The sequence below is a fragment of the Calypte anna genome, chromosome Z (assembly GCF_003957555.1).
Source record: "Calypte anna isolate BGI_N300 chromosome Z, bCalAnn1_v1.p, whole genome shotgun sequence".
Taxonomy (NCBI): domain Eukaryota; kingdom Metazoa; phylum Chordata; class Aves; order Apodiformes; family Trochilidae; genus Calypte; species Calypte anna.
The window spans coordinates 9,205,328-9,347,729 of record NC_044274.1 but is presented as its reverse complement, the minus strand read 5'-3'; the positions used below and the strand labels follow the sequence as shown (position 1 = coordinate 9,347,729).

General features: G+C 43.6%; 5 protein-coding genes across 7 annotated transcripts; 4 read left to right on the top strand and 1 right to left on the bottom strand.

Moving 5' to 3' along the window:
- Positions 1-545: 545 nt before the first annotated feature.
- Positions 546-14,321, top strand: LOC103532419 (aquaporin-3). Its single transcript, XM_008498173.2, has 6 exons — positions 546-728; positions 9,462-9,588; positions 9,736-9,873; positions 11,014-11,132; positions 11,879-12,096; positions 12,685-14,321. Exons 1-6 carry the CDS (start codon positions 621-623, stop codon positions 12,851-12,853), a joined length of 879 nt encoding a protein of 292 aa, XP_008496395.1. The 5' UTR covers positions 546-620; the 3' UTR covers positions 12,854-14,321.
- Positions 14,322-48,556: 34,235 nt separating this feature from the next.
- Positions 48,557-53,538, top strand: LOC103532420 (phospholipase A2 inhibitor and Ly6/PLAUR domain-containing protein-like). Its single transcript, XM_008498174.2, is given in 6 exon segments — positions 48,557-48,671; positions 49,703-49,819; positions 50,981-51,048; positions 51,051-51,138; positions 51,280-51,420; positions 53,182-53,538. Coding segments are annotated over 6 exon segments (687 nt in total). The 5' UTR covers positions 48,557-48,622; the 3' UTR covers positions 53,406-53,538.
- Positions 53,539-65,745: 12,207 nt separating this feature from the next.
- LOC103532470 (aquaporin-3) lies at positions 65,746-91,730 on the top strand. The gene is made up of 8 exons (XM_030466844.1): positions 65,746-66,290; positions 79,678-79,809; positions 82,111-82,237; positions 85,344-85,470; positions 87,612-87,749; positions 88,889-89,007; positions 90,329-90,546; positions 91,405-91,730. Exons 1-8 carry the CDS (start codon positions 65,746-65,748, stop codon positions 91,562-91,564), a joined length of 1,566 nt encoding a protein of 521 aa, XP_030322704.1. The 3' UTR covers positions 91,565-91,730.
- A 978-nt stretch (positions 91,731-92,708) lies between these two features.
- TPGS2 (tubulin polyglutamylase complex subunit 2) lies at positions 92,709-113,129 on the bottom strand. Of its 3 annotated transcripts, none has more exons than XM_030467383.1 (7): positions 112,968-113,129; positions 108,503-108,582; positions 101,560-101,647; positions 99,524-99,655; positions 97,776-97,889; positions 96,148-96,308; positions 92,709-94,196 (listed from the first exon to the last, which is right to left on the bottom strand). In XM_030467383.1, the coding sequence occupies exons 1-7, from the start codon at positions 113,038-113,040 to the stop codon at positions 93,969-93,971; spliced, it is 876 nt and encodes a 291-aa protein (XP_030323243.1). In that variant the 5' UTR covers positions 113,041-113,129; the 3' UTR covers positions 92,709-93,968. The 3 variants fall into 3 exon arrangements, with proteins under 3 accessions (XP_030323243.1, XP_030323245.1, XP_030323244.1); XM_030467385.1 differs by lacking the exon at positions 112,968-113,129 and adding an exon at positions 107,251-107,375 and having other exon boundaries at positions 108,503-108,580; XM_030467384.1 differs by lacking the exon at positions 97,776-97,889.
- Positions 113,130-113,258: 129 nt separating this feature from the next.
- LOC115599867 (protein hinderin-like) lies at positions 113,259-129,759 on the top strand. The gene is made up of 5 exons (XM_030466843.1): positions 113,259-113,499; positions 116,746-116,781; positions 118,697-118,836; positions 121,108-121,202; positions 129,626-129,759. Exons 1-5 carry the CDS (start codon positions 113,259-113,261, stop codon positions 129,750-129,752), a joined length of 639 nt encoding a protein of 212 aa, XP_030322703.1. The 3' UTR covers positions 129,753-129,759.
- The last annotated feature ends 12,643 nt before the right edge of the window (positions 129,760-142,402 follow it).

Genomic DNA, 142,402 nt, shown 5'->3' with positions numbered 1-142,402 from the left:
AGGTCCCCTTGGCCTCAGCCTGCAGTGTGTCTGCGGGGGATCAAGCCCTCCTGCCCCACAATCTTCCTGCAAAAGCACCTGCAGCCTCTGGACCAGCACAGGAGTACTCACTACTTTGCCATCCTGCAGGAATATGGGAGAGAAAGAAAGGTGAAAGCAAGCAAGCAAACTGTGTATTGTGGTTGCACAAATGAATTAAGACACTACTCAGTCCATGCGTTTGGCTTCTAGAACCTCATCTGAAGCTGGTTAATAGCAGATTAAGCCCCATGTCTTAGGTGGTAAGTGATGAAGACAGCAGAGGTTTGAGAGGATTTCTTTGCCACGTTTAATTCTTTCTTCTGAAACTCCTGAATCTTTTGCTTACCTATGCAAGCGATAATGAAAATGAAGAAAAACCACCCACTCTGTCTCATGCTGAAAAGGAGGAGGAGAAAAAAAAAAAAAAAAAAAGTTGAGTTTGAAGAGCGGGTGGAAGGGGTGTGGTTTCCCAGGAGGTGTGTCAGGCATCCCAGAACTTACTTATAAGCAAAGGCAGCTCTGCTGGGCAAGAAACCTTGCTGAGGCTCTGTCAGCTGCTGCTTTTTCCCTGACATTGCTTGAAGCACACCTCTACTGTGATGGGGAGGCAAAAGGACGTTCTTACTACTATTGAGGAGCACCTGAGGATCAGAAACAAATTGGTCCGACAAGCACTGGCTGAGTGCCTGGGGACACTGATCCTGGTGGTGAGTCCATGCTGTGGTGTGGGGATGCTCTTCTAACCCTTGGGTGTGGGGGACATTGTCCTGGTGAAGGGACTGGTTGCTGCCAGAGGGACTGGTTGCTGCACTGGGGATGAGCCAGTGCAGCCTGCCTCATGACCCATAGAAATGCCCTTACCGATGAGGGAAAAAATATATATAAGTTGCCAGAGGGTGGGATTTGTGGTTGCTGGCATAGGGTGGGCTCTGCAGAGCTTGGTGGGTGTTTGCATGCTTTTGTCTGTCTGCAAAGTGCAGGGAGCAAAAAAAGTCTCTGTGCAAGGGACAAGCATTTGCTAGAGATCATGTAGAGATCATGCAAAACTTCCTTTCTTTCCGCTGTGGAATATTGTCCTGGCACTGAAACACTTTGAGTGTTATCACCTAAGGACATGACAATTCTTTCCTTACCTTATTTTGGTTTCCTTGTGCATCCTATGGAGAAGAAGTAGCCAGAATTTAAATTGTGTTGTTGTTGTTGGGTTTTTTTATTTTTTTTCTTTTTTTTTTCCCCCCTGTCAGTTGCAGGTTCTTCGGGGTCTTATCAGCAGGGCTGCAGGACAATGCAGCTGCCTGTGCTTGCCTCTGATGGGGACCTTGTGCTCCCCATGTGTGCAGTAGTGCTGAGCTGTCACTCCAAGTGTTCCGAAGTGCTGAATGGCATCAAAACTCCTCTGCACATTTTAGTGGTCATTTTCCAAAGGGATGGGACTTGGGGGAGATAAAGCGGGATGGATATGTGCAACTTAGTTTGAAGATGTTTTGAGCAACCCTGGCTTGCTTTGAAGTCAAAGGCAGATATGAAGACCCAGGGCAGTTGTGCATGAGGAATAGTGAGCAAATAACAGTATGGAAAAACTAGGATTAGGGATATCTGGCTTTGGGCATCTGCAACCAAAAATGTAAGGCTGCCCAAAAGTCGGTGAGTCTGTTGCATTGATACTGCAGCAGAAGCGAGTTGGTGTTCACACAGTAAAGTCCTGCAGGTGCAAGCTCCTCTGAAGCAATATAAAGGCAGAACAATCCTATAAGTTTCACTGGGCTGACTGCACCTTTACACATCTTTGTAGCTGATGGCAGGACTGCCTGGGGAGAAAACTAATAGCTAAAATGGAGGAAGGTTTGATGGAAGTCCATGTGCTGCTGAGGACAACAGGAAAGGACCAACACACTATCTTATGATTTAACAAATAAGATCCTGTTTTGATGAGGAGAAGATGCTGCCAGGTCTTGAGTGGGAGGATGAGGGCTCAGCTGAGCCCTCTGAAATTCTACCTCTCTTAAAAAAAACCAGCTTCACACAGTACAATTGCTTTATCATCAGAGTGAGCAGCTTCGATGATTTGCAAACAAGCCCTGTAGCTTTTTCAGGGAAGGGTTGTTTGGGATTAAGGTGGGTAGAAGCTGTTAAGAAAGTGATTAGTAGATACAAAGTTGTCTGTCTATGAATCACTGATATTGCTGAAGTTAGTTTGAGGACCAAAGCAAGGTCAGACCTGTAAGGAGGAGTATCTCCTGCTAACTAAGTTAATACTAATGGAGAAATAAGGCAAGCCCTTGACATGGGGATCTGAGCTTTCAGAAGCTCATAATATTAAAAAGAAAACAAAACCAGTAAAAACTGTTGTTTCTTCTTGCACCTGTGTTTACTGGTATGTCAGAAATTACTTTTCCTTAAAGCTTTGTTTTTCTGGGGCAGAGAGGTTTTTGGGATGTGCTCCGAGTCTGCTGAGGGCAAGAAAATGCTCATTTAAGTGACGCATTCAGCTCCATCTCACAGGTCTTGTAAAAGTGACCTGGGATCTCCTGCACCTGTGAGTGTAGGATTGTGGGTTCTGTATCCATCTGGGAGATGGTGGGATGGACTGGTGGAGAAAGTCCCAAACACTGTGAGTGCTCCTCAATTGTTAGCAAGGGATACAGAGAGAGAAATGTGTTCCAGGGCACCAAGCCTGCAGTATCGCTCTGCTGGACATCACCCCCTTTCTGCCCTGCAGCTGTCTGTCTAATCCTCTGTTACCATAGAAGTTCTTACAGATTCTATTTATTTTACTAAAAAAAATAATATTTTTTTTCCCTTCCATAGCACACAGATTCTTAAGCATCTTTTTATTACATTGCCTGTCTAAAACAGAAAGGGCACTGAAGATGACTTTTTTCCCCTTTCAGGTAGTCTGGGTAGTAGTTTGAATTCGACAATCCCAGGAGAGATGGTTGTTCTGTGCCTTGCAAAAATCAGGCTGAGCTGGGTGCTCCTGCATTTAGCTGCACTTGAGTCTGGTAAATATATAAAAAAATACTCAAGGAAAGACATAGGATCAAGACAATAGATTGGAAATGGAACTGACTGAACATAAATACTTGTAGAACTGAAGAATCTTAGGGATGGATTTAGGGTTTAATTTTGTTCACACTGAAATGAGCATCCTGAGTTGAAGGGGGAGAGACTGTTTAAACTTTGCAGATTACTTTGAATTTCACTGTGTAATATAAAACTTGTCCCACCAAGGATATTGGCACAGCTTCCATCCCATGTAATGACCGCAACACTTTCAAACTCTCCTACAGCAAAGTGATTTCAGACCTCTGCAAAGTCTCTTTCCTTGTAAAAATTAACCTAGTGCTTGATTTTTCCCTTCCCTTCCCTTTCCCTTCCCTTTCCCTTCCCTTTCCCTTCCCTTTCCCTTCCCTTTCCCTTCCCTTTCCCTTCCCTTTCCCTTCCCTTTCCCTTCCCTTTCCCTTCCCTTTCCCTTCCCTTTCCCTTCCCTTTCCCCCCTTTTTTTTTTTTAAGGCGGTTGTAAAGGTGTCAGAACTTCAGGACAAAATAGTGCCTCTTTTTTTTTTTTTTTTTTTTTTTTTTGAGATAAGATAAGAAGAATAATCTAACTGAGGCAGCCTGGCCCTGAGTGGCACAAGGTACTCTTTATTGCAAGCTTCTTTTGCTGTGTACAGCCCCTTGCACAATGTAGTTATATTCTGCAGGTAGTGTCCTTACTGTTACTACAGTAGTAATGCTGACTCTACCTTTCCTCTGGTAAAGTAAAATGACTGGGTTTCCTTCAAAATGCACTCTCTGAATTGCACTTTAGGTTTGAACTTTATACCTGTGTTGGAAACACCCTTTGCTGGCTACAGTTAAGCAATGCAAATGGCTGAAGGCATTTTCCCAGTCACTTGCTGTTTTTCTGTCATTACTGTAGAAACTCACTAAAGTCAGATTTCCAGCAATAGGTCTCAGTGTCCGCCTTAAAGGCTGGATCTGTTTGCCTTGCTTTGCTGGCTGGAAATACCAAAGCTGGCTCTGCTTGATTTTTACATTTGCAGGAGAAAGAACTTGCTCTTTACAGTGGATTTCCAAGTTGGTATAACTGTGATTTGCTTCTGCAGTGGCACAAAGGAAGAAGAAAAAAATTCCTAACTACTTTCCAGTCGGGGCTCTCCTGAATTCATGGCTAGGTGGTGGTATTTTTTGGTGCTGCACACCACAGGAACCCAAGCAGTGAAGCGTTTGGGATGATCAAGGTGAAGGGAGCCCCATGGCCCTGCTGGCAGCTCAGTGCTTGAAGCTGCTGCTCACCCTGCAGCCACCTGGGGCAGCACAATTCCCACTGTTGCTGTTTGATTTGTGCCCATTTCCCTGAAACCAGCTCGTTGCACTCGGGGAATGTTATTTTCTTCTTAATTTTTAAAAATTACTTTTTTTTTTTTTCTTAGTTTTATTTTTATTTGTTCTTCATTGCTAGGGTTTGAGAGGGGCTATAGGAATCTTTGCTTTAAGCATAATGAGCACTGCTGATACTTCCCTGCGAAGGCTCCAGCTCAAAGCCCTTCATTATCTGCCCAAAACTGTCCCTCCTTGCTGTCCTAGTGCAGGAGCAGGAAGGTTTTCTCCTTCCTACCAACAGAACGGTGGATCAGGAACCAGGATTTGCCATCAGTGGGAAGGAAGCTTTTCCCCAGCAGTGCCCAACCCTGTGACCAAAACCCTGCAAGAGATATAGGTCTTTCTAAGAGCTAAAGCCTCCTGATCTGAGAGGTAGCAGGGATACCATAGTAAGTGTTACTGCTTCCATGTCTGCAGGGAGGAAGAAGCTAAAATAGTGAATTTCCTCTCTTATGCCCACCTCTGCTCGGGTTTCTCCCCAGTTTTGTGCAGCTTTGGTCCTACCATGTGAGGAGTGTTAGGCACAACTTTCCTTAGACACTCTTATCTCTCACGTCCTGCAGCCCTGCCTGGCTCTGGGACAACGTGCAGTGCAGAAAGAACCATAACATGACCAAACATCTGCTGCTGCCCTCCTCTGTAGGACTGCTCCTGTTCAGGATGGTTCCAGATGTGCTAGACAAGAAGCCTGACTCGGGGGTCGAAAGTTTCTCCTTGCTTTGCAAAGTGTAAATGGTGACCAGTATGGTTGTTTAAGAGATGCTTTGACAAAGGACAGAAGTGACAGTGCTCCTTGCACCACCTCTGTGGCTGGGGGAGGTTGTTCTGGATGCATGGGTCATGAAGATCTCTGCATGCTGCTTGAGCAGAAACAGCAGCGGGGATGGATCTTTACTTAGATCCACCCAGCTGGGCCCTACTCCTTGGGGAGAGCAGCAAGAGACCATAGGGGACCCTTTAACACTTTCTTAGCTTTGAGCTGCAGAAAAAGAGTTGGGAGGTTGCTTTAAACTGACTGTAAAGTGAGAGGTCCTCTTTGCCTTCCCCACCTCCCTCCTTGAAGGGGCTGTAGGATCGTCATAAATTCCACTCTAATATGAAGGGAAGTGTCCTTTTGTGTGTCCAGTGACATACAAAATAATGAAATCCCCCATCAGCATCTTGGAGTCTCTTTCTGAGCAGACCATGGGTATAGCTCTATGGTTAATGCCTTCTGGCATCCTCCCCACTAACCAGAGGGCAGTGAGGGCTCAGCAGTCTTTCCTATCCACAGAGGAGATTAGGGTGGATTTACAGCAGGCTCCTTGCTTAATCCCTGGTTTATTTGCTGGCTGAAGAGGAAAGCTGCATCTCAGGTAGTGACTCTCCTCCTGGGCTATGCCAGCAAAACTTTCCCACCTTGATTTAAAGATTGGTTTGTCTGAAGTCCAGAAGTAAATGCATCCAGTCCTTTTGTATTAGACATAAATGTGTGAAAAGCACCAGCAAACAAAAGAGGCAAGCAAGGGAGTAAACCTTTCTGTAGTGCAGGGGAGTGCTGATCATTACCTTTCTCCCAAATTCATGTACAGAGTTGCTTATCACAAGCTCTGCCTATAAACTCAGGTAGCCTCCCTTCTTCATTTGCTTTTTTAGCTTTTTTTTTTTTTTTTTTTTTTTTTTTTTGTCCTCTGAGGTCCTTTCCTACCAACCCTAACTAGCTCTGGAGCTTTCTTCTCTCCAGAGATTGAGACATGGTGTTTTTACCTTGGGTGACAAAGCCAAAGTCAGTCCCCAGATATACTTAGAACACAGGGAGTTTTGGTTTCCCTGAGTGAGAAGTTTCAGCCAGTGACCTGCTGCCTTTTTCTGATTTTCTTGCTGCTTCTGGTTGCCCCCTCCCTTGTGCAGGCTTTGGAGTTTATCAGCTCCTTTGACCTTAAACCAGCTCAATTCAGTAGAACATGGATTTTGTTATTTTTCACAGTAAAAGGACTTGAATCAACTCATAAGGGAAGAGAAGTGAGACACCTCCCTGTTGGCAGGGAAAGCCAACAACAAAGATCTTCTAGAGCCAGTAAATTAACCCTGGTTAATGGGTGCATTTACCTCAGTTCCTAGGAGAGTAGCTTTAATACAGCAGAGTAAAGCTTTGTTGCAATCATTTTATTAGCACTTTAAAAACTACTTTTTAACTTGGCTGGTGTATCATGGCAGGGTATAAAAGCTGACTGCTGCATATGCTTTCATGTGAAGCATTAGCCTGGCATTTTTGTTGGCTGGGATGTTCTTCCAGTATTGTTTAGGGTTTTTTAATGGAAAAAAAAAAACAAAAACAAAAGAAAAAAAAGGAAGAGTTGGAGGCAAGTCATTAAAAAACCAAGACTGAACAAGAGTGAATGTTTCTGTCTTGGGTGTGCACCACTGCCTCCGACCACAGTGCTGCAACATTGACTAAGAACTTCTACATCCATTGCATGGACACTGGGATGAATGATGAACTGCTTTTGATTGATCTTCCTTGCCTTTCAGCTCAGGCTAGCTCCTCCTAAACACTTCTCTATGAGCACTGGAAAAAGAAGACTTAAAAAAAATGAGTGCTGTGTGTCTTTGGTCTCATATGGCCTGGGAAAAGTAATTAGAAGGAAAACGAGCAAACAACACAAACAAAATGGTGTGAAAAATATTGTAGCAGACACTGCCACAGCAAGACTGTGTAATGTCAAGCTTCTTGTCACAAAAGCATGGCTGAGGATGATTTGAACTGCTTCCTGAAAGCCAAATGCCAGGGGTGGATGTCATGCATGAGAATGTGTGTTCATGCTTAGTGGACTCCACTGGTGCAGGATGGAATTACACACATGCATGTCAAAGTTCACCTAAATATCACATTACTCTTTTTATCTGCTGAGGGACAAGCTTTCTACTGTTATGTTGAATTGAGCCAAATAGTGCTCAGGGCACATCTGATAAATAATTGTAATGCTCCTGTGAAGTGGCTCCGGGGTGTTTTTCATGGTCCATAGACTCTCTTCTGAGGAAAAGCTGGAGCACTGCTGCCAGGTGTGGGATGGGGGAGCAGAGAAGTGGGAACAAAATCTAGGGAAATGGGAAACCTAACCCTGGCCTTCCTGCAGGTTAAGGGAAAACCTCTGTGGGTGAACAGGGGGTTGGAAGGGGAAAACTTTACTCTGTGGTTTCTGCAACCAAAAGATATGTGGGTAATGAGCCAACCACCATCCTCTTGCAGAACTGCCAGTACTTTCAGGGTGAGTAACACAAATACTTCAGTCAAGTGGAATAAGCTGGGGCCAACTCTGCCAGACTCAGGGGGCCACTGAAGCTTTTTGTGGGTTCACCTCCTCACTGGTCAGACTGATGTCCTGTGTGATGTTAGAGGTCAACACTATGGCCAAGTACTCTCACAAAACCTCTGTCCAGAGCATGCTGGAGCTCTTCTGGTTTAAGGGAAGGAACAGATGCCACCCTGCTCATCAGCCAGTATTTTTTTTTGCTCAGTTGGAGCTGTGCTCCCTTAAGTGGGTTGGACACAGCTGGGTATGATGGCTCTATTTGCTGCAATAAACAAAACTCAGCCTTTCTGTCTCTGCTTGGGTGTCTCTTCTGTCATGGTTTCCCAGCTGGGCAGCTCAGCATTAGGGCTTTGAAGGGGCAGTATTTGATGTCCCCTCTCATTAACTAGCAAGTTCTGCAGGTTCCTTCTACACAAGGTCCTGTGCTGGGGACCTGGCTCCTTGTCAAGAGGCACCTGTGTGCAGAGTGTCCACCTCATGAGTCAGCCTGCAGCCTATCTTGCTGCCCCTCTCACAGCAGACTGGGCAGGGTGTTTGGTTTATTAGTAATGCAGTTGTCAGGGGGAAGGGAGGGGATTAGTTAGCAGTGGTTTGGCTTTGGCCTGTGTCTGGTTGTGAGTTGCTCAATGTGCATGTCCAGTATTGGCAGGAGAGGTAAAGAGAGCCACTCCTGCTGCCCTGGTGGCTTATCTCCTAGTAGCAGATCCTCTGTGGCAGTTGAGTAATTCTGGGATGATGGAGTTCACAGAGGCAGAAAGTCTTGAATCGTGTGTAGATATGGGCATGTGATCAGTAGAAGTAAGTCAAGCCTTGATCCCTAGATTTGAGGAGCTCAGTAGCAAGCTATAATAATCCCTGTCCTAGTTTACGGATGCTCTCAGTACCTGCTCATGTGATAATCCCTGTTACACACCAAATTTCATCTGAGGAGGAGCCAGTGGAAGATAAAAGCACACAGATGATGAGGATTAGGGCTCCTTAAATTACATAGTGGGAAGTGGAAAGGCTTGGCCAGGCAGAAAGCCTCCAGCTGGGGGAGTGGTGAACTGCACTTTCAGGGGAAAATGGTCTGGGTTGTTAATGGTGAGCATAGGAAGGAGGGCTCTTGGATGTGGTTGGAAAGAGAAGGATCATCTCTTTCAAGAAAACTTGCTTCTGTTAGCTACTAAAAACCTTCTTGGTGCACCTCTGATCTTGGGCAGAAGACCAAGCCTCTGCCTGTGGTGGTGGCAGGCTGCTTGTGGAACATGGACACAATTCATGATGTCTGTGCTGTGCTGGTGCTGCAGAGAGAGGCTGGCAGTGCTGTCCTCCTCCTTTCTTACAATGTCTGGTTTGGGATGGTGTGGGCTGTGCTCAGAGTGCCCACAGCAGAGAAGACTGGGACTTCTGCAGGTACCTCATCTCTCCCTTCTGATCAACCAGTGCCATTGACAAGAGGACTGTATGAATGTCAGGCTCTATATGAACTTCTTCCTGGAGGTGTGAACTGTGGTCTGATCTTGAGTTTGGCTTTGACCCTAGTATTGTTTCCCCCCACCAGGAGATGGGCTTGGTCTGCGTCCTCCTTCCCACCTTCCTGGACCCACTTAGCATTCCCTTAGAGTCTTTAATCAAAGGCTGAAGCTTTGAAAGCTTTGAGTCATGAGTGGGCTGTGATGGTTCTCACTAGTAGTAAGTGGAGCAGTTATATTTGCTGGTCAGCATCTGGCTCTCATGTGAAGCAGAGAGAGTAATTCCTGTCTCTTCTTTTTCTTCTAGCTGTTTGGCTGTGGCTCTGTTGCACAGATCGTGCTCAGCAGAGGGACTCATGGAGGTTTCCTGACTGTCAACCTGGCCTTTGGCTTCGCTGTGACACTTGGCATTTTGATTGCAGGACAGGTATCAGGTACGTGGTGGCTCTGTGTGGGCTGGATTCTACCTGTGACCATTGCTAGCAGTTCAGGCATGGATGGCTGTGCTTTTCCTATGTGGCACTGGTATGGAAGCCCAAATTCTGCCTTTAAGGGTGCAATAAACACCAATCTCTCTGCAGGTGGACACCTGAACCCAGCTGTCACTTTTGCCATGTGCTTCTTGGCCCGGGAGCCCTGGATCAAGCTGCCAATTTATGCCCTGGCCCAAACTCTGGGAGCTTTCCTGGGAGCTGGCATAGTCTTTGGACTCTACTATGGTGAGTGCAGAAACTTTCTGTCTTTGTTAGGGTGAGGTGGATGCAACAACAACAAAACAAAGACTTCACTATGGATGTCCTCTGGATTGTCTCAGCTTCCAGCCAACAGGACTTCTAGTAGTTTTTGCCACATTTCCCAGAGTGGTTCTATATTGGAAAGCACCCTAAAGTCCAGTTCCTCATGCATCCATTTGTCCTGAGTGGTGCTCCTCGTCTCAGGACAGTGGGAGAGAACTGAAATTGCTCTTCCAGAAGTATCAAGGGTGATGATTTGACTCACAGTTTGCCTCCTGTTGTCTGTTTCTGGCAAGAGAGGAAATGTTCCCAGTAGCTGAGTAGAACATCTGGGTTACTGCAGCTTCCACCTGAAGGGAGGAAACTGCCTCTCGAGCACTAACACCAATGGTTTTCACTTTAGAAAGAAGCAGTGGCACCTACATTTGTCTCTGTAAACACTTCCAGTTGGTGGGCTGAAGTCTTCTCTTCAGAAGAGTTAATCCCATGTTAGGTGCCTAACCCATGGAGAGCTGCCTTCAGAAAGTGACTGGTTTTCTCTCCACTAATGAAGGAGGAAATTTGGACAGCCCACCTAGGTTAGATGTCCAGTTTCTACCCAGTGGTAGGCAAAAGGCAACTTTTCTACAAGACAGCCCTGAGTGGGAAGCTGATTGTGTGTTGGCTTAGAGGAAAGTACAGCCCAAATCCTCCTTGCTGATCCATAGCAACATCTTATGTCTTGACACCAAGACTGATACAACAGGCATTTGGATACCTTTTGGTAGAGATTTACAGTCAGCTCAGTGTTTACTTTTTGGCTCTCTTTTCTGGTGCCTGGGAAACAAGACATTTTAGGAACAGGGACTCAGGCCATCTGCATCTGAGCCTTACTGGTAAAATGCTGTGGTGGGTTACACCCCAAGTCTTCCCAGTTTAAATTAGTACTGTACAGATGAGTACTCTACAGCAACTGGTTTTTCAACACTTAGGAATGGGGTGCTCAGGGAATTCTGTCTCCATATGCGTGGTTCTGTGTAGCCTACATTTTAGCACAGTCCTCTCTCTCTGATGTATGTTGGAAAATGGCTGACCTACCTACCTTCCTTTTTTTCCTTTTTTCTTTTTTTTCCCCCACACTTCTAGATGCCATCTGGGCTTTTGGCAGCAACCACCTGTATGTAACAGGACAGAATGGAACTGCTGGTATCTTTGCCACTTACCCATCTCAGCATCTGAATGCCGTGAATGGATTCTTTGACCAGGTAAGAAGGTGCTGTGGGGATGAAGGCACAAGTGAAGAGGAATTTTTGGGGGTGATTCTGCGTCTCTCTTTTAGTTGGAGAATGAATGAAAATTTAAAGAGGAGATTTTTTTTTTAGAGCTGACACAGCTATCTCAGTAACCCATAGGAAAAGCAGAGCCAGAGAGCACCCTTACAGCAAGAAGGTTTGTCTTAAAGGGACTGACCAGTACCACCAGGTCGAACAGGACACGAGTGGAAAGGATGCCACTTAGTGTCAGCCCCTGAAGAATGATAGTTTGAGGAAGGATGACTCTTCCTCACTCCCACTGTACTGCTGTGTCTGTTGCATAGCCCAGAGACCAAGTGGGTGTGAGGACATGGTTGGTGTTGGAGGTGACTGTCACCTCTTTAGAGTTGCCATCAGCCACAGGGGGACAGCAGCCAGCCACCCAGCTTTTGCAGGTCTGAAGCGTATTCAGGAAGATGTCTTCAATTTTTCTGGCTGCTCAAACAGTTCTTCTGTGGATAGGAAAAAAGGTGTGGGTTTGATAGAACCTGTGGGCTGCCAGGAGGAGCACATTCCACTCTGCCATTCCCATGAGAGCTCAGTCTGATGTGGTCTGACAGTGCCATGGGGTGACACAGAGCAGCTCTTTCAGCTCAGAGAATGAGTTTTAAATGCATGGGACTTCAGAGGAGTTAATTGATTTTTTTAGAAGACTAATCTGGATTAAATTCCTCTTCTTCTTCCTGCTTCCTCCCCAGTTCATTGGCACTGCTTCCCTGATTGTTTGTGTCTTGGCTATTGTTGATCCCTTCAACAACCCCATCCCCACGGGGCTGGAGGCTTTCACTGTTGGCTTTGTTGTCCTTGTTATTGGAACCTCCATGGGCTTCAACTCTGGATATGCTGTTAACCCTGCCAGGGACTTTGGACCTCGTCTCTTCACAGCTATTGCTGGCTGGGGCACTGAAGTGTTCTGGTAAGTCTTTGTCAGTGAAAACTTCATTCATGGAGGGGAAAAAAAAGTACAAGCCAAGCAGGTGGTAGCTCTGGTATCATAAAGAGTCTTAACACCCATGAGGATATTTTGATATTTAAAAGACATTGTTTACTCTACTCCTGCTTCTTAAAAAGTTATGGAAGCTTGGTGGTTTCCAGCAGTGAGAGCAAATGACCTAACTCTGCTGTCAGGGTGGAAATCTAGGATCATCCAGAAGAAGCTTAGGTGCACTTTGAGCATGAGCTTATTATAATTTTTTTTTTAACAGTAGAAAATGCAAAGCACTGATCATACTTGAACTGCTCCTTAACTTTTTTTGGTGGAGAGACATTCTTGAGAATCCTGGAAGCAGCTGTTCTGAATTGCTTGGGATCTGAGCTTGCAGTGAGGGGCAATATCTGCCTTGGAAATTGCTGTGGATATGTGGGTGCTACTGTCTTTTGCAGCAATACAAGTGGTATTGTTTGGACATGACCAGATTTTGCATTGTTCCAGATACAAACATGTATATCCTTATGTCTGGGCTGCAGATTTTACTTTGTGCCTTTTTTTGTGTCTGTTTTCCAGGACTGGTAAACAGTGGTGGTGGGTTCCAGTCGTTGCTCCTTTCCTTGGGGCAATTGCAGGAGTGGCAGTCTATCAGCTGATGATTGGATGTCATGATGAGCCTTCTCCACCTGCCTCTGAGCAGGAAACAGTCAAGCTGGCCAACGTGAAGCATAAGGAGAGGGTCTGAGAAAGCTGCCACCCACATCTGGCAGACATTCATTGCTCAGGACTGCAGCGAAGAGGAGTGAGGGGTTAAGAAGAGCTTCAAGAACAACAGGAAGAAGTTTTTTTCCTGTCTTGAGATATTCTAGCTTCTTTTTCTTGTCTTTTTTTTTTTTTTTTTTTTTTTTTTTAATTTTTTTTTTCCCCCCATATATATCCCTGATGCATTTGCTTTAAGCATTTTTTGCTGTGAGCCTTTCCCCAAATGCAGTAACACATCACCTTTCCCTAGTAGAAGGGGGCTGAGGACTGTAGGAGTCAGGAGAGAAGTGAGCATTGCTGTCCAGCACCTCCATCATGGGCCAGTTGTTCACATATCTGGAGCTCTTTTGGACAGTGTTGCTGACCTTACCTATGAGCTTGGCAAGCTGCTTCCCTCCATACCTGTGTCCCCATTTGCAGAGTTGAGATCATACCAAACTTATTATTATTATTTTTTTTTTTGTATCATGGAATGGAATCTCCTACATCCCAGAAGAAAAAAAATTGCCTGTGATTCTACAAGGGATCAAATCCATGCTTGGTGTTACTCTGAAGTCAGGAACTTGGCACCAGGAGTGAATATGTCTAAAAAGTTTTTATTGGCCAGAGTTTTTATATCTCCCATTCCTAGAACATATCAACCAGTGTAATGTCAGAGCAGAATGAGAATGAACTAGATTTTAAGTTAATATTAAGAAAAAAATGTTTACAAACCACGCCACCCTGGTCTTTTAATCAGTTTTTAATATTGCCAACTACTAGAATATAACACATAGGAAATCCTTGTTCCAGCTAGGGGCTAACCTGGAAAAAATACTTGGCTCCCTGTAGTATCCTTGCTAAGTAATCAGCCTTGTATATAAACTATGAGCAGCAAATAGCAAAGTTCCACTGAAAACACAATGTTGCTAAAGTTGTGTGTGTTCATGTAAATTTCACAGTAGGTTTTGGTTTTTTTTTTTTTTTTTTTACTAGATTTATATATAAATATACTCCTTAAATCTATTTCTTAATACCAGGGTTGGGATGAGTTAATTTAAAGATGTGTGGGAACTGCCTGTTCTCTGACACCTTGGAGGGACTGCTGGGGTGGCCTCAGATTAGGGCATTGTGTTGTTGGAACATCTCCTTTTACACCTTGCAGAATTATTGGGGTATCCCTGGTATTCACAGCTGAGGGACTGGGGTCAGGCAACTCCCGTACTGGCAGTGCTGGCATCTTAGGGGATATCTGGCTCTCCCAATGCCTATTATTACAGAGTATTTGAAATAAATAATACCGGTTGTGAAAGAATTTGTAGGTCATGCATCTGCATTAGAGAAACTCTTTCAAAGCCTGTTTCTTTAGTGTGTGAATTCCTTAAAATATGTAACTTTGTACACATTTCCAGTCACCAAAATGTATTCTTGTTGGTTTTTTTTTTTTGCATTTAAAAAAAATAAAATGTCTATATCCATCTGTAAAATTCTATTGTTTGTTGTATTTTAAAGCAGCTGTCATTAAACTTTGTCATGGAAAGGAAGTCATCTATAACAATAGCTTTCTCAAGCCCACATCCTCTTCAGCCTGTAAGAGCAAGATGGAATTAACTCTTTCAGAAAACACAACTACATGTTCCATTTGTTTTTTTTCTCCTTTCCCTTTTGGGACTGGGGCTTTGGGGCAGAAGCGAGGAGATGGAGTGCCTGTGCCCAGTACAAAGGGCAAGGTCCAGGCTACTGGGGGGACATGTCCTTCCAACAGGCTTCTTATTCTTCGGGCAAAAGGAACAAGTGGTCAGTGTTTGTCCTTGCCCTTTGTATCATTTAAATCATTAAATCAGTTCCTCTGAGTATGCAGGTCTATTCTGCATTCAGCACACTGGCCAGCATCACCCAGCATACTTCATTTGTCACTTCTTCTGATCAGGTATGCCATGCAAAGAAAAGACCTGAACACAGTACTCAGTTACTTCTTCCAGCCCATGTCCTCTGTAAATACAATTATTCTTGCTCTGTGTCTTGTTTTATTTTTCCTATATTAGTTGTACTGCCTTAAAATAGCTCAGAACTTCTCATGTGGTGCCATACTGAACAATTTGGAGAGGTCTGGATGAATATGGTTTCCTGCAATTCACCAGCTAGAAATCAAATGGCTTTTGGCAAGAAAGTTGCTGGTTTTGTTTAGTATGCTCTGCCTGACGTCATCATGATGCTTTGATTCCCTTTCTATCTTAAAAGTTTGTCCCTCAAAATTTGTGTAGGAGTCTAGTATGCTACTGTGGTCAACTAACAGCTGCAGAAGTCAGTTCCCATTTCCCTTCATCACTGTTTGTCCTTTGTCTACTCTTCTACCACGCTGTATCTTCAACTGACCTGATCAATGCCTTATAATTCTTATTGCACATGGTACAAGTTTTGATTCAAGATGTGTGTTTGGGGTTTATTTGGGGGTTTTTTTTTGGTTGTTGTTTTTTTGTTTGTTTGTTTTGTTTTGTTTTGTTTTTTTTTGGTTGCTTGAGGTTTGCTTGTGGTTTGTTTTTTTAATTTTAATTTTTATTTTCTTGGTGCATTTCCTCCTGCTTCCTCCTGGCATGCACCCTTACCTTACTTGAGCCTCTGTGGTTACACATTATTACCTTTGCTAAAACTGCAACAAGGGACCAGTTTCAGGTCAGAATATTTGTCTTAACCATACCTCCATGTGTAAAGCTTCAGCTTTTCTGGGATCTGTTGGAGAAGCACCAACCACTGATGAGTACATCCATTGCCATGTGGAAAGGGGCAGACTCAGCCTGCAGTCAGTGGAAGTGGAGTTGTGGAGAACTTAGGCTCACCTTCCAGAAGGGTCTGACCCATAAAACGTGACTAGGGAAGCTCTGCTAACCATGTGCAAGGACAGAGCACAAGAGTCTTTGAGATGCCAGATTTCAAGAGTTCTTTAGGTGTTACTAAAACACGAGAAGGGGAAGATGGAGTTAACCTCAAATGGCATTCTCCCTGGCAGCATTCACTCTTAAATTACTGCAAGTTGTGGCTCTTCTTTGTTTCAGTGTAGCTGTCTTGATAGAGCTTTGGGGTGTTATTCATTTGGCAGGCCCATACAAATGAAAAGATTTTTTTCTTTTTTCTCCATACCTAAATTTCAAAGGCAATGAATCATCTTGTGGTTAATGCCTTGCTCTTCAAGTCACTGGAAACTAAACCTCATCTGGCCAAATATAGTCATCCAGGTTTTAGGTCACATATATTTCAGCTGTCAAGCTATTGAAATATACTTGCTTTGTAGGGAGAAATAATTCTGTGATTTAAACTATTCATGCTTGACAGGGAGAGTAATTTGTTGCTGGAACAAAATGTTAAAAGATGTAGATTCTCTATTGTCTGAGGTTTTCAAATTAACACTGGCTGTCTTGCAAAAAGGTCTCTCAGTCAAACTGCAAGCCATATTCCTCAGGGCAATTCCCACTGGAGGAAATTACCAGACCTCTATGTTGCAGAAGGTCAAGGCAGGAATTGTCCTTTTTTGACTTTAAAATTTTGCTTTGTCTGTCCATGAAGGGCCAGCAGCAGTGCTGATCAGCTCCAGACCCCACTCAGTTTTGGCTCCTGGGAGAAAGGTGGCATCATAAATCCAAGGGACAATGCTGCTGGGCACTGGGGTGGGGCTGGGGGGACAGCAGAGTCTTCCTCTGGGCAGCTTTTCTATCCCAAACTGAGTTTCAGCTGCCCACCCACCAGTGGTGAGTGCAAGGGCTGCAGGAACAGGTTGGCACTTGGCTGGCCAAGTGAGGAGGACAAGTTCCTCGACTGCCCTTCTAGAAAGAGGGTGAAGGACTAGTTTCTACCCAGGGACAACACTGGCAAAGGACAGATTGTGAAAGTTGTTGTGTATCCTGCTGCCTCCTTCAAGTTCTGTGTGCTCAGGTCATGACTGAACTGCCAGCTGTCCTCCACAGCCAAGGATTTTGCCCCAAGCCTGTATCTCAAAGCAGAAATGACTCCTATCCCACAGCCCAGTTCCAGCATACCTGCAATCCTCATGTCTCCTGGACTTCTGAGTATGAGGGCATTCAGCTCTTTAGGAGCCTCTGTAGCCTTGTAGGAGCCTCAGACACATGTGTTTTGGGCTTAATAATCTTAAAAGTCTTTTGCAACCTAAATGATTCTGTGCTTCTAATTGCTTATTATTTACTGTGTAAAGAATCATAAAAATTCTTCTGGGAATGACAAACTCCTTGTTGAATGGGAAGTTCCTCTTCATTCTTCTCCACTCATAGGGGTTTCTCTGGGTGAGGAGTGTGCACATGAGGAGGACATCAAGGAGCTCCAGGCAAATGTGTCTGCAACCCAGCTCCTGTCATGTGCCTTGTCACCACTTCAAAAGATTAATCTGGCTGGAGAAGTGAGCACAGCCACCTCACTCCAGGGGGCTGGAGAATATTTACATAGCCAAATGATCTTATCAGATTAAAAATATTTTCATATCTAGCTGTATAATAATAGCAAAGAAAAAGCCACACTGGAAAAGGAAAAGTCAACTGCTAAAGATGTGAAAGCCACAGAGAGCAAGACTCCATCATTTTAAAGGGCAATGCTTTTAATCATGAAGAAGATGAAATATTCTGACAGCAAAGCTTTGTGGTGTGGTTTGTATTTATCATCATCAATCAAATTAAAGTGTGGAGGTGGGTCCAAACTTTAGTCAAGAAAGATTTCAACATATTTTATTTACAAAACTGGAGTGACTAAGGTTTTCTTCTAGTCCTCTAACAGCAATCTACAGAAAGAATGAAAATTGACCTTTCCTTGTTAAACTATGTAACAAGCTCTAGGCTAAAAAGTGGGTTTTGATCTGTCATTTCCAAAATTTCTTAAGAATTAAAAAAAAATAATCAGCATCTGATTGCCACAAACCCATCCTGACATAAAATTGTCTTTGCTGCTGAAAGTAGCATGTCCCCAGCAGCGTCAAAGGCCTCCCCCTTCAAGCAGGGACTGCTTGAACAGTCTCAAAGTCTGCACTCACATTTGGATAGGTCTGTGAAGATACACTGCTGAAACACATCCAGGTGGTAAATATCTGCTGCCCCAGTGAATGAAACCCTTGATCCCATATTTGCCATAGTTCCAGGCAGCCTTCAGTCCCTGTATCACATGGTTTGGGCTTTTGTTTTTTCTTAGTATGTTTGGGTTTTTGTTTGTTTGTTTTTGTTTGTTTGTTTTGGCTTGGTTTTTTTGTTTTTTTTACAGAAGTGCCTGGCATTTTGGACATACAGCCAGCTGCAGAGAGTAGGTGTTGGAACAACATATACAGACACCCATGATACTTTATTATACAGAACTATGCAGGTTATGACATCCAATACAAACAACACTTACTAAAAAGTTACATCAACATGAATGGAAAGACAGAGCCAGTTTTAGAGCCTTTCCCTTACTGGCAAAGGGACTGAGAGGTACCTCAGCAGCACCTGTGGGGAAGCAAGTGGAAAATAACACCGAAGAGATTTCTGCACCAGTAGAATGGGTGAATGTGGGGAATGAAGAGAATGTGGCTCTGCCATTTTAGATGTGCTTTAAAATCCCACTGAGTGAGTACTTGCACAGAGTATCTTGGTAAACATGGGTGCAAGTCTGAATCATTGTGCGGATTCTTCTAGTCCCCCCATCAGTCACTGGCCACACAGGGGAATTCAGGTGCCTTCCTTAAACAGTCCCTTACTGTTCCTAACAGGCGACTCACATGGCTGCTGCAGTTTCTCCCCTCTCCTGCTCAGTTTTTCACCTTGTAGCCTGAGCTGTCTGTGCTTGCTGGCTGCAGCTCTGGTTTGCTAACCTCCCCATCCCCAGCTAACTGGTTCAGAGGATGCAGCCAGGACATAAAATCTCATCCCCAGCTCCTACAGGCTGGTAGAGTCACAGTGGGCCACTGTGCCCATCTCCCTGTGCTGTGGTGAAAAAGCCTGGGAGGAAGGACAAGTGTGGTGTGATCCCTTCTTTGGTGCTTTCTCCATGTCTGGTGAACAGCATGACAGGCCTGTCCTAGATGGAGGTTGCATCAAGAACATGGAAATTAGTAACCTCCCCTGAATACATTTGCCCTGAGGTCTTTTTTCATCCATTCTTATTTTTTGCCCTAGGAACATCCTGTGGCAATTTGCTCTGCGATTTTATAGGAGTCCACTACCTGAGGTACCCCTTTGGATAAGAGGGGCCAGCCCTCTCTGCTCTACCAGTGCTCTCCTCCATGCTTACCCTGAGGACCTGGCCCCTTCTCAAGATGGGATACAGCTAAATGGCCTGGAACAGAGCCAGGGAAGGGCAATGAAATTTTCATCCTGTACAACATCACATTCTACTTCCTTAGTAGCAAGTATTTCCCCAGCAGAACTTTCCCATCTGGGACTGAGAATCTGACAAAGGAGCTGAACGAAAGATAAAGAAATAAATCAGAAAAGGACGACAAGGAGAGCAAGCTCTGAAGCTAAAAATTGCCAACGAGGATACACCTCTGAAAATATAAAAAGGAATGTGAGATGGTGGTGTTATTGGTTACAGGATCACAAATTATCTTAGCTCCTTGCAAAGAATTTGCACAGTTGTTATCTGCACTATCTTCTACTCCCCCCTGCCCTAACCTGGAGTTGGAGTAGACCTGCTGTCTACTAATTTCTTCTGCTGGTCTGGAACCAGCTGAAACATCTGGGAAACCTTCTGTAAAATGATAGAATACCTCAAGCTAAAAGGGACCCATAAGGATCATATAAAATGTCCCTTACTCCTCTGCTCTATGATAGTCTCAGATGAAAGTGTCTTTGACTCCTTTTTCTTGCTTGCATACATTATTTTAATCAAAGCACTGAGACAAAGTTCATCTTCACCTAAGTCCATAATTTCAGCCCGGGCCAATGAGGGCAAAGGACCTGCATTGTTAGGTGACTCCAGACTTTGTAGCTGGTGGCTTGTGAGGGTACAGGCCCCCTTTGAATGGAGCTAACCATCCTGAATCAAGGGTAGAGAAGGAGGGTTCTTGCCTGGAGTCTAGGGTGGGACCTTCCTCATGCCTCCAGGACAGCTAAGAATACTTCACCTACTGCCTTGTGAACCCAGCAGTCAGTGCCATGGGTGCCCATGTCTATTATTTGGGTGTTGTGGGTTAACTTGATTCCCCTCTTGTGTTACTCTGGCAGCAGTTGAATACTCTGGTGGTCTCACCAGATATAAGACCCAAGTATCAGTCATGAGACTGACGATGTACTCCCAGCTGAACCACCTCCAGAAAGGAAAGTGTGTCTCTGAGTCCAGTGACCCTCATCATCTGGAGTGTGGCTGAAATGTGCAAAAATGGGGTGGAGTAGAGAGATAACTCAGGGACTGGTCAGGTCTTGTAATCCTAAAACCCCTTTTGCTTCAGGAAAAATATTGAGTGTAGACTGGATATATGTCTGCTGACAGGATTTACCCTCTTTTAATTTGTGACATTCAGCATTTACTCGCTTTTCTGTGCCTGGAGCACCCCTAACTCTTTGAATTCACACCGTCCCTGGTGGAAATGCAAGATAACTGAGTCTCCTCTATCTCTGAGCAACAGGGGCACAAAGTGACGTGTTGCTAAACCTCTCACCCGTGTCTCATCTCCTTAGCCCAGATACCCCAAGCGCTGAGCAGACATCAGGCACTGCAGCCCAGCCCTGTGCCTACCCAGATGCAGGGGTGGGCTTGAAAAACATACCATTGTGATGAGTGTTCCTGATGCTGGGATTCTGTTTGTCCCTCCAGACACAAGATGAAGACAGTGGTGTCCTTGGCCTCCAGGCATGACAAGGGAAACCCTGAGAAGACCTCTGTGCTGCCTGCAGGGAGCAGAGGGTGGAGGGAAGTGTATACAAGAAGAACCTGCAGAGGATGGGTGCAGAAGCTGATCATACCTGAGCCCTGGCACCCATGAGAAAAGCTTAATGCAACAGGGACAAAGCAGCTGAGAGAAGCTTGGGAGCCCATGGCAGGCTGGCAAGTGGCAGCATGAAGCTTCACTGAGTCAATCTGCAAAGGAGAACAGTTTTGCTTTGTTGGCTGTGCTGACTATGGGCTCAGCTCAGATGGCTGAGTATGGGGGTTTGAAGCCTTTCAAGATGCCCTGGGGACCCTTGCCTAGGTCCTGCTGCTGCTCCACATGGCCTGAGGTCTCCTGCAGGAGACCTCCTGTGTCATAGCTCCAAACCCCATATGGATTTAGTATTCTGTGTGAGTGCAACTGGGTCAGGTCCTGCAGATCACTGCAGGGTCACTGGAGCTGAATTCCACCCCAGGAAGCTAGGGCTTGGGCAGAGGCAGAAACTTGACAAATTTCTGTATTGCTGTTTCCTTTGTGGAAACATGTGGGTTGGATGCCCATTTCCATAGAGACTTAGGAATGGCACAAGGAACAGATTAAAGGTTCTGCCTAACCCTGTGCCCCATCTCCAACAACAGCCACTTACACCTCCCTACCCTCTTCAGGAATGTTGCACAGAGAGCAATAAAAACCACACAGATGAGGTGGCTTTTGAGCTCCCAGGTACTCTCCTTGGTTTGGTTTGAGTTGTGACAGAGATGGTTGAAACCAGATCTCCTGAGAAGCCAAAGTAACACTGCATTTACATACTATCTGAAGGGAGTCCTTTGGTTTATACTGGGAGGGGCAACCACCATCTCAAGGAGAAACACTGATGCTGTCTCTTAATTAACAATCCTCTTTCTCTAATTTTCTTGCTGTGAGAAAACATCTCTGCCAGGCAGGCTTGGCTTGTCCCAAGGAGAACTTCAGCTCTTCTAAGTTGTGCTTGAGAGTATAGCAACACCTTTCTGGACAACTTTGTAGGGGGACCCCCCAGATGCTCTGGTTTCTGTCTCCCATCACAGGGTAATGGTCCCAGGCAGATTCCAGAGGCAGCTGATAAGGTTCAGCCTGGACTATTGGAGTTAAGGAAAAGCACTCTGAGTCAAAGAGGTTTCCCTGCCCTCTCTGAATCCAGCACACTTACATGTCAGTCACACAGATGGGATATTTCACATGTCAGGCTTTTATTAGTGCCCTGTTCCTGGCCAGGAGCCTCAAACCTGAAGCATGAATTACCAACTCACATGGCTAATACCTAGGTGAAACCTCTCAGGTGTAAGACACTGGGACAATAAATAAGAGCTGAATTTCGTGTCTTGGCTGGCATCATCATAGTCTCTGAAAAAAATTACATTTTCATGCAAACCTCCTGGGCTCACTAGCAACCTCTGAACTCCACTTGTCACTGAAGGGCAGAGTTTCTGTTGGTCTTTAACTTAGCTTTCCCTTCCTTACTGCATTGCTTTAGGTAATCTCCAGCCAAATTGTTGCGTATCTGAGTCCTTTGCTCTCATTTACCTTGTGCTAGCTCAGGAAATGTTTACAGCTGTATTTGCCCTTCAGGAGGAAAGAAGCTGATGGGAGAAGAGAAGCCAAGTTAATAAATGTCTCCTGAGGCAGGGGGAGCATCTGTTACTGGTACCTGTCCCACAGGAAAGCCATCACCAAAGTAAAGACCATCTCAGCTGCTCACATAGTCACAGAATGTTAGGGGTTGGAAGGGACATCTGGAGATCATCTGGTCCAATCTCTGTGCCAGAGCAGTTTCACCTTCAGCAGTTTGGACAGAATGGCACCCAGGTGGGTTTTGGATGTCTCCAGAGATGGAGACTCTATCACATCTCAGGTCAGCCTGTCCCAGAGCTCTGCTATCCACAAAGTAAAGAAGTTGCATGGCACTCCCTATGTCCAAGTTTGTGCTCATTACCTCTTGTTATGCCACTGGGCACCTCTGAAAAAAGTCTGACCCCATCCTCCTGACACCCACGCCCTAAATAGTTATAAAGGTTGATGATATCCCCCCTCAGTCTTCTCCTGACTAAAAAGACTCCCAGTCTTTCCTCATTGGAGATGTCCTAATCCCCGATTCATCTTTGCAGCCCTTTGCTGTTCTCTCTCCAGCAGTTCCCTCTCCTGACCTCTAGGAGCAGCAACGCTGCTCCAGGCCATCCCGAGGATCCCTGGCCAGAATAACTTTGCTTTTGCATCATCCATGCTGTGATTCACAAGCCAACTCGTCCTGGGAAAGGCTGTAGGATCACCGATTGCCACAAGCACAAGGCTCTGGCACAGGCTGAAGCGGTCTCCCACCTCCCCTCCCTTTGGGAGGTAAATCCATGGGACAGAAAGCAAGGGAGACCCTGGTCCTGACAGGGTGAGGGCACCAACAGTTCTGCTTTGTGTTAGTTCAGCACCTTTAAAGCTTTGAATACCACTCTTAGTAAGAGTGGATGAATTTAATCTAATAAAATACGGGGCTCTCAAGTCTATCCTGAAATGTAGAAGAAGGGAAAAAATGTTTGTTTGTCTGTTGGTTTTATTTATTTATTTATTTAATTTTATTTTTTTTAAAGTAAAGGAGAGAAAGATACAGGATAGAAAGTCCTGGGGACCGCCCTTGGTGGCAGGAGGTAGCCTTGGGAGGGGTGGCTCTCCCTGTTTGTGCCATAGGGCTCTCAAGTCTCTGCTGCATGCCAGGTGCCTGTAAGTGAGGAGCAGCAAGGCAGAGCTTTCCCACGCCCAAGACCCTTTGCTGGTCTGGGCATGAGCCTTTGTGTGCCTTTAAAGTAGAGAGAGAGAGCAGAACCACCCTGCCCCTGGGGCAGCGAGGGGGAGAGAAGGTGTATGCTGAAGATGGTGTCGTGTGCTGATGGAGACAGCCTGAGCACAACGTTTTCTTTTCAGTCCCTGTGGTTAAGTGGCTCAGTATTTTCCCTTCTCATGACCTCTACTCTGCTCAGCCCTTTTACCTGCATCTTCTGTGCTTCAGCATCTCTGAGGTAAACTTGTCTTCCAGGTTTTGTCCCTTTTTCATTAAGGAACTCTTCCTCTTCCTCCTCTTCAGTATTTTTCCTTTTCCTCTCCTCCCCCCTTGGTCCTATGTGTACTTGTGGGTCATGGAGGCAGTGGGGGAAAACCAGTTCTGATAAATCAAGTTGGGAATTTAAGGGCATGGGGGATCCTGGAGCTCTTTCTCCAGGCTAGTGGCCAGCCACATTTCTCTGAGGAGTTCTCACAAAATATTCCTAGAGTTTTATCAAAATGATGCTGTCATGGGTTTGCTTATTATTTCCCTTCAGGGCTTGGTCTCTTCATGGCTTTTTCCTTTCATTTTTGAGGAGGAAATGTTTGCAGCTCTGTCAGCTCCTGGGGGAGAATATAAGTTAAAAAGGGAACAGGGGTAATGACAGCCTTTTCCTGAGTCAAAATAACATGGTTTTATGGTCACCTATGCCCTAAACATGTGGGAGTTGAGCTCAGCCCTCAAGGATGCTGAGCCAGGAGCTGGTCACTGGAGGAAAGAGCCATGCCTGGAGATCAGGGACATAGCCTGTGTACTGTCACATAGGCACTTTGGACTCTGATCCTCTACCTGCTCCTCTCCCTATCCTACACTCCCTTTTCCCCCCTCCCTTCCTCTATCTCTCTCCAAGGTCTCCAACCAGGTTTCTCCTCCTACTGTGCTCAAACCTTTCTCTTTGAGAGGGTCCTCACTATCTTCTCACCTGGCATTTCAGCCATTTCAGGTGAGCATTGAGCAAGTGTATCTAAATCCTTCCCTCCTCTTTCCTCTTCCATCAAAGCCTGTGTCAGTATGGCTTTCACTGGGCAGGGGAGCATGAAGGATTTTTCCCCTCATGCAGATGGTGCAGGCAGATGAAAGGGGAGATACAGATGAATTCTCAACCCCTGATGCCTACCTGTTTCTGCCATGCCATGGTCTTCTCTGGAGCCAAAGTTTCTTCATCCAATACTTTCAGGCTGTTTTTTTTCTCCATTCTTGGTGTGCAGCTCTCTTTGAACCCTCACAGTGTTTTGGAATGATCCTCTGATCTTATGCTCATATCTTAATTTTCTAACACATTTCTCTCATTCCCTCAGCTCCCAAGCCACTTTGTAGCTCATGTATTCCAGCTGAAGACCTATTCTCCATGTTAGACACTTCCATGTCTGGAAGTATTGTGCCTGGGGAGGAAGAACCCCAGTCACCAGTACAGGTTAGGGCTGGACCTGCTGGAAAGAAGTTTGGAGAAGAAGGATCTGGGGGTCCTGAGAGATAGAAAATTATCCATGAGACAGCAATGTGCCCTTGCTGCCAGGAAGCCCAACAGAATCCCAGGTTGCATGAAGAGTGTGGCCAGGAGGTCGAGGAAGATCATTTTCTCTGCCCTGGTGAGGCCACAGCTGGAATACTGCACCCAGTTCTGGGCTCCCCAGCTCAAGAGGGACAGGGAACTACTGGAGAGAGTCCAGTGGAGGGTTACAAGATGACTGGGGATTGGGGCAACTCTTTCATGAGGAAAGGCTGAGAGAGCTAGGACTCTTTAGCCTGGAGAAGAGAGGGCTGAGGGGAGACCTTATCAGTGCCTACAAGTATCTAAAGTGTGGGTGCAAGGAAGATGGAGCCAGACTCTTCTAGTAGGTCCCAGAGACAGGACAGGGGGCAACAGGCACAAACTGGAACATAGGAAGTTCCATTTAAATACAAGAAAAAACTTCTTCACTGTGAGTGTGCCAGGACACTGGCACAGGCTGCCCAGGGAGGTTGTGGAGTCCCCTTCTCTGGAAATACTCAAACCCCTCCTGGATGCAGCCCTGTGTAATGTGCTCCAGGTGATCCTGCTTTAGTGGGAGAGTTGAGAAGTAGATGATCTCTAGAGGTCCCTTCCAACTCTGATAATTCTGTGATCTTGTGTAGAAGCACAGCATCTGGAGGCTCTCAGGGTCCTTCAAGAGAACTTGAAGGTTGGAAGCCCTCTCCTATTTTCTCCTGTTCCATTGCCTTTTCCTTCCTTACCCTCCTGCCTTTGTGCACATTTGGGAGCAACATGAAGTGCCCCACTGAGAGCCTCCACTTCAAAGCCAGAAAAAATCACAAGCAAGGAAATAAAGGGAGGACTTCTTTGATGATGTATGCCCTTGCTAGTAGCTTTGGTCTTTTCTTTTTTCTTCCTTCCTGGCATCACAGATGTCCCGTGCTGAAAGGGGCAGAGGTTTGTGTTGCAGATGAGCTCTTGGCAACACCTTGAAGTATCAGCTGTAGACCAAACAGATAAGCAGACAATTCTCAGTAATTTTTCCTATTAGGTTTTGCTTAGCTTCTTCAAAGAAAACCCAGGAAAAATCTTCTAGAGTGATCTGCGTGCAAACAAGATATCAGCTTCATAACAAGCTTCATCTCTGCCTTGGATCCTGAGCTCCCATGGTTCCCTTCATCTCATGTTTTTAGTGTATGTGTGCTCTGCAGACAGGGAAACATACCCACACAAGAAATTATCTCTCCTACAGGGGATAATTTTGTTCTTGGAGCCATACAATGAGGAGATGATTATCCACTTCTGTCTGGCTTCCCCAGAAGACCAGGACTATGTGACTGTGCAGTCTGGGTGTGTGAGGGTGAGTATGTGCATCTCTCTGCTCCCCTGTCACCTCTGAACCCCTTGGCCCATTGCAGGCAAACACAGAAGAGTGGCAGATGAGGCAGGGGTGAAGAATTCCTACAGATTTCACAGCAGTCTCCGGCTGGATAGAAGACTGAGATTATGTTACTGACCCCAGTGAGGGGGATATTAGTGAACATGACATTTATTGGATGGCAGAAACTACACAGTCATGCAAACCATCAGAAAACAGACCTTTGCCACGCTCAGAAAATCTCAATTTCAGTCAGGGACACTGAGTCCCCTAAAGTTATGGTGAACTGGCAAGATGGAGCAATAACATCATGCTTGTGTAAGTCCCCTAGGATGGTAGTGGGAAGCAGTCATTTGTGGAGAGGAGAAGAGAGGAAGAGAGGAATAAAGGAAGAGAGGAAGGGAGGAAGGGAAGAAGGGAAGAAGGGAAGAAGGGAAAAAGGGAAGAAAGAAAGAAGGAAAGAAAGAAGGAAAGAAGGAAAGAAGGAAAGAAGGAAAGAAGGAAAGAAAGAAAGAAAGAAAGAAAGAAAGAAAGAAAGAAAGAAAGAAAGAAAGAAAGAAAGAAAGAAAGAAAGAAAGAAAGAAAGAAAGAAAGAAAGAATGCAAGCAAGCAAGCAGTCAGTTATGGCACCTTCTCAGAACATCTGTAAACTAAAACTGCTGTCTGACTTCTATTTTTATATTAGTTTGACTTCTATTCTTTTTATTAGCTAAGGATTTTTAGCCACATAAGCAAGTGTTTATGCTGGCTAACCTGTCCCTCTGTCTCCAGAACCTTCTGGATGTTTTGTGGTGTCGTTTTTCCCCTTGGGCAAACCAAGCCCAAACACCAAGCCTTGACTCACTGCTGTAAGCCATCTCAGAAGGTGTCTGTGATCCTGTGCTGTTACTCACTTCTGGGAAGGCAATTACATTAGTCCTTCTGGTTTTGAAGGAAAATGTGGGATGTTCCAGGGAGCAAAGCTGGCTAGTGGGAGATGCTGGTGTAAGATCCAGGAACAGCATCTCACTTGCCTGCCCACCACCCAGTGCTGTTAGGTGCCTGAGCCTGTACCCTTGGCACCTGGTGAACATGTAACAGGCTCCCTATTTTGTGTGCCTGTCAGTTATCCTTGTTATCTTCTCCCTAACGAGAGAACAAAAATGGGCAGTGAGGACAAAGATCAAAGCTTCAAGGCCTTGGAGGAACTGTGGGTGAATCACGTGGATCCTTTCCAGATATGAGGCAAACATCAGGCTGATCCAGAGATCTCACTGGGAGGGGGCCAGCTCTCTTCAGAGGATGAAGTAAGACAAAGCCCCAGTGTTGGGAAGGAAAGTGATTTTCTTGCTGCTACTTTCTCATCCGAGCCTTGCTCTGATTCTTGCCTGAGGGATCTGTGGAGCTGCTGTGTCTCTCTCCTGGATTTGTTGACCAAGGCATTTGAGTGCAGCTGGAGTAATGTAAACCTTTAATTTAGGCAGTGTGTACACTGACACATGGTTAGTGTTAGAGCACTAGAGTCTCCGAGATATAAAAGCTATGAGCCTAAACCACATCTATTTCTCAGCTAAATTTATACCAGAAAAAAACTTCTTGGTCGAGTGGTGTGTATTTATTCCACACTCCTTTTCCCATTACTGGCTTTCTCAGTCCGTGGCCTGCAGAGCTACAGCTCCAGGGTGTTCAATCCTTCCACCCAAGGAACAAACCCTCTGGCCTCCTTCTCCATGTGTTTGGGCAACACCCCCAGGTGTGGCCCCCAGCTCAAAGTGTAACTTGTCCACAAGAGCTTTTTTTTGTGTGTAATAAGACACGTGCATGGTCTAGAAGGGAAAACACAGCAAGGACTACGGTTGGTTGCTAGCTGAGGGTTGTGGCCACAGTTCAGTGAACAGGAGGAGCTCTGGTTTTGCTTCATTAATTGAAGAATAAGGCAACCCTTAGGCACAGTCAATGTAGGTTCACAAAGGCAAAGTCCTGTTTAATTTAATATCCTTCTATGACAAACTCACCCACCTGGTGGAGGAAGGAAAGATGGTGAATGTAGTTTTCCTGGATTTTAGGGAGGCTTTTGATACTGTCCCTGAGAGCATCCCTCTGGACCAATTTCCCATGTGTGAATTTGCAGTGTGCTGGGTGAAGAACTGGCTGGAGGGCAGAGCTTAAAGGGTTATAGTGAATGGGGCTACATCTGGCTGGTAATTTGTCACCAGCGGTGTTCCTCAGGGTTCAGTCCTAGGGCCAGTGCTGTTGGATGTATTTATCAGTGATCTGTATGTAGGATCTGCATGCACCACGAGCAAGTTTACTGATAATACTTAACTGGGAGGTGGTTTTGGCTCTCTTAAGGGACAAGAGGCCTTGCAGAGGGGTCTAGATAGATTGGAGCATCTGGCTATGGTTAATGGGATGAAATTCAACAGACTGAAATCTTGGAGTCAGGTGGGACTTGAGCTCTTGTCCCAGGCAGCTAGTGACAGAATGAGAGGGTATGAACTGAATCTGAGCCAGGGGAGGTTTAGGTTGGATATTAAGAATCATTCCTCATAGGAAGGGTGATCAGACATTGGAATGGACTGCCCAGGGAAGTGGTGGAGTCGCCATCCCTGGAGGTGTTTAAGGAGAGACTGGATCTTGCACTAAGTGCCATGGTTTTTTGTGGTGTCAGGTAACAGGCTGGACCTGATGGTCTCAGAGGTCGTTTCCAGCCTCAATGATTCTGTGGTTCTGCACCTCAGACAGAGGAATGGCAGACATAAGTGTAAGCCAGGAGAGCAGTGGCTGGAGAGCTGAAGAATGGGATCTGGGAGTGCTTGTTGGCAGCAGGGTCAAGAGGAGCCAGCAGTGTGCCCTGGCAGGCAAGTGCACCCTGGGGAGCATCAGACACAGCAAGGGAGTCAAGAAAGGGGATTATCCCTCTGCATCCAGCACTGGTGTGGCCTCACGTCAAATATCATGTGCAGTGCTGGACCCCACCATTTAACAAGTATGTGAAGCTCCTTGAATGAACCCAGAAGAGAGCAACAAAGCTGGTGAAAGGGATGGAAGGAATGTCCTGTGATGAGCAGCTCAATATTTGTTTGTCTAGTCTGGAAGCTGAGGGGTGACCTCATTGCTCTCTGCAGCCACGGGGATGTGGAAAGGGAGGTGCTCTCTGGGATCCAATGATAGGATGCATAGGAATGGTCCAAAGCTGTGCCAGGGGAGGTTTACAGAGAGGGTGGTCAAACATTGAAACAAACTTCCTAGAGAGGTGGTTGATGACCCATGCCTATCAGTGTTTGAGACATTTGGACAATGCCATTAACAACATACTTTAACTTTGGTCAGATCTGAAATGGTCAAGAGCTAGAACTGGATGATCACTGTAGGTCTGTTCCAACCAAAATAGCCTACTCTGTTCTATTTTTCTGGTGAAAGGTGACAGGTATTCCTTTTTGCCCTTTCATCCTTGCTTTCACCCTCTTTTTTTTTTCTTCAATTTTTTTGTTTTGTTTTGTTTTGTTTTTTGTTTTTTTGGTTTTTTTTTTTTGTTTTTGGCTTTTTGGTTTTTGTTTTGCCTTGGGTTTTTTTCACCTTCTTACTTGATCTTATTTCACAGACTTTGCCTTGGGGGCTGAACAAATTTCCTAGTGGTCTAGGTCCACCCCTGACTCTTGAGCATCTTTTCTCTATCAGATGCTGTCATTCCAGTGTCTTGAAGGAAAATATTGTGACAGAGAGAAGCTGGACTGGAGACAGCTCTGAGGTGACTCACATTGTGCCTTCCAGCCTTGCCTGTGTCTGAGGTATCACTCCTTCTCCCAGCAGGGCTGAAGAGGAGGCTGTAGTGGCCAGACCTGCAAGCTAACAGGAGTTTTGTGGTTTGCTCAGTGTAAAACGGGTTCAAAGTCTGCCAGGGGAGATTCAGATTGGAAAAATTTCTTCACTGAATGAGTGGTGGAGCACTGGAACAGGTGCCCAGGGAGGTGGTAGAGTTGCAGTCCCTGGGGGATGCTCAAAAAACAGGTAGAGACAGCATTTCAGGAGGTGGTTTAATGGTTACAGGGCTGTAGGAGTGGCAGATGGACTTGATGGTCTTGAAGGTCTTTTCCAAATTTGATTATTCTATGATCCATGACTGTCCACCACCTGGTTCCCTCTGCACTGAGCTCCAGAGATGTGGGCATGGTTAAGCTTTTTGCAGAAGTCTCCCATTTCCTAAAGAGGCCACATGTGGCTGAAAAGTGTTTTGAATAAAAACATTGACTGACGGTACTGTTAGATGTTGGCTCTACAGCAACCACGGAGACTTTGGTATTCCTCCAGAGTCTTCCTAGATTTTTGCTATGGTTTTTGGGCATTTCTTCCCCACCTGCTCCTCCTTATTGCCATAACAGAGAATGAATGATGGTTGTGGGCTCCTTTGTGCTTTATAGAGCTCAAGGACATGTGCCCATTTCATAGTGGTTACAGCTGATGTCAGACAATAACTAACATCATGATGAAGACCCATGGAGCAGAAGAAGGGAGTGAGACCCTAAGCATCAGCCTGACAAATGGTGGTTGGAACTGTGTCAAAAGGTGAGGGGTAGGGACACCAAAGTTTCAGGGGCTTTCAGTCTTTGAGAAAATTCCCCCAGGAATGAGGAGCATAGGATAAAAGGTAAATGCACACGTTTGAGTTCCAGCAGGCAATGGCACAGGCTATCTATACTACTCAGGGTTGGGAGCCAAGCCCTTTGTGTTGACCACTGGTGACTTCCCACCTGGGATTTGACCAGATGGAAAAAGTGATCACCCATCCTGATCTGTGCAATGGCTCCATCAGCACAATGTCTGACAGATCCTTCCAGCACTGTGCTTTGTCCTTGCCATGATAATTGTCAAGGTTCTGGAAAGAGTAGCTGTAATTTTGCTGAACTTGTAAGGCAACATTCATTAACTATGAACTTTTGCTGTTCCAGCCCTGCAGAACAGGACACTAATTTCTTGGGAATTTAATGTGGAAAAATATTTACACTATGTGTATTAACACTATGTGGTGTAGCTTTGTTGCTGTTGTCCTATGCTTTTGGTCTGATGGTGAACATGGAATGTGACAAGAATTCAGACTTCCTGATTGTCCTTTCCTTCTTCATACAACCTGGGCTGTGGGCACCTGAACAGTAGCAACCAAAATGTTACAGGTTAAGGAGTGGTGATGAGCTGCAATAACTATGTGATCCCAGCCTGTCCCATCTGTCAAGACATCATTTGTCACCATCTCTTTGTTGGTGGACTCACAACACCTACAAACAATCCACTATTTCTGGGTTAGGCAATGCTACTACTCAAAAGAAGGGGAAAAAAAAAAAAAAAAAAAAAAAAAAAGGAGTGCAATTGGTTTAAACTGAGGAAGGGTGTGAGACCACAAACTCACATTTTGTACTTTGATGCTATTCCAAACAGTCAGAGATGACGCAGGTCGCAGGTACTGTAAGACTCTCAGTACATCCTTCCTGGGGGCCCTCAGGGGCTCTCCTCATTGTCCTGCTTCATTGCAAAGAGTTTTCCTGCCTATCACATCTTATTCACATGCTCTCTCCATTACCTTCTGTCAGCGTGGTCCATGCAAGTGATTGAAGTACAGCCCACAATCCTTTGTTTCCCTGGAATACTGCAATATCACAAGCAGGAGGGAGAATTATCACGCCCACTGGCATGGTCTTCTTGAAGTGGCAATTTATTTGACAGGTAATGCAGTGCCAGCCAAAATAAAGAAAAGTAAACACAGAATTTGTCTATGAAAGCAAAACAAACAGAAGGGCTGAATGTGCTTGATGAAGAGATGAATAAGAGAAAACCACACTTTGCACTAATCATCCTGAGGCCGGTTTTCATGACCTCTCTGTGCATCACACAGCTAGCCCAGGAATCCTTTCTCCACCTGTCCTGGTGGGTTTCTCTTATGCAAACTCTGCAGCCTGAAACTGTCCTTCATTGGAGCAAATGCACATTTCAATATCTATCTTCCTTTCGTTCCCAAACTCAATGTGAAATTCTGTTCAGATTCAAATGTTGCTTCCTTTCCCCACAAATGACCTCTTTCATTACTGACTTGATTAGGAGGCAGCCTCTTCCCTGTGAAATTGCTTATGCTGAAGTGTTATCACACAGCAAGGCAGGACAAATGTTCTCCTACATGTACACGTGGCTTGTGACAGCCTTCGAATTGAGACTGATGAGCAGTAAGTTGAGGATGATTTGGCTGAGGGAGACTGATCCTTAACTAACTTGGCAAAGCTGCGGTGAGGACTGTAAGTGCACAGGAGCTTTTATCTGAAGAGATCTCTGAAGATTTGCCCTTCAACCTCCTGCTCTGATTACCTGGGCTATCCCCAACATTTGATCAGGCTGCCTGTGGCTTTGCTTACTACCTGTGTCTTGATAAGCTCCAAGGATGGAGATAACTCTGGTGACCAGACCCAATGCTGGTCCTTCCTACCATATTTTCTTCATGTCCATCCTGAAAGTCCCCAAATCCAGTTTGTTGTTGCTTATTATATCACTTTCCCCTGCTCAGAAGATCTAGGCTCCACTGTCACTGTAGTTACCCTTCAGACACTTCTTGGCTGCTATTGTCTGCTATTAGATCTCTCCTTCAGCCTCCTCCTCATCAAACTAAACAGTTCCAGCTCCCTCAGTCTCTGCTTCTTGGATGCATGCTCTGTCTCCTGATCTTGGTAGCCTTCCTCTGCTGCTTCTCCAGGTTTTTGATACCCACCTTGAACTGGGGACCCAACAGTGACTCCATCAGCCTTCTTGCCACAACTGTCATGATGTACTCCACCATGTGGTTTGCCCAGTTTTCACCGTGAGCACATAATTGGCTCATAATCTCTCTGGCACTAGCAATATGGTAAGATACCATAGTCTGGTATAGGGCAGGAGTGTCTTTCACCAGTACCTGCACAAGTGGTGGACACTTCCCCATAGACTCAGCAGTAAGGAAATGTGGGTGCTCGGTTTTCACACCCAACATGGCTCATGCCAGAGGACTTGTTTGTAGCCACCTGTAAGTAAAAAGCCATAGCAGTAGACCTGCACTCAAAGAGATCCCAGAGAAAATCCCAGCTGTGCTGTGAAGAGAGGTGCGAGGTAACTCTGTCCTCTGACTTACTGTGCAGCACAGTGCCCCAGAAGCATATTAAGGAACAGTGTGGGAAGCATCATCATTTTAAATGACGCCTGTGCTGCTTGTGGTCTGGAAATATCTCATCAGATATTACTGAGGATGTTAGCTCTGATACCCTGGGAAATTTCCAACACAGGCAATTGCCTCTTGCCTGATTCAGTTCACATGTAATAGAGTGACAACACTCAAGTGAATACCCCCAGGGTAGATGAGTGGTGGGAATCAAGAGCACACAGAAAGAAGATTAAGGACCAGAGATGGAAATCCGTTGAGAGTCTATGTTTGAGGAAGAGCCCTCCTCCCCTGCCCCAGGAAGTCCTGATCCAATTTCCTGCTTTGAGCTGTGCCAGCCTGAGCGTGTTGTGCTTCTTCTAGAAAGTTAAAGATCATGCAGGCTTGCGTGGTGTTTGGTGCCATGAGGGATGCTACAGTTCTTTCTGCACAGCTCTTCACAAACTTCATGTAAGAGACCTTTGTGTTCTATCCAGACCTTGTTGGTGGGTGTTATATGGACCTTGGACGTCTGTATTCATGTGCTTGCTCTCTCACTTAGGAAAAAAAAGGAAGATATTCTACTTGCCACCACTGGTGAGAGGGCAGCGATGCTGTGGGCACAAAACACTGTTGTAATGTGCCTGTGGGTGCAGACTCTTTGCATTGCAGAGCTGACACCATTTACATTCTGTAGCCATCTAAAAGTATTCAAATGTATTACCTGCAAAGGAAAAGCAGAAATACTGCTTGAACCACTGGAGACAAGCATTTCAGAGGGACAAGAAGTTCTGTTCTGTCTAAGAAATGCTAAGCTGACACTTGCTTCTGTATTCCATATTTTAGTGTAGTCCTTACTCCCCACACATTAAGCAAACTGAAATGAATTGGTTTTGCTGAAGATCTCCTTTGAACTGCAGAAGGAAAGGACCTTGCTGGGGTCTGGGTTTTTCTGTGCCAGGTGCCACAGGTGCCTTTAGTTAAAGATTTTTCAGAGGTCCTACAGCCCCAGATAGGTCAAGGTAGGACAAGATGACAGTGATAAGCCACTCCATACTGGGTTCCCCTCTTACTTTTATCTACTTTGGCTGCTGCATGGGGGCACAGAGGGGTGCAGGTTACCTGTCCTTATCTTTGGTATGAAGAATTGCTGGAGATCAACTCAACTTTCTTACAGTGCTGACCTCCTCCCCTGGGGAGCCACCTAGCTCCCTGTTGGCCATCTCTTTCGTTAGTTGACAGGAACCTTCTCTTCTTTCCAAAAATCACAACTAAGCTGTTCCTTGGGACTAGTTGAAGCCTTAAAGATTGCAGCCAGGTCCTGAAAGTCTGAGCACCATCCCAATGCAAAATCAGCCTTCAGATAAGACTTCAAGGAGAAGAATTAAATTCTTTCCACCCATGCAGCCCTGCTGTTCCCTCTCCCAGCTCTCTGTTGCCAGTAATAGTATAGCTGTTTGTGAATCTCAAGTGGTGACCCTGAGCCAGCCAACCTCTGCAGGAAAGTTAGTCCAGAGTTTTCAGACTCCCCCCTGACCGCTGAGAAGAGATCTGATGCAGTCCATAAGGGACAAGAAGAGAAAAATGAGAGTAAGGCACAAATAGATTTTTCCATTTCAATCCAAACGGAGTATATTACTCATCCAACTGTGCTTTCCTTGTTATGTACTTAAAGAATATTTTAATTTAAATTATTTCTGAGCCAGAGTCTTATTTGGAGGGTGTGTTATAATTCAGCTAGCAAGCTGGGGCAGCTCTCCCTGGCAAGCTGGAGGTACTGAAAGGATCTTGGCTTCAATAGGTGAAGATAATTGGGGAGATTGGAGAAAAGAGAAAAAAGAGAGGGGGGAAAGAGCTGGTTTCATCCAGTTATATATACTGAATGTTAAGTGATTGCATAACTTGGTAGTACTGATTCATCTTGGTGATGACTTGTTAAAAAGTTCTGGGCTAGTTGAGTCTTGCACCCATGCTCTAGGCTGAAATGGGGACAAAAGCATCTCTGTCTTTGAGGGCTTGCTAAGTGTTGCGTAAGGGACTCAGCTCCCTTTACTAGAGGAAGCAGAGACTGACTCTGGAGATGTTACCATGCTGGAACGGGGGCTCTTGAAATGGCAGAAGTGGCCTGGAGGTGGTGGAAAGTAGCTTTAAAATGGGGAGAGGTGTGCTTTTAGTCTGTGGAAAACATAGAGTTTTGCCAGCTGGCTGCTCTTGCCAAGGTGTTTTCTTGCCAACTGTAACCTTGGCAGAGAGGGCTGTGCACATCTTCCTTCTAGTGACATTAATTAAACAGCCTTTTCCTTTGGGGCCAAAGGTGATTTGGCTCAGTAGTCACTGGTCTGTTTTCCAGGTTTACTGTGTTTTAATCCTGGCTTCTGATTTATGCAGATTTTATTCATCTTCCTTCATGGAAACCAGTTCCTCTGTCTGCAGTCAGTAAGAGAAAGCAGCAGCTTTCTTTGGTCCTGACTCTCTGAGTCCATCACAGGGAGCAAAAGGATAAGGCAGAGCCTTTCTCCTCTTGGTGCAAATGTCAGCCCAGACAGCGCAGCAGAGGAGGGGTCCTGTGTTATCTGCACAACGTGTTACTGTTGACAAGATTAAGTATCATGTTCTTATCCTTGAACGTATAGAAAGCCAAACCCTAGAGAGCCTGGGGCATAGGAAGGTCAAAAAAATCGAAATCACCAGTTTGTTCCTGGAATGGAGATGTCACAAGAGTCCTGTGACATATGTAGGCTTCCAGGTATTGGTGACCTCAATTCAGCCTCATGTATTGAAGAATTAACTTCTTAGTTTCCTTCTCAGGAGGGCCACTGAGTTGTTCTGTCCATGATGGACATGTGCCCACATCCCAGAAAATGAACTCTGGCACTGTGAAAAGTGTCTTGGTAAAAAAAAGCAACAAAACAAAGACTGCATGCATGATGGAGATGGGGGTTGTGTTTCTGCAGCCCTCAGTACCAGATCTGTATGCTGCTGGGTCATGTCACAACATGGATTTGAACCAAAATAGGTTGAAGTCCTGAATAAATTTCAGTTCAATTAGCCAGGATGTACAACACAGATTTTAGGCAGCAGGTATGTTTTCACGCGTGCCTGACCCAGCACACGCACTGTGCCCAAGACAAAGTTAGTGTGTGGTTCACTGCCAGCATCAGCCAAGCCAAATATGGGCTGCTGCCACCTTCTCTTCTCTATGCCAGATTGGCCACATAGCCTGACCACATTGCCCTCTTCATTACCGGGTGAATATTAGATGGATCTGCTCCCTCAGATGCTTTGCTAGGCAGCACAAGAGCACCGGCAGTGGCACGAGGGAGAGGAAGAAAGAGGAAGGAGAAGGAGGAGGATGCACAGAGTAGACAATATTGCAGAAAGAAGGAATTATTTTGGCTTAACACTCATGGTGTGATACTATACAGGCATATTGTAGGCAGATGACATCTGATTTGATCTAGACACAGTGTGGTACAGACTATGCTGAGTCTGATCCAGAACAAAGCCCACCAGGTCAGAGGTGATCTTTGGAATACACTTCTGTCAGAAGTGTCAATATCTATTGTGCCAGAGCTTCAATTCATGTAGCTACAACTTGTTTTTCCTGGTACTAGGAGCCCTTTTGAACCTTTAGATGCTTTCTGCTTACCCAGCTCCATCCTCAGCACTGACAAGCCAGTATGGAAGGAAATATATTGGTACAGACAAAAGGCGCGTCAAGACCTGTTTTCCCACAGCTCTTTTCCACCTGAATCATAAACAGCAAATCCATGGGAAAGAAAAAAGCTATTCCCTTAGAAAGAGGTGGAATAACACGAGCTGTGTTCAGATGGGTGTAGCTGAAACAACTCTGGTGTGATGACACGTGCCTTGGTCACCTGTGGAGTGCTGTCAGAGTGGGAGAGACTTATTGCTGTCTCTAACCTTGCCAGATGGAATTGTCACCATTGGATTGTCATGGGGAATGAGTGATGTTAAGTACATGCAGCAGGTCCCTTGCAGGATTGCTTTTGGCAGGGCTCTGATGATGTCTGTGAGACCATATGAAAGTCACTTTAACTCTCTCTGTGCTCAGGTGTCTTCACTAAAGCATCTAGGACCTGGTATTGCCTCTTTCTGTACATACATGCCATGCTGGCATAACTTGTTGCAGTTATATTTCCCTGGGGACTGTAAAAGGCAAAGCACTATCAGGGCATCTGTTTAATAAATTTGGATCACCCGATAGGTGGAACATTGCAGGGCCTCCAGGAATAAAGCAATGAGCACGCTCTCAGATGGGATTCAGCTTGCAAGCTAAGACTCATGCATTTAGGAGCCATTTGAAATGCCCTACAGTATCTGGAAAATCCTCACATCACTGTCAGACCTGACGTGAGAATTACGGCAAACCTGTAGCAGTTTAGCACAACACCATGAAGGAACCAGGTGGCAGATCTGAGCCCAACTCTGTTCAGGTTCTCATGCCATTTTTGCTACTGTGCTGCCCCAAAACTGAGCACCTCTTTTGATCTTCAGCCACAGAGCTGACAGGGAAGTCCAATTCAGAGTCTGTGCTTTATCTGTGCTCCATTCAGTCTTGGGATGTCTGATATGAAGAGTGTTTCAGTCTTTCTCAAAGCCCCAGCTTCACCTTAGCTCTCATCTTTATTTAACTCTGCACATGGAGCCACATGTGAGGAATTCTCACCACGCTCTTTTCTAAGGTTGCAACCATATTCAGATTATTCCTTCAACGTGCAGATCTGTCCATCTTTAACTGACCATGAAGTGGTGGTGCTTCATGCCAGCATTATCTGAGCATTTTGCCCACTGAACTAAACTGAGCTCCTGTGTCAGAGGCAGGCAGGCAAGAGGGCATGAGGGGAGCAGCAGCCCTCATTTTCCAGTCTAACCAGACACAATTCCTCAGAAGCTGTTCCCTGGCCTGATGACTTAAGCTGTGACCCAGAACATAAGCTCAGCTACTGGACTATTATATCTGCGGTGCTGGGCCACTCAATGGTCTGTTTTGGGTCTGCACTGATCTTGCACCTGATCTGCCTGGCAAGAGGGTCAGGATGATAATTTCTAGTTCTGTGCCCATGGCCACAGCTACTGAGATGCTGCCATCTCGTAAGTCAGTGTGTGGCCACCCCATTGAAGCTCATCTTTTCCTCTAGTGAACATTTACTTTTGCAAGAGAAAAGGAAAAATACACCAACCCCCTTTGTCAGCACATGTAGCTCCTTTCTCTTAATTGCCTGCGTCCCCAGGATGGAGGCTGAATCCCCTTCATTATGCTTTTCCTCATTTGCCTTTTCTCCACACACTTTTTGGGTTTGGTTACATGTCACTAGGAGACAGACCTTGATGGGTTCTGCCCTTCCACTGAATGGGCCTGCAGGGCTTCTCCTGGAGCTACAGAAATCCTGACAATCTGGTTTTTGGAGCACTTGCTCAGAGCTTCCTACCACTTGCTGCAGACTTCCCAGGACATGGGTGATCATGGGCATCAGACAAAAGTCCCAGGGAAGATGTGTGTTTTCCGTTCTTCAAGGAATGTGGGACTGGTGTATGCTGGAGTATCGGACAGGACAGCAGAAAAAGTCATGTTTTGGAGACTAGAAGGAATTGTTTCACTTCACAGTCAGCCAAAACTTAGGGAGAAAATTCTAAAAACACTACTTTGAAATGCAACTGAATATCTCTCTAGATTCAGAAGATCCTTCTCATTTTCATTGGATTGGTTAATGAAGTGAAAGAATAGAAAGAGCAATGTTCCACTAGCTGCATGATTGGCTTTCTTTCATTCAGGCACAGGCCAAGAGATGTCAGGTATCTGCACATTGTCAGCAGGTCTTCCTTGGCATCATGACTTTAAGAAGGTCCTGTTGTGGAGAGGAGGAATATTGCTGTCACCAAGGTACTTCCTGCCAATATGTCCCCTCTTGCAGCCTCCAGATCTGCCCTAGAGCCCTAGAGGTTTTGTTTTCTGTCACACTCACACTAAGGTTTTCCATGTAGGAATCTGGAAGATCTCATTAAGACAATGCAGAGATCTGGATTCCAGTTTTATTCCTCAATCTTCACTGAAAAAAAAAATTCAAATATAAAGAGGAAAAAAACTTAATTGAAAAAAAATTAAGTTAGGGCAGATGTTTTGCTCTAATATAGAACTACCCTAGTCTTTTAATAACCTCATAATCCCTGTTTTACATATTTGCCTTTCTTCTTTTGCATTTGTTTTTATTTTCATTCTGTATCCACCTAATTATCATTTCCATACATTTCATATCACTAGCACTGGAATTTCCCATGTCTTATCTGTATGGCATTATTTTTTATTTACTCATTATACTGCATGATTAAGTTGTTATGTAAAATCCTTTTAATCTGTTTCCCTAAACCCAAATGTCTCTGGGGCAGGCTCATTAAAATCTTGTGGTTTCCCAGATGATTCCTTGAGGCTCAAAAGGCACACAGACCCCATCCGTTTATCAGTAAGTACATCACCCCTATCAGGTGCATTCATAGTATCCCAGGTTTGAAGATGTAAGGCACATCAATTAAAGACCCTGTTGGGAGGATTTTGTTTGCATCTATGACACTGATATATTAAGAAACTTTCTATTGAAACATATTCTTCTTATAAAAAAGTGATTTCATATAAATAAACAGTCTGCAAAGGAACCCAAGATGTCTTGTAGCCTAGCATCCAAAGTTGCTGAAACCAGTCACATTTTGGTTGGTGTAGCAGTGGGGGCCTACCTGTGAAAATGTACCTATTATCAGCCCCTGAGCTCCTTACCAGATTGGTTTCATGCCCACAACCACAGTGTTTATTAGGGAGTGAGAAACCCTGGTTCATGTCATCTTGGGCTGAGCAGGTAAGAGCATGGCATCTCTGGAACACTTTGGATCGTCCCTTGCAATCTCTCTCACTTTTTCTGCTCAACGTTTCTGCTGGTTCTTTTGATCTGTCCAGCTGAGGTCAAGCAATGTGACAGGCATGTGTCTTCTTGCTCACACACAGCTCTGGACATTGGCCACCAGCAGCTGCCACTGGTTTCTGAAGCCCCAGTTGCTGGCATAACCAGGTGAGAGGCTGCTATGTGAGCATCCCCATGCCACACGAGGCAGCACTATTTGCTCTGGATTGTGGAGGTCAGCACTGCCCCCACCCCACAACCTGAGGTGGGGTCCTTGCAGGATGTGAGCTGGCATCTCCACGTGGAGCTGTGCCATGAGCTGAAACAACTCATGCTGAGCTGCCACAGGTGTCTTTATACTGTGTAGTGCTGTGGATGTTTGCTTGGGATCTGTTCCTTTGCCATTCATTGTTTGCTGTTTCTGGGTGTTTATCAGATGTTTGCTGTAACACTTGAACATCCCACAGTATTACAGTTTGTCAGGCAGCTGTGTTGTGCTGCTTGCCCAGGAGATCACACCACCCTGGGCAATGAATGCGTGTCCTCGTGAATGAATAAGGAAATCCAAGAACAAAGAACATGTTTTCTCCAGCAACCAGGCAAACACAACAAGAGTTTTTGCTTTCTGAAAGTGATGGTTGACTAGAAAATCTGCCCAAACCAATGCAGCCTTTGAGCATAAGTGTTCTTAGTAGTGCTCTATGACACAGTTGTCTGGGAACACCTTCATTTCGTGATGCTTATCACACAATGAATAATGTTGGATTGTAAAGAGATGGGGAAGATGAGCATCACTTGGAAATCTGGGAGCATGTCACTTGATGCTGCAGGGCACGGCTTTCTGCTCTCATCCTTATGCAATGTGTCATACTTCACAATAAGGGTCTGGAAAGAGAAGATAGAAGCTGGCACTGATAAGCACAATACACCTGGGCTCTTTAGAAATGACATGTGCTTTGCACTCACTGGAAATATCCTGCAACAGAGACGAAGGGCATTGACAGAGTGAGGTCACTCGTCTTGGAGATAGGGTGCCAAAAATTGTAATGAGTGTTCAGGCAGTTTAAGATCACTCCAGTTTAAGAAAAGGTGGTAAATGAGGTTGTCTGGATCTTCAGACTTCAAAGGCCTCTGGTATAAACAGAGCCGCTGCATCTCTGTGATGTTTCAAAGAAATACCTGCATGCAAATGCTTCCCACCATGGGGAGAGTCTGTAGCCACAGCCTAGGCTTTTGCCTTGAGCCTACTGGTAACACCTCTATTTTTTGTTTTTCTGATTTGGCTGCATCTGCCCATTTCCAAGGTCGATCTTGCTCAACCATGACTATTGCTTTTCATGATAAGATCTTGTTTCCTGCTAGTGGTACTTGATTAGTAATTGACTGGATGAGGAGAGAGGGTGGGAAAGTGATACAGTCACGTTATTAAGAACAAATGCAATCAAGGGCAAAAATTAATCACTTTACCCATTATACATCTACTGTTTCCAAGTACCTTACAGTCTGTTTTAATGTTTCCTGTGTCAGAGGTGCCCAGAAGGGAGGAGTGGATAGCCAGAGGGAGGGAGTAGGTGAGTAAAGGACTGAATGAATCTTTTTCCTACCAAATCCCTCAGATCAGCCTAGCACCTGTAGTCCATGGATGTCTCATCTTCAAGCTGGCTTTGGCTGGCTCTTTTTTTTTCTTTTTTTTTCCACTTTTAAGTGCCCTCTTAGAAGTGACCCCTGAAACACTCAATTTCTATTCCATTGCAAGGGTCTGAACCACTGCCATAAATAATAGGATGTGTAGATATTAATGTTGGATTAAAAGACTTCCTCTTCTCTCAGACATTCCTTGTCTCTTGACACCAGCAAGAGATGTCAGCAGCTCATGGCAGCATTAGCTTCATCTTAATGGATCAGTCAAAACTGGTAAACTGGTCTGTTTCAGCTGCCAGCCTGAAAGTCTCTTAGCAAACAAACTCTGGTGATGGCAAAAGTCAACCAAGTTGCATATTGGAGCAACTTGCTCAAAGGGAGGTTGAAATTTGAGTGTCTAATGAGGACTGTGAATATCTAATGAGGACTTAATTTTTACATCATCCAATATGAGATTAGGTATATTGCTTGAAGATGACATTGCTCATTGTTCATGCCAGAACAGAAAGCTTGTTGAACATGCTAACATGTATGCAAATCTATCTTCACACTGGAATGCCTGAAAAGCAGCTGGATTCCCTGCAGTTATTTCAACTGAAAAAGTAATAACTGGCCAGAGGACCAGAACTTAATCAGCATTAATGCTATCATTGCCATAATTGGTGTACAATCAAAGGTAAAATAAATATCTTGATCTCCTGAAAACTGAAGTGACGTGACTTGATAATATTCAGTAATTTGCAAGTATTTTCGTTAGTGTTGTTGCACAAATGTGATAACACATTAAATACCATCTGTTTTAGCCACAGATTAAGACAGTTAAGCAGCATTTTTATGATATTACATTCAAATTATTTTCAGCCTTCAGCTTCTCTTCCCTGATTCCCACATCCTTTGTGGACAGGAGGTCTCCCCTTAAGATACTGACCTGACTGGAAACTGAAGTGTCTTCAGGCAGGGAGGGTCAAGCTCTGGCCAGGGGCAGGAGGGAGGAGACAGGGACAAGTGCCAGTGCCTTGGAGATGGTGGTGGCACTGTGCTGTTGGAGACCCCCTTTGCTCCCCAGGTAGCCAGCCCGTTGCTCTAGTAGCCCCCCTAAGTCTCTGCCTGAGCTCCATGTGGGGTGATGCTCTCCCTTGCCAAGCTGCAGGTGCTCTGCTGGTAACAGCAGCACACTTTCAATGTAAATACATGGCTGTGTGTGGGAGTCTTCATGGAAATAGTTATATGACCCTTGATGACGAACTCTCAGGAACGTGAGCTCTCATGTAGGCAGCAGGGAGGTTTTTGCTCCTTTGAAACATCTGGGTGCCGCCAGCCCTCCTTCCATAGCTCCTGCTTCAAGCACTGAGTCCAGCTCAACAATAGGTGGGGAGAGACAATAAATCCTCTCCTCTCTAGGCTTGGCTTGGGTGGTGAAGCACTGGAGGGAGCACAGCTGAGGAAGAGTCCTTGTGGGCTGTTGAGAGGATCCTAATCAGAAGTGGCAATAAGATTTATACTAACCTCATACTACCTGTATGGTTTATTAGTTTGTGGAATCACAGCTGAAACAAATTATTGTCTCTTATGATTTGAGGGGCCCAGGCTAAGTTTTTGGTACATCATGGGTACTATATGGGGAAAGGCTCCTGCTTTGCCATCAACTTGCTCTGTGCTCTATAGGGTCCCAATCCACCAGATGCTGGGAAGAGTTGTTGACACTCTTCCCGAGGTGTCTCTGCCGCAAGGGACCCTCAAACACTTAAATCTGTGGTCATCAAGATCTGGTTTTGTATATATATGTGTATATCTATTTGTATATTTATTTGTTTATATTTGTTCCTTATTCCAGTTCTAACCTCCAACCTTCTAAGTCTCTTTTCCGTGTTCTGCTTTTATATTCCCGTGGGAGTGGGGACGTAACAGAGGGCATTTCTCTTCCCTGGTTTTTGGTTTGTTTTTCTTCAGCCTGTGGGCACCATGTGAGGAGTGAGCCTTCTCCTGCTCTCACCCTTTAGGACAGGAATGCTAATCCCCACAGTGTGGTTAAGGTTGCTGTCTTTTGTTTTCTTGCCCGGTTAACCAGACCAGCAGGTTTTGCCAATCTGTGTTTTGGAGAGCAAGCAATCAGCTCAGTAAATAGGTGGGTTTGATTTTTTTTTTTTCTTAATTATTATGATATTTTTTTACAGGCTCTGGATGATTTCACTGTTGAAATGTCCCAACATGTTGTGCCTCTCTCCTCTTGCACTGTGGGTGAAGAGAGGTAAGGGAGATACCTTTGCTCTGTTGTTTCCACAGAAGATGTACCTGGGCTTTTGGGACACTGTTGTGCTTGTTGACTCTTGCTGGTGGTGTCAGAACTCTCAGGGGGTGTACAGGGCCCTGCAGCCACAGACAGCCCTGGGCTGGCATAGCCTAAGAAATACCTCGCAAGCCTAAAGAATCAGGACTATCCTCTAACAGAGGAAGAAAAAATGGCACCTGGTGGTTAAAAATGTCTATTACAGGTTTAATGCCCCTTCCAGCCTGGTTTTGGAGCTGTCCCACCTGCTCAGCTACAAGCAGTAGCAGCAAGCACAATGGGAACAGCTCTGATTCTCTCTGCTCCAGCTGGTGGGTGGCCGACCCTCACCCAAGAGATGCTCCTCCCTAGAGCTGGTTGCAGGATTCTGTGCCCATGCTCTGCTGAGTGTAGAAGTCTGGAAAAAAAAAAAAAAAAGTGAAACAGAACCCATGCTGGATGTAAACAGAGCAAATGTGTTTGATACTCCTGTCTCCATGCTACTCTGCCAGCCTCAGCTACTCCAGTGATGGAGCTTCCTGAGCCACACGTGGTTTCACAGAGCTATCGATTTCCAGAGAATCTCAAATCTCAAATATGGCCAGTTTCTCGAAGGGCATCTGCAAATGAATAGGACAGATCAGCTGGATTTTTCTTGCTAATGTAATTTGTTCCTCTGAGCCAGACAGTTGCATCACAACAGCCTCTGCCTGGGTTCTGGTTTTTTTCTCTGCCGTTGCAGAAATTACTTTGCTGGCTTTGCAGCTGCTGGGTGGGGAGCCCCTTGTCATAGCAGCCACAGTGTACTTGTGGTTGTACTTGCACACCCTGGCTGGCAGCCACAATGTACTTGTCCTGTCCCAGAGCTATGTCAGCTTTGCCCTTGACTCAGGCACATGCTGTCCCCTGGGTCATTCTCAAGTGTTTCACCAGATGAACAGGGTGCTCATCCCAGACCCAGCTGACCTCACCATCAGAGGGTAGCACCATCTTCCACTTCTTTCATAAAGCCATCACTGGAATTCTCCATTGAGCATCCCCTGCCACTTCAGTCACAGTTGGGCCTGTTTATGGCTTTTCCCCAGCATCTCCTACACAAGCTGTGCACTCCCAGCCCTTCCTCTGTTTTCATTTCTTTATCACACTTTTGCCACTTTCCTTACTTTTTCCAGACCTTTCTGACCTGGGTTTTTCATCTGAAATGTAAGCCTAATTCATTAGCTTCATGTTTTGATGGCATATCCTTATGTCTGGACTCTTAGAACAAGAGGAAACAGCTCAGGTTGTGCTGGGGAAGGTTTAGATTATTCAGTAAAAATCCAGGTTTCCAGGCTCTGGAATAGGCTGCCTTGGTAAGTGGTGAAATCTCCATCCCTGGAAGGATCTAAAAAGTGTAGATGTGATGCTTAGGGACATGGTATAGTGGTAGACCTGGTAGTGTTAGGCTGATGAGCTTAAGGGTCTTTTCCAACCTGAATGATTCTATGAAGCCCACTGACATTTTCTGCTACAAACTTGTGTGACAAATTCACAAATTATTTTTGTCCATCACCTAGGCTAGATGGACATCTTCCTGCCAGTGCTATTTGCAGATTTTGATTTCTAACTTTTCTCAACTCACAGCTTTCTCTGACCTTTTCTCTGCCTCCCTTTTTCATTGAGTGTGACTATTGTATTATCACTCTTCTCTGCTTCTGGAAACGTGGACTTGTTGCAGAAGACAGACACCTTATGCACACAGTGAAATTAAAGTATAGGATCCAATTTAGAAAGGATCTTGAGAGAGAGAATCTAATCCATTTCTCAGCCCTGGAGCAGGGTCCTGATAGACTTAAATAATTCCCTAATAAGTATTTGTCTAGCCTGTTTTTCCAAGCCACCCAAGATGGAGGATCCACACCTCCCTAGGCAATCAGCTTCACTATTACCACTGTTAGAAAATTCCCCCAATGCCTAATGTAAGCCTCCTGTAATAGTTTTTCCCTTGTTTTCTGCAGATACAAGTGATATGACTGGGCATCCCCCAAGCACATTTATTTTTTCCACCCTCTTTCGTAAGTCTTATTTTTCATGTTTCTTATTGCTGCAGACTGTGGCTCCTCCTTGCTGTGCTTGGTTTCATTTCTAAAAATGCACATGAAACGGCTGCAACTTCACACCCTTCCTCCACAAGAAGAGAGAAACAGATGAGTTCAATATAAATCAGTGTGGCTAGTGCAGTCATGTCATTCAGGGAAAATCCCTCAGGCACTTCAGCAATCATCTTAAATGAAAAGGCATGAAATTAAAATCACTTGAGATAGTCACATCCACCCATCTCCTTGACTGTATCTGCAGACCCAGATGTAGTTAAATGGCAGCATGATCCTGGTCTGGATACCCTGGTCTGCCTGGGGACAGGGTTTTATTCAGTCTGAGGACCAGTGGGTAATGAATGAGAATCCTGGGCTGGCTGCAGTCAGAAGTTTGAGTTCATTATAACTTATCTACTATGTCATGAAACCATTTCTGTGCTGAAAAAGAACATCAAGGTGATATTATACTCCTCTGTCTTCCTGTGATACCAGCTTCATGGATGTTGGGGGATCTAGGCTTTTATCCAGCATGATTGCAATAATGTCCATACTCAAAGTGCTGTAGGCTTAGCTAAGAAGAGGTCTGCTGTGCTATTTAAGGTACTTGGAAAAGTCACAAGGCCACTTTTCCTCTGAAGAGCTTAGTCCCAAATGGGAAAATCAAACAGCAAGCAAAATCAAAGCCAAAGAATGGGAACATCAGCAAGATCTGTGATTTCTCTTTGTTTTTTTCCTGAATAGATTTGCAGGAAATCTTTGGTAGAGCCAGGAGCTGCACTTAACTGATTTGCCCATCGGTAGGAAACCATGGCAACGAAACTCTCACTGCTCTTCACTGAACATCCTGCCTTACCAGGTTCAAGGGGAAACTCCCTTCCCAGAAGACTGAATTTCCCTGCTACCAGATACATCCTCACAGGTAGTCCTTGACCTGGACTACATATCTCCTGAGGCTGGATGAGCCTCAGAGGGTCCTTGCACCTTTATTTGTGACTCATGACACCTCTGTATTTGTGGTCTTCATGCCCCTCTTGGGGGGGACTTTTTTGGTTGCCCTCATGTCTAGAGGCCAGATGAGCCTAGTACCCTGCTAGGAGACCAGTACCTACCTTACACAGCAAAAGGTGTACTGTGGATCAGTATCTCACCCAAGGGGCTGATACTGTAGTTGAGAGAGGGCATAAAAACATTTTAGTTCTTCCTTACTGTCAGTGTAAAACATCCTGGAGAACCATAAACTAACTGTCTGCATCTGATCTGGTGCAGGATACTTGTACAGAGGATCCCTTCAGGGTAGGGAAAGGTTTCAGGGAGGCAGCACATCTTGATAAAATGTACACACTGAGCAGGGCACCTCTGGGATGATGACAAGTTTGTCACTGCTGCTTGGCATTAGCTCAACATGGGATCTCAGGGCATGGAAAACCCTAAAAACTACCTAGAGCTGTGGCCAGGCTGCCTTATAGCCACATTGACATTTTTCTTCCTGCTGGCTGGTTTGATTTGAAGCCTGGAGATGAGATACAGTTCCTTATCAGCTTCCAAGTGTTTTGTTTCAAAACCTGCACCCTGGAGGATCTGCTTTGCAGCTCTGACATATTAAATCCCAGGAACCTAGGAACCCCTTGACTGAGAATGCTCCAAGGTGTGAATTGGCAGTCACTTTGCAAACAGAAGCTGCAGGCCAGCTTGGAGAGGAAATTCACTGTTTTGCCACTGTCTGCTTTGCAGCTGTACTCAGGGCATGAAAGCTCCTGACTGTCTGTTGGGAAGGAAGATGGGCAAACAGCCAGCAAAAACTCAGCCATGAGGAAAATTCTTGGCTGGCCACTGCTGCACTTTGCTTTTTGGGCCTAATGGTGAGAGAGCACCAGGGCTGCCCAAATGGCTCCCTCTCTGTCATTTCTATGTGTGACAGAGGCTGAACATTGCCCAAACAGAGTCTGCACCAGGGGCACACCTAATAGATCCCAAGGAAGCCAGTCTTTCCACACAGGCTGCATACTCTAGACTGGGCAAAGACAGGCAGTGTTGCTTATACAAAGGAAAAGGAAGAACTTGTCCTTCAGGTGAAGAAAGCAAGCAGTGGTGCTAGGGCTCTATGGTATCTATGCTCTCCAAACCACTTCCTCAGTTACCACTTCTTCAAAACATCTCATTTCCCTCAGTTCTATAGAGCCCGCAGTGCTGTGTGCAGCACAGCTTGGAAGCTGCCTGTGCCTTCATTCCATCAGCATGAAAGTGTCCCCTGCCCTCAGCTTCCTCCTGGCTTTCCTGGACCCTGGTGAGTTTTCTGCTGGGACCTGTGGGGTTGCAAGACATGGAAGTAGTTTGGGAAAGTGTGCTTTGTGTGGGGGGCTCTTCCTGCTCCCTGCTCCATAGCATCTCCTCACCTGGGGAGATTTGCACTGCAGAGGGGTGACTGCCTTAGGGGAGTCACCTTTGCTGCTAGGAGCCAAGGTGCAGGTGAATGTATTTACAATTTGATCTGGCTGTCTAAGCTCCTGTGGTGGTCACTTGTGATCTACCTGGGACAGTCAGGGGAGTGGTCCCATTGTTTTCCCTGGGGAGAGGGTTTGGACTTAAACCTCCCTAAAAAATTCCTCCAGTAAAGGGGGGTATCCATGGTCTCCACTGTGGAAGTGGCCACACTTACAAGTGTGGAAGGGCACCTTAATAATCCTGCCCTCTGCTTCTGCATGGCTTTCAGGACTCTACCCCTCAACAACAACAATAACAACAGGACCACAGTGGCTTTTCCCTTGTACTTCACCCTAGAATGATCACTGAGAATGGTGCATGACTCAAGGAAGACAAGGCAAAACCCTTTTTCTTTCTAAATTCCTTCACTCTCATGAGGAGCTTAGGTGTGACTGGGTTCTGGCAACCCCACAGTCAACATCCACTGGGAGCCTCTTGATCCCCAGAGTTTTGGGTGCCCTGCTCATTGCAAAGAGAAGATTTGGGGTCAGGGAGTGCAGGGACACTTTGAATGTTGTTCAGGATGTTCCTTAGCAACCCCAGCAAAAAAAGAAGTAGGAGTCATTGTATAGGATACAAAAGAAGCTGGCTGGGTGTTGGTGGTTAAAATGTTAAATGTTGTCCCCTCCCTTCCCCTCACTTGCCCAGATTCAAGTTCATGCGAAAGAAACCAACAACAAAAAAAGACCCCACAAACTGAGCTACAAAACAGGGAAAATAAGGGAAGTGGAATGTAAAAAGTGCTGATCCACTGCTGAGGCAAAATACTGATGGAAGGGGAACCGAGATCCCTTATGACTGCTACCCAGGGTGGTGTCCTCCTTCTTTCCTCAGGGACCTCCCTTCAGTGTGAGGTTTGTCATGGCATAGGAAGAAGCTGCTCTGGTCCCATGAAAACCTGTAGCAGTGATGAGGATACTTGTGGCATCGTGGTGCATGCGGTTGTGATGGGTAGGTGAGATATCCACTATGGCTGTATGCCAGCATGGCTTTCAGAGTGGGGCTGGGGGACAGCAACCTCTGCCCACCCCTGTCACTGGCCTTATGGTTAGTCTTTGGGTGAGATGTCCATTTTCCCGACAGCAGACCCAGAGATCAGTATGATCTGTGATGGGAAAAGCTCTCTATTCCTCTGTCTTGAGCACCTGTTTCCTACTGGGAGGGCTTGGTTCTTAGCTGTGGAGGGGAGAACCTAGGCAGCATACTAAGAGAAAATACTGTTTTTTAATTCTGCCTCAGATGAGTAGCTGGGTCAAGAGGATGGACTGTGAAGGACACCAGGGTGCTGGTATCTTACACTGAGGATGCATGGGCTATGGGTGGAGGGAGAAACAGGCCAGCACTTGACTTCCTTCCCTGAGGGACATCAGGCAGCTTGGTGGCACTGCCAGGTTTGAGCTGTCACCATATCCTCATGGCAGATAAGCCAAAGATGGGTGCTGAGCCCTGACACAACTGCACATTTGTGTGTGTTAGGGGCACAACCTCCATTATTGCCCAGCTTCAGTAACATGTCTGCTGGCTTTTACACTTGGAGCTTTATATCTTACCAGCTTTAGTGCTGGAAGCTCCAGTCCATGTCTTCCCTCTGCTTGTGCAAAGCCCACCTTATGCCCTCGGATTGCTGCTGCCATAATCTGCAGTGTTGCTGCTCTGCCCCGTTATATCTTTTGGTTTTAGTGTACAGGAAATATCAGACTTCCTTGTGTCAGGATGCTTGTGACGGTGGTGGACCTTGTGCACTGCAGACAGTGCATGAAGAAGGGTGGGCTGTGGGTCAGAGGCATGTGGGTCACGCCAAAAGCTTTGTGGTTGTGTAATTCTGGCTAAGGTGGGCATCTAAGGCCAGCTGGCTGTGAGGATTTGTGCTCTCCTCCTACCTTTAAGCACAGTGTGGAGAAGGAGGACAATAGCACCTCAGATATGAGGGCACCCTTGTTTATTTGAGGGGATCACCAGGACCACCAGTGCAGCTTTCAGTGTGGGTCAGCTGTCCCCAGACCCCTCTCAGCCCCCAGCGCTGCTGTTTAGCGCTTGCTGCCGGAATGGATGGGAGGGGAAGGGTGGAACCTGGTGCTTAACAACTTGGTGCTGCTTTACACTTCTTTACAGGGGGGATGGAAATCCCTTCCACCACCAAGTCCTGCATGCCATCCAGTGTTTGCCAGGTTGGCCCTATCGCCCTATCACCATGAACTACGGGAAGGCAAAGGCAAGGAGCCAGTTGGCTTGCTGCACGGGCCATGAGTGTGAAACAATCTCTGTCTCATGTAAGCTCCCCTTTTCCTTACACCATGCCCCCTTTCTGTCTGCCCCAACCTGCGGTGAGGGTTTCCTGGCTAAGCCATCACCTGGTTTGTTCCTCTGCTTCTGTAATTAACACCAGTTACAGCCCATCTCTTTCTTTCCAGTGCCTCCAGAGGACAACGTGCCAAATGGATACCAGTGTCCTGCCTGCTACAGCGTGGACTCCTTCCAGTGTAGTAATGAAATTGTAAACTGCACTGGATCTGAAACCCAGTGTGTTGACCTTGCTGGGTTAGTTAATTCTGGTAACTATCTTTTACGTGTGGCTTTTATCTTTTTTTGGTTAAATGGGTGAAACCAATCTAGGATGAAGCATCAGAGAGAAATTACAAATAGGAAAGAAGTGTGAAGGAAAAAAGGAGGAAGAGGCATGGAGCTGAAATGGGAACATGTCTTCCTTCCTCCTTCCTAATTTTGCATGGAGAGCTGTTGAGATTCCTCTTAGCATGAGGCCAGGAGCAGAACTGGACTCCTGAAGAAATCCTGAAGTATTCATTTAATCTGACCAAGCCCCTGATCCTGTTGGCCCTAGCTAGTGTGCTTGAGAATGAATCTGAATATAAGCCAGTTGCTTATCTACTGGAGCTTCAGGTGCCATTTGCTATCTCATGAGGTGACACTGGCCTGAGGGGAGTGGCCACTGTTTGCTGTAGTGGTGACTCTGCTCCTAGAGAGGCAGGGACACATCCTTTCCCATGAACACTGAGATTGAGCCTTTGGAGTACCCAAAAATCTGCTCTGCAAGGGAACTCCATCCTTGGGACAGCTGGGGTCAACAGCAGCACACAACATCGTCCTTCAGAAATCTTTTTCCCACCTCAGGAGCTGTAACAAGAATGAGGAAAGTAGATAGCAAGGTCCCTGCTCATTGTCCTTCCTTGCATGCCACAGGTTTCATGATAGCTCCACCCATGATCCAGTGGGTAGGAAAAATAATGTGGAAATTAAGGGCAACAGCACTTGCTGTAGAAACAGACTGGAAAAAAATATCCTCTGTATGGTTATGAAGTTTCACTAAATTGATCACCAGACGATGATACAATGCCTGAAAGTCTTTGCTATACACTTTATAGGTATCTTGTCCAAACCCTGAATTAGAAGGTGTTTCCTAGAGACAACATGAAGTAAAACAAGCATTATTTCAGTCTAAGCAATGGAAATGGTGCAAGTAATTCAATGTACCATGGAAATAAAAAATCATCCTAGCTTACCTTGACTTGATTTGCCACTGAGGAACTAATGAAGTGCCCTTATATGTTTTTTGTATTTGAGATAAAAACATGCAGCCAAATATTCCAGAGCTCCATAGCCTATGCATCAGGGAGAAATGAGCAGAGTGAGAAAAAGCAAGCAACAGGAGCAAGAAGGTCTGAATAGTGACTTAGGCACCCAGTAGCTTCCTGTGTCTCTGTCTCAGGTAGATGTTCCAGTCCTGGCAAAAGAAAAGTTCAGGTTTCAGGCTTTCTTTCTGTGGGCATGTGAGTGAGGGTTTCTCTGCTGGTTTGGCTACATCCTGTAAAGCCTTGGAGAACAGAGTTATCTGAATAAATGACTCAGTCTGTAGTGTCTTTAAGACTTCCCAGGGAGCCCAACTCTGTGTCAAATTTGGCTGAGAGTCATCCAGTTCAAGTGTCAAGAGAGCCAGGCAGAGATGGAGACAATGAGCACCTGTAGTATTGTCAGATATTCCTGGTTTCTCTAGGAAGCTAGGCAAGATCTGAAATTTAAGATATTTAGATTAAAAAAAAAATCTTTCTTCAGCAGAAAGAAATAAAGAAAGAAAGGGCAACCTCTAAAGCCTTTGTATTTCAAGTAAATCAAAGTGACGCTGCTACTTCTGCAAATTTGTTCAGGGGATGGGGACAGGATTGGGTTGGTGAGTTTGGAGCCAATTGAGCATCACAGAAGGGCAGTTTTTGGATGGAAATGATGATGTTATTGTCCAGGGAGGAAATAGCTATGGATGCCAATTCTGCTGATGCATGACATTTATTTCTCCTGTGCAGGTGGAATGACTCTGAAAGCTGCCATGAGGGGTTGCACCACCATTTCTGAATGCACTATGATAGGAGATGGAAAAACCAATGTGGGGATGATGGACATAAAGTTAAAGCAGTTCCAATGCACACCAGCTTCTACTAGGGACATGCTGAATTCTGGGTTTACCACTCCAGACACCCTCTTCCTCTCTGTGCTGTCAGGATTCATCCTGGAGAAGGCACTTTTCTGACTCTAGAACTGTGTTAAGCAAAGCCCATGACAGGCTCGAACAGATGTTTGCATCCAGTCCTGTTTGCCATGGCTTCTACTGTGTGAGTTTCTTTTCAAATTTGTAATTTCACAGAATAAAGGTAGTGCACTTCTTCTGTTTCCTTGTGGATTTAATCTAATTTAAAGCTTCCTAGGTTCAATTGTGGTTGGTTTTGTGCTACGTTCTGGGAGTGTTTTGTCAACACCAAGGCCAGGAGGAGACTTGCATGAGGTGCCCATACATCACACAGGCAACAGGAGCTCTCAAGACAGCCTCAAAGTCCACACCCACCATCTCAGGAAAAGTGATAAGTTCCAAAGTCACTTTTCCAGGCTGTGAAAAGGACTGGAGGTGAGCTCCTGAGAGGTTCACTCTGACTGGAGAGGATGTTTGCCCCTCTTCCCCTCCCTTTTATCCTATTTTTCTGTGGCAGGATGAGTTCCTCAGGTCAGAGAGCTGCTTGTGTCCTCTGGACAGCCCTGAAGTAGTCGGCATCTCAGAGAAGAGTCAATGACCATTTGCTACAAGCAAACTGCTCCTGGCAAGAGCCATTCTCCTTGTGGTTGTTCCTCTTGCCTCATCAAACACTCTGCCATTCTGTCTTAAGTTTTGTGATTAACTGGAATAAATGCTTACCCTAAGGAGTTTTAATTTTATAAAATCAGCAGCTTTATATGGTGACGAACTGCTGGGAGCCGAGGTAATAGAAAGCTGGAGCCTCGTGGCTATTTCCCTTCTGTAGGGAAAAATATCTGCACCTGCATCTGGCATGGCCTCCCCTCTTCTGCAGTCTCCAACTACCTGGCTGTTCAGCTCCAGCCATTCTCTACTGTAATGGGTCTCCTCAGGTTGGTCTCACACAAAGGCACTGAAGAAAACCAGCACATCAGGCAGCATCCTTGCTCTTGGGAGGTAGTATGGACTGTGGGTAAAAGGATAAAGTGGTAGGAGCTCTGAGAGATCATAGAATCATAGAATCATAGAATTGGCTGTGTTGGAAGGGACCTCAGAGATCATTGAGTCCAACCCTTTTACCACCGTTGCGGTTGCTAGACCATGGCACTGAGTGCCACATCCAGTCTCTTTTTAAATATCTCCAGGTATGGAGAATCCACTACTTCCCTGGGCAGCCCATTCCAATGCCGGATCACTCTCTCCGTAAAGAAATTCTTTCTAGTATCTAACCTAAACCTCCCCTGGCACAACTTAAGACCATGCCCTCTTGTCTTGTTGAAAGTCGTTTGGCAAAAGAGACCAACCCCTCCCTGGCTCCAATCTCCTTTCAGGGAGTTGTAGAGAGTGATGAGGTCTCCCCTGAGCCGCCTCTTCTTTAGGCTGAACAGCCCCAGCTCCCTCAGCCTCTCCTCATAGGGTCTGTGCTCGAGTCCCTTCACCAGCCTGGTTGCCCTCCTTTGGACCTGCTCCAGGACCTCGGTATTCTTCCTGAACTGGGGGGCCCAGATGCTGGGGTGTAGCATGCAGGAGGGGTGTTAGCAGACTTCATCCTTTCACATCCTTTCATCGCTTCTGGTCCCATTTTGGGAGCAGACTACTGGACTATTCAGCAAAATGCCTGACTGTCAAGCACTGCTATTTTATCTCCTAGCTCAGAGCTGTGGCAGAAAGCATTATGGAAAGCTTTGGCTGATGAATCCAGACCATAATGCTATCCAGTAGTGAGATGACTATGCCTTCATATGCACACATGAATATATATGTGTTCAGCTTTTAATTTGCAGTAGTGAGGACAGGGGTTTTTGTAATTTCTGTCTCCTTCAGACTTTCTCATCTTCCTAAACAGGCTGAAACTCCCTTCTTCCTAATATTCCAACCAGATCATTTGGGAGAGATTTTCACATTATCTGTTATAATAAAGGGCCGTGAGTCTCAGAGTGAAAATTAATTTTTGGGCTGGGGATTAGAACTGATAACACAGGTTTAATGCAGGGAAAAGAGTCTGGGTAGACACAGTTAATTGTGTGCAGAGGCTGTGCAATTAACAGTGTGGTTGTTAGGGAGGGAATACAGCTGCCCTTCATGGTGTAGCAATAGACTGATACTGCAGCGACCCACTCATTCAGCATTTTTCCAGATCTGATAACACCCTGGAATTAAAAAAATTCTCTATCTATGCAAGAACATTATCCCTGATCACATCACCTGCACGTTCATGCAGAACATTACGTTACTGTCCGTGGCACCCCCGTGGCAGATCTCGATCCGCTTTGATGGCTCAGCCCTTCACTTTCTGCTTGTTCCATTTTGACCTCTGATGTTGAAAAAGCCGAACGACCCAAACCTGGTCAAGACTTGAGTGTGATGTGACCAGAGTGCTGGGGTGGTATTTAGGGGGGGACAACGAGGAGGAGAGCAGGCAGTAATGTTTCATATAAGGGTTTGTGGTGCAGAGAGGTAAAGCATCATGGTGTTGACCTCTAACTCAGTGTCATGGCAAAAATACCCTGTTAAATCCTTGGCTGTGTAGGAGGGAGGGTGACGAGTGTAAACAACCCTGCATTTTTATGACTGACACACTAAGGCTTGGTCCTCCTCCAGCATCCACATTTTTGAAGGCTATTAAAAATGAAAGCATGAATTAAAATGCCTCATAGTCAAAATCTTCAGGAGCGTAAACCCGTGATCTTACTGAAAAGAAGTTGGAGAAGTGACTTGTTTACAGGATATAAACACACTGGTGTGGAAATGGCCTGGTCATAAAAGGTACTTTTATGTAGCAGAAAATCGACAAACCCAAAGGACAAGAAGTTGAAACATTACTGTGCACAGAGCACAGTCACTAGAGAGAAAGGGTCATCAGCTTTTGATGTGTGCAGATCCAGTTTAAAGGCCTTTTAGAAATGTAAGCTTTAGTTACAGACATGTTACAGGCAGTCAGGCAGAGCTTGTAGAAATGTGGTAGACCAGGGTATGGAGGAAGGTGAGGAGATGAGACCCTCTGATCTAAAGTCTGGCTCCAGGGGAGTGAGGTGATGCTGGAGTGTATATGGATACAAGCAACACAGAACATGGAGAAAAGCCTGGTGGCCCCAATTTACAAAATCAAGTCAAACAATGGGATCTCCATATTTTGTGCAAGGAGTAATGAATGAAGAGCCCTTGCCTCTGAGTACCTGCAGGGTGTGAACACCAGAGGAACGGGCATCTCCAGCAATGCCCTGTAAAACATCTGATGTGGTTGAACATGGGAAGTCTCCTTGCTTGCAGGGTTTACTTGAGGATATGCAGCAAGCAGCAGCCCTGAGCTCATCAGCATGTTGAGGAGGGACAAGGAGAGATGTGGTCAAACCCCATCACAGTAAAGGGAATGACTCCTGCTGATTTTAATGGGCTTTGAACCAGGCTTAGACACCAAACTCTGTTGTTTCCATTGGCAGTTTCTCCCTATAATGTATACAAACTGTCTCCCACACAGACACACACACGCAGACATGCAAATACCAGATCCTCCCTCAGATCTTGCAGACACTTCAGCTACCAGGCATGTGAGATACAGACACTCTCAGCCCTGGATGGATGGATGCTACTTTCCTTATCCACAATACCGACCATGTCAACAACAGCTTTGATCTCTCCCTTTGTGTTTATAGCAAAGAGGACCCAGATGGTTGTCTCCTCTTGCCAGACAGTAGAAAATCTCCTGCCATTCCCCCTCTCTCCTCTGAAGTTTCAGTGCTTTCCCAAAATGCTGAGCCATCTGGATAACCTGCTGAGATAGAAAGATAGATATGTAGAAGTTTTGCCAACAGGCTGGTGATTTTGTTGAGTGAAGGATGGTGAGGATTTGACCTGTCTTTTGGTGGACACAGCCCTGAACTCTGTGGGTGTTCTGGGGAGGAGGAAGGCAGGGAAAGCCAGGGAGGAGAGACCTTGTCTCTGTGCAGCCATGCATCAAGGAAAGCAGCTCTCATCAGATACTAAAATCCCTTGGCTCCTTCTGCCCAGCACATCTGGAGCTAGGAATGGTTTCCTTTGACTTCTTGGGAAGGGTTTCTGCTCCAGCAGTTTCACACCAGGAGCCTGGGACACTGGGACACAGTTTATCTGTATGGCCTGGCATTGTATTTGCAAAGGAATGCAAAGTTGTTGCTGTGTTTCTTTTATATATTTCTTTTATATAAAATCCAGGGGCTCTTGTAAGGAAGTTTGCTCAGCACCCTGGGTCAGCAGCTACAGTAGATATTTGGGGACTGCAATTCTTCAAAGGAAAAAGACAAACAGCAAGTGAATAATCATCCTTGCAAACAGGAGGAACATTTGTCCAGTTGCACACCAGAGATTAAATTTTTTGTTCCTGCATCTCTCAGGGAAAAATAACAGAACTGGGCCCTCTGACCAAATGTGGGCTTCTGCAGTGGGTGGGAATCTCCCTCCAAGCATGTTGTCAAGCTCCTGGGGTGACTGAGTCAATACAGCCCTTGGAGATGAGGTTCTCCAGTTCTAATCACACTGCATTTCCACTGAGAGGCCCACCACTGACAGAGGCACTTGAGACACAAAAAACTTAGTGAAGAATATTTCATCTCAAGGGTCGCGCCTTTTCCTTGGAGACCATGTTTTACCTTAAAGTTGTGGAGCACAGAACAAACTTTCCAGACTCCACTGCACTGTAGAATAGGCTAACCTTGTGTCAAAAGCTGCAGGTTCTCATCTCCCAACTCACTGGACAATTATACTGGATGAAAATGTGCTGTTCCCAAAACTTCACACACACATTTCCTTTTCTCTGGATTGAATGTTGTGAAGAACAGCATTTGATCCCTACCTCTCTCGCTGCAATGTGGAAGATGAATCTCTCCCTCTCTATACATATCCAAACTGTGCTAGACTATCCTGTTCACAGCCATCAGAGCTCTCATGCAGATGAGCAAATGGAAATAAAATTCACCCCTCTACCTATTTTGGAATCACCTCACAAATCACTCTGAGGAGCCATACCTCAAAGGCTTACCACTTATCAGGACAAAAGCTGATGTGCAAGTCAGTGCTGGGACTGGGAGCTTGGCTGCTGCCATTGGAGACACTTTCTGGTTGTTGTGATTAGGACACTGCTGGTGACAGGAAGGCAAAGTTTCCTTCCAGGGTTCACTGCCTCCCACAGTCACACCTCATGTCTGGTTTTGTCTCCAGGGGGAAAGGTCTTGGGCTTCCTGCCCAGAAACCTGTGTTGTTGCAGCAATGAATTCAGATTTTATGCTCTGGAAGAATCAGGTAGGGAATATCAGATCATAGCATGTTTTCCAAGCAGGTTTATGCTAGAGACCTCCTGCGATGCTGTGGCTTGCCAGAGAAAATATGGGAACTAATTAGCAGCTGGTGTCCAAAAGAGTTGCTGGTTATAGGTGTTGGGGTCTGTGCAAGTTGAAAGGAGCTGTGAGGTTACAACTTCAGGAGACTGCAAAGCCTATTATGGCCCCCAGGTGGGGACCCATCTAGTTGGGTTTGTTGGGTGCAAAAGGGGTTGATGCATTTTGGGAAGAAACTTGTCACAGCGTGATGCAAAATGTCTGTCTGGAAGGTTGGGTTCAGCAGAGGAGGGTGTTCAAGCTGTAGGAACTGATTCTCCTCTGGAGAAACAGAAGCTTTAGCAGACAGTGTTGCAGGATGCTCACCTACAGTATCAGTGCAATGCTCAGGGTATGCTTAAGAGATCAGTCTTCTAGTATATGGTTGTTTCTTACAATCTATATGTAAAATGATGGATCTAAGATGTTTTAATTGGTTCATTTCCCCTCCTCTCTTTTTCCTTCATTGTATTTGTTGGGTCCATGGCTGAGTACTCACATACAGTGACTGGTGTGACACATGGTGTTTGAGGAGTGTGTCTTTTGTCTTCTTGGTCTAAAACTGTAGCTGTAGGCTGATTTGTCTGCCTGGTGGTTCTAAACCTCTCCAGTTCACTAAAAAAATGTGCAGACATGAGTGTGGGAAACTCTTCCTAAAATGGGAGCTGATATCCTCAGTATCTGCATGAGGGTGAGAGGGGTGTTGTAAGAAACTCATTGTAATATTATGAAATTCTTCAGATTACAGGAAATGAACAAATTGCAAATTACACACATGAGCTGCTATGAGATGTCAAACCTACTTACAAATACCACTAGTGGCCCCAGACTGAAACAACACAGTGCTCAGGACACTGGTGTCCTGCAAGAAATATAGAAGACATGTACAGACCTAGTAATTCACTGACATCTCTCAGGTGTTCCCAAGTCACTAATCAATGTAATTTCTCATTTTCAGCTTCTCTTCCCCCCAGCAACTCATGCCTGCAGGCTCTGTTCGTATCACCTGGTGGAAAAGGTTCAGGGTAAGGCAGGACAGAAAGCTATGGGAACTCCTGGCTTGCATTGAGATGATTGAAGTTCAGTCCCTGCAGAAAACCTAATCAGCCTGGACCAGACCCAGATTGTGCGTCTTGCATATGCCTTTCTCACTTATTTTTTATGAGGAATTATTATTGTGTTTTGTGACTGGTTAAGGAACAAGTATGGTGACCCAGAAGATGCCTGACAGTCCTGAGTGGTTCATAGGTGTCAGGATTCTATAATCACAGAAAGATTAAGAATAATTAATTAATTAGTGGTCTTTGGAAAAGACCTCTAAGATCACCAGATTCAACTGTTAACCCAGCACCACCATGGCAACTAAACCATGTCCTGAAGTGTCATTTCCACACATTTTTTGAACACTTCCAGGGATGGTGACTTCACCATTGCCCTGGGCAGTCTGTTCCAATGCCTGACTGCTTTTTCAGTAAAGAAATTTTTCCTGATATCCAATCTAAACCTCCCCTGGCACAACTCCAGCCCATTTACCCTCATTGTGTCACCAGTTACCTGGGAGAAGACACCAACTCCCACCTCACTACAACCTCCTTTCAGGTAGCTGTAGAGCAGAAGAAGTCTTCCCCTCAGCGTTCTCTTCTCCAAACTAAGCAACTTCTGTTCCCTCAGCCACTCCTCCAGGCCCTTCACCAGCTCTGTTGCCCTTTTCTGGACATGTTCCAGCACCCCAATGTCCTTCTTGTAGTGAGGGGTCCAAAACTGAACACAGTATTTGAGGTGCAGCCTCTCCAGTGCTGAGTACATGGGGACCATCACCTCCCTGGTTCTGCTGGCCACACTGTTCCTCATGCAGGACACACAGAGGGCCTTCAGGCCAGGATGTTCAGTCCTGAGCAGAAGAAGGAGGACAGATGGAAGATCAGAAGCTACTGGGCTCTGTGAGGCACATTCCTGGTACACATCCATCCTCTCCCATGCCTCTACCCACCCTGGCACCCTGGATGTGGCAGTGCCTCTCTCTGCACTCCATCTGGGGCACGTGAGGAATGCTCAACATACCTTTTTTTCTGTAATTTAGAGGAAGATGGTGCCTGCCTGGTGGTCTGCTGGAGCACCACAGATATTTCTAGCAAAGGTTCTTCCAGAGCAAACTCTCTGGGGCTATGCTGCACGTAACCTCCAAACCCAGACCTAGCTTTTCATCTCTCTGATGCCTCAGCACAACCCATGGAAAAGAGCCAGAGCAAGGAGGGCTGGTTTAAAATCCAGCCAGTTGTCCTGGTGTAGGTTTTCTAATTGAATGGGAGCTTCCTGGCAGCTCAACATGGGGCAATAACTGGCAGGGTACGTCTAAGAGAAACAGGTAAGGGAAAAATAATAAGAATTTTAAAAGTACCTTCAGTTTTTGCTTTGTGGGTTTTGTTTTTTTCTTTTTTTCTTTTTCCTTTTTTTTTTTTTTTTTTTTTTGGTTTTGTTTTGTTTTTTCTTTTTTCTTTCGTTGCTTTCTTTTTCTTCTGGAAAGATGCTTTTCTTTAGCTATTGTTGGCATCTCCATGGGAAGGTTCATCCCACTGCTTCTCCCCTCCCTACCCATGTGGTTCTTAGCTGACCAGAAGAAAGAGAATGGCTTTCTCACGAGGGATTCTATGGGAGGACAGATGTTGGCATCAGACTGAACTTTACCTTCTTCATTTTGTTTTTTGGGTTGGAGTTCTTCATGGAGACAGGAGGCACCCAAGGAAATACAAAGAAATTAACCTTTCATGCCCTGAACTGTTCACCTGGTACCTATTATGTAGACAGGCCTCAGTGACAGAAATGAAAAAAAGTAACTGAAATAAAATCCACTGGCAGGGGCAAAGGCATGACATAAATCCACAAGAAAACCAAAATGTCAAATAAAAAAATTATCCAGTCAGGCAGATTATTTTCTAATGTGGGCTGGGAAGGTGGAGGATCTTGATGCCATGTGGTCCCTTCCCTATTATTCTTGTTCTTATTGTGCCCTGGATCAGCACATCTAAAGACTGTAATGGTAACTGCAGCAGATGCAGAAGGTGCTGCTTTCTAACATGATTTTGTCTATCTCATCTTATAGCACTTCACAGAGCTGCTTGCTAGAAGACAGGTTTTTCAATAACTTAAAAAAAATAGTATCACAGAAAAATAGAGATGGAGGAACCCCAGAGATCATCAGAAATCACCCCCTTCTGCAGTGCTGCAGGCTGCAGTTCTTCTGGATTCATCGGTTTTCTCTGGAGCTTCTCCAGAGTTCCCAAGGGACTGGGTGGGCTCATGAATGGGGCTACACTGCACCTCCAGTGAGGTGGCAACCTCTTGGTCCCCCGTGGAGATAAATGACCCCAGACAATGCCCACTGAGTTCCTCCTGAGCAGAGGGATTTCCATTTCTCTCAGCCATGGCCTTATCCTGTTCAGGGGCACGCACAATTTAGCAGCCAGTTAGAGGCTATTTTTCAGCCTAGAATTTAATACTGCATTTTGTTTTTCTTTCTCCCTCTTTCACCTGTCTGGTAATCACTCACACTTGCTTGAAATCAGCTTGAAAGGGACTTCAATGGGCCCAGCAGATCTTTAAAAAGTTGCAGCAGGCATGACCTCACACTTCTACTGCATCCCTAATGGATTCCTATTGACATTTGCAGGCTATCCTGTAATAAATCAGTGTGTAAAGTCCATGGTAGTGCCATTCACCAGTGTTTTTAAGCCTAATTTCCCAGAGGACTGAAGCTCTGTGTTTACTCTTCTCCCTTTTTATTTTTTCCTCTTCCCCCACTGTGCCCACAAAAAAAACCTTTTGAACCCATAGAATGAATTCTACCTTATTTGCCATTTGGTAAAACACCTTGAAGATTTGAACTTGCTCAGAGTTGTTTTGAAGACCAGCAGCTGGATGGAGCAGAAACGTTCATGGTTTTGCTTCTCTCTGCTCTCTCCCCTGAAGCCAAAGGCAATGTTTAGCACAATATACAATATATATATATAGCTCAGCACAATATACAATCTATATTCTGTGGTGCTGCTGCCAGTTGTCCCAGGGTCACTAATACCCTAGCTAACCAAGCAATGCGGGAGCAGCTCCAAGCCATTGAGCCATGACACAGGACCCAGATCTCCGGCCAGACTAGTAGCAGACTCTGAAATAAACTTTTTAGGCATTATTTTGATGTTTTTAGCTCCTCTCTCAGCTCTGGATTCTTGGACAGTACATTGAGTGCAGGCAGCATCATGCCAAAAGCAGTCATAGGCTGCAGAAAAAAAAGCCATAGAAGTGGAGAAGATGCACCTCGGTGGGAATTGTAATGAATTTATGGGAGGAGTGGAGGCAGGGGAGATATCTGGCTTCCACAGGGATGCTTTAATGTCCCCTCCACTACTGGTGCTGGTTCCTTTGCTGTTGTCTCTGGCTCCCACGGGAATCACTGCTTATCCACATGCACTTCAAACTGGGAGATGGACAGAAAAACAGAGGTTTATCAAGAGGACAGTGGAAAGGCTTTTGAAAAGCTAACATTTTGAAAGGCTAACACTGTGATCCTACAGAGCATCAGATGCTGAGCTACTTTGAATATCTGTCTGCTTCTTTTGTGCCCCAATGATTGATTTGAAAAATTTGCTCCACCTCTGGTTACTGGGCACCCAGGAAATTATTTTCCTTTATCTGCTTCATTTAGGTCTACCCAAACTTTGCTCCACACCCTTGGAGAGTCCACTTATACTTGGAGCTGAACATACATCCAGTGGGGAAGGATCATTTGCTCTTTGTTGTAGCCAGCAGAGCAGCAGATGTGTAATTTTTTCCTACAGAAAGTCTTGCTGTGTTGCTGTGTTGCTTGCTGTTTTGCACAACCTTTAGCTGAAGCAAATAAAAGAGGTTTTGATGCAGTTGATGATTAAAAGTGACTTTTTCTGTGGGTCTGCTTGCTGGAATATGTGATGGGTATGGGGGAGTATTTCCAGAGACACTTCAGAGGGTTGTCTCCAGTCATAATGTGACTGGGAAGGAGCCTGGAAAGTGTCAAAGCCCAATTCATCTGCTGGGTGGCAGATTTTGGGTTTTTTTTGATAAAATCTCATTATTTCATTGCAAGTTTAGATTTTTTAAAATCTGGGGGTTATTAATCTGATCTGTGGAAACAGGTAGAAACATATGAGTCTTTCTTGACTTAAAATGACTCCTTTCTCCTGAATTGAAGATGAGCCTGCAACCAGCAGGACGCCCAGATTTTCTTGCTCTCTGTGCAGTCTGTTAGCCTCTAACAAAGATACCTCTCCCACTTTTCCTTTCACATATTACCATTCCTCTCTTCCTTCTCTGCAAAGGAGAAACTAGAATTGTTTTCTCTTTGTCCTTGGGATATCAGGAGTAGTCTTTGAAGACTCTTACATATGGTTAAGATAACAGGAAGTCATATGGCAGAAAATCCTCCCAATAACTGAAATAATAAACTCCAACCCAAGTGCCACTTTCTACTCCTGAATAATGTCTTAAAAGGAGTAAACATGCATGTGAGCATGTCCCAGTGAAGAACACTGCACTCTATAAACAGTGGTGAACCAGCTTATGAAGAGTGGAGGAGAAGACTGAAGAGGATCTGAAAAGTTTTTAATTCCCACACTATGCTTTCCTATCAGAAAGATCCACAGCTTCTAACAGCCTGACCCTCCCATAGATGGGGAGGTTGCAGAATTACAGCAGAGACTGATCAGGAAACATCTGAGAATAATGTGATAGGCATGGCAATGAGAAACAGTTTTCTCTCTCTCTCTCTCTCTCTTTTTTTTTTTTTTTTTTTTTTTTTCCCCAAGATGTAGCTCTTGTTGGAGAGATGTTTCCTGAAGTTTTTTGGTCAGAATTACCTTCTCAGAGAAGGACATTACACCTGAGCTGACTGTAGGTGCGTCAAAGACAGTGACCCTTCACACTGCCCTGGGTGTAAGTGATCCCTCCCTTGCTGGTTATTTCAGCACACAGCTCTTTGAGAGGAGTATGAGTTTGTGAGAAAGACCAATTTGAATAAATTAAGGAGTAAACTGACAGCCAAGGGCATGATGGGTGTCTGTGTGTGGGCACAATCTGGAACTAGGTGAAGAATTTGCTTAAAGTGATGCCTGGAAAAGTCCCAGAAGGAGCATTATGAATACCTGCAGCTCTCGCTGCCTAAGGTGTTGACTGAAATTTTGGCTCCTGATGCAGATAGGTATCTGGAGGTTGGTGGCCCTCAAACAGGTAAACTGGGCAGGACAGGCTTTGAAGGAAAGGATCTGTGTAGAGTTTATCCATGCCCTTGAAGTGAGTGGCTGGAGAGGCTTTCTCAGCTCTACTAGTGCCTGGTGATGAGCCTTGGGTTTCTGACATCTAATGCACTGTTATGGGCAAAGATGAAAACACTGTATTCATAAAAAGCCATAATCTTAATTAAAATCTTAACATAATCAAGATATAATAAAGTTATTATTAGTCCACTTGCAATAATACAAATAATCCAAATTAATATGGAAAAACCTAATTAATAAATAATACTCTTAAAAGTGCAATAAAATAAATATCTAATCCTCTTCTCCAGTGCTATAATCTCCTTCTTATGTCCCTCTGAGTCTTGTGGTTGGTGGCATTGGCATTCCAAAGCAGAGAGGTGGTGGGTTTTCTCAGTGACTCATCAGCATCCTGAGTTGTTCACCAGGAGAAGCACAATGTTCATGGTGAAGTTCTCTTCCTGGGAACTCCTGGAGTCTCGTTGCAGCTGTTTCCATGTTTTTTCTCATCACTCTCTCTTCCCTTGGCCAGTACAAATTGATGGGTCCAGAGGGTGTTGAGAGCTGGTTGATATCATTGCAAAGCCACTCTCCATAATCTTTGAGAACTGGTGGAGATCAGGAGAGATTCCTGAAGATTGGAGGAAGGCTAATGTCATCCCCATCTTTAAGAAGGGCTCCAAGGAGGATTCAGGCAGTTATAGACCCATTAACTTCACTTCAGTCCCTGGGAAAGTCATGGATCAAATCCTCCTGCAGACTATCCCAAGTCAATTGAAACGTGTGACTGGGAAAAGCCAGCATGGATTTATCAGGGGCAAATTGTGCCTAACAAACCTGATTCCCTTCTATGACAAAGCAACTCCCTTGGCTGATGCAGGACAAGTGGTGGACATCATCTGCCTGGACTTTTCTAAGGGTTTTGATAGGGTCTCCCACAGCCTCCTCCTGAAGAAAGTGACTGGACAAAAGGTCTGTGCAGTGGGTGGCACTGACAGTGGAATTGGTGACAGACCATTCCCAGAGGGTAATAAAGATTTCATCCTGCAACTGGCAATGGTCACAAGTGGGGTCCCCCAGAGACTGATACTGAGCCCAATGCTGTTTAACATCTTCATAAGTGACCTGGATGATGGGATCAAGAGAACCCTGATGAAGTTTGCTGATGACACCAAGATGAGTGGAGAGGTTGATACCCTGGAAGGGCGAGTGACCCTCCAGGATGATTTAGACAGACTGAAGAGATGGGCTGACAGGAATCTGATGAAGTTCAGTGTGGAGAAGTGCAAAGTCTTACACCTGGGAACACATAATCCAAGACCACGGCTCAGACTGGGATCCACTTGGCTAGAGAGCAGCCCTGTGGAAAGGGACCTGGGAATCTTTGTGGATAACAAGCCCAACATGAGTGAACAGTGCAGCAGCTGCAAGAAAAGCCAACAGGATGCTGAGCTGCATCAACAAGGGCACCACTGGCAGAGACCAAGAAGTCATCATCCCGCTCTACTTGGCCCTTATCAGACCACACTTGGGGTTTTTTGTTCAGTTTTGGTCCCCACTGTACAAAAGGGATGTGGATGGGCTGGAAAGGATCCAGAGAAGAGCCACAGGAATGATCAGAAGACTGGAGCACCTGCCATACAAGGAGAGGCTGAGAAAACTGAATCTGTTAAGAGAAGGTGTAGGGGAGACCTTGTTACAAAGTTCCAGTGGTTCAAGGGCAGCTACAATGAAGATGGAGTGTCCCCATTTACCAGGAGTCACATGGAGAATGGGCACAAGTTGCTCCTGGGGAGATTCTGCTTGAACACAAGAAGAAAACTTGACATTGTGAAAACAGACATTGGAATGGTCTCACAGGGGAAATGGTGGATTCCCCCACTCTGTAAAGTTTTAGGTCTCAGCTCAACAGGGTGATGGGACAAGTCATGCAAACAATAATATTAGAAGGGTTGGACCAGATGATCCTTGAGGTCCCTTCCAACCTGACATTCTATGGTTCTATGATTCCATGATTCCTTCACAGTGGTTTCCAGGCAAAGTTTGAAAGCTGGAAATGAACACCTTTTCCCAAACTCAGTTAACATACAGACCTATTTCTTGTTATAGAGTGACTATCTATATTTTTTATTTTACCATATATGGTGTAACAGGGAAAAGGCTTGAACAGCTATATAGAAGTTACTTGACAAGGAGCAGTTGCTAAAGTGAACAAACACCAGCTTAGGTCTAGGTAAGACTGAAGACATCCTGAAATGCCAAAACCTCTGTCTTTCATTAACAATTTCAAAAGTTGTATTTACTAGGCTACATCAGTACTTTGACAGGTACAGACCATCAAATATTTTTTTATCCCGTGGCTGAAAGAGGAGGTCTCCAAACACAAGAAGCCCACAAGAAGCCCACAGGACCCTGTTTGGTAAGTTTATGACATCTGTGTTCATATGTGGTTTATTGTTGGTCGTGCTTACCCATCTCTACAGTATTATGGAGTCACCAACAGTGTCACTCATGACTTGCACATCACTGATGATTTTCTCATGTTAGATTATCTCAGGTCTCAGCATTACAAGGTCGTTCTGAGAATTTGTGGATTTTTATTTTTTTTTTTGGCCAGAACACAAGGATCTCTTGTCTATTCCTTGTTATCTTAATTTTTTTTCCCCATCATATGTTTGGTTTATTTAGGTTGTACCATTTTTTCTTTCTTTTTCTGATTTAAGTGGGAGACCTTGACTTCAAATTTTAGTGTCAGGCATGCCTGGAGATAATTATTACAGCTGATATTTCATCAGAGGTTTTTTTGTGATGATGCATGCTGATAAGTTTCCCCTTGGGAATGATGAGCAGAGGCTCAGCTCTTTTAAATTCTTCAGACCCAGAAAGATTTTTACCCCCTTCCATTTGCACACACACAAAGCCAGATGCAAATAATTATTACTTTTTAAATACTCCCCCCCTTGTGCTTTATACTGTGGCTGCCTACAATTCTACTGCTATTGCAGTTGATGGATCAGCTTGGAGATGCTGAGGGTGCCCGAGTGGCTCGATGTACACTTGCTTTTTTTCCCAGGGTGTAAGTCCCTCTGTTCCAAGGGCAGGGGAGAATGCCAGTCCCATGCAAGAGCTCTTCCCGAAGGCAGGAGTGCTGCTGCCACCTCTTGGAGCTGGGAGTAAGTGAAGCTCCCAGGATCGGAGGTGGATGGATTTGCCGTGGTGGACAAAGCCAGCATGTGGGAACCATGGGGTGGTAACCTCTTCATTTTGCTCATGCTTTTGACCTGATGAGCTGTGCTCTGGTGAAAGATAAAGATCAGAAAAAGGTTTGATTTGCTCCTCAGCTAGCACAGGATCAGTACCAACGTTTTTTTTCAAAGGTATTTTTTCAAGTCAGGTTTTAAGGCGTGAATTTGATGTGTCTCACTCCGATTTCCAGGTCTGGCTGTAGAGCAGTGCAATGACTGTCACCTTCCTGAAACTTTTACTGCCTCTAAAATACTATTAAAATGCTTCACTGCTATGTGCATCACTTTAACTGCTGTGACTGGAGGAATGGAAACCAGTCTGTTTTAAAGTTGCACTAAGATCTGACCCCCTCTCTGCATAACTAACTTCATTACTTCTTTTCCTCTCCTTTGCTATCTCAGTTCTTAAGTGGTGCTTATTAGCATAATATCAATGTGCTATCTAGGAATGCATTAAGCAACAGCTGTTACATGTTCAGTTTTCATCCTGCTCAGGGGGGAAAATGCAGGTAACTAAATTGTTTTGCTTGAAATCCTCACCACACCGAGTCAGCCTCTCCCTTAATTTTTCACAGAAAGGCACATGCAGACACACACATTGAGCTCACCTTTTGTGTCCATGGAGGCACACAGAGGTACAGAAGGCAGAGAGCCTTATGGTGGGGAATTTTGCTACCCAGTGTATGTCTCTTACCACACAGACTCTTCCTCCTATACAGAGGGACAAAGTTTATTACTGCTCCAAGGAACCAGAGGGGAGGACGGTCAGGGGCAGTCTTGACCCTGGAGCAATAAGCCATAAACAGGGATTGAAGGTGATTTGCTAATCTCTGGGAATGCAATAACATCTGATGCTGTTTCTTGTGGCCCAGGCCAGAGGGAGCCTGCCAGGGTCAGTCCTGTCCATGCCCACCTAAGCACTGAGTTGATCTGTGAGTTACAGCTCAGAGTGGGGAAGGAAAGACTCCTTTCCTTCCTAGCACATCACTTGATCCAGTGGGGATCCAAGGGAGGGAGCAGCAGCCAATGTTGGTGGCAGCTTCCAAACTGAGAAGAGCAAAAGTCAGATTTGGAGGCAGTGGGCCCAGAGTGTGAGGAGTGTGGGGAGTGACCTCACGGCTACAGCTAATCTTTGATTCTTTGTGATCTGCTCAGCAACAGGAGGTGATGGTTCATTGCAAAGTGTAGCAGTTGCTGACAGTCTGACAAAATACCAGGACTGACATGAACAGCCAACCACCCTGGAGGGCTCCAGAAAACATCTCGGGGTTGCACAGTAGAATGTCCAATAGACAGGAGAAGTGCTCCAGAATGTTCTTCTCTCTTGGTCATGTAGGAAGGTGTCTGCCAGCTCCAGACTGAATTCAGAAATGGGTGTCCAAACCAGCACACTCTGTAGTGTGGGTTTCTCCTCGGCCAGACCAGGAAAGGTGTTGAACTTTCCTATGCAGGTCACTGCTGCCTGTGAAAGTCATGGAGCTGTTCATGAGTTTTCTGGTCCACCCTCTAATTAACTATTTCATTCCATTCCAATCAGGTTTATCTCATGAACTCAGAAACATATTGTGATGCTCAGGAATGGCCTGTATATGTGCATAGCTGTGATACTCATTTGGGGTATTTGCTGTTGAACAGAGTGCAGAGGATCTTTCACAGGGACAGAAGCTGGGCAACATGGGGTCTGGCTCAGTTTGTGAGTCATGTCTATCTGACACTCAAGTAGGATGGACAGATAGAAAATGTCTTGGTATATCTGAGTCTCTGAGTGCTTCAAGGATTAAATGTGGACTTGGTGGCAATACAGAGAGCTCCACAAGACCCCAGCATGGATTAATTTCCTTGGCAATCCCACATGGCATGTGGGGTCTCTCCTCATCATAAATGGAGGCTAGGGCAAACACAAAGCAAGATGAGTGTCACTGCTCCTCAGCTGGATGTGGCAGTGGCATGCTTGGATCCACGAATGCCCAAACCTGATTTAAGCTGGGCTTGGTGAGAACTGAGCTGGCGCTTCACTGGAGCCTGGTGACCACACTTGATAGGCATCACCTTATGGGATGATGGAGCAGCACATCAAGGGGACATAGCATGTCAGTAGGGTGAGTGAGACATATGGTGGTCTTCCTCCAGCATCTAAAGCAGCAGCAGCATCAGAAGAACATGTCTCCAAGGGTGTGTTGTGGCTTTTCCAGTGTGCTAATACAGAGACCTCACATGGCTTATGCTTGCCTGCTTGTGATAGATGCAAAAATATCTTCATACATCCTCCTTGCTACAATTCCCATTGTCATAGGAGGTTGTTCCAGCAGTACTTCTAGGCTCTGGCTGTGCAAGGCATACACAAATGAATCAGGAGAGTCAGTCCTTGTTCCAGACAACTAATTTGAAAATTATGATACAGAGGTAGAAGCCAAATCCTCTGTCCAAATGTAAATTCTTCACCAGCTGCCTTTACAGCAGTGGAGAGAATGATGTATTTCTTGTTCAGAGAGTAAAAGTATCTCAGTCATACATTGATTGCTCCTTCATTGCACTAGGTTTGGGTAAACACATCCACTCTGTAGATTTCTTCTTGTGGCTCAGATTCCAGCAGAAAACATGCAGGAAATCCATTCAAATAACACCGAGGTGCTTTCCAGTCAAACTTGTCTAAATGTTCCCTAGTGCCAGCAGACCAGTTCTGCCTTGCAAATGGTGAAGCAGTCTTCGCAGCTGACTTGTAGATGTGAAATCTTGCCCTCACCTTTGCCTTTGGACATGGTCTGGTTTCCCTGGGGGTGTCAGATGTACATGACGCAGGTCCTGGGCTGGGAGGCTGCATGGCACAAGGCTAATGAGGTGTGATTTGCCCTGAACAATAAGGCATGGATGATCAGGGTGACTGAATGAGTTGCCAGGTCCCCATGGCACAAGGGTTAGGGCTAGACAGGCTGGCATTTGGATTGCCCATGTCTACATCTGCAGTGGAAACTGGCTGTCAAACATTTAAAGCCATCCAAGCAGTTGCCTGGTCAATAAATTGTAAAGACCCTCTAACACTGAACACTTCTCTCTGGAATCCTATGGAGAATCTTGGAGCCAGAAGGCTGGCCAGGGGCTCCATTGGCCAGAAGAATCTGTGTGCTGATGGAGAAGTCCACCTCCAGTTTTGTGAGATGTTGCTGCATGCAGCTCTTCTGCTTCTCCCAGCATGAGCACTGGTGTGGGAAGGACTGTCTGGGCCTAAAACACCTGTGGGAGGGTGGGCTGTCCTGGACCCCCCCAAAATGCAAGCTGTAATGGTAGAAACATCAATCCTGGATTCTGAGTGGCAGCATAAGAGGCATTGCCTGACCTGTGCCACTTAAAATGTAACAATGGTGGCAGACTCAGACATCACTTCTCCTTCCAACCCACCCTCCTGTGAGACTCAGAGCAAAAAAGCAATCTGGTCTAATTTAAGAGCTCCCAGCACAGAGCAGAGGCCCCTCCCCATTTTGTGTGGTTGCAATGGGAGCTGAGCCAAAAGCTGTCTTGCTGTGAAGGTTCTTGTCTGGTCCAGCCAGGGCAGAGCTCTGAGCAGGAACCCATCCTGCAGCAGAGGGGCAGCCAAGGCCCATGTGAGCTGTTTTATGTGCAATGGTCTCTCTGCTGTGGGCTCTCTGCACTCTGGCTGTCAGAATTCTACCCCCAGCTAGAACCATCTCTGATTTACAAGCCCTCCATGCCCCAGGACCTATTGCTGGCAGCATGCCCTCAGTCTTCACCTGCAGACGTCCAGCTTTTAAGCTGTTCAGGTCCTAAATAATGGGGACCTGACGTGCTCTGCTTCATCTCCTGAAGGAACAGGGCGTATTTGTATGTGATGGAGCTGTGACATTTGTTGTTCCCCCTCGGCATGAGGCTATCCCACAGACATGCCAGGAGGTTGGTGGGAGAGCAGCTGTGGAATAAATACACATTTTTAAAAGGGCCTTTATTTAATCTTCAGTGATGACCTGAAAGAGTTGCTTAATTAAAATGCATTCTATTATAGGGGAGGAGGGAGGAGGGTGTGAGTAGGGATTGGACTGGAGCAGGGTAGTGGTGCAGATAATGCAACAAAGTGGCCCATAGCACAATTTAGTCAATCATTTATGGGAACCATGTAGTGATACTATATGAACACCAGAGAGGGACTACCACAGCCAGTTCTCAGTGGCATTTGCTGTACGCAGGCATTGACAGGATGCTCCAGTGACTCATTCACATAGCATTTCTCCAGATCTGATAACATCCTGGACTCTGAGCAACTCTCCTATCTATGCAGATTTTTTTTTTCTTCTCAAACATATTTCACGCACCTTTGCACATAGCATAACATTGCTGCATGTGTAACTGCCTATTCTAGATCTCTATCCTCTGTTTCTGCCCTTTACTTACGTTTGCCTTGGCTTATGATCCTATCAGGTGCTGAAAGCTGAGCAGGACTCATCTGGCAGGACAGGTCAGCCCTTGAAAGGGAAACCCATGATTAAGTCTGAGGTGCTGTAGCCAGTGGTGACAGCATCAGGGAAGGGATGTTCTCCTTTCAGACAGGCAGGTGGTTGGGAGGGACACTGAGCATGGGAACACCATCTTTGTTATAGATTTATGGTCATCCAAGTCAGTCAGCAGGGGACACTGTAGGACTCTGCCAGGGTGTTTGCTTTTTCCTTCCAGATAGTGGGTTGTCAGCAGGCATGGAGAAATCAATGGGCATCAGGGCTGATTTCACCAAAGGATGTATCTTAAATCCAAGGAATAGATGGTATTGAGTTAGGTAATATGGACATGTAAACAGAATACTTTAGGCTTTGACTCTGGGTGACAGAATAAGGTCAGTTTGTTGGGAATTTAAAGGTGATTATGATGTGTTAACCTTGTTTTTTCTATGCTGATTGATCTTGTTATCCTGTTAGCAAGTGTGAATCAACAAATGCAAATTATGAACATGTTTTTTTCCTTGGCACTGACAATGTAGAACAAAACATGTTTTTGTCACTGTGGCTGGTATCTTGCTCTCTGCAGATGCTGATCAGAGTAGGATGTCTTCCATCAGGCCACTGCCTATGGGCATAAGGTATTTGTGATGGATTATTTTGTAAGTGCATCCAGACAAGTCAAAGGCAAAAAAATATGGGGTAGTTGTAGGATAAAAATAATAAGTAGCTAGAACATATCCAAAGCTCTTGAACAAACACATGCTATGAGACTCCAGCTGTAGTAGTCCAAGAAGATCATTGTGAACCTAGGCATCTTTCTTCCCCTTCCCTCCCTGTGGCTACATGCAACAAATATACTGTATCCCACAAAGCTGTTGGTTGTTAAGGTTTTCCCTCTGCTTCTTCTAAGGTAGTTTCTGGTGAGGGCTTAAAAAGGATCTTGTGAGATCAGAGGATTTTGCTCACATCCCAGATTTCCAGCCACCACTAGAATAAAGTAGTGGGAGGTTGGATGGGACCAAGCAAACCCCATGGAGTGAGACCCTGCTCCAAGGCACCCTTTTTTTAATTTTTATTTTTATTTTTATTTTTTTCTTCCCAAACCACAGCTCCTACATGAACCAGAGACCAGACTGACCAGAAAGGAAGAGTGTGCAAGCCCTCACTGTGGGCACAGAGGAGGAAGCCTGGCAGGGTCTTGCAATGCTCCCATACCTCTGGCAATGTTTTTTCTCTGCTCATGCTGACTGTGCTGTGTGACCATGACATGGTGGTGCTGCATCCAAAGATGCTGCTTGGTGGAGCTGTGCAGAAGAGGAAGCATGGAAGGGGAGATGGTGCTTGCAGAGGGGGGGATGCAGGTGAGCAGTGAGCAGGCTCTCTGCTCCCTTAGCTCACTTTCTCCCGTGAAGCACTGCACAGACAGCAGAGGCAATAGAATACAAGCTGAACAAGGAAAAGTCATAGAATCACAGAATCATAGAATTGGCTGGGTTGGAAGGGACCTCAGAGATCATCAAGTCCAACCCTTGGACCACTACTGCTGCAGTTACTAGACTATGCCACATCCAGTCTCTTTTTAAATGTCTCCAGACACGGAGAATCCACTACTTCCCTGGGCAGCCCATTCCAATGTCTGATCACCCTCTCCATAAATAAATTCCTTCTAATATCCAACCTAAACCACCCCCAGCACAACTTAAGACTATGCCTTCTTGTTTTGCTGAGAGTTGCCTGGGAAAAGAGACCAACCCCCACCTGGCTCCAACCTCCTTTCAGGGAGTTGTAGAGAGTGATGAGGTCTCCCCTGAGCCTCCTCTTCTCCAGCCTGAACAGCCCCAGGTCCCTCAGCCTCTCTCATAGGGTCTGTGCTCGAGTCCCTTCACCAGCCTGGTTGCCCTCCTTTGGACCTGCTCCAGCACCTCAATCTCCTTCCTAAACTGAGGGGCCCAGAACTGGACACAGAACTCGAGGTGTGGCCTCACCAGCGCTGAGTACAGGGGCAGAATCACTTCCTTGGACTGCTGGCCACGCTGTTCCTGATACAGGCCAGGATGCCATTGGCCTTCTTGGCTACCTGGATACACTGTTGGCTCATGTTCAGCTTCCTGTCAATCCAAAGTCATTTATTTACTGCCCTACAGCAGGGCAGGATTGTTCCCCATGGTGAGTTTTCAAGTGCCTTGTGCTTCTAGTCTGCTGTTAAATGACCCATGTGTTGTGGCTTCCTCCAGCTCCTTAGGGGAGGAGAAGGCTGTCTCTACCACAGCACAACAGATTTCCCTCTTCTAAAGCTTTTGTTGTATCCAGAATGCCATTGAATTGCTGTAGCCATTAGAGTAAGTGCTCTGGTGAGCTGAGGGAGCTGTTCATCTGGCTTGACCTCTGCACGATGCTCCTACTTGCACTTCTGACCTCTGGGCTCACCAGTGGTGAAGGGGAAGCTGAGACAGGTAGGTCCTTGGTTTCCTGGGACCTGAAGAGGTCACTATCTGCGTTGTATAGAGGAGAAGAGAGCATTGAGGAGATGGATGATTTAGGGTGACTAGGGAGCTGATGGCACTTGCAGCACTAGCGGCAGCTTTTAGCAGGGCAGGGTTTTTAGCAAAGATCACACAACATGCTATGAGCAGCTTCAAATGTCTTCTTTGCCCACCCCAAGCTTCTTCTGAATACAGTCTGTGGTCATCCCCCTGGGTATGAAGAACAGGGCAGGGAGGAGGAGTGGATGCTTAGGGATCACACTGATGAGCAGTGGAGCTGGGAATATGTTTTGGGTATTCTCATATCATCTCAGGACAAGTAAGCAATTCAACAGCATGCTAGTAAAGGCTGCTAGCCTTCTATTCCTGTGACTGAAGTAGTGGATATCCTGTTCCACTGGACACCACAGTCAGTGATCACGAAGACAGGTTGGACTTGTGGAGGAGATCCTAGATGTGGTGGTGGAAGAGCATACAAACAGAAAAAATGTACTCTCCCAGAATTATTCTACAGTCTCCATCAATTCACAGCCCACAGACCACTTGTGATAGAGAAGTGTCCACATTTAATACCTATTGGTGGATTTTTACCCTCATGAATTTGAAAGGGGCCCTCTAGATCCCTTTTTAGCACCCATAGCATCCTGTGTCAAGGATGCCTACAGATCCACTACATACTCCAGTGATGCAGTTTGACACATCCATGACCACTTTAGATGCAAAATCTGATATCTATAGCTTCACAGACCCATTTTTGTGTAAATGTTGCTCTTGTGGCATAGCCTGGAGACTGTGTTGTGATCAGAGGCCCATTGTGTCAGTTCTTTGCAAATGCATCCTGAGGTGGTCCCAGAGAGCTCTTGCTGATTCATATTGGGGGCAAGTGACAAACCCTTAGACAGTCTCATGAGATTATAAGTTGCTATACTGACCCTAAGGAGATTCCAAAGGAGTCAAAATCAACAGGAAGGTGTGCAAAATTTAATTCTTCATTAGAAAATTGTTGATATGTATGTATGTTCTCACATGCCTTTGTAAAAATAAAAACACAGGGACAATAAGCACCAGGACAGTAATTAGTATGTGCTATGGGTTAGGAACATCTGCACTGACAGCAAAGATTTATATGTGGAGCCCTGTGCTTAGGGAAATAGATTGCCTCAGTCCTCTGCTTAACATGTGTCTGTTTGTGAAGTTGTCACTTCTGTCATGCAGGGCTTACACCTGGAAATTGTGTGAGCAAGGAAAACTCAGGCGACACCAACAGCTGGAATTTAAGTCCCTGCAGGTTTTTCTGGATTAGTGGCTTTTCTCAGAGGAACAGAAAATGTAATGGGGATGACCAAAGAGACATCCAGATCCACCACACCTGGCTCTTCTTTCTTGTTTCCCAAAACAGCACAAGAAGCCAAAGAGGAATGAGGGTGATGGGGTCTGGCTGATGATGGAGCAAACCCCCACCCCCACTGAAATGCCTGCAGGGCTCCTTGAGGCCCCAGAAGAGGATGGGTAGTGCTGGAGGAGATTTGTGTGCCTGTCTGCAAGGAATGTGTGTTATCTCCTCCCTGCCATGATAGCAGCTTATTGGGGGTTTTCTTCAGATGCCTTCACGTCTGCACCACCAGCATCCCTTTGGGCTGGGGTGATTTGGATCTGAGAAAGCTGCCCCAGTCATATGTATCCTGGACTTTACCTTCCCTGGGGAGAGAACAAGGGCAAATCCTATGCAGCAGAGACTGTTCACTGCCAACAGGAGTCATGACAGACAGTGGATCATCAGGAATCCTGTGGCAGGCGTGATATGCGAGAACATAGTTATGTAGCAGAACACAGCCATGTGGCTGACAGGTGGGGTTTGTGTAGTTCACTGATCATACACATGGACACTGATAAGTGTCACCAGTTGGTTTCTCACCCCACAAAGTGTCTGTATCACAGCTAACAGTGAGGATGGACTGTCTATATGGACTCAGCACCATCTCTTGAAGGGTTTGCCGGTGTAGCTTACGTGAGCGGTATGTAAAGGTGCAGCCCACCCTCAAATATCTGGTGGCTGTGCAAGAGAACTGTGTTGACTGTGGGCTCAGCCTTGCTCCAGCAGCACAGAAGTAACAGGCATGGCTGTGCTCCTGTCATCAGTGCCTGCTCTTGTTTTGCAATTTATTAACACAGGCTCGTGTCTTTTTGGTGCTGCTTAGGGTGATGCTGGGTTGGTGGGTCCTGTAAACTGTCTTGAGATGGAGTGTCTGGAGAAGCAATGAGGTAGAGGAGGCAGCATGAGATGAAGTACAAGGGATTTTGTCTGTGTAAACATTTTTAAGAGCAAACTCTTTCTGTCCTTAGAGGTGGACATCGCCCCACTGGGTTACAGTCAGAGGCAGGGAAACATTCAGGTGGAGCCCTGTTCTGGCTCCACCTGGCTCTGCAACTTCAGGACCTTGTGCAGCTCACCCAGTGTCCCCCATCAGCTTGCAGCTTCTCCCCTTTAATTTCTCCATTCAGGGTGTAGGTGTTTACACTCCTCCAGGAGAAAGTCTGGCTCCTCTTATCTCCAGGCTGACGATGTCCTGTGAACCCTGTGGTTTCTCCAGCTGTCACCTTATCTGTGGATTGAAAGCAGACCCGAGCAGGCCATTCAAAACTCAGCAGAAGTGTTTGCACCAGGAGAGTCCACTGCTCTTGATTTGGGTCTGGGGGATCCCTGTAGTGGCATCCCAGGATGGGCAGGGTGATGCTCCCACACAGTGGTATGGTGGGAGCCTGGTCCTGAGCAGAGAATAAGATGTTTCTGTCTCAGGGACAGGGTAGGGATGGGGAAGCAGTAGATACAGAGCTAGCAGGATTTAGGTGTAAATCCCACAAGTGTCTTGTGGGACCTGAGGTGCCCCTGTGCCTCTGTTTGTCTCTGTTAAATGCCCTTTCTGAGGGAGATTTTCCAGGGCTTTGCCCAGATTGAAGCTAACAGGGTGCCTCAAAAAACATTATGCTCTTCTCTGTATGATAGTGACAGGATTCTATCTGGAAAGCCAGAAGCAGGGCAGGAGGGAAGGGTGGCCCAGGTTGGGCCAGGAAGGTCACCAGCCAGGGGAGCCCAGGAGCCCTCTGCTCTGTTGTCCAACACTGGGGCCAGTGCTGCGCCATGGAACCCCTTCATGGAGAGCCCTGCTACCCCCTCAAGTGACCAACAAGAGGCATGAACTTCACCTCCTGCCAACACCTCTGCCTTGCAGATCATCTCCAACTGAGCAAGCTTTAGCAGACTTGGACAGGGAGACACCATGTACTCAGAGCATGAAGAAGAGGACTGCAGACCAGAGCAGGATGCTACCGTTGTGGCACCACAATTCTCCATCTTCAACTTGTGGCCATCTGTTTTGAGGTAAGAGCTATCTTGGTTTCACTGGGAAGGAGCATGTGCCAGCTTCAGTGCAAGGAGCAATAATGTGCAGGGTGAGCTGAAAGGTTGTGTAAAGGATAGTGTCCTGGGAATAGGGAGCTGGATGGCAGCTAGGGGCATAAAGTCATCTGCTGTGAGACAAGTATCTCGAATATCTGCAACTCACACAGTGCCTGCCATCTATAAAGGAGAAGAGGAGATAAACCATGAATGTTAGATGTGAGACCATGGGGTGAGGGTGCTCAAGGTATGTTAAGTGGGGTCTTTCCTGGACATCCAAGGCCATACCAGTGGTGTACTTGTCTCTCAGACCTGATCTTGCTTCTTAAAGGGACCTGACTCAGAGAAGTTATTCCTTGCAGCAGCACAACTGCCTTGGAGTCCCTGGGCACTCATCCTTCCCAGGGCTGCTCTAGCAGGAACCAGGGAGGTTGTTCTCCCCCCATCTTCTGTACTGTAGGAATCAACACCAGCACAGTGGGCCTTGACTGTGCCAGAATTTTCTTCTCCAAACTGAGGCCTTTATTACTGGCGCTGAAACAGACCTGCCTTAGAGAAGAAAATAGGTTTGGCTCAGCAGGCGGTTGTTGAAAGTCAGTGTAGGGTCAATATTGAGTGAAGTTTCAACATATAGGTAAGTCAAGCTAAACATCAGAGGCATTAGAGAACCAAGTGTGAGCAGCTAATACTCTTCTAACAACCCTTACAGGAAAATTTATGGGATAGGACCTGTAGGAAATGAGGTAATACATGACTGTGATGGCATAATGCTGGCACATGAACAAATGGCTTCTAAAATTTGGCTGGAAATAGGAAGAAACTCTCTAATCTCCAGAGCAGCAACTTCTGGTTATAGGCTTCCAACAGAAGCAGCTGGGGCAAAAAACCCCACTTACCCCTAAAATGGAGACTGGCTTTGTCACTCAAGGGTTGTGGTGTGGTTGCTTATGTTAGTAGGGCACTGTGTTTGGTGACCCCAGAGATCCTCATCAGCCCTGCAGGTATTTGAAATTGCACAAGTACAAACAGGTCATGTTGGGCAACCAGCAGATCTTTGTGCTCCAGTCCCGGGATGACTCGCATGGTTGTTTTTGCTCCCTCAGGATTGCCACACTTCGAGAACAGTGGTCCAGCTCACCTGACAGTGGATACCTCCACAAGGAAGTGCAGGATGCAGATGATCACTCCACGCTGCCTGTGCCAACGTTGGAGCCACCACCCAGCATGAGTCGGAGGTCTGGCTTCAGATACTAATTTCATGTGGGGATCACCTGCCTTTTGGAGCTGCCTGTTTTTCTCTGCTAATTATGAAGTGGAGTGTGACCAGGCGCAGGCTCACACATTTGGGTTTTTTTGAGCTGCCAGAGCGGTGGTGCTCTGCCCCATAGGACTCACATAAAGGTGTTATTTTTTGTTGTTACACTGCTGGAACATTGGCAGATCTCCTTTCTGTGGTGTATAAAAGTGCCCAGAGGAATCCTAAAGCTACAGAGTTCACACATTTTCAGCAGGCAACAGGAGGAACTCATCTGAACACTTTCATAAGAGAAGTTAATGTCTCAGCCCCATCTTGTGGAGTCATGTGTGTAAAAGGACAAGCAGTGGCAAGAGGCACATCCAGTGATCCATGACACCATCCTAAAACCATGTGGAAGCTTTAGGGAATTTGATGGTAATATTGGGGATTATGCTGCAAATATTATCACCAAATGAAAGGTTTCTGTTGCAGACTGGGATTGCCTTTTTCCCTGTGGAGACTGCAAGTTCATGAGACCTTACTTTTCCCCCAAAACACCTGTCCCTTTTTCTGCCATAATTAGAATATGGAGGTGCCTTGAACACAAGTGACAAAGCCTTTCTTGTTTGCCCACAGGGGATTAACCCACTTAGAAGGTTCCCTGAGAACCAGGAGTGAAAAATAAAGTGAAGGTGGAGTTGTGAGTGATGCTTACCCACTCACACCTTCTCCATCTGAGAAAGATTGTGATATCTCCAATACATGCTGATGCCTGGGGCCTCAGCTTTCTACGTCAGCTGGAAATTGCCATGTGCAGATGAAACTTGAGGCTGTTGTCACCACCCTGACTTTGTTGTTCCAGGGCCCATGTTTGTGTGCTCCCATAACAAACACATGCATGGCAAAGAATGAAGCGACCTGGAAAAATTTATCAGCCACTTTTTTTGTGCCACAGCATGGCTCACAGCCTCCTGGGACAAAAAAGCCTTCCCACCCAGAAATATACTATAGGAACAGCCTTACCAGCAATGTGATTGTTATCTGTCATTATTAGATGGTTCTTGGGATGAGAGACAGGCTAGTAATTTACTGCATATTTAGTGAGGTGTTCCCTAAGGTCAATAGATAATCTCTTGCTGGAGGAGGGGCTTACACTAGACCATTAAAGCCAGGTAGGTTTGCCACAAGATAGACAGTCATCTATGGATCAGAGAGAAGAATCAGCTTCTCAAGTTCTTCCATACTCACTGTCCCGTGGGTGAAAGAAAAGCTCATGAACTTTTGCAGTGCTGTAGCACCAGAGGGAGGCAACACCAGGGGCATCAGGAGCAGAGCACTGCATTCCCATCAGGTAAACCCTCGAGAGCTGTGCACAGAGAGAGCTGTTTCCCCTTTCAGGGCCACACTGAGAAGATGCAGTAGGTTGAGACAAAGAGGTCAAAACCCAGCAGAGAACCAGATGGGTCTTGCAGGAAAAGCTCTTGAGTGTTCAGTGGGTTTAAGTTTTTCAGTGACCAAGCAAAGGCATTAAAACACAGTGGATAAGAGATAATGCAGAGAGATAAGCGCAGAGAATCAGGAGATGGAAGAGAAATCAGGACAGTGATGGCTCTGGTCTGGCAGCCAGGTGAGACTGGAGGTCTCTGGGGACCATTGCTGAGACTGGTCTCTCTTTGTTCCACATGAGAAGACAAACTGGGCTGCTGGTGGGCAGGCTCTTTGCTAGTTTGCTACGAGCTTTGAGCACAGAAGTATTCAGCTAGAACTCAACTTGAAGCAATGCCCAAGGCATCGTGCTCTTCCCAGGCGCAGACAACTTTGCACACCAGCTTCAGGCAGAGCACCCTTGCTGCAGGTTGGGCATCCAAATAGTCCTGCAAAGCACATGCAAAAGATCCTAATACCACCTGTTAGAAAAAGAAAAGGCACCAAACCACCAGACCCCAGGTTACAATGCAGAGCACAGGTGAAGTTCCCGTTGAGTGCCCATCAAAAAGTTATGAAAAGGAGAGAGGCTTTAGGAGCACACCAAAGCTATTTATAGCTTCACCACTCTGGAGATTGGCTGCTCCTGGGCAGAGGCACAGAGTTTGCCATGACCCAGTTGCAGAAATATTGCATCTTGATCATATAGTTTAAAAGGATGGCATGCTTGTGTGGGAAGATTTTGAAGCTAGCTGCTACTTTATTGGCTTGTTCATCGTTAACCAAATGAATGAAGGTGTCCAGGGGTGAAGGGAGGGTGCCAAGTCTCAAAGGGTAACTTAGCTCAGTGCAATGAAGTGTGCTGTCACAACAGGAGCTCTCGCAGCTGCAGACTGGAACCAGGGAACAAAATGCTGGAGAATATTCAGAAGTTGCTCACGATTCGCAACCAAACCATCAAGGAGCTGCTTGCAGAAGCACTGGGAATGTTCATCCTTATGGTAAGGAGGAGATGGGCCAAAATGTGTCTATCTGTGTGTGTGTATGCGTGCAGGGGGAGTGAGATGCTAAGTGTTGGCAGCAGCAATTTGTAAGGTGAGTGGTTGCCCTCCACATCCTCATGGGTGTTGAGCAGCTGGTTGCTGCTATTCATCTCTCTGCTCTGGTGGGACAGCAGCTGCCCATTGGGGTGACCATCTGTCAGAAACCTTCTGGAGGTAAAAAGCAATGAAGGGTGGGATTTAGACACAGGGCAAGGGTGAAGCAGGTGGGTATGAGCCACTGTTTCAGTTCTCCTCTATGAGAAAATCATGGAAGAGCCTGGGAGTGAAACCAAAGAGCAGTGTTTGGTCAATGTAATGATTGTGCCAAAGCCCCTGAAAGATCCCACATAGTGAACTGAGGCATTTCTTCCTGCTATGCCGAAGGCAATGCTGTGCTTGGGGGGTTCTGCAGAGCAGATCTTGACTCCTGTACCACTTACAGCCTCTGTGAAATGAGAACAGCATTCATCCATCTTCTTTTTGGGGTTGCCAGGGTGATGAGAGCCTATGAAACTCTCCAGAGCCACAACTCGCCATTAGGAAATGTAATTACCAGGTGTACAGCATGCCAGGATTTCACTTTGGGTTTCCTTATACTTTCAAATGAAGAGTACTTATCCAAATCATACAGAAACTGCCCCCTTGCCTGAAGGCTGTCATTCATGCTAAAAACAGAAGAGTGTTTTTGAGCCCTCAGGCTGCTTCAGAGGTGTTTAGGAAGAGGATGAGGATGGTTTTACAGTCTCACTCGATCTCTGGTGGGCGTGAGGTGTCCACCAGATCCAGAGCCTTCATGTGTTGGAGCAACACAGCAAAATGAGATCCTTCCACTGGGAAGGTCTAGTAAGTGTCTTTGCTAAAGACACAAACTACTACTGCTAGCTTGCAAGAATTGCTGAGCTGAGAGGAAGGATTTGGACTGGACAGAGGCAGACATGGAAGGGCTGGGGATAATCCAAATAACCTGTACCTGGAGATTTGCAGAGAAAAGTAAGATTTGTGTAAGCATGGACACATTTAGACACAGATGTCTGTACAGATAAAAGTGCTGATTTGCAAGGACAACTACACGTGCAAAGGATGCTTGCTTTTTATCCCATGCTACTGCACATCCAGCTCCTTGAAGTTCACTTCTTCCTAAACAGATAGTTTTGCACACATTGGAAGTTCAGTGTACAGGCATCTGTGACTCCTCAGCAGAAGATGAGCAAGTGATTTTCCTTCTCCATTCCCTTTGTGTTTTGGTGGTGGAAATTTCCAGGTGATAAAGATTAAGTTCAAGGGTGTCATTCCAGAGCTGTCTCTGGGAAGCAGCACGAGAAGGAGCCCTTTCCCTGCAGGTCTGCATCTGGCAGATCACAGCAGATTTTGGAGCTGGCTGCTCATGTTGTCTCTTTCCTCACTTATCCCCATGAGAGAACAGAGGGGCACCGCACAGGGACCTCCATCAAGCTGTCCACACAGAGCACCCAGCAACTGAAAGTAGGGTCCAGCATCCAACTCTTAAGCAGGGTCCTGGCCCTTTCTGTAACAGGAGATGTTCTGGATGTATCCCCAGGATGCCTGGATGGCTGTTTTTTGGATGATATTACTCAGCCAGTATTACTTGCTTTGAAGGACAGGCAATATTCATAAAGGAAGGAGAAAGGCAGGGGAAGTAAACCGCAGAAGGATCAAGGAATTAGGAAAAACAAACAAAGGATATTTTAGGACTGTGAGAATAGAGGAAAAGTCCGGAGGTTTGGAACTGAAAAATGGTTTCTCTGTCCTGTCCTGTGTTTTTCTTGAGACAGTGCTATTCATGTCTCCTACCTTGCACCCATTTCTCTGCACTGGCATCCTGTCCTGTAAAATCTGTGCCCTATGCATTTGGCTTCTCTTGGATGTGGCTTTGGAAAAACTCAAGAGGGCATTGCAGATGCTGGAGGCCATCACAGACACTGCTTTTGGGAGCCTTGGCTGAGGCCTCATTGTAAGATAAGAGGTCACACTATGCAGCTCCATGCAGAGCACAGCCCATGGTCTGTGTATACCAGAGAGAGAAGAAGTATTTCTGGGTAACAGGATATTGGTGATGTCTGAAAGGGTAGAAGGAGAGCAGATACACAAGATAAAATTTTGGTCCAGGTACAGCAGGCAGTAGAGATGTGAGTCAGGACAGGATGCAGGACAGAGCAGAAATTTTGATGCTGGAGAAAGTACTGAACTTTTTTTTAATTGGAGGGTACATGTCCCCCTGGATAAACAGTGATCCAAAGAGCAGGATGTCATCTCCAAAGCCTAAGCAGTTTGCAAGGCAGAGACCTCAAGAGAAGCTTTGTTCTTCTCCAGATTTCAGCATAAGAGCTGTGCAGTGGAATGACCTTTCCATTCACTGACCACATCAAAAAAGTGAAATAGAATTTCACTTTCAGACCACAGCAATTTACTGAATATGTTTTTTCCTGCTGGAAAGTGTTTATTTTTCTTTCTGCTTTTTTTTTTTTTTTCTTTTTTTTTTTTCTTGAGTGCCCTTTAGTCACTAAAAAAATAGAGAAAATTTGGTTATTTTCAAACTGAAAGTATACATGTTGAAAGGAAAACCAGAATTTCATTTTTTGCTTTTTGTTGGAATAAGTTACCCAAATCGGAGTAAAGTTTGGCAAATAGCTATGTGCAGCCCATACTACATTTTTAGTCAATAAATTGCACATCTGGAAATGAAAGAGAACAAGAATCTGCCCACCTTCCTTCCATCTGGCTTGGGTGCAGCCTCTGGGGTGTCTGTGGTGATGATCCCCTGGCTCGTGTCCCTTGCTTTGGGCACAGATGACCTTACCATGGCTGTGTGATACCTCTTCAGCCTTGGACCTTTGTGCAGGTGACCAAGTTTTTAATCCCCTTATGCAACCATGACTAAAGTGCCTGGCTAAGTGTGATGAGCACCAGTGAAGAGTAATCTGCTCTTGCTTCACTTCCTGGATGTGGGCTTCTTAGACTCTTCCCATCTTCATGAGTTAATTAGTGTTGCAAGGACTCTCAGTCCATCACACTGCTTTTAACACTCTTTTTTTCCATGCACTAGGTCTTTGGCTTGTCTTCTGTGGCACAAGTGGTATTGGGAAGAGGAAACTTTGGGCAGCATCTGAGCATCAATTTGGGATTTGGCATTGGTGTCACCTTGGGCATCCATGCAGCTGGAGGCATCTCTGGTGAGCAGGACACTTGTGCACAGGACATTTCCATGATCTCTAAAGGTTACAAGTGTCAGAAGCAGGAGGGTTGGGCTGCCAAGGGGCTGGTGATGGCATGGCAAGGCAGGGCAGTGCCTTCACTAGAAAAGAATGCAGTCCTAGGGTCCCCAATAAAGAGGAGCAGAGATATTCTGGTGACTGTAACCAGGGTCAGGCCGAATGACCCAGCAATCACTGCCAAGTCTGCAGGCAGGAGGCAGCTCTGAAGTCAATCCAAAGAGTTTCAGTGGCATAGCTATGGTATGCTGACCCCAAATGCATGTCCTGCACTGAGAAAGGGGAAGGAGGAAGAGGGAGAGCAGCAGAGATTTGTCCATCCTCTCCTGTTGTGGTCAGTAGAGCCAGGTTTCAGCAGTGCTCCTATTATGTGCTTGGGATATGCCAAGGAGACAAGGCCCAAGGAGACAAGGAATTCTGAAAACATACTGCAAATCTGACCCACAGGAAAGTAAATCAGTTTTTGCAAAGAAGAGCTTATTGCTCATGATGCAACAAGGAATGGCATGCGAATTTTCTCATAATCATCCACACCCATGTGCACACACCCACATGAACCCAGGAGGTGGTGTTTCAGTGCCATGAGGTGGTATTTCTCACATGACAGGTCCTTACCTTTGTCTTGTGCAATTTCTGCATTCATTAGCACCAAGAGAAGAGATTAAGGGGTCTCATGGGCAGATGTCCTTACTCCTCACCCCCTGCAGAAGAGACATGTCCAAAGTTGGGACTGGTTTGGAGAGGAATTTTTTTTCCATGCAGGAAAGCTAGCTCTTGGTCTCCCTGTCATTTTGGAGCTAATGGAGACATTATGGGCAAAGTGAGGTGAGAAAAGTAGGTCCCTGCAGTCCCAGGTGACATTTGAGATACTGAGGACCGGGAGGTCAAAGGAGGGGTCTCAGCTCAGCTAGCAACAGGATGGCTCTGAGATCAGCTTCAGCACTTTTTGGCATTGTGATTTGGCCTAATTTTTGTCACAAGATGTTTCTTGTGATCTCTGAAATGGCTGGCTGTGCCCACAAAGGATCACAGGATCAAAGAGAATTGTGTCTTACTCCATTTCAGTTGTGGTTTTGGGAATGTACCAGGCTGTTCACTTCACTCTGTCCTGTATTCTGATGATGTGTGTCTGTTATCCTTTTCTGAGTCTGAAACAGGAAAAGGCCACTAGAGTTAGAACATTTACTGACTCCCCAAGTTGACACCTACTAGACACGAATGAACAAATTTTTCCTTTAGATGAATAAGGAGATGAGTCTTGGAGAATAAAAATAGTTTGCACCGGTGGACCAAATCTGGATCCCGTTATTCTTTCTCCAAAAGTACTGTTGTGATACCAATTTCCTCCACAGAAACAAAACAAGAAAAATTGGTCTTGCACTGTATGAAAGCCACATACAATAGCTAACAGATGCAAGGAAATACAGTCTAAGATTATAAATCAAGTGAGGGAAGGACAGGGTCTACTCCACGCTGTTGGGAGCAACCATGGTCTGGCCAGGACTGACCATCCTGATGACCCCTTCTCAATACATTGACATCTGCAAGCTAATCCAAGTTCCTTACTGACAGCCCAGTGTAGGATTTGCTTTGTAGACATGAAGATTTGGGACATCATTAGTTTATTTTGTAGTCTGTTTCCCCAGTGTCTCATGCCTTGCCTGCCAGATGTGCAAAGGGCCCACAGGCTCCATCAGACAGGGTACTCAGCTCTACCAGGATGAGGCTCTCCTTGCCTAAATGATGCTTTCAGAAGGTCTTGACATTCTCTGGAATAAGATTTGTCTCACATACCTGTAGCCACAAATAAAAGGTGTCATATGCCAAGAGAAGTGCCTCTGCCAGCTGAGATGGCTGAGGCAGACTGTGGCCTTCAGCAGGTAAATCAGAAGCTGTGTAATTTTCAGAGGACAAAGGCTAGGAGTTCTCTGCCCTCAGTCATTCAGCTGCCCAAGGGAAATGGGCCAGTTTTGACTCTGTGTGCAGGAGGGAGATCCTGCCCTGGGAGAATCTTGGTGTCCCAGAGCAAGGTCTGAGTGTTACTATGGGGCTTGAGGCATGCTCCAAAATCAAAGCCACTCTCTTTTGCTGTGATTTTGCAGGAGCTCATCTGAATGCTGCCATCACCCTCACCCACTGCATCTTAGGAAACCTTCCCTGGAGAAAGCTCCCAGCATATCTGATTGGCCAGTTCCTGGGCTCCTTTATGGCAGCAGCCACCGTCTTCGGGCTCTACTATGGTATGGCTGTGTCTTTAATATAGGGGTTGCTGTGGCCACTGTCTCAGTATTAACTCACAGTTCATTGTCTGGAGAAGAGAAGGCTCTGGGAGGACTTTATTGTGGCCTTTCAGTACTTCAAGGCAGATTATAAGAAAGATAAGAAAGAATCTTCTTATAAGAAAAATTATCCTATATAAGAAAGAAAGGGGAGAAACTTTTTAATAGGGCCTTTACAAGGGCTGAAGGTTTTAAACTAAAAGCAGGGTAGATTTAGGCTAGATATAAGGAAGACATTTTTTATGATGAAACACCAGAACAGTTTTCCCAGAGCCGTGTTAGAAGCCCCATCCCTGGAAACATTCAAGGTCAGGTTGGATGCAGCTTTGAGAAAGGGCAAAGATGGCTCTGCTCATTGCTGGGGTTTGTACTAGACGAACTTTAAAGGTCCCTCCAAATCCAAGCTATTCTATAACTTCTCAAAAATATTTCCTTTTACAGTACCTAGCGAAAAGTCTGTGTGAGGAGGGTTTGCTCCTTGGCTTGTAGGACAGACCTTCATAGCTCAAGTCAGTGGCAGGGCCCAGACATTTCCAGGAAGGATGTGCCATTTCTGGAGAGCACAGCTCCTTTTGCTCAGGGTAATCCAACTGCCAAACTGTGTCCTCAGCTCAAGGCCAGTAGTTGTATTTTGTTTCCAGGCTATGCAAGGGCTTCAGCTGTGTGGACTAAGATGTACTAGGTGCAGCTGGAGCTCTCGGGGACTGTGCTGGTTTGTGGAAAGCAGGACAGCATTAGTCTGTGATGAGAGCAGACAGTGGTTCAAAGTTGTGAGGAGAGGACCCACTGTCCATTGCCTCCAGGATGTCTCAGTTCCCAAGGGGCAGTGGAATGGAAGCCTCCAGAACATCCAGAGCACCCAGCCTACCACAGGGTTCTAAAGTAGGAACTGGTAGGCACGAGTAAGTAACTGCAGACTAAAATTTTGGGGTAACACATATTGGTGAGATAAGGCCCTGTGAGGGGTGTGTCAGCTCCGTCACATCTCCCATTGCCCCTCTTCCCCTTGGTGTGTCCATGCTGGATGAAATGGGTGAACTTGGGTAGGTATCATGTGGGATGAACTCTGTGCTAACTCCCCTAATTGCTATTTCTCCTAGATGCTCTGTATGACTACACCAAGGGGAACTTTACGGTGACAGGACCGACTGCCACAGCATCCATCTTCTCCACTTACCCTGCTCCCTATGTCTCCTTGCTGGGGAGCTTCTTCACAGAGGTCAGTAGGAACTGCTTTGGTGTTACAGAGTTGTTACTGCAGGTTTGCTACAGGGGACTCACACTGCTATGTGTGCAGACACCATCACAAACTCGAAACACAAAACACCATCCAAGCAGGTGCCTGGTAACAGGATCCAAGGTATTTTGGTGGCTGAGTAAGACTTAAAGGCAATGCCTGCAGGCTGCTCTGCAGCTTGGTCCCAGAGCCCTCCAAATAACCTCCTTGAACTAAGCCCAAGCAAGTGGCCTATATCAGGGACTGTGTATCTCCTTTGGGCTCTGGGCAGTTCCTGAAGTGTTCTTCACCTTTTTGGATCCTACATTCACTCCATGGCCCCAGGCAGCTCAGCTAGCTGCCCCTTAATGGCACAGAGGGCTCAGAACTGATTTCACATGAACACAGTTTGTCTAGATTGAAACTGTGGGGTTTGAACAGTCCAATTTAGACTGTGTACAGTTGATTCCTAACATAATATCCAGATGTCCAGAAATTGGAAGGGGAGTTAGAGCACTAGGACACTGGAGAAGGGATATTCACTTCCAATTCAAGTCTGAGGAAGTTTATTTTTTTTTCTCTGAGCTTATAAAATTCTTGCTTGGGCATGATGAGGGGAGCAGGAGAACCTACAGGTGGGGACCTGATCACCCAGCCTGCTGTGGATCATGCAGAGCCCTTTCTGCACAAGAAAACATATGACAGAGACAGTGGGCTCCCAAGAGCTGTAGAGTTTCTGCTTTTGCTGGCAGGTCCAAGGCTCTCTTCCAAAATTTTCTGAAGCAAAAAGAGATGAGGGTCTTCACCTTTATTCAAACCACAGCTCCTGACATCCTGGGGCCTGCAGATCTACAAATGCCAACTATCTGCTGTCAGAGATGGAAGATACAGTTTCCCAAATGAGGACCTAGTACCTGCTTTTAGTTCTGAAATGGCTAATTCAAGAGATTTTATAAAACATCACACTCTCTAGGAAGGATCAGGTCCATCTCACTAGCAGTTTTTTATAGCTCTCCCTTTGCTAGATTAAATGGAATTAAAGTAATAAGTCCCTAACTTGAAAGATGGAGGGAGATCACAGTACTGGGAAGTTTGTATAAGTCCTCGAGCATTTCTGCTGATGAGATGGAGAACTTTTTGCTGGAAATGAGTGAGAACTTCAGTCCTCTGTGAGATGGGAATGACATTAAGGTCCTTCTTGACTTGATCAGACCATGAATCCCACCTTCTCTTCTATCCTGGAAAGTCTCATTCTCTGTTGAGCAGGATCCTTCTGCTTTCTGTGTTCTCTCTTCTGACCTGCTCCCTTTTCCTACTCCCGCAGTTTCTGGCAACAGTGATGCTCCTCCTGGGAATTCTGGTCATCCATGATGAGAAAAACAACAGAGCCCTGAATGGTACACAGGCCCTGCTCACTGGTATTCTGGTCCTGGGCATTGGCCTGGGGATGGGGATGAACACAGGCTATGCCATAAACCCCTCTCGAGACCTCCCCCCCCGGCTCTTCACAGCAATTGCTGGATGGGGAACAGATGTCTTCACGTGAGTGACCCATTTTACTTTGATGCAGCTTGAGAGGAGAGGAGATAAACCCAAGACATGATGGTCATGTAGCCTTTTTTTTGGACCAAGTGATGGTATTGCACCAGTGCCTGTTGTCCATTCTCAGAGACAAAGGGCTGTGCGTAGAGGAGCCCCTCTCACTATGTCCACAAAATTTTCCAGCATGGAAAATTTCATCTTGACTTTCAGATAACTCAGTGTGGGCAGCACCTGTTAGCTGGAGCTCTAGCTGGTTACTACAGTAACTGGAGGGCCAGAGAGCCATTCAGCTCACCTGAGAGCAATAACTTAGAGCTGGATTGCTGAATAACTCTCCTAAAATTGGATGCCTGAATCTGGAGTTGAAACCCTACCTTTCCCTACCTAGTAAGATGGTGCCATGCTATGGCTTTTCCCACAGTGAGGGCAGTAGCAGTCTCCTGATCTAGATGCACATTTTCATTAAATTTACTGAAACTATCTCTGAGAGCTGGGTAGAGGTGGTGCAGATGTCACTGGAAATGGGGAGAGAAAGAGTGTGTTGATGTGTGTCTGACAGTCCCACTCATCAGAATCACACAGGCTGTTTCTGCAGAACAAGAAACCTGCAGACAGTGCAAAGCCACTTTCCCAGGCCAATGGGGAAAATTACTCTTCCTCAAGTAATTATGCTGGTGGCGAGAGAATTTCTCTGAGCCAGGTGTAGAGCCCATTAACTGAAGTGGGACAAGAAGCTCCCACATCTCACTCCTGCCCCAGCAGACTCAGGTCATCTCAACCATGATAGCAGGATGTTCCATGAGATAGCAGGATATGTTCATCTGTCTGACCAGCTGCCTCTTCTGTGTTTCACTTTAGTGCTGGACATCACTGGTGGTGGATCCCAATCACAGCTCCAATACTGGGGAGTCTTGCTGGTGTCTTACTCTACAAACTCTTAATTGATTTTCACAACCAACCTCTCCTGGAAAGTGGAAATGAGAAAGGACAGCCAGTGGTGGAGACTTCTAAGCTGTGATGGCCACATGCACTAAGGAAAGGGCCTGACAGCAAAGCCCACGTGGACACAGGGACTGACAAGTAAAGCGTAACCAAGTGGATAAGGGGATTTGCAACAGTGCTGCAGGTGGAGAAAGGAGGGACTAATATTCAATAAACTTAATTTAACCACACTGGGTCTCTGAGACCCCTGAGAGATTTGGTTAGGGCCAGATCTGTCTAACCTAGGGCTAGATCTCCCTGTATAAAATCTATGAAAAATTAAAACAAAAAAAATCAATTAAAATTTTTTAAAACCATAATCAAATTTTGGAGACAAGAAAAGTAGAGCTGCAAGACTCCAGATACCTGTATGTTAAGAGAAATCAAAATACAGGTTCCAACAGTGGCAGAAGCAACTTGATTAAAGAAATTTTGATCTACAATATTCTTTGGTAAGAGATAGATGCTACACTGATGGATCAGGAGCCTAGGCTTGCTTCCATTTGATAATCTGTTACCCTAACAAACCCCTAATCTGGTAAAGCATGGGTAAAAGAAGAGCAAGGCCAGTCTGAAATAAAAACCTGAGCATAGAGTGGGGGGTTTTTTTCATGCTTGGTTTCAGTTTTTGCTTTTTGATCTGACCATTTGAGTAAGCACCAAAAATTAGAAAACTAAACTACAGGGTCTCCAGAATCCTGGTACAGCTCTGCTAGAACTCATTTGCATCATGGAACCACACGTGCTACTGAAAGACTAGACTTAAACTACTACCTTTTGAAGGGATTAAGACAATTTATATGGCAGCATTCCCAAATGCTCAAACAACAACAAAAAACCCCCACCAAACCAAACTAACAAAACAAATCCAAAAGTCTTTCCTCCAGACTGAATGCAGGACAAACGTAGGAAGAGGCTGTTGTGCTCCTGCAGGAATTCCACCACCTCCATCTGACATGAGCCTGCAATAGCTTTACAAGGTTGAGGTCTTACCAGATTAAAACTGCATCAGAAGCTGCCTGTTCCCAGAGGGGTGACAACAGTCTTCATTTTTCTAGAAAATGCAAGTATCATATATATGTCAAGCATGTGACTGCAGTCCCAGGGTTGGGTACCATGATCACACAAAAAGGGGATCTCCAAGCATTCAGTCCCAAAAGCATCTTCAAATACCCAATCACTCTGGAGGAAAATATTTAAATCTTTATTAAAATACTATTAAGCACTTACAAGGGTGGCTTTGTCTTTCTAAAGGCATACAAATACTCATGAAAGCCTCACAATGACCCTGTGAGGTAGGTTTGTCTTAGGTAATTATGTGACTATTTCATAAATAAAAAGTGATGCTGTTTAAATAATCAATGTTTATTTGAAGGTGGTGACTTTGAATTCGCTGCTTAGGCACAGAATGTGTTGGTTGCTACCATATGTTTCCAGCACATCTAGGAAGACAGAATGGCATAAGAAAGTAATGGAAAAAATCAGATGTAACTGAAAATGAGCAGTGAACGGGTTAAAGTGCAGTTCTAACCTGAAAATTTACAGTACAGAAAACAGCATCAGGGGCTTCTAAAGCTGTAGGATCTCAGTTGCCCCTGGTGGGGCTCAACTGAAATGTGGCAAAGTCTGTTTGAACAGTCAACTTTGCAAATGACTGTGTGACAAACCAAGGAGTCCTCCTGCTTTACAGGACTCTTAACACCACTGACCCACCCTGGCTCAGCAGTTCCCACAAGAAGAGAAAGCAGAGGCCATGAAAGATCCTGCACCTTCTGGTTGCCTTTAGGAATATTGGGAAGGACATCACATAGATGTCACTATCCGAAAAGATGCTGCACAAAGGCCAAAAAACCACATAGGCTGTAGAGCAAGCAATGTAGAGACATAGAAGCTCCAGGTCCCTTTTTTTTCTGTGAATCTCAAAGCAGAAGTTGGAAGGAGTGCAGGGAAGTGCAAAGTTTGATTCAGTCTGAAGCAGAAGCTACTTCTTTGTTTGGTGGGTTACAGCCTGCTCCCATAGCATGCTAGGTCAGGACAGGTTTCTTTCAAAGGTGATGGAAGAAGTATCTTTATAGTCTGTATTTCAACAAAGGTCTTTTAAATTAATGGTGACTTAAATTTGCTTTCAGTTCAGTGCTGTAGTTGCATGGGTGCAAACACTTCCCTACAGAGCAGTAACATGAAGGGTTTCTTCATGCCCATCCCACAAGTAGCAGAAGAGAATGAAATCTATCTCTCACTTAATTTTTCTCAGAGTCTCCAGAAACTACGTCCCTCTCATGTCAAAGCACATTGTGGCTATATTTCATGCAAATGCTGCAATGTGTTTTCCATGGGCTCATCAATTCATACACAAGGAACTTGGTCTGAACTACCGAGACTCCGCATGAGAGAATGTCCAAGCTTATTGCAAATGCTGTCCAGGGGCAGATCTGGGGGTCTCACTTCCTTGAAGAATTTCCAGATAGTGAGGATGTCTTGGAGGAGGTCATGCTTGTTTGACTCTTTTGGGAGCCTGCTGGCTGGGATGGTGGTTTCTTTTTCATCACTGGAGTTTTGTTTTTGCTCTTAAATACTTTATTGGGGTCCAGCTTGTTCACAAAGGTATCAGCTTCTTCAGACAGCAGAGCTGTGTTGATGGTTATGGGTTTGTACATGTTAAACCATTGCTAAAAGGCAGGATGGTGGAGAAAAATAGGTTAAAATCAAGCTGCAACTAGACATTTCCACCTTGTTTCCCCTTACCCCCGAGACCTCATTTTAATCATACACCACTTAATTTACACTTTATAGGTCTGCACAGAGTGCCTTGTGATAAATGTACACAAGGCACAGCTACAGCTACAGGCCTGTAACTGCCCCACATTCCAGGCAGGGAAGAAGAGAAGCAGACACAAACCTAACACTACCTTTTCCTGCAGTGTAATTCCTATCAGGAGCAACTCCTGTTTTAAACCACAGGAGGAAAGGCAAAATGAGGGGATGAAACTAAACTGTAATTATTTAGATTCAGAGAAATAGAAAAGATTAAAAAACAAACCTTGGAATTTAAAAGTGCTTACAAATTGGAACCAAACTAGTTGAACTTCTCAAAATATAGCCTCCCTCCCTCTTTTCATACATACAGTAATTCAGGCTTTTAAACTCTTTACACAGAGGATTTTGCATGTGTTCCTCCTTGGGCTGATTTTACATCTAGAAGCAACCACATTGATTTTGTTTTTTGGTTCCCAGATGCCACCACGATGTTTTAACCTGCAGTTCTCATCTCTTAAATGTTCATCCTCTCAGTTTTCCATTGATGAAGTCAGGCAATAAAACTGTAGGGGTTATGATATTACAGTTCCTATTGAAACCATCAGGAAAATGTTGAACAAGGTAAAGAAAGGATCAGCACCAAAATGTAGATGGCAGCCTACTCATGTACTGCTTCATGGAAAGCACTTTTAATATACAGCCCTTGTATTCCTTTAAAAATTATAATGGTTAACAAACCAGGAGGACTGAGGCTGCAAATGATTAGTGAAATGAATAATTTCACGAAAGTTTGTGTATATACTGAACACAGGATAATAGTCTGGCCTGGAAGTCTAAGAGGAAGGCAGAACATAGGGCTACAGTGGAGTACTATCTACACAGCCCTGATAAAAGTAGAGAGCAGCATAAGAGAGAAGATACCCAGAAATGCAAAGAGCTAAATTCTAGAGTCATTGGTAGATGGGAAGTCAGCAGTGATTTTATTGAGTAGTTCTGATGTATGCACAGGATGAAGCAGACCAAGCAATGTCATGCTGGTAAGACAGCTGTCATCTCTGGGTGAAGTGCAGGACACACATTGAGACCTGCCAGGATTTGCCAGTATGCTCAGGCATTGCACATGCTTGTATGCTCTGTTTGGTAGTATTGTCAGATCCATTCCCTGACTGCTAACGAGGTGGAAGCATGGTTAGGACTGAAGGATCAGACAAGCACTGAGAAATGGAAGGATCAGAGTTCTGACATAAAAGAATAGTAATTTTAGGAATAATAAGGTGATGAATGAGCAGTACCTGAATGAAGTTGTACCTGAAGCTCTTCTATAAATACTTCTAGCCCTGCTGGCACTGAAATTGCCCCTTTTTGTGGGCATTATTTTTAATGAGGCATCCCTTCATGATTGAGGACATTGCAAAAGAATTCACATTTTTGGCAAAGCTCAAGTTCATAGTCTTCCTATCAGCTACCAGCAGTCGTAAGAGTGGAGGTTTGCTTCAGAGTCAAGAAAGCAAAGAAATAATGGAGGTTTCACCATCTGATATTAGAGTTCAAAGTTGAAGCCCAGCTCAGGTGAGGAGGGTTAACACAGTGTTAGTGAACTCAACAAGATAAACTAATGACCATTAACATGCTACAGGAGAAAGGTTTACAGCCCCTACAACAGCTCACTAGATCCACTTGACCCTCCACAGACTCCTTATCAAAAGGTGAGAAGATGTTTTTCCAGTCCATACGTATGCAAAATAGACGTGACCCTTGCTCACTGCAAAGAGGCTTGACTAGATGACTTCTAAAGGTCCCTTTCAATCCAAACCATTCTATTATTCCATAAAAACACTGATGAGGTGGATCCTGCTGTCTTACCTTGGCCTGTGGGCTGACCCCATAGCTGGTGAAGGCATACTGCCACTGTGGGAGACCCAGGTGGGTTATCAGCAGGCGGTAATATGCTGTGAAGGTTTTGGTGAGGAAATGCCAGTACAGAGCTCTGTCCAGGAACCATATCTCTGTGTCTGGGGAGACAACTGGAACAAAACCAAACATAAATTAACACTGTTGCACTGCAGTGATAAGAGCAAACCCTAGCCACTGTTAGGTGGGAGACAAAACACAGTTACCAGAAAGGCTGTAGCTTCTAAGCACAGCATCCCTGATTAACATAGACGATTATCCAGAGGCAATGTGGCTTAATAGTTAGAGCATGGGGTCTGAAAAGGGCTTAATTCTGCTTACTAAAAATAACTTACCCAAATGGTCATTACAGTTGCATTCCCCAATGCAAAACATATGCAATGCTAATCCTTCCCAGCCTGGGACTGATGTTCTACATAGAACAACTTTGAGTGTAGTCCAAAGTACAATTATGGCAAGCATTTATGTGCCTCACAAAGTAAAAAAAAAAACTAAGTCAACTGTCAGACATCTAGATTACTGAATACAGCCCGGAGTCTGAATGTCATGAGAGTGTGTGCTGCCAATAAAAACACATTTTTCAAAATCTTTCTTCAGTGATCAAATACTTCTCTGGAGGTAACATCCTTTGTAGCATTAAAAAAAAAAAAGTGATTTTACTTGGGAAATAGAAATGTTGAACACTGTCAACTGAACACACTACCCACTGTGTTGACATCTGTAACAGCACTGCAAACAACCCTTCATCCCCTTGCACAGGTTTTTCACATGTGCTGAAACCACCAACACTGGAAGGCAAGAGGACAAGTGAGAAGTTTCTGCCTTGGGATCTGCAGTCACATCCAATGAAAAAGAGATAAAACAACAAGGAAAAGTTTTCTTGAGAACAGGTGTATCACAATTGCACACCCCTACGCAGTGAGCATGCATGCATACTCATACATGTAGTGGCCTGTGCACTGTGTCAGATGACACATACTTTACAAGTAACTCAGGTGTTTCACTAATCACCAACTGATAAAAGCTTTCCACTTACCTATCAGAAGAAACAGCTCACATCTTTCACTCTCCAGTTCAATTTTCCCACCCAAAGGTTCACCTACTTAGCATCTGTGCATCCATGCACAAGGTGGAAGAACCACTCCAAGTCTGTCTCAATCTGAGCTAAGGACCTTTTTACCATCTACATTTTTCTTCTAAGAAGAGTTACAGCATTTCTTATCAAAATGTCTGTGGCTTATTCCAAGACACAAAAGTAAACAGAGATTTGTTAGTGGCTGGGTTAGTCTCTGTGTTATTTCAACATGACTGTCTGTAGGTCATACATGAATGCCTTCCTGTTTCTATGCATGCAGAAATCATAACTTATAACTTAAGACTCCAACATTTAAGGAGGGAAAATGTTAAATCTAGTTAAATCTCTGTAAGGTTTAGCCCCTGACTTCAGTGCAGACAGGACAGCCTGTCCTGATCATCTACAAAGTGCAAAGGATGTCAGAAATGTAAGATGATTCCATACATGAAGTCTCCAGATGCAATCCACAACAAGAGATGGCTAACTTTGCTCTTTTCAGTCTTACCTGGTTTAGCATGCTTATAAACAAGACAAACTTTTCCATTCCCATTACATGGGTCTAATTCAAAGATAAGACTACGAGAGTCGAAATGTGGTTTCTCTGGTTTGCCTCCATTATCTGAAAACAAAACAAAAAAATCTTCATGAAACATGTTTGGAAAACTGACTGTGGCTCAGCTGCAAAGAGTCAGTCTGTTTGGTACCTATGAATAAAATCAGCTGAATTTTACTCTTCTTAAAAAGGATTAAGTTCTTTGAGGTAAAACCAAAATGCAACAAAGAAACCCAAACCAAAAATCAGTGAGAAAAAAATTAATTTCCAGTAGAAAAACAAACTACAGTGTCAAAGCCAGATAGCTAAAAAAGGACATCAAGGTGGCCTCTAGTCCTTCCTTGGCATAAAGCCAGATCAGCTTTACAGATGTCAGCCCTGAGATTTTGTTTGTTTTCTTTTTTCTTTCAACAGTTCTCCAGTGTTGGAGATGTCACCATCTCCAGGCAGTCAGCTCAGATACATCGCTAGCATTTAGAAGTTTTCCTCATGTGGATCCTGAACCTTCCTTGCTGCAAGTGAAGCCCAATACTTATGTTCTATCTGCCATCTCTCTCTCTCTTTTTTTTTTTTTTTTTTTTCCTGAAGAAGACAGGGTGAACAGTTTATACTTTTTCTCTAGACAGAAAACCTTTACAAACTTGGAGGCACATACATTTCTTCCTGCATTCCAGCATTACATCAGTGTCCTCAACAACAACACAGTCTCTGTGACCCGCAGCCATGACAGAGAATCTCTGAAGAACCTTTCTGGGACTGTGTAGCTGCAGTTCTTGCAGAATATAATTTTGAATTCTAAAGCTGCTAGGGAAGAAGGGGAATGTAAGAGATGTGCTATTCAGAAGGATTTTCCATGAGAACACTTATGGGGATGTAACTTTTTCTCAGTCATCTGCCTTATAAATGAATCAGTGGAGCTCTTAGTGGCTGAATGGAAGCAGAATGTGACCCATTTCATTACAGTGGCTAGAAGATCAGGAGTGCACATTGCTGGAATGTGCAAAAAGAAACTTTCAGACACACTTAGAAGCTAGGAAAGCTACAGAGATAAGACTGAAATGCAACAGTGGGTTTTTTTATGGAGTCAGCATGACACCCAGCACTGGTTTTATCTTAATTTTTCCAGTCTTGTTAGACTTCAAGAGCTCTGAAAAAAGGAGTGGGCTATTTTATTTCTTTTTCTCTCCAAACTGCAGGATGCCCAGCAATTTTAGGCAGTCTGTAAAGATACATTTTCCACTGCCACCTTGCACTTACATGTATTTATCAGAGTTACTTTGCAACGTCAAAGAGCATGTCCAGCTGTCTTTTCAGTCCCAAGATAAAAACTGTTATCAGTTGTTCATGTAATACCATAAGCAAACAAAGACTTTAGAAGCTGAACCACTGGAGTTAGCCTCTGGTAAAAATGTAAACAGGAAAAAGTTAGAACAGGAGGGCTGCCAGGCTGTTAAAAGAGGATGCAAGTAATACTAGTTATTCATAATCCCCATGAGATACACAGCATACAAACCTACCTGTCAAAGCTGTAGGGGACTAATAGAACACATAGCAGATCCAGCCTGGGAGAACAAGAAAACCCTATTTACTTGAAGTCACCTTTCCTGTTGCTATATCCATATGCTATATCCTAATGTTACCCTAAAAGAGCAAAGGAGATGAGAGAGAGCACATTTTCTGGTCTGTTAACAGGACCTTACCTTCTTCATCTGTGTCATCTTCCAGGTCAGCAAGAGTTGGTGCATTGGGCAGAGTGTACATAGAGGAACCCCCAAGACGACAAAGCTTCGAGACACTATTTATCACCATGGAGCCCAGGGGCATTGGGGTTTCTGCAATAAGAATGTGATCATTACTCACATCCAGTGTCAGAAGAACATAGGAGATATTTCTTTTGTTCCACACATCAACTCAGCCTCCTCTCCAACAGAGAGGGAGAGAAGAAGGGAGGTATACACAGCAGGCCTGAGCACTTGACCAAGTCAGGCTGCACAGGAGCAAAAATTAAGCTTTCTGAAACACAGGATCGCACTTAGAGGTGATGTGGCAGCATCTCAAGAGTTGTGCAGGTACAAGAACAGCCTGTGCTGCACCTGTTGGCCCAGCCCTGTGAAACTGGCTGTTAAAACTCCTGGCTAGCTATAGTCATCTCCTCAAAACCTTTTTTTCCCTGATGCTGTCCTTCCTACCAGAAACCACTTCAGCAGTCTTCCAATATCTGAAGAAAGCTGGGATAGGGCTTTTTACATGGGTGTTAGGGGAGAGGACAAGGAGAAATGATTTAAAACTTGAAGAGGAGAGATTTAGGCTAGACATGAGGAAAAAATTCTTTAATATGAGGGTGGTGAGACACTGGCACAGGTTGCCCAAGGAAGTTGTGTCAGCTCCCTCCCTGGAAGTGTTCCAAGGCCCAGTTGGATGGTGCTGGGAGCAACCTGGTCTGGTGGGAGGTATCCCTGCCCATGCAGGGGGGTTGGAACTGGATGATCTTTAACATCTTTTCCAACCCCGGCCATACTATGACTCGATCATGTACCCAGTCAGGGTGCATCCTCTTGGTTCCCACTCCAACACTGTATTTTATCAGTGTGTCAACACTTGGGTGTTCCTGCAGGAATGCTTGAGGACTTGTCATCTGTATGTTCTGAGGACTATTACTGTTACCAGACAGCAAGTCAACAATCAGCTGGTCCAGCCACAGGTCAGTAAAAGGGATTCAAAAAACCTTTACTGGATGCTTGTTCAAACAAGAGTCACATGAACTCCCTTGGTCTGTGCACTTGCATGCCCTGGAAAGGAGGTACTTCAGAGGTCGCAATGCAATAAATTCCACTTGAAACATGATGGGACTCAGTGCTTACAGCCCTGATGTCAATTACCCTGTAAATAAAATTACACTTCCTGAGGAAAACCCTGTATTCAACATCCAGTAGTGAGTAGTGACAACAGTCCAGCTTGACAGCCTCACTTGAGGACAATGAGAGCCAAGATAACAGTTGCACAGCTCCAGTGCAGAAAGAATGAATCCCTGATTCTTGCCAAAGAGGGACAACAAAACTCAGTCCTCTTCTCACTTTCACCACTGACTCCAGAAATAATTCCAGTGAATGGACTTTAGCTGTCAGAAAGCAGAATCAGGATCTGACATGTACTTCTACTTTGTAATGAGAAAGAAGCATTTACCATACAGTGATCCTACTGCTTTCTGATAGGATATTGTGCTAGAGCTGCTTCTCTCTCTCTGAACTACAGAGGGAGTCAAGGTACAAAATTTAAACTACATAACTTAATGTGAGTGTCCACAAATAACCAATGTATTATAGAATTGTATTTATGTCACAAAGAATTGTTTGGTTTCTAGCCAGTGTTCAGTGTGCAGATCCAGCACATGCAGGCAATACACTTTGTCCTATTGCATCAGGAAAGGATCTCTGATGTGTACTCACATTTTTTTCCTCACTGGGACATCTACATATAGGCTACATGACTACATACAGAACCACACTCCCTTGTTTACTCAGAGATCAGTTTTCTGTAGTCACCACCCAAGCTGCCTAGCAGAAACAAACCACTTAATTTTTTTCCAGCTAAGGAATGATGCCAATTTTTCATTCGAAATTTGTACTTTTGCTCAGACTAATTCAGATGCTGGCAGGTGTGTAGTGACTGTGCAGAAAATAAGTCTGAAATTGAAGAGATTCTGCAAAGGAAAGAGGTATTGGTGGAGAATACTCACCATTAATCTTTACACTCCAGGTCATCTGAAAACCATCAGTCATCAGATAGAAGTTCTTTAAATCCTCTGGCAATATGCAGGAGTTCTTCTGCAAATCACAAGACACCCAAAGTGTTATGGGGAAATGCAGAATGTCTCCCAACTGAACATTGGTACAGAAGTATTTGCCACCAAATGTTTTGCTCAACTACAAGATGACTCAAATTAGCTCTAATATCTTCCAAAAACCTTGAGAGAAACTGCTTATTTCTTGCATCTATGCTACTGCATTGGCAAAGATGACTTGGGAAAATGTCACAGTCAGTTAACCCAGGGTTACTACAGGATTGTTCCCCAAATGAGATGACATCCTGTGACACTAACAGCCACTCCAAGATCACACATATAAGCACAATATTTTTTTTTCACATAAATAACTTACAACAGTAGAGTTTTGCTTTAAGTAAAATTATCCCAAACCTACCTGTTCCACTAAAGCATGTATAGTATTAAGACAAGGACTTTCCTCTGAGGGATTTCAGTTCCAAGTAGGTGAGAAGCATAGACTCAATAGCTGCACATAATCAAGGAGGTTTGACATTCCTCTTAGCAAGCAGCATGTGTGTAAATACACAGAGTCAGTCTCACAGAGCAGCTGGTATGGCCTCACTCCACCAAACTTCAGTGCTTGGCTGGGGCTTTTAAGCCTGATACCTTCTGAGCCAACATTGAAAGAAGCAACTCCAGTGACTGGTGAAAGTGCTTCTAAGATCTAGGACTCTTAGTCTCCCGGAAGGAGACTTTCTTAGCTTAGACTTCAGCTAACCAACAAATACAAGGATAAAGCCTTAATCAACAAGAAGCACAAGAACAAGAAACTCAAAGAACTATGAACAATAGCAGGCACTGCTCCTGGTGACAGGACTGGCTGCAGACCAATGAATCCCCATTCCTATTCATTCCTGTTCACCTCGAGTACTGTGTCCAGTTCTGGGCCCCTCAGTTCAGGAAGGATATCGAGGTCCTGGAGCAGGTCCAAAGTAGGGCAACCAGGCTGGTGAAGGGACTCGAGCACAGACCCTATGAGGAGAGGCTGAGGGAGTTGGGGCTGTTCAGCCTGGAGAAGAGGAGGCTCAGGGGAGACCTCATCACTCTCTACAACTCCCTGAAAGGAGGCTGGAGCCAGGGGGGGGTTGGGCTCTTTTGCCAGACGACTTTCAACAAGACAAGAGGGCATGGTCTTAAGTTGTGCCAGGGGAAGTTTAGGTTGGATATTAGAATTTCTCTACAGAGAGGGTGATCAGACATTGGAATGGGCTGCCCAGTGAAGTAGTGGATTCTCCATCCCTGGAGATATTTAAAAAGAGACTGGATGTGGCACTCAGTGCCATGGTCTAGCAACCGCAGCGGTGGTTTAAGGGTTGGACTCGATGATCTCTGAGGTCCCTTCCAACCCAGCCAATTCTATGATTCTATGATTCTATGTGTCAAGAACAGAAAATGAAACAGTACAGACTAAAGGAGTTACCTGTTGTTTTGTTTGTAATTTTTTAGAGAAAAAACAACCAGATTGAGAAAGATTGAAGTGAGCTTGCATTTAAAGTTATCATCAGACTCAAGTGTCCAAAAGAAGCACATCCAAAAACTTAGCATAGCCTTTGATGATGGAGGTTCCACAATCTCCCTGTTGACTTGTCCAAGGGATGCATCACTCTCATTTTAAAAAAAGTTTCCTTTACTGCAGTCTGAACCTCCAAGTTGAAACTTGTGATCATTCTCCCTTTCCCACTCCCATGTGTTTTTAAATTTGCTTAGGAACACAGAAATAAATATGTTCCTTGAAGGTCAAGATTTGTCATTAATCCATCAGGGTATAAAACTTTAAAATGTTGACTTGGGACTTGCTCACCATCACAGGACCCTGGAAACTAACTTTTATGGGAAAAATGGACAAATACTGTGGGATTTGCAACACTGTCTGATAACTCAAGTAATTCTGAGACAGGATTTTCAACCTTTTCTAAAAACACATACAGTTCTTTCATTCAGCCAGCTTTAAAGACATACTGTTGGACATGGCTGGCTCTTTGTGAAGCAAGTTCGACAGTTAAAGCAAGAACAGATAGAATTACAAACTTTAGGAACATTTATAGACCAGCATTGCTGTCCCTTGTATAGGCTTACCCTGCCACAGATCAAGATGCTATTCAAGTACGTGTTCACAGCCTGCCATCAGAGGCCTGGGTGGGTTTTGGAGCAGATATAGTATTACTTTGGAGAAAGCACAGGAGTCAGATGTTAACAGTTTACCCAGCTTCTGCTGAGACTATTTCCCTACAGCTACTAGAAAATGTAACATTTAAAGTTTTTAATAATAATAATAATAATAATAATAATAATAATAGAGTGTATTCTGGTAACATATATCTAAGGAAATAAAAACAAAACATACACATACAGTTTACTTAGCTCTGCTTCACTTGAGGCATGAATTTGTGACACCTCAGGAGATGCTCATCAGATTCTTCCCCATGCCTGCAATTTGTGCATATCCAGTTATCTACCCTGGTGTTGCCTCACTGCATCCATCCAGCAAGAGCTACCAGCCAGCAGCATCCAGCTCTGCTCATAGAATCATAGAATCATAGAATTGGCTGGGTTGGAAGGGACCTCAGAGATCATCAAGTCCAACCCTTGATCCACTACTGCTGCAGTTACCAGACCATGGCACTGAGTGCCACATCCAGTCTCTTTTTAAGTATCTCCAGGGATGGAGAATCCACTACTTCCCTGGGCAGCCCATTCCAATGTCTGATCACCCTCTCAGTAAAGAAATTCTTCCTAATATCCATCCTAAACCTCCCCTGGCACAACTTAAGACCATGCCCTCCTGTCTGGTCATTGCTGGCCTCTGGTCACCAGTGGCTGGACCTAGCAAGAGAAGGTGCTGGCTTCCTCTTGTCCATACCCCCTTCCTTCTCTAGGACCAGTGCAGACCTTCTGTCTATAAAAGTCTTATTCTGAGTCACTTTGCTTGAGCTGCTACAGTCTCTGCCCCCCAGGCAGTGATGTATATACTGTGCAGGACACTCTAACCCATCCACAACCTTCACTGCTAAGTGTTAACTTTCTAGGTGTCTCCATTTATTCCAACAGACTACTAGAGACAAGTCCCAGATATTAATGTCTTAGCAGCTTGTCATAGGACACATCACTAGCACAGTGCTTTCCTAACCCATGTAGAGAAAACCTTCAGAGGTATTATTAAAGCAGAGAATCTGGTATTGTAGAAACTTTGTTTTGTGCATAATTTGTTGTCCTTTGACAAGAGCCTGCTAATGGTTGAGGTCCTGGTGGGAAGTCTCAGGAGATTACTAAACAACATGGACATATCTGAAGTTCTTAAAATGCCTTAAACAAACACACCTTCTTCTGTGGTTTCTTCTCAGTCTTTAATATTTATAATTTCATGCTATGCTTTCACCACTTCCAGCTGCATACTGTAGCTGTAAGCACAGTGAGCAGGGTTAAAACTATGAAGACAGAAAACATGACCTGCTGCAAAGTCTCAGAGCAGTACCAATGTTTACACAGCACTTTCAGTCCATTTCAAATCCCTCAAATTTAACTAATTTACCCAAGCAATAAAAATACATACACAAACATTTCTCTTGACTTTGGTGTGTTCTCCTTTAGGTAAGAGAAACAGATCCACTGAGATGGCAAAATCTAAGATTTTAATACATCCACCATTGTATCCAGTTAAATACTACTACAAACCAGGCACAGCCCAATTTAACAAATGTAGCTGATTAAGACAAAGAAAAAAAAATATGATGATTTAAAAACCACAGGTGGATAGGCCTTCTGAACTGAATCCTCCCTTCTGGATGGAAAGAATAACATGTGCATGTTTCTCCAACATGTTAGGATTCTCCTAACCACGTCCCTTTGTAAGACTTTCCAAATGATAGTGCAACATACATAGGTGGAAAATGTCACAGCAGAGCAGCTCAGGGGTCTGTAGAAAAAAACATATATACATATTTTTTGTGCAGATACACTTCACTAATACACATCTCTCCCATCTCACAGAAAGAACTGACTGATTTGTCATATTACACTCAATGACATGACTATAACGTCAAAAAGGTGGTTTTCTGACAGCAGAGTCAGAGAAACAAATTACAATGGCTTTTCAAGCTCTGTACTCCCTCTGCACAACTGGTAATTTCCAAGGCTGTGATCTCCAGCCCCATAAGATACAATATTCCTAGTAATGTGCCAGAAATGGCTTCAGCACAGCCCTGGCCAGCATCTGTTTTCCCTCAAGTCATTTGGTTACACTCATCAGCTCATAAAACAAAATATCCCATGTGCTCATCATGGTGTGTGCGGTCTATTTTTCTGTTTGTTTGTTGTCCATAATATCCCCAAACAGTCTCCCAAGAAAGCAAAGTTGATTGAGGACAGAGAGAATGACCAGAAACAGGGCAGTTTTGCTTCCAAGATCTGATCAGTGCTGGATCCAGAACTAAACCACTGACACTTGGCAATTCACTTAAGGCACTTTTGAAAGAGTAACTCCCAAGAAAATATCCTGAAGTAGCAAACAGCAATCAAAACATAGTGCTCAAGAGAGACTTCTCTAAAGAACAGCATGAGTTTTATCCAGCTTCTAGGGAAAGATGGAAGGGATCTGTGCAACTTCTCAGGGCTTCCAAGCAGCAGGCCACATCAGCAGCCACCCCTGTCCCTCTGCCACGTAGTTTCATGACTGGTCTGCCCTAGCTGCCAGTGAATGCAGAAGACAGTAATTTATGTTACTTACTGAAACATTCTTGTTGCACCTTGTACAAATCTCATCTGAGGGGAGCCTCTTTCTCAGCAAAAATGCTTTTATTTTGCAAAACTGGGACTGGAAAAACGGTTTCTAAAAAAAAAAGTATCTTAAGAATAGACCTTTTATCTGGTGATCTTCAACAGGAACAGAGGTAACTACTTTAGGGGAAAAACAGTGTAATTTTGGGAATAATTTGAAGGATTTTTCCTACATCACACAAAAAGCCCTGCAAATACTTTCCTAACCAAAGATGTAGAGGGGAATTAAAAATCCAGACTTCGAAAAGACCTCGTTAAAATCCCATCTTCGGACAAACTATTACATGCGTATGTATTGCCACCTAGTGGCTAAGAAAAAAAGTGATAAAAGTGAACACGGGGTACAGCTACTTACAGCCAAAGCAGCGTCATTTCAGGAAAAGTGAGGTTCAAGCTCATTTTGGAAGGGCCTCGTGAGGCGCTGAGTACCTGCACTTAACCACAGCTGCAGGATATACTGCAGTAATATAGACTGTTTTAGGTATCAGACTTCACCCCAAGAGCTCAAGAAAAGAAGGAGAGGGGGAAAAAAAAAGTTATCTTTAATCTGAGAAGGGGGACTTCAGGTTTTATCAGACTAACCAGAAAGAAACAGACAGCAAAGTCCTCTACCATTAGTAGTTCACCTTAACTCTACCTACTTAATTTTCACAATTTACTTCCACAATTAACTTGCTGTGGTGGGGAAAGATCAAGTTTTGTTTTGACACCTTTTCAGCAAAGTGGTTTGGTTACAGCATTTCGAAGTTTGGTTTTATGAGACTATTTCCATGTTGAAACAAGCCCAATTGAGTTCAGAGGAGTATCAGAACCTAAAAGTGAGAGCAATACCATGCCATGAGGAACAGTCCTTTCCTATCAACAGGAGAATAAGCACATGACACTTTGCAGTTCCCAGGGCTGAGCTGGCTCACGATCAGGGTGCCTCAGACTTCCCAGCAGTCTTAAAATATCATCTGAACAACAGGTACAAGAAATCAGGAATCAGTTCACACAAACCTGAAAAACCTGACATTTCTGCCTAGCCATGGTTGCTGGCTACTGTACAAGTTTCAGTACATAACAAGGGTTTACACCACATACATTCTGACCTGGATTTATAGATTCTTGATAAAATACCACTAATTGGGTTGGGTGTTACCAAAACTAGCACATGACTTTTCCTTCTGTTTAAGAAGAACTATAAATGGCAAAGTGTCACAACAGAAGTTATTTTATGTTGTGGTAACAAGAGCAGTCTCTGGGAGCATGTGCTTTCGGGCACGGCCAGGGTTGGAGCAGAGGGAGAACGATTTGCTCAACATCACCCTTTGCTGTGCCTCTTCCTAAAGGCCACCCAGCTTCTACAGTCCCTCCCCTACCTATGATCGATACCTAGAAAGCCACTATTCCCTCATGGTCATTGAACATGGATTGACGAACACCAAAAATGCCATCCCTGCCCACCAGAGGCACACAACAGTATTTAGGAGCCCTCCAGTCATGCAGTGCAAGGCAGCGAGGTCAGCTCACCAGTCAAGGTAACACACAGAGTGTTCTTTGTAGTCTTCTAGAACAGGCAGTGGGACATTCTTTGACCAAAAGATTTGGTGGTGGGAGGAGGGGCTGTGTGAAATGGAAATAAATGCCTGAGACCAAAAAGAGAAACAGACAACTGGAACAAACTGGCTGGGTCAGTGGTGTTTTCCAGCCTGAGGCCTTTCCCTCTAGTGGCCATTATTAATAAAGAGCTGCTTCATTTTGTTTCAAAGGGAGTAGGAAAATGGTTTCAGACATGAGTCAGAACAATGTTTGCTCTCCACTAAGTCACTGCTATTGCTGCCTACTACAGTTATTTCTCCTTTGAGCTGTCATTCTGGATGTACACACACTGATGAAGCTTCTCTAGCAGATGAGGTGTGTGTGATAGCCTGAAACACAGAGTGGTGACCTGGTGAAAAAAAAAAAAATCTCTTTACTGTACATGGTGCCCCAAACTTGGTAACAGTCTGTAACAAACACACCCAAGGTAGCCACTGCAATCTCCATGGGTTGCTGCACATTCAGACTGACCTCACCTCAGGACTATCACAAAAATACTCACTTGTTCCCATGAAATGATTGCGTGGCGTTCAGCTGGCTCTTTTTCCACAAATGTCACCTCAGCAACTCCTGGAGAAGCCTCTAGAAGGAAAAGAGAGAAGCAGGTTTGCAGCTGGCATGGGTGACAGCAAGCATTGTGAGCCAGTTTAGGAAGTCAACCTGCCTGACACTAGGGAAAAAGCAGTAATGACTGCAAGCACTGTGCTGGTGACTTTGTCTGTCTATCTGTTCTCTGCGTGTCTTGGCGAGAGGGATGTGAACTGCTGCACACAATACCATCCTTTGATGGTTACACACATTTTGCATCCAAGGTGCCATCTCTTTCAGCAGACTGATGGAGAAATCAACCATGAGTTCTTGGGCAAATTCCAGAAAAAGGGATGATGTTTCTTTCCAGGCTCACCCTGTAGATTCAGTTAGGTATCAGGATTCAGTTAGGTATTCTCAGCTTGATACAAAATGTTGTGCAGTGTTCCTGTAAAATGCCAACAACTGTATACCACAAAGATGGGCACTCTTCAGTGCTGCATTCAGAAGGTTTGAACAGATGCAGAATCTGATCGTGCTGAAAGGGACCCACATGAGCAAACATTCAAACTCAGATTTGTTATGAGCACTGAGCTCATAATTTATAAAATTCTGAGTATTTTATGGGAAGGAATGTTGTATAAATGTGAGGTATTAATATACATGGTGCAATCCTTGCAGGTGAGTGGCAGCAGAACTGTCTCCCTTGCACTCACTGTTTTTTTTAACATTTCATATAGAGACAACTGAAATAGTTCCCACTCACTTCATTCACTTTGGGTCAGCTCCAGAAAGACAAATAACTTTGTGTTGTGGGAACTGCAAGCCCAGAGCACAAGGCTGTGGAGCAGAAGTGATCACTATGCAGGGCTTTCAAGACTGGCTCTGCTGTGAAAGTATTGGCTCCCAAAGCAGTCACACATATTGTAATTTCTTTCTCGTAAAACACACACAGTGCACCAGACAGGAAAGGCAGGCACCAGAGAGCTTTGGTTTGGTTTTCATCTCCATCAGTGGTTTCTTAATTCCAGCAGTAGCATTGCCCTTGTCTGTTCAGCTGGTAGAAAAGCAGCATTCAGTTTCAGGAAGTCTAAACCTTGGGTTTTTACATCGTAAGATCATTCAAAAGACAAAACAGAGCACCAGAAAACCTAACTCCAAGTTAAAGACAGAACCAAGAAAGAAAAAAAACAACTTGGTGACCTAGGTGATCTTTCTGGCCAGTGTGGGGCCTCAACATACAGAAGACTGATGTTTCACCAGGTTTCACTTCAAATAGGTTGATGCAAGGGATGACAATCTGTCCCTTGCTCAAATACAAGCTGTCCATATGTATTCTGATTCTAAAGAAGCATGTGGAATCAATGATCTAACTGGTCTTTCCCATCTAAGCTATGCAAGGCTTGTGATGAGTGAAGTGATTATAATAACAGAGTAATTGTTGTTTTTGTGATCAAAGAAAACAGCAGGGATGTTTAATTCATCATGTGCAACGGCTCAGCAGGGATGATGGAAGATTAAGTAGCATATTGGTCAAAGAAGATGTCTAGGAACAAAAAAGCTGCAACTTCTAAAGAGGTCTGACTGAAATCCAGATCAAAAGCAGGAGAAACTCCATCTGAAAAGCCTGAATGTCATATTAAAATATCCTGTGGGTAAACTGAAGGCCACATTTAACAGATGTGAGTAGATCTGGACAGGAGATCTACTAAACATTTGTAAGGAAAATAAGTAGCTTGCCATGGGCTGCTTTTTCTTCCAGATGGTAGGAATAAAGAAGCCACCTAGGTTATACACAAGCTATAGGATAAAGCTTACCTAGTTCAGGTGACACCTGCCTATTAACTATTCTGAACTGAGATCACAGGAAATTTTGTTGTATTTTTAGGGCACTTGATCAGGAAGCTTCCGAAAGTTCTTTGCAGTATTAACTGGAAACAGTCAATGTAATCATGTGGCACAAAACTGACACTGGGAATCACTACATTATCAGCCCTCAGGGAACTGCTAACACTGCCAAGGACTCTCTAATTTTGAAAATGTCTGAATAGTTACATTCTTACCTTCTAAGACTGTGAAACCTATGGTCCTGCTCTGGGCAGTCCACCACAGCTAATGCCTCCCATTGAGCCTTAGCTGTGAACAATCAACCTTGCTGCAATTTTCTATTAGTCACAGAACTTCAGCAAAATTAATCATGCTGGCAATGAGAAAGATGCCTCTCTTTTCCTCAGATTCAAACCTCCATCATCCTTGGAATAAATCTCCCACTTTCCATGGGGACTACAAGATGAAAAACCCAAAGCAACCCCCTCCCCTGCCTTGACCTCATATACAGAGTTTGTTCAAAGGACTGCTTTTGAAAGAGAGCAATTAACATTTCATAAAGGTATTAAAATTGGGCCTCAAGCTCCCCGTTCACTGCATGTGTGAAATTTTCTTGATGAAAAGGAGTATGTTGAGGTTTGTTTCTGTCTCCTGAAAAGTGTTCCACAAACTCAACAGAGTCAAAAGCCTATTACTGCTCTTGTGCTGTGTTAGGTAGCAAAGTATCTACTGGCTTCATGAGACTTCCCAAAAGAAGATTTAAAATAAAATAGTTTGTAGTGCCAACTACTGAGTGAGGCATCTTTCTGAACAAGACACCCTTTGTTATCTGAAAGAATCAATCACTGAACACATTGGTAATGTCTGGCAATTAGTGCAGCAATTCTTTTCAATTTAGTGGCACAATTTACATGCTTTGGACTACTTCACAGGGCAAAAAAATGCACAAAATACCCAGGAGATGAAAGATGAGAAAAGAACCAGAGAGAAACATCACAGCAGTGCAGGGGGGTACACATAGCTCATACTGCACAATGCAAGTCATAAGAGACACAGAAAAACAAAATACCCAAATGCAAACCAGGAAACACCTTCCAGGTGAAAGGGATGCTGCAGGACTTGCAGAGCCAAACCTGCACTTCCATGCCTTGCTGGCATAAATAACGTGCCTACAAAAAACAGCTTAAAAGCAACGTTACTTTTGGGCATAGCTAACACCACACAGATCTCATTCATCTGAGCCCGAAGGGTGAAAATGTGGGCGTGGCTGGTGATCTTTTACAAAGAGCTCCTTCAAAGAAGCATTTGCCATGACGGTTCATGATCAGTAGTTTCAGCTTTTTACTGCTCTAGAGAGTGTTAAAAATGTTATCCTTGACTTCACAACTGGAAAACAAGCAAAAAAATCTTGCTAGTAAGTCTGACAATAGATTAGTAAGAAAACACTGAACTGATATGGAAGATTAGATCTTCTTACCACTGAAGACTACGGAAATAATTTGGGCTTGATCTTTCAATCTCATCTGGATAGCTACCAAAAAACATCTTCAATTAACAATACACTTAGGTTATGAGATGAAACTCATTGCCCTGCAATACAGCAGCTGGGTGAGGCAATTACAGTGGTCAGTTTGGGCTCTAAAAGCTATGGGAAGAAGTTCTGAAATTCCATTTGTAATGCTTTCATATTCAAGGCTCCATGTAGAGTGTTCCCATCCACACAAATAGAAACAATCTGCCCCAAGATGGTGACAGATGAAAGGTTTGATGCTAAAATCCTCTACACACACAAATACCGTCACCATTTCTTGTGATTCTACTGCCATGAGTGACGTTTTGTCTGAGAGGTCTTAATTTCAGATGCTGAATATCTTGCATGCTTGCTGAACTTCAAAAGGCACTGCAGGGATGCTCAAGGGCTGAGCACCAGACAGAGATGGCAAGCAGGGAATGTGGTGAAAAGTCCCAGTGTAGGGGAATAACCTGCAGGGTGACTGCTTCTGGGGAGCTGATCCTGAGCAGATTCACTGATTAGTCTTGCCAGAACACCACAGGATGCTAATTCCACCGGGCATGCTGCTTGCTGACCCTGTGTTACAAGAGGCTAAAAACCATGCAAGATTTTTAATTAAACGCCACTTTCACATCTTAAAAGCTCTCGTGTTTTTTTATTTTATTTTATTTATTTTATTTTATTTTACTTTATTTTAACAGCAGGACTCTTCATAAACCGAGATAATTAGCATTTCTCCCGTTGACACAAACGCTGGAAACAGGGTGGGGTTATTCTGTGCCTGTAGAAGGGTCAGAGCAATGCGATGTCCCTGACAGAACCCACAGGCCGGGAGCTGATCCAGCAGCACCGCCCTTACCCCCCCTGCAGCTTCCCGGGCCCGGACCCAGGGGCTGACAGGGACAGCCCTCACCCCACCCGCTCCGAACCGGGCCAGCACCTCGGGAAGGAGGTTCTGGGTTCTGGCAGAACCACCCTTGGGACGGCCCTTCCGTGATCCCGGGACGGTTTCCATGACAACCGAGCGACTCCCCCCCCCCCCCACCGGGTGTCCCAGGCCTAGCCCAGGCCCAAGGGGCTCTCCCACAGCGCCACTCACCCAGTATCCGTGTGACCCCCAGGGTAAGCTTGTCCAGGTAGGGCTTGATGCTAGCGGAGGGCTTCTCCTCCATCCTCCCCCGGCCTCTCCGCGGTTCCCCTCCCTCACCGCCAACGCCCCGGCACCGCGGAGAGGGGAAGCCGAGTGTGCGCTCGGGCGGCGGGGCAAGCGCCTCTTTTGTCCTTCCTCCCACTCCGTAGCCGCGGCTGCGCCGTGAGGTGCACTGGGAGTAGTAGTTCTGGCGGCGAGTGCCCGGGCGCAGCCAATGGCGGGCGGGCGGTGTCAGTCGGCATGAGGGGAGTGGTAGTTCCGCGGGGGGCCAGGTCTCTCCTCAGCCTGCGCTGGGAGGACTACGACTCCCAGCATGCTCCTCTCCGCCCACCGCCGGAGGTGGCGGGGCGGAGGCGTGGCGGGCAGCCAATGGGAGCGCAGCGGTGGGGGGGCGGCGGGGGGCAGGCTGGGAGTGGCGGTTGTTTCAAGATGGCGGAGGCGGCCGCCGGTGCGGGCGGTGGTGTTTGCCGGAGCCGGGGCAGTATCCTTGTGCGGGGCTGAGGCAGCGCGGTGAGGGGGGTTCCTGCCCCGGAGTTGTGCCGTGCCGTTGGTCGGGAGGGCCTTGGGCGGCTTGCGGGCGTGTTCTCTGTGTGTAGGGGAGCGGGGTGTGAGGGAGGGAGGGAGCTGGTGGGGGAGGGATGTGGGGAAGGGTGAGGCGGGGGCTCGGTCTGTCAGGGCAGGCCGCGGGGGGGTCGTCTGCCTCGGGGTTTTTCCTGCGGAGGAGGCTGGAGCCGACGGGGGAGTTGCGGGACGGGTGGGCTTTGTGGCCGCGGCACAGCTGGTGTGAGGGGGAGTTGGGGGTGGGCAGGGAGGAGAGGGGGTGGTGGGGTTTCCAGGCAGAGCTGCCCTGCAAAGGGAAGGAGAAGCGCGGGTTCACCTTCTGTGTGACTTAGAGATGAAATTCCTGTGCAGGTAAACACGTAGGAGATGGGGGAACTGGGTCCAGCTTGCAGGAACTTGCAGAGGAATCGATAGGGAGAAGCTGAGCCTCAAGTGTTTGTGTTTGTTTGCACACCCACTCGAAGCAGGGCAAAAATGAAGTGGCCCAACCATCCAGTGGGCTGTCTGGGGACACATTGTTATGATTTTTCCAATTGTATTAAAAAAAAAAAAAAATAACGTGCAACTTCCTCTGTGATATGATAGGGTGAAGGCTGTTGCCAAGATCAGATTTGTTGACGCGCTGTCTCCACTTGGTTCCGCTGTGAAAGTGCTAAAATGATTTCGTTTTATTTAGTTATTTTGATCAGTTAGCTGACAGGTTGTTTCCCATGACTAAAAATGGTCTCTTAAGCCCAGCAGTGGCCTCATGCACCATGATATTTCAAGGCCTGAGGCTCCTCCTGGCTACCACTTCCATTTTGCTTGTTTGTGCAAGTGTTGCCTCTGATCTTGCAAAAGTTTAAATACCCCAAAATGCATATGTCCTAAGAGTAAATAATAGGGAATGCTTTTTATAAAAGGAGTGGGAGGTTGGGGGATATATGGCAATGCTGCTTTAATGGCTATGGAAGACTGAAGTTCTCTCTATAACTGCTGAATAGATACGGCATAGCAAGGCAGATACAACACCATTAAGGTGCTCAGTTTCTCCAGTGCCTGTGCTGACTGTTCTGCTGTGTTCTTGAATGTCAGCTGTGGTGGTAAAAGGTTTATAAAGTGGAGTTTATTACTGGAAATCTTGGGACAGGCGTGTGGCAGTGGATTAATGTTAAATGGTTGATTAATGCAAAGTGGTTGATGCTGTTACTGTCCTCAGTCATTCACTGTGAGACAAGGATGTTGGACCTGTTCATGAGTCAATGCAACTTTCAGTCCAGCCAGTTAAGGTAATCTGATCTGACTTTGGTTTATTTTAATAAACTAGCCTGCAGACCTTCCTGGGAGAGTAGCTGGGGAGAGTAACAGCAACAACTTTGACTGATTTCTTCACCTGCTAGTAAGTATCTATCCACAACAGTGCCAGTACTGCAGGTGAACTTCCAAAGGCAAGTGTTGCTTAGGAAAAGCTGCTTTATTTCCTATAGCCATGTGCTGAGGCTCAGGTTAACCATAAGTCACTTGAGAAAGCAATCACCTCTGCTGAAGTTTGTTGTTTCCCTCAGCAGTATGAGTTGGAAGATCCTCTCCTCAGTACCCTGCAGATTGCTGTCTTGTGCTGACACAGCTTTGTGGGCTGGGCTGTGATACAGACTAGGATTTTGGGGCTACCCAGGTGCTTTTTGGAAAGAGGGGCCAGAGTGTTTTACCTCCTGATCTTATTCGGCTTCCACACCTGGCTCATGGCATGGTCCCACGTTGTGTTGTGACAGCTAGAAATAGATGGCAGATGAGAACAAAAGTGCTTTGTGTGTTTGCAGAGAGATGTCTCTGGCAGTAGTGCTACATGGACATATTTTCAGACTGCTGTGAGATTTCTGTAATTGTTTAGAAGTGACAAAGTGGATCAACAAGTCACAAGGGAGCCTGTGACCAAGCCCTGCCAGTGCACCAGTAACAGTTGTGTGATGGATAGTGGGTATTGACTGAATTTGAAGTTGCTGGAAGGTGTCTAGGCTGCTGCTAATGTTCTCTGCCTTGTGGTAATTCATTAAATTAAGTTTCTGAGATGATACTCAAAACCAAATCTTGGTTAAGGCAAGAGTTTGTATAGGTTAATTGAAATGTTTTCACAATTCAACTTTATTGTATGAAGACAACAGCAAAACCTTAAGTGGATTTGTCTATAAACAGTCCAGAAATTAGGGAATTGATTTACCTGGCTGACCTTAGAAGGTTGAGGAAAGAGAAGGGTATAAACAAAAGAGAGGAGAGCAGATTTTTGTGTCCTTATCTTTGGTTTTTCTCTTTCACATAGTGCTAGTTATGGGGGAATAAATTCTTCATGTTCAGTTAAATGAAATTGTGATTTTAAGAAGGAGACTATAGTTTACACCCTTCCCTGAAGTGTTTTGAGTCCTATTTTTAGTGACTTCTAGGATGAGGATTCAAGTTGGGTGACTGCTAGCATAGAACAAATTACATGGTGCCCAAACCTGTGTAATTTTAAGTGTTTTATGCAGTCAAGTAATTTAATAGTTAAAGCTGTGGGTTATTTGAAAGCTGTTGAAATATCTTTTTAAAAAATTATTTATTTATTTTACATTTTTTTTTAAAGCTACTTCAGGACAAATCTAGATCTTCTTATGGAAAATCAGTCCTCAGACTTCCCTCATTACTCATCATGTGATGATCAGATGAGAATCATCAACTTCCTTTGAAACCTTTTGCATTTATGTTTCCTAGAGTTTGTTTTACAAAATGTATTTCATTGCAATTATACACTGCTTTGGAATTTGTCTTCCTTACATATCAAGAAGTTCCTTATATAATGATAACCTGCTCTGATTTAAATAAATATTATTACTTCATTATCTTAGTAATTGCTCTTGCAACTGGCGCTGGTCCCTGGGATCTCTTGTGAAGGTGACTTCTAAGATAATCTTCACAGGTGGAAAGTTTGTGCAAAGTAAGAGTAAGGATTTCTGTTTTAGCAATCTGTGTGTGGTTTTTTTTTCCTCTAGTCAAGTTTTTCTTGCTTTTGGTTATCCCAAAGTGTAGCCACTTTATTTTCCTATTGACAGTCTTTTAAAATTAGGAGCCAAAATCCTTATTTTTGTAGTTCTGTTTACAGGGTCAAGATTCTTCTCTTTTTTTTTAAAATTACCTTTAACAAAACCACATGCAGTTTCTGATGAAGAACAGCCAATGATATCTGTTTCAGGTATGACCTGCTAATAGCTGTAAATAAAGGTTTTTCCTGTGAATGTTACATTCTTTTTGGGTGTGTGGTTTGTGTATATGAGTGTGTAAGGTAGAGAGTCATCTCAAGTCCATGTATGTAATGGGACATACAGGATTAGAACAGAGGATTTATGCTTTGCTGCTTAGATAGTCATGAGGTGTAAGATGAACAGTTTCAGGGGAGTTGTTTCTATTGTAGGTACATTTGTCCAATTTATAAGATAAGCTTAATTTTAAATGTGGTTTCCAAACAAGGCTGAAGCATTAGAGATGTTCAGGTCTTTTTTTTTAAATGTTGAAGAGAACAATTAAAATGAAGATTCATTGTGTAAAGAAAAAACAATTTTTTTTTCTCTTGACCTTGATTTACTGAGTACATTCTGGTGTATATCCCGAGAAAAAAGAAGGGTATTCTTAGTCTCCCTTCAGAATTTCCTAATTGTTTTCAAATACAGTTTTACCATGATACCAAATCCTGAAAACATATCTGGGGATGATTAATTCTTTAAAAATTGTGTATATCCCCAGAGTATGTCTGGCAGCTCTACGTTTTGAGGTAATCCTTCTCTTTAGGTTTGGAGTAGCATGGTTACCACTCAAAACCACTGGCCAAACAGCTCTGTTGAAAATAATCTGTGTGTGTTCTGTAGCTTGCATAGTTCAAGCCCAGAGATGTCAGATTGCTGTAGTCTGTGCTGTGGAAAGAAGGCAGTGGAAGGCGTTTTAATGAAGGAACTGGATTTACTCTGGGACATGTTCTTCTACTTTGGTGGAAGAGAATTTCAGAAATGTAGCTTTCCCTTGGGTATGAGCAAGGAGATGGTAAAGCTTATCATAGAAACATTAAAGTTGGAAGAGATCAAGTCCAGCCATCAGCTCAGCACCACCAGCCACATCCTGAGTGCCACATCCACATGTTTTTCAACACCTCCAGGGTGGTGACTACGCCACTTTCTTGTGCAGCCTGTTCCAGTGCCTGACTACTCTGTCTGTTAATAAATTTTTCCCTATGCCCAATCTAAACCTCCCCTGGCATAACTTGAGACCATTTCCTCTCATTTTAATTCAGTTCTTTCACCTGAATTGCTGTCCCTCTTCTGACATTCATTACCCAAATAAATGCATTTATCTGCTAGCATAAAATCAAGTGGGGTGGTTTGTTTTTTTTTTTTGATCAAAACTTTTTGCATTTCTGAACAGTCAGAACTCAAATCTTGAGGCAGTATGAAGAAGCTGTCATCTTTCATCTTGGCTCTGGGAGATTTTAGTGTTAGTGTCAGAGCTGGCACTTCATGATTTCAGCACCAGGATTTTCAGTGCTTTAATATTGTTATGGCTGCTGGGGGTGAACTAATTCTCATTGTGGCAGGAAGCTTTTTACAGGTGATCTGTGTAGTGTGCACTGCAGTGTTACCTTCCTCAAGTGTCTCTTCCTGAAAAAAATAGACTTAGCCATAGGTATGTTCTTTGTATAGCAGAAAAAAATTACATTTTATCATGGAAGTGCTGCTTTTAACAGCACTTACTGCTGGATGGTGCTTGGATCTTCATTGACTTTGTCAAAACAGAAACTCAATTTTATGCTTTTGCATCTTAGGCACAGGGTTTTGCACTGAACTGCAGTCAGAAGACAACGTTTGTGTTTCAGAATTGGGTTTGATGTTTATTGGGGCTGGGTGCCTTTCAGTGCTGTGCACTTCTTTCTCTGTTGATACATTAATCCCAGAGAAATTTTGTATGGAGTAGGAGGCTGGAGGAACTAGAAACATACTCGAAACTCTCATTCCTTTCAAAAGGAGCTGCTAATGCATTTGTGAAAGTCTTCTAGCAGGAGGAAAGAGAAGGGACCCTGTTAGCTTTATAATCTGTGTGTTCTCCTTGCCTTTCTTCTACAGGTGTGTCTACAAAAGGAAATCTAAGGACAAGGTGTTCACCAACATATCAAAGAAGTGGCACTGAGCTCAAGGTGCCTGTAGCTGTTGCTTCTTTTTCCATGGATTCTGCTAGGAGTGCAGGAGATATGACAGGTCAGCAGGTCAGTAAAGTAAAATTTTTCTTACTCTTAAGACTGCACATAGTAGAAAAATGTCTTTAAAAAATCTTTATATGGAAAACTTTTAAACAGTTCTGGAGTGTTACTATATTTGCAGTCTCCTATACTTTTTGGCCACTTACATAGTGGCTTGCTGGCAAAAGTTATTTTCTGTGACCCCCCTGGAGAGGACAGAATTTGAATGCTTTTATTTATGTAAGTGGTACATAACCAAGGGCTATGTAGAAGAGTTTATATATAATGCCTGTGTCTGTGTGTACAGAGAGAAAATGTGGCTTTAAGTAGCCCTTAATCAATATATTACTAGCTAAACATTCAAGAAGCTGTGTTGCAGTATTCATTTTCATTGCTGTCATCATATCACTTAGAAAAAAAAAACTTGTACAACTCTTTTTAGACACCTTTTTGCTGTGGATGCTCATATTAGGAGGTGAAAATCACTTTATGTTTTTGACAGTGAAAGTTAAAAATGCATTTAAGTAGTCAGAGTACTTCTGTCAGTTAATGGTATCTCTGGCTCTACTTTGGATTGTCTTATTCACTCCTGTGATAATAGGTGATACTTTTCCTACAGTGCATTGAATTAGAAATTTCAAAGTGGTTTCCTTAGAAAAGCTATTCTGATATTTACTGTGGTATTCAGAAATCTGTTGAGAAGTGCCATTTTTCAAACATGATTTAGAACTTGTATTCTTCTGTCACGCAGCTTGTCATCTTCCAGAAGTCATCTGGGTTTATGAAGTGAGGGAGTCTTTCATTTATGCTATGCATTTCATCAAGAAAATAGAGCTATGAAACTCTGTTCTACCCTGAGTTGTCCAGAAAGGACAGAAATCAGGAACAAGGAGACAATCCAGTCTTGACCTCTGTCTTATTTGTCATCGTGTTTAGATGGTGGAGCTAGCTGTTCATAATTCCACAGCTTCATTTTGGTGTGTGTTATAGGACAAGCCTGCCTCTGAGAATTTTTTTCACTATAGACCCATGACTGTGGGTGATAAGAAGAAAGCACAGATTAATTTCTCAGATTTTCTTCTTCATCCCACTGATGTTTATGTGACACTGTGTTCATAGATTCGTGTAGCAGCTTGAGGTATCTTCTCTTAAAATCACCTTCACTAATGCCATCAGAACTGTTCAAGAAGCAATTAGCTAAAAATGAAAGAGGGCATTTCCTCTCTGAGGTGTGTGGATCAGCTGCCATTACTGCCCAGCCCAGTGTTTGCTTTGAATGTGCAGAGGTTGTTCTGTGCTGTATTGATTTAACTGGGTCAGACTGCAAGGCTTTCTTGTGCCTCATGCTAAGCACTCTGTGTGCTCGTGGATCTGTGTAATATTTGTAGGTTTGTAAAAGTTAATGTGAAGTTGGAATAATCAGAAAAATACAAGCTTGCCCAGATCTGGGACAGAATGGCATAGCTCTTACTGCTGCTTTTATCTTTGATTTGTATTACATGCTTATTGCTAATACTGGAGAACTCAGTTACCAATGACAGAAGTTTTGATACATAACAGTCTGGAACAGGTCATGCTGCTAACCTCAGTAATGCAAGGGACTTCTGAAAAAACGAGCAGCAGTGTGCTCTCTGGTGGACATTGATCAGAAGTGCTGCATTTCTCCCCATGATGGAATGTATTGCAAGAACTGAAATACTGCACTGCTTTAAAGGTTTGTTTTGAGAAAGAGTAGTAAAAACAAAGGTAGCACCTAAGTGATTAAACCCAAATGACAGTGACATGTGTAAAGGATGTGTTCTTTTCTGAATATTACAAAAAAATCCTTTGAAATAAGGATTTACCATCTACTCATAATTACTGGATACTTTTTTTGCTGGTTTTTATGCTATGGTCAGCATCAATAAGGTGGAGATTTTTTTTACTGCTTATTTTAAGATCCAAATATAATAATACTTAAATTATTGAGTTTGGATATTATTGCACAAGATTTCCAAGTCATGAGAAGGTACTGTCCTTTATGCAGTAAAAATCAGTGAATAGTGTATATCTTAGAACTTTACCCAATTGAAGAGAACAGCTTACATGTGAATTGCAAATCTCTTAAAAGAATTCTTCACGATTTGGTAGTTTGTTTCACTGACCTTTGCTTACATTTTCATAAATATGTATTTTATTTCCAGTTAGAATTTGTCAACTTTCAGCTTCTAATTTTTAGGTCCTTACATGCTTTTTTATCTCAGGATTATTTTTTTTCCTTTAAAGAGTACTTTCTAAAATGTTGCTTTAAATTTTCAGGTCACTAGTGAAGGAGGAACTAGAAGTGCTTCATTAAAGGATTTGTGTCCTGAGGACAAGAGACGCATTGCAAACTTAATTAAAGAACTTGCCAGGTAAGAATAAGAATCACCTGCAAATGCATTATCTTAAGTAGTTATTCCTGTAATTAACATCAAGCAATGCAGAACTGCATTATGGCACTGAAAATCTGCATAAGGTAATATTTCTTGCAGGAAGAGTTATGTACAATGAAGCAGCCTGATCGTTTTTTTTATCCTGCTTCATGACCCTAAACCTATTGAAAACAAGCTCTGAAGTCCTGTGACCTGCAGTAGCTCATTTGTGTAGACAGAGCCACAGGGTTAGGGTTTGGTTTGTTGCTTGTATCATGTGCTTTAAATGAACACATTATCCTTTGGAAATGGCAAACTTTGTTGATATGAAACCTTTTTTATGTTTATTTGTCAAGGGTAAGCTTTTGGATATATCGAAGATGGATTGGTTATCTTGTGGCTGAAACATGTTAATCAGTATTTGCCCATGTTTTGCCAGGTAGAGCAATAAAGAGTCCAGTGTAATTTTAACTTACCTAGCCATTTTTTATTTGTTGTCATTGATTAATTTCTTCAAGTTCTCCCTGTTCTTTGAAAGGAAAAGCAGAAATAGTGCAAGTTTTGTTCCAGTGCTAGTTTCATATATGAAGATAAATTATGTGAAAAATAGGCTGAATTTGAGTGAGGTGATTTTTCTTCCCCTCTGTGTCCCTAAAACTTCAGAATCTCTGGAAATCTGCTTCTTACATAGTGGCTGCAAAATTGAGAAGAAGCACATGGGACTCCATCAGGCCACACACCTGAGGGGAAAGAAAGTTGTGAGATGATCTTGCATCCTTTGGGCTAAAGATAGTGTCCATAGTAAGACTATATAAGAGTTTTTCTAGAAAAAGCAAGTTCTCAGGTGTTTTTTGCCATAGATTTTTTTTTTATGTCTGTGCAATAATTGGCAAGCATTACTGTCTTTTTTTCTTTTCATATGGGAAAATATGGGCAGAGAAATTATGTTACTTGCTCAAGGTCATGCTATAAGTCTCTGGTGCAGCTAGGAATATTTTCTCTCTGATTATCCTCATCCAGTGAAGCATTTTGTGTGCTAATAATTTGTACCAATATAGGATTTCTTGCTATACAGTATTTCAGTAATTTCTGAAGTTCTTCATGCTTGCAACTCTATTTTATCCAACACCGTGTTAGAAAATGTCTAGTTAAGGCTGTCATAAAGAGTAGATTGCGGGGAAGCCTAGTTACAAATTGTCAGATGTTGGAGCTATTTGGACACTGTTGCCACTGTTGATATATATCGGTATATTCTAATATTAAAAAAAGCCTTTTATTACATTGTTCTTCATAATGCACTGCTCCCTAGAGAATAGCAGTACACTAACTCATTTGAGCATGGGATTCTTCTTAAATCTCAGATGCTGTGATTTTTCCCTGAGGACAGTTTGATATTTCTGCCTGACATTTCTTTGAAGAAAAATAGAAGGTGCAGCAACATTAATTTTGAAAAGTAAAATTAGTGGAACACTATTATTTTATACTTAGCTCTCTTTTATTTTTAAACCTAATCATATTTTTATTGGATGTAATTAAAAGACCTTTGCAGAGTAATAGGGAAGTTGAACTTTAATTCCGCTCACCTCGTCACTTTTTAAAAACTCTCCATAATTTTTGTCCCTACTTCTGCAATGGTGGAGGGTTTTTACATGCAGTAGAACATTCTTTGCTATTTCAGTGAAGAAAAAGGACCAGGAGAAAGCTGAAAGTTTTCCAAGATGACTGTCCTGTAATAATTGGAATAATAAAGATCTTACTTGATCAGAGCTATACTTCACCCTTCTTTATTTTGCTTCTAGTTATGAGTGAAAATGATATTAGCTGGAATAAATTCTTGCACTTTGTTGCAGGATGGTGGGCAGAAATAGATTGGTCAGTAACTGTCTGCATCAAGGCACTTGTAAAGTGGTGAAATTCTGTCTGCGTGGAAACTAGTAGCAAAATATGATGAACTCCTGGGGCTTGAATTTCAACCAAGTCTTGCTTGAGCAGTTCAGGATATTGGTCTTTCCTCTGACTTTTGTGACTGCTGAAGGAGAGCTAATGTACTTTTCTTTCTCTTCCTATTTTTTATTCTCTTCCTCCAGCTCTCATTCCCAGTGCATTTTTGAACATTGGGAATATGTGTGCCTGTGCATGAGCTAATGCACTCTGGTGACAGACTTTGTCTTAGTGTGAGTAAATTCTAATGCTGGCTGTATTATTATTATCCTTTCCTTTGAGAAAAATCAGTTCCTGGGCTGTAAGAGTCTGCTGCTGGGGATTCCAGTGTCTGACATCACATTAGCTGGTAGGGACTTCATGAAATTGAGTTTTCAGACAGGACTGAAAGGAAGGACTCAGCTGTATCCTTTCTAATCCTTCTTTCTAGGCTAAATAATCTTGGTTTTTGCTCTGTGCTGCCACCAGTAAATCTAACCATTATATTGCCTTCCTTTGAACATACCCAATCTATCTTTCCTCCTAAGTTGAAAAGAGAGAGGCACACTGAATCCAAAGTTTAAAAAACTTAAATGTTGTAAATTCAATATTTTTTTATTGTGTCATCCGATTCTTTTAAAATTGTTTTTTGTAGGGGAAGTTCTGAGTAGAATGAATCATGCCCACAAATGCCAAAGTGAGTAAATGGGAAATTCTCAAGTGTGAGCAAGCCATTATTTTCAAAAATGACCAGCATGAAAACATCTTTGTGTTTTCAGAGAGGTGCTGATGATGTGGTGGTGAAAGCAGCAGGCACAGGAAAAGCAAATTTTAACTCTCCTTACAAAAACAGTCCTTTTAAGAGGCAAAAAACCCACTTCCTTTGAGCTTTACTTACTGCAGGCTACTCCTGAAGCAGTCATCAGCTTATGTAATGAAATGAGCAGTGACATGGTGAAGACACTGAAAGATTCTTACCCTCATACTCTGCACCAGTGTCAGGACACATTAGTGTCTTCCAGGAGGGAACACTGCAAGGTCCTCTGGGACCCAGCCACTTGACTGCTGAGCCTTGAGGACTTGCAAGGCACCATACTGGGAATGATTGTGGAGTATTCTGGAGTGAGATATTTTAAGAGACTGAATGGAGAGGGTCATAACTTCCTTTGCAGGAACAGTGAGTGTGTGTGTGTGTGCTTGCAAGCATTCACCTTTCTCCCAACTGATATATGGCCATAATACTGTGGTGTTCTGGCTCCTATGATGACAAGTATGTCATAAATTCCTTGCCTGCACAGTTCACATATGAAGTTTGCTTTTCAGTGAACAGAGGCACTTACTAAAATGGCATACAATTGTTCATGAAAGTTTAATTTTTGTTTTTAGTGGTGAGAATTGGAATTTAACTACTTTTTAAATTTTTTTTTCCCAGCTAAGATAAACATGGATAAAGCTGGCTCCCTGTTGTCTTTGCAAACAAATCTTTGAAAGCAGTCTAGGTAGAAAGCCCTTATCCACCCAGGGGAGGGGGTGACTGCCCTTTTCAGATGAGATACAAGATGTTTTTTCCTACCAGATCAGTGTCTTTCTGTAAAAGACCACTGCCATGCCCAGAATGACTTGTACCCAGCAGTTGGTAAAACAGCTTTTGGAGAGCCCTTTGTCCCTTACCGAGAAAATACTTCCTCCTTCCTAAAGACCTTGGATTCCTAAACCCTTTCCAGGGTGCTGGCAGTCTAGGATGCTAGTCTTTTCTGCTGGCATTGCTTTATGTGGACCTTTTTTCCTGATATGAAAATGAAATTGACCCACTAAAATTGACATTTTCCAACAAAAGGTGAAAATGGGAATCAGAAGGTTAATTTGGTTACAGAACTGGAAATCATTACAAAAGAGGACAGTAAAACTACTGTAGCGTAGATCTGCTGTTTAAGTGTTTTTCTTCCAGCTCTTAGGATCTTTGAAGGACAACTTTCCTCTGGAAGCCCATATTACAAATCTGCAGTGTTTGGCCTTTTGGGTTGCCTTCTCTCTTGAGTTACACTACATTATATTTAACCAAATTGTTACCTGGCTTTAGCTTCAATGTCAAGATCTTTGTGTGTGTGTGTGTGTGTGTGTGTGTGTGCACGCTACTTCAGGAGCAGTAGTGTGTTGCAGTTCTCTTAATTGGTCAGGCAGTGAAACTGCAAATGAGATATCCTTAAGCTTGTCTGGGAATTAGTTCTTGTTGCTAGTTAAAGCATGCCTAGGATTATTTTATAACCAACCACACTTACCTTTTGTGCTTAAAAAGTGATTTGCAGCTGTAAAATCATGCTGTGGGCTCTGGTTTTTTATTATCTTGCAAGTTGCGTATCAGAAAATTTATCCATTGTGAGGCAATTCCAATTATGTTTTGGGATTGTTGGGGCTTTTTGTTATGTTTTTTTAATTTACACAAACTGCCCATGATACTCTTAAAAGTATCAGATTTGTGTACTGTGTCCTTAGACAAAAAATGCTGCCATTCTTCCTGCAGTGCTTCTATTATAAGTCACTTATTTTTTTCAGTTCTGCCAGAGGTTTGTTATGATCACTCTGGCTTAAAAATGTACTGCTTCATCTTTTTGGATTGCATCTTTCACTTGGAATACCTGGTTTCATTCCATGGTTTCTGTGTCCTGGGTTCTGCACAATGCCCTTATCTTGCTGTTTGCCCCATTTTTCCTTTCCCTTTTGGTATTGTCTATTCCAGATGCCATTCTTTCCATGTAAAACTTGCAGTTTTTGAGAATGGTTGCCAAAGTATTTTCATCTTTGCCAGCTAGTTGGCAGATTAGTATCAAGTGGTTATTCCCTAAAAGATAAATATTCAAAACAAATAAAGGGCTGGTCAGTGAAGTTTATAGTGGCTGTGTCTCTGCTTTTAGTTTAGTTTGTCTTCTGTGTTAACTTTCTTAGCTACAGTTTTTAATACATTCAGATTTCTCTTGGTAAAAGCTATTTTTTTCCCTAACATTTTTAAGAAATAGAAAACACTATTTTAAATTGCCTTTTCAGCTCTTTTTTTTCTTTTGTAAAGATTTTTAAATCCCTTCAGTCAAGAAGAGTTATTTTCAAATTTTGTCCCCAGTGGAGTGTTGATGCATTATCATGGCACTTTCTTGTGCATGCCAGTTTTTCATTAGACAAATAAAACTTGACGTGCTGTTGACCTGTGCAGTGCTTCAAAAATTCCACCTGGAGAGCATCAACTCTGCTTACTCAGTGGAATTAGTCAGTGTCATCAGCAAACTTGTTGATCAATTTTTTCTTCAGATCAGACAATCAGAAGTACTAGTATCAGCAGTGGACTTGGGAGCACACTATAATAATTGGAAGTGGTGAATTAGAAATTAATTTGAACCCCAAGGCTCATGTCCTAGGAGGGCTTTTTGTCAATATATCTGCATTATGTATTTTTTCTTTTTCTACAGAGGCTCTTCTGAAATAAAATTAAAACCTCTATTTAGATGTGTCTAGAATTACAGAGGCTTCAAATTGTTGAGTTTAAAACTAATCTTGGAACAAAAATGACTTTATGACTCCTGTGACACAACACAGGTTAATGTAAACTGCATGCAAGAAAATGTTGCAGACTCTGAGCAGCAGGAATAGTTTACTGATTTGTCATCTTCACTCTCACCTGTCAGTGCTCCATTTGTTCTGGAAAGAATAATAATAGATCTGGACATTGGTGTGTTGCCCCATGGAGCAGTTGTGCCCTTTGTAGTTGCAATGCCTTCCATTTTTCACTGCTCTTTTCTGACCAGGAGCAGATGAAAACGGATGAAAATCGTTTTGAGGAACATTATGAGCCATGTAATGTTTCTGTGTGGCCTTCGTAGTTCTGCTAAAAATAATCTGTTCTTTACTGCCAGAATCCAAAAAAAATTAGGTGTATAAAAAACCTTACTGAGCTATATATAGGATGTGACATAAATCCAGCATAATCTGATTATGCTGTTGTATTCCTTTTCTCTAACTTCCTTTTGCCTCCTCCTGTGGGTAACTGTCGTCTGTATCTCCCCTGCCCTTTATGAGCTGTCTCTTGCTTTGTGATACATAAACACACACTGCCAAGTTTCTTCTAAGATCGTTTACTGTTCTCATTTACTGCATAAGGTATGTGGCACAGTGTATTAATGTGTCTGGGAGTATGACAGCTGGCTGTGATCTGTGTTAAATACAAACAAAGCTTGTGAATTTGACGCAGACAAGCAGCAAATCACAGAATCTATAGATGGGTAAAATCTGCTAGATTTAGTGAAATTTCTCCAGTGCTCTGTTCTTTCTTACCTAATTTTCTTACATGAGCTTAATATTCTTAGGTGCCAGCATGGCTTGGGGTTTCATTTGTCCCAAACCTTTTTCTTATGCAGCATCACTCCTGCAGCTAGTAAGCATGCTTCCTTCCTTATCAGGAGCCCCAGAGATAGTACTTGTCCTCTCTTTCCCCTTTGATCTTTTTTTTTTTTTCTGTGTTCATGTTTCCCTCTGGTCTTTCATCTATACGGTGTCTCCATTGTCTTGGATATTGTGTCTGTCTTCATCTTCATTGTCTTTCTTTAACTGATGGATTTCATTCTCTGTTGTCTTTTTTTTTTTTTTTTTTTTTTTCCTTCTCTAAGAAACAGACATTCTTCCATCTTTCACTGATTATCTGAAGCAAGTTTGTAAATGGATTACATGAAAGAAGGTCATCATACATGTATTTACATACCTGACTGCTTAAGATTCAGAGAAAAAGAACTTGTGGTTACATGCAAAAGGCTGGATTTGCATCCTGTGGCATATGTAACATAGTTGTAACTGCACTGGGGAGCAAGGATGTATGGTAGATGGTTTTCAGAAGTTTGATGCCTACTTAACTAAGAAGTTGCATAGGTATTGTGAGGGATCCAGCATTAATATAGCTGGTCGCCTTTTCACTGTTTTCTTTTTGTACATCTGTTTTCACAGCCTTGAATGGAGGGAAAAGGGCATAGGAATGAGTTGAGGAACACTGCTGGGGACACGATTGTAACTAAGGCTTTGGGCAGATGAATAGTGGAATGCTTTTGTGCTGCATTCATGTCTTTTTCTGTAATTTAGAAAATTTGTAATTGATAATTTGTACATTTCAAACTGCTCTAATTTGCAGAATATGATTGCATGCTGAATGCTGTTTTTGTCCTTCAGGAATGTAGAGAGATTCTGAGTTTCAGTGTTAGAAATTATTTCAAAATTAATGCAGTTTGCTTGATCTGTTATGGCAAGGGCTGTGGGTTAGTTTTCAAGTTTGGGCAATACTGTATATCTATAATTCACCCCAGTGGGGTGGTATTATGGTTTCTCCACTGGAACTGCAGAACAAAACTCTTCCCTCTTAAAGGAAATGTCATGATGTCAAATGGGTGGCTCAGTCCCTGAATGGAGTTAAGTGTTAATGAGTCTGATGAGTGGAAGGTGTAGTCCAGTGCATATATACGTAGATATATAATTATGTAATTTTCCCTCATTTCCTCTTTCTATAGGAATGTTCCACTTGAAGTTAATATTGAAGTTTGCATGACAGTTACAGTGCTTTGTTCTCCTGTCATTTGTGCTGTGGCAGCTGTTTCATCATCATAAAAGCCTAGACTTTAAGAGCCTTCAGCACAGAAATTGCCTAAGTGCATAGCAATAATATTTATTAGTCTAAGCTCATTACTTAATATTTTTGTAGAGCTATTATAGAACCATGATGTCTAAGCCATGTTTTTTAGCATAGTTACAGGATCATCTGTGAATAATGGTCTTCTTGCCTACCAGACTAATTGTTTTTACAGCCTGCTCTTGAGGTGCAGAATAAATGACCATTGTAAACCTTTCTCACATTGCCATCTTTTAAGCTTGATCCAATTATTTAAACTGAGCAGTAAGATACAGGTTGCCATCGCCCAGACAGAAAGGAAAATGTATTCCTATGGCTTTATATTTTAAAATCCCCATAAGAGGATAAACTGTTTTGTTTGGAGAAAACTAAGAAGAAAAATGGTTCCTTTTCTAGTCTTACATTTGACCACTAAAAGTGAAAGAAGGATTAGTTTATATATGAAGAAACAGAAGAGTTTATCAATTTCCTTTCTGTCTCAGCTGCTAAGCTTTCCTATTTGAGTTGTCTGTCTACATGCCCTAGGCTTGTAAGGATCCCAGTGTGTCTTCATTACGGCTGCAAGGAATCAGACTGCACAAATCTAACTGTGGGTGCAAGTTCTCACTTTGTTGTTCTTTGCTGCCCATTAATGTGCATATGCTCTAGTGTGACTACTGTCTTTGAAAAAAAAGTAATCTATTGCATGAAGTCCTATACATCTTCCACTGTAATGTAATAAACATTATGAGGAACTAACCTGTTTTAAGGGTGGAGAGGGTGATATCCATTTACCTGGAAAGCAGAGGAGGTAGAAGTCAGGCATTGTGGTTATGTGCATATATTTTATTTCTCTCATTCTTTTCAGAGTAAGTGAAGAAAAGGAGGTGACAGAAGAACGGCTGAAAGCTGAGCAGGAGTCATTTGAGAAGAAGATCAGACAGCTAGAGGAACAGAATGAACTTATCATCAAGGAAAGGGAAGATATCCTTTAAAAATATGTTCAGGGGCTTTCTGTCTGAAATAAAAAGTGAACTGCAGAGAAATAATTGTTCTAATTTATGGCACAGAATAAATCTGCATGTGCTGCCATTCAAAAGCAATCAGAGAGATGACTTGTCAGCGTGTGATGCTGGTTCATTTGAGCTTAAAACTGCCATCCAGCTGTTCCTGTGACGTTGTTTTGCTTTGAAACAGATACTTGTCAGTGACAATAAGGAATTTATACATTAAAATATAGTTACAGATTTAGGGGGTTTTACTTAATCCTGTTAGGATGTTGTAATTGAGATCTAAAACTTGCATGATGTTCTATTGCTCTCTGTGTCAGGGAAAGGCAACTTACACTGAAGGCATTTAACATGTATTTTCTTCAGTGCAGACTTTTTTGGGTAAGCTTTTGTTTGTTTGCTTTTTTATAAAGTTAGCTTATTATCATTTCTTGCAGGCTGTGACTTCCATTTTTGTTAAACTGCATATACTTAGTCCCAGTCCTGGAATATCACATGCAAAGTCAGTGTTGCTGCAATAACAGTTTTCACTCCGTGTGGTATGATAGAACTGTATGCAATTATCTTGTTAATTTCTCTTCGATGTTGATGATTTCTTGTTTGATTCCTCAGAAGGCTAATGATTGACTAAAGTCAAGACAGTGTTGCAACTATAGCAAAAACAAATATGTGATTCATTAGGTGCTGTATTTTAAGTAGGGTGGATACTAACACTATTCTAAAAACTTTTGATGAAACCTGGTGCACGATACTGTTGTGAGTCCTGAGCCTTTCAAATAAGTAATGAAGTTAGTGAGAAGAGTTGTGGAGAAGGGCTACTTGAAATGATGAGGGGCCTGGAGAACTTATTTTCTGAGCAGAAGATAAAGTGTTTGCATGTGTTTGCTTGTGAATTAGTGATTGGACTAATAGAAGTAGGTCGAGATGGTGGTAAGGTGAATAGGGGGAGAGAGAAGTCTGAGACAAAAAAGGTCTATTCAACCTGTAGGGCTGTGTTATAAAAGAATTAAATGTCAATAAACAGTTGACAAACGTGAAGATAGAGGAGGGTTCTTGAAAAGCTGAGCAATCATATTTCACAGTTTAGCACTGTAAGCCTTGAAACAATTATTTTTTTAATTTTTTTTTTTTTTATGAGGGATCTTGATTGGTTTATAGAAAGAGTTCAGGGAGTTCAGTGGCATGTCTGCCAGCCAGGGGCTGCCCTAGATGACCCAGAAGAGTCCTTGTAGCACAGTGGTGCTTCTATTGATAGAAATACTTTGGTGTGTTTGTACTAAGTAATATACACATCAACAAGCTTAGCCAGGCATGGAACAGTTCCTGGAAAATATTAGATCTCATGTATTTAAGAGCCATTAAATGTGACTACTGCTCTTTTACATTGATTTCACTGAAATGAGTATTTAGTTGTATATTGTGTCTTACGTATTCAGTCGGCTCATGATTGTGTGGTATATATGTTCATGATTAATATTTTTTAATTAATGCACATAAAGCTTTCACTAATCCACCTGAGGTTTATTTGGCTACTGGGAGGTAGGCATGCTTGCTTTTTTTGTTTTGTTTTTTCCCTTTACTAGAAATAGATTGCACAAGCATGAATACTTTTTCAGAAGTCTGGTAGACATGACAGAAGGTTAATGCAAGCAATTTTACACTTCATAAAACTCTAAAACCTAGAAATATAAAACAAGGTTATAATTTAAAACTATGTAATTTTAACTACTGCAAAACTTGGCAATCATACCCGAATAATTCTAGATACTCAACATGCCTTTAATCAGTTATTTTTTTTATCTTAAACCATGTTGCAGGGACAAGAAATGGCAGCAAATACTTGCCAAAGGTGAATAAAAAGCATTCATACTTATATGAAAGTATATAAAATTTAAATATTTTCAAGGATTTCTAATATTACAGGAACTTGAAATCTCCAGGTTCTTTGGAAATGTACAGTTTACTTGCAAATAAGGTATCAGGGATATAATACTATAAAAAAACTTTCAAGACTGGTAAAATGAATTTTACATACCTTAGCTATTTTTTTTCTCTCCCAAATCTAATTTTTTCTCTTCAAAATTACTTTATCTAGTCCAGTACTTAAAATTACCCTAAAATATTAAGTGCTTTGGTTACAACTGCAGCTATATAGTGAAGTGTAATTTCGATTCAGTAAAGGTTTAATTTGAATAGCACAGGGAGTGTGTTGGTTTTTTCAGCAACATGTTTTATTGTTTGATTAAGTGGTTGTTTCATTTCTGTTAGGATTCTTACATATTAAAACCCTTTGTGTCCACTAAATCCCAACTGTACAGGCAGGTTTTCCTCATGTCATTTTGTTTTTTTTTATTTTATTTGAGATACTATGTGGATCTGTGCATTTGAATTTATAGCTGATGAGCAATGACAAAAGCCTTGGGGGGCAGGGGCACAGGTGCTGTGCAGTGATCTCACTGTAAAACTTGGAGCAGCTTAACAGTCTTGGAAAAACAGTATCTGTCTGAAGCCTGAGCTTATATTTGCTTTGGAATTGGTCAGTTCTGTCTGGGTAGAGAGCAACAACTAAAATTTCAGGCAAACCTGAAAGTAGATTAGATCCTAGGGATCTAACCTTTGTGTGTTATAAACTTAGTTATAAACTTGTGTGTTTTTTCCTAAAAAAGTTCCAGTGCTGCTGTTCTTTGGAGATGTGGTGCTTAGTGTGGTGCAAGGTATGTGTGCTAATATGAGAGGTGGGGTTGGTATCTTTTGCCAGACGACTTTCAACAAGACAAGAGGGCATGGTCTTCAGTTATGCCAGGGGAGGTTTAGGTTGGATATTAGAAAGAATTTCTTTATGGAGAGGGTGATCAGACATTGGAATGGGCTGCCCAGGGAAGCAGTGGATTCTCCGTCCCTGGAGATATTTGAAAAGAGACTGGATGTGGCACTCAGTGCCATGGTCTAGCAACCGCATCGGTGGTTCAAGGGTTGGACTCAATGATCTCTGAGGTCCCTTCCAACCCAGCCAATTCTATGATTCTATGACATACATCTTTTGCTGTTCTTACTAAAATTCATCCAGTTGGGTCAAACTGGAGTATCAGTTAACAAGTGTTCCTATTCTTTTGATACATTCCACAATGAAAGTCTCTTATAGCTATGAGGGTGAGAAAGTGGTGGAAAAAAAATTATCTTCTGAAAGGGAAGATTTAACAGGTGGTAGGATGGAAAACAAAAGTGGAAGTGGCACTGAGCAACTGAGAAATAGAACCTGGCTGGAGGGAAAAACTTGGAAAAGGAGGTTGGGCTGGACATGGCTCTTATGAAAGAAGTAAAGCCTGTGGCTGATGAGTTCAAAAGTTCTTGGGAGAAGCTGTCAGGGTTGAGGAAGAGCCAGGATGAGGCAAGTGGTGAGGATCAGTCAGATGATTGTAAGAGGACAAAAGCAGGGTTGTGTCTGTTCTGTGTATTCTGCCCTCCATATTTTGAAACAGGATTTGGGACTAAGCTGATGTGAGAAGGCTCACCATGTCTAACCTATCTCTGTGTCTCATTCAGCAACTACTCTTTTTTTTTTGATATTTGCCTTCTCTTTGGTTCTGTGTTCCCAGATCATGATGGGTACGTTCCAGGTGACTAAACTGCAGCAATCTAAATTCTGGCATTGCCTTTAAAGTGTTTGACTTGCAATGTCAATGTTCTTAGTTTTGTTGTTTTGTTTACATTTTCAGAGTAAGGGATGAATAGTGCACACCACACTATGCTCTTAGGCTATTTGTGCTGCCCCTTCTTCCACTTCTACTAGGAGCTGTTAAAAAAATAAGCTTTGGGGTTGAATTTTTTTTTTTTCTGGCATATTTTCAAGCACCTATTTCTATTTTAGGTCCTAAGTATGATTTAATTTAAGAAACAGGAAAATACCTTTTTTAAGATGCTCCAGTACTGGCATCGTAGATATCCTAGGCAAAAAATGATAATATTAAGAGTATTAATAAACAAATAGTAGAGTTATTTCAAATCTCAAAGAAATTATGTTATGGTCTTCAGCTTTTCTTCTTATCAGTAGTAAGGTTTTTTTTTTCCATCTAAATTTGATGGTGTTGCATAAATGAAGAAGCAAAAATATCTTGAACGTTTCTATGAAGATTTACCAATTGGGAGAGAGGAAACTCTTAAAATTAAAAAATATGCTTACTGAATGCTAAGCTATGTGGACACTATAATTTTTGATACAAAGAATAGGGAGGCAAAGGGAAGAAGAGATTCTGTTTATTACTGATGTACTATTTCCTTTATATAAGTTTAAACACTTCAGCCCTACTAAACCACTGATTTGGTTTATATTTAGAATGTACCTGGATTTCTTAAGATTTTGGCTGGACTTACTTTCTGACTGAACATGATCTGTTGATTTGAAATCCCAGCCAAGTTCATACAACAAATTCAATATGATTTACTTGGTTCATCTTAAAAATCATCACAGAATATGTTTATATATGTCCTTAATATTGTAACTTAGGACTACTATATTAGTTGATTTTGCATGCAGTTAACATGAATATTAATTTAACTAAAACAGTTCATTTGCTAATACTGTTAGTGAGACACAGAATATTAATTTGCTGGAAGAATAATGAGCTTCTTATAAGCATTATCTAGAGACTTTAATAAAACAGTTTTATTAAAGTTGTTTTATTGTTTAGTTCATTATATTAGTCTTGCGTATACTTATAAATTAGTGCTATTTACATATTTTCTCCTTCTCCTATGTTCCTGTATTAATGTAGAATTAGTATTATTTTTCAGAAGAAAAATAGTTGCTGACACGCTTAATGTCAAAGAATAAAGTATTAGAAAAACATATATCAGTACAGAATTCACTTGTTTATTCTGTCGTAATTACTTTTCTCTATAATGTTGTATTTGCTTTCCTGAAAATGGGAAAAGAACTTCTTTTATTTCCCTTCTTTTTTAATCTGACCCAGCAATTTTTCATCACAGGTGAAGAAACAAAACAGAAGGTCCCGCATGGAAACCTTTTGTCCATGTACTTTGTTGGCAATGTCCTTGTGTCCCCAGATGTGTGTTTTGTGCCTTCTCAGGGCTGCCATTTGCAAAAGGTTGGTCAGTCTAAACTCACAGTGGCTACACTGAGTCACAGAGAAACGGAATATGGAAATTAATAGTATAGTTAAATATATAAATATGGAGGTATACATAAATACATAAGTATGGAAGTTGGATGCCTACCGTGTTATCACCCTCCCTTCTTTCCCCACAAAATGATAAAAGGGAGGAAGAATATTTATGTAGTGAGAAAAACTTCCATTTACAGGAAACTTGTGCCTGATGCTTTTGAAAAGCAGGCTATTTATTTAAAACTCAATTGCAGTTTTAGAGTTTCACTTTGGCTAAGCCTAATTGTGATTTCTTCTTTTGTTATAGTTTCTGTAGTACAGTTCCTGATGCTATAGCTTCTGACAAGTTAGAAACTGAGAGAGTGGAATGACTATAATTTTTATTCCTTTTTATTTCTCAACTTGATCTTCTTAGCTTATTGTTTTTAATTATTCCCTTCCTATTTTTCATATGTGAATGCATATTGTACATCTTTTTGTGCGTTATAATTTGTCTGAAGGCTTGTGAGCAAAATGAAAAATTAGTAGTTTGCTCCATTCTTCCATTTTATCCAACTGCTTTGCTCTTTGAAAATGCTTCCTTTACTGTTGTTATTTCTTCTACTTGTAAATGTTCCTAAGCAACCATTATGGTCTATTGAAAAAAAGCAGAACTTATTAAGAAGTTCCTGAGTATTTATATGCCATTCTGTAATGGCAGTATTGACTAAATAATGCATATATTTAAGAATCAGCCTGAAACTATTGGATGAATAAGATATTTTGAATTTTTCATGAACTTTTAGACTAAAAGAAGGTGAGGCATACTGTAATGTTGAGTGTTCAAAGGGATCAGTGAGTGAAGATTCATTCAAAGATCAGCTCTCTGTGTTTAATCCTAGCTAGCTACATTGTCCATGTGGTGAAATTACCTAGGATCAAGAGCAACATCTGAACAGTCAACATTACCTACTGTACAATATGAGCTAGATAGACCTTTTGTCCTAAAACTTTACACTCAGTGGTGCAGGATTGTCTGTGAGATGATACTGTAAATGCAGAAGTGTAGCTGTGGAATAAGAGAAGCAAAATTGCTTTGTAGTTTATGGTGCAAAGTGTGGGATGTTGTTGTTCTGTGTGGCTGACTGAAGAGGAGATGACTTTCCTGCCCACCAGCCCTGGCACAGAATTTTGAAGGCTCTCTGAGATGGATATTAAGGACTGGTAGCATTCTTGTATCTCCTCCGTTTCATGATGCCTTTATACTGCAGTGATCTGTTCCTGCTACTGGACTTGGTGTTTGTGGCAGAGCATAAGTGTTTCTGAGGCTAAAGCATGAGAGTTCTGCTCTGCCAGGTAGTTTGTAGCCATTGGTAGGTATATGCTCCACAGAAGACCTGTCCTCTAGCTATGGAAGATGAGTGGTATCTAAAGCACAGACATGATATTACCTATACTAAGTGTCTGGTGTGGATTTGCAAACTGGATATCATGAGGAATCGTCCCTGTTTGAAATATTGGGAGAGACCTGCCATTAGAAATGCAGCTTTGGCCATGGCAATCTTGTATATCAGCATCAGTTACCATAAGGAAAAAGCCTGAAATAAGTCAGGTAAAAGGTACTTCTTTGTATAACTCAGGCTGTGTCTCAGGTGAAAGGCAGATCTTTCTATTTTCAAGCACTTAAGCTGACCAGGATGCTTACCTGACCTCTGCTTTTTTGGCTATTGCTGAAACATTTGGCTTTAGGCATGTGATGTTTGTTTGTTTGTTTTTAATTTAAGTTTTCCTTTATGACATTTGGTTCATTTGGAAACAAAGACTGAGATCTCTTAAAAGGAAGCACAAATGGGAAAATGAGATCATTAATTGTTGAAGCTGGTACTGTAACAAATTGACTAAAAATGTGGATTCAGAGAAATTGATGTACTTTATCCTTCCAAACTAAATGAATTCTCCATCTGCTTTAGCTTCTCAACTATAATGAGGACGTTGGGCTGACTCTGCTATTGGTTACTTTGTCTTCCTGAACTATTTTTGAAAGTTTAAACATTTCTTGCATGATTAAATACACTTTCAATAAATCAATCTCATAATAATTGTTGTTCAGGAGAGTTCATTATTCAGTTTAGTCTTTTAAATTACTGTTCTTCTTTAAAGGATTCTTCTGACGTAATGGCTTCTACTAAATCCATTTGCCATGCTCTGGTTGGTAATTACTTTAGATTTGAAGAATAAAATGAATGGCTTTATTATTAATCAGTAGCAAATTTGTCTTACTGTTTTCAACCTTAGAGTGGCCTTCGCTTATGAGGTAGTTTTAATGGTCTAGATAGCAAAACACTTCATACCTCTCTTTCAGAGAAGATTTAGTAAAAGCAATCAGTTTTGTAGGTATTTTTTTTTCCTTTCACTGCTCCCCCATCAAACATTTGTCACAGTGACTGCCATCATGTGCATGTTTGCTGTTGTATGCTCTCAGCTGCTGGCCTTCTGCAAGGCTAGTTTTGCTACCTGCTTTTAGTTTGTACATTTTTCAGACCAGAACAGCCTTTATTTTTGCCATATTATGTGGACAGTACATTGTGCTTAAACATAGCATTAATTCAACATTGGCTGTTATACTGGACATTGGCCTATATGAATTTTGTCACTGCTCATGGAGGTTTAAAACCTAAACCATCTCTTCCCTCTTTTCTATTTTTATGGGATTTTATAGTTCTTATTCATGATGGTTTTGTAGTCTGACAAGCTGCAACTCTGTGCTGTGTCTTTCTGTCGCAAATTGCTAACTTGGACTGAAGTTTACAGCAGCTAAGACCAGACAGATAACTTGTGTCTTGTGTGACTCTTCTCCATTTGGCAATTGTTCTTTGTCCATTGTCTCCTAGAAGGTGGCTCTAAACCATCCTTAACTGAGAACTGACAATCAATGGAAACTAATATAAAAGCATTTTCAACCTTGCTAAACATCCTAAGGTCTACTGGTGTTACAATAATATCTCATTTTCAGGGACTGCTTAGAGAATGAAAGTGGATTATTTGTAGACTGATAGACATTCAAGAAATCACAGCTTTTAATTTCTGTATGGATTCTTTGCTATAACAGCATTGTGTTGGTTTTGCTCCTCTTCCATTTGTGATGTTAAACCAGGGCTAAGAATTTTTCAAGTAATACCGAAAAGGCTTGAATAGTGTCCTTGAAGTCTTAATTCCATGGCCCTCTAGGATGCCATTAAAAGTGTGAGAGTAATACTGGATGGAATTCATCTATAGACAAGAATTTCATTGAGGACTTCCATCTGTAGTCTTTATCCTTAATTCTATTTGCAGTATACCTCCTTACTCTAGTTTCAAGAAATGTAGTTTTTCATTTCAACATTCACGTTTTTCAGCTCATATGCTAGTGTATATGTATTTTAAAATGAATTTTTAATCGTGAAAATGGCAAGCTTTTACTGATGGCAGATGGTCACTTTTACTGCATATATGTCAAGAGTTTTTTGTAAAGATTAGGTTCTTCTTGGGGCAAACAATACCACAGGGTTATAGCACAGGGACTACAGTTGTAGTAATAAAGATCATGTTGCTGATATGTTCCCCTCAAGGCCCCATGATGGTAATACCCCTATATTTTGTCTTTAAAGAAAACTGCTGAGAGGCAATAATTTTTTTTTTGTATGTGTCCCATTTTCATTAATGCATGGTAATTAATGGAGTTGCAGTGACTTGTAACAGTAATGAGTTCTAAACATAAGAATGCACTCCTTTCTAATAAGTGAGCACTGCTGGGGTTTAAAAGCGTACTAAATCAGTTGCTTTAGTATGAATTTATTAGGTTTTTTCAGCATTAGCCTTAATAGTAGTTATTTACATAAGCGTACATCCCATTAACCACCATCAGGGCTGGAAAACATGCTGAACTGTTCATATTTTCATATAATTATTGAACATAATGGTTTCATTTGCATTTCTAAACAGTGATGTTTCTGTCAGGCTTGGAAATAGTGTCTTTACGCAGTCCCTATTTCACATCCACTTATTTGACATCGTTAAATTTTATGCTAATGTGCTTCCCTAGAATATCATCAGTAGGACAGATGCTTGTGCTTTAATATACAAATCAGAGATGTGTTTCCTTCCCCCCTCCCCTGAACTGCAAAAGAAATAAAAAAGCATATCTGCACTTTTTAGATATAGTTTGTTTCATTGTAAACAATCTGTAAGAAATGAAACTTGGCTTTCACCACTGCTAGTCACTTCCAAATGTTGTAACAGATACTTTCTTTATGAAGGGTGGGAGACTATCAATCACATGAAGGAGGAAGCGTCTTCTAAAATTCAAAGTAATGATGTGTTAAAATGAAGACTGTAACCTTGAGGTTGCCTCATATGCAAGGCATGGAGCCTCATACATAGTGTCAATGCAGTGGTCCATGGGCTGGGTTTCCTGGCAGCAGTCACTGTTGGGAAGGATCAGGAAGTTTCACTTGCTAGATTTGCTGCTCGTCAGCAGAAGCACATTGTGAATCAGTGCACCGTGAGGTTATTAGTTTTGCATTTAAAGTAATTTTTGTTTGTTTGTTTGTTTTGTAATTCTGCAGACAGGCAGAGAGGTGTGTGAGCCCTCTCTAAGTGGAGATGGTGGTTGTTGTATGATCAATGTTGTTTTGATTCTTTAAAAGCATGTGAGAGCTTTGATAGTTGTGCTGAAGTTAATGGTGGGAGCAGAGCATCAAAGCCTAAGAGACAGTGCCAGAAATTGTAGTTCTGAATGTGGAAATTATGGAATTAAAAAAAAAATCAAATCAGCACCACCACCAAACCCACACTGTTTTTCATTTTTTAAAGAGGAAGTCAATATCGTTGCATCTTTTTCTGTATCAGCTTTACCCGAGGATGACTTACAGTTGTAAGGAGAGTCCCAAAGGTAGAACAGATGAGTGTAATATGCACTATACATTTGTGGCCATGGGAAGAAGGAGATATCAAGATAGTGTGTTGTTTTTAAGCCAGACATAACCCATGTGTATGAGTATGGAAACCCCATGAATCTGCATCTCAGTACTGTGCTTTTACTGATTTACTGTATGTGGCACTGGGCAACTCTGCTGTCTTCTCTTCTGCTTAATTACAATTTTGGCATATTGCTTTCTGGCCATTGTGTGAGAGGTTAAATTGCATGCACGTTGCTTAGTTGTGGCATTTCACAGACGCCTGCAGCCTTGAGCAATACAAACATTGTGTATCTCTGAAAATCTTAAAACAAAAATTCTGGAGTCACATGATAGACTGAGAGAAGTGTGATTTGTCATTTTTGTTGTATTTTTTACCTAAAAATAAATGTTTACAAATGCCTCTCTTCTCAGGCATGTCATAGAAGAAGATTTGAAGGTGGGCCCCAAATGGAAAAGGGTATTTGGACTCAAATAAAAAAAGCGTATTTTATGCATAAAGGGCCATGTGAGCAAACTGGAGATATACTCTGATGGGTTCTGGGCTTATGGTGTTTTTAATTTCAGATGATTAACAATTTGCTACTTACTTTGCAGACAAGTATAGAGACAAAAATCCCTGCTGGGAAATGCTTGCAGTCTAAGGCCTCATTCTGGTGGTCTGGGTAGAGCTGTATTTTAAGTAATGACAAGTAGCAGTATTAAAAAAAACAACTAAGGATTTGCTTTCATTATCTCAGAGGGAGCCATTGGCTTTTTGAAGCATTTCTCTTACAGCTTTAAGCTTGCAATAGTGCATGCAACAAGTTTATAGGAAAGAATTTGGAATAAGGTGCTTTTTGGTAAGCCTTTTAGTCAGGATTAAAATAGGATGCAGCAAAGTGAGGTAGCACTTGGTGAGATCAGCTAATGTCAGCTGTGAAGTACTAGAAGATTTGAAGAGAGCACCTTTGGCATGCAGAGCTGACTGTTGTACTGCAGATATTCTGGGCCAACCTCTTGTCAACTTCTCATTTGAATCTTGAAAAGAACTCTCTAGGTAATTGGCAAGTATCCTTATTTTAATATGCAGCCATAAAAAAGGTAAAGTATGATGATTTTTAACATCAGAAGATTAACATTTTACCTTTAAATAAAATATGATTAACTGGCACAGAATTAAAAGTAATAGAACTGAAATATTCAAACTATGACTCTGGTGTCAGATTATGCATCAAGTGTGACAGCTTAAGTACTGAAGTGATTTAAAAGTGATCCAGCTGAAGGATGTATATTCCAAGTATCGAGAATAAAATGAAATAAAACAATTGTCTGTCTAAGCTTTCTCAAACCCTCCTGGCTGAAGGAACCAGGAAATCAGAAAGTAGTGTTGTTTATGGCTAATGTGTCTTGCTTGGTGCCAGTGCAGATGCAGTGAGGGAGTAGTTGGCATGCTATGATGGCATCCTAAACTGTAATTTAAAGCATGCCATAAGATGATTATTTAAATTTAATTGCCAGGCCAAAAGTATTGCTTATGCATTCATCTAACTCCAGCAAAGTTCAAATATGATAGATCTAGCAATGTGACTTTTCTTTCAGCAGTATACAGTCAGCCAGGCTTCCTTTTATCCCTGTACAGTTGCATTTGTGGTATATTGGCTCATGTTTTGATAAATGAAGCCATGTATTAACCATCTGAACTACTTAGCGTTACTGTTTGGAAATCTGAAAATGCAGTTGTGGATGTTTGTTATTTGACTTGTGCATGAAAGTCCATGAAAGTAAAAATGAATTTTATTCCCCACCTAGTAGTTCTGTAAGCTCAGCTTGGGATTTGACAGTAAAGTGGCACCTTGCTGTCTTCTGAAGTCCTGTAAATGAAGTTTTTGCGTGCAATGCGGGCATCCATTAATCCTGTTGTAGACGTTGTTTTCAGCAAGTTTATGCACATTAAGCTATGACACCTTGAAATTGTTTGTGAAGCATCAAGAGGAGGAATGGAATATGGCACATGTTCCAAAATGCAAAAGTAAAAGAAGTGGTAAATAGAATGTAATGTGGTCACAATAATTGTCAGGTCCAATTTTGTTTACAAGCTGGGAACAGAGTACTGAAGTAAGAGGGTGTTGCTTTAATTTAGCATCTTCACAGACAAGAACATTAGTAATTATATAAAAATGTGAGCAAAGCACTCAACAGCCTTCATAGCACATGTTTGCTTCCTGTTACACTACTCAGATGACTGTGTCAATTTCTTCACATTTCATTATCTTCAGGGAGAATTTCTTTGTTGCTATAAATATTGTTGGCCACATTAATGAAAGATCAGTGCTTTTACAGATGTTATTCATCATCCCTTAACAGTGCAGAATACGACTTGGACACAGCACTTAAAGTCCAGCTGTCACTTCAGGTAACTGGACAAGTTCTGTGAGGCCTTACTGCTCTGTTTCAATGCAAATAACCATCCTTAGCTTGCCAGTGCTCTTTGCTTTAGCCTGACAATAGATCTCATAAATAAATTTGCCTGATGAATAGAGGGATGGAAAAATTTAAAGTAAATTTATAACTCTGTCTGGAGAAGTTATAGCATATA

Coding starts and splice junctions, on each gene's coding strand:
- LOC103532419 (XM_008498173.2), top strand. CDS start 621: ATGGGGAGGCAAAAGGACGTTCTTACTACTATTGAGGAGCACCTGAGG. Junction 11,133..11,878: donor TGAATGGATTCTTTGACCAG/GTAAGAAGGTGC, acceptor CTTCCTCCCCAG/TTCATTGGCACTGCTTCCCT. Junction 12,097..12,684: donor TGGGGCACTGAAGTGTTCTG/GTAAGTCTTTGT, acceptor TCTGTTTTCCAG/GACTGGTAAACAGTGGTGGT.
- LOC103532470 (XM_030466844.1), top strand. CDS start 65,746: ATGGATCAAATCCTCCTGCAGACTATCCCAAGTCAATTGAAACGTGTG. Junction 79,810..82,110: donor CCACCCAGCATGAGTCGGAG/GTCTGGCTTCAG, acceptor CTGTCACAACAG/GAGCTCTCGCAGCTGCAGAC. Junction 87,750..88,888: donor CGTCTTCGGGCTCTACTATG/GTATGGCTGTGT, acceptor TATTTCTCCTAG/ATGCTCTGTATGACTACACC.
- TPGS2 (XM_030467383.1), bottom strand. CDS start 113,040: ATGGAGGAGAAGCCCTCCGCTAGCATCAAGCCCTACCTGGACAAGCTT. Junction 108,583..112,967: donor GGGGGTCACACGGATACTGG/GTGAGTGGCGCT, acceptor TTTTCCTTCTAG/AGGCTTCTCCAGGAGTTGCT. Junction 96,309..97,775: donor TTATAAGCATGCTAAACCAG/GTAAGACTGAAA, acceptor GTTTTGTTCCAG/TTGTCTCCCCAGACACAGAG.
- LOC115599867 (XM_030466843.1), top strand. CDS start 113,259: ATGAGGGGAGTGGTAGTTCCGCGGGGGGCCAGGTCTCTCCTCAGCCTG. Junction 113,500..116,745: donor TGTTTGCCGGAGCCGGGGCA/GTATCCTTGTGC, acceptor AACCACATGCAG/TTTCTGATGAAGAACAGCCA. Junction 121,203..129,625: donor TTAATTAAAGAACTTGCCAG/GTAAGAATAAGA, acceptor CATTCTTTTCAG/AGTAAGTGAAGAAAAGGAGG.